Source organism: Salvelinus sp. IW2-2015, linkage group LG14, assembly GCF_002910315.2.
Source record: "Salvelinus sp. IW2-2015 linkage group LG14, ASM291031v2, whole genome shotgun sequence".
NCBI lineage: Eukaryota > Metazoa > Chordata > Actinopteri > Salmoniformes > Salmonidae > Salvelinus > Salvelinus sp. IW2-2015.
The window spans coordinates 42,506,319-42,631,317 of record NC_036854.1 but is presented as its reverse complement, the minus strand read 5'-3'; the positions used below and the strand labels follow the sequence as shown (position 1 = coordinate 42,631,317).

General features: G+C 42.3%; 2 protein-coding genes and 2 long non-coding RNA genes across 4 annotated transcripts; 3 read left to right on the top strand and 1 right to left on the bottom strand.

Moving 5' to 3' along the window:
* Positions 1-3,311: 3,311 nt before the first annotated feature.
* odad2 (outer dynein arm docking complex subunit 2) lies at positions 3,312-76,819 on the top strand. The gene is made up of 20 exons (XM_023999533.2): positions 3,312-3,386; positions 3,693-3,953; positions 9,703-9,860; positions 10,244-10,442; positions 10,659-10,765; positions 11,560-11,696; positions 12,630-12,746; positions 18,158-18,375; positions 18,993-19,121; positions 21,946-22,099; positions 36,097-36,243; positions 36,668-36,877; positions 37,910-38,143; positions 38,349-38,459; positions 38,610-38,764; positions 44,441-44,683; positions 48,389-48,503; positions 53,808-53,996; positions 54,260-54,481; positions 71,858-76,819. Exons 2-20 carry the CDS (start codon positions 3,730-3,732, stop codon positions 71,969-71,971), a joined length of 3,183 nt encoding a protein of 1,060 aa, XP_023855301.1. The 5' UTR covers positions 3,312-3,386; positions 3,693-3,729; the 3' UTR covers positions 71,972-76,819.
* An 11,754-nt stretch (positions 76,820-88,573) lies between these two features.
* LOC111973460 (homeobox protein Mohawk-like) lies at positions 88,574-119,538 on the top strand. Its single transcript, XM_024000832.1, is given in 7 exon segments — positions 88,574-88,681; positions 89,576-89,885; positions 93,232-93,391; positions 96,453-96,606; positions 98,236-98,577; positions 117,062-117,095; positions 117,604-119,538. Coding segments are annotated over 6 exon segments (1,071 nt in total). The 5' UTR covers positions 88,574-88,681; positions 89,576-89,700; the 3' UTR covers positions 117,800-119,538.
* A 265-nt stretch (positions 119,539-119,803) lies between these two features.
* On the top strand, positions 119,804-120,839 carry LOC139028700 (uncharacterized). The gene is made up of 2 exons (XR_011480945.1): positions 119,804-119,843; positions 120,241-120,839. It is a non-coding gene; the product is annotated as an uncharacterized lncRNA (long non-coding RNA).
* On the bottom strand, positions 119,881-120,212 carry LOC139028699 (uncharacterized). Its single transcript, XR_011480944.1, has 3 exons — positions 120,153-120,212; positions 120,075-120,112; positions 119,881-119,956 (listed from the first exon to the last, which is right to left on the bottom strand). It is a non-coding gene; the product is annotated as an uncharacterized lncRNA (long non-coding RNA).
* Positions 120,840-124,999: the final 4,160 nt, after the last annotated feature.

Here is a 124,999-nt window from a genome sequence, read left to right as displayed (position 1 = left end):
ATGCAGGGATATGGTGTTTATAATACTACTCAATAGGAGAAGACTAGAGAGGAGATATGGTGTATACTACTCAAGCAGAGGAAGATCCTAGAGCATGAGATATGGTTGTTATACTACCTCAACAGGAGGAAGACTAGAGCAGGAGATATGGGTGTTATACTACCTCACAGGAGGAAGACTAGAGGCGAGATATGGTGTTTATACTACCTCAACAGGAGGAAGACTAGAGCAGGAGATATGGTGTTATACTACCTCAACAGGAGGAAGACTAGAGCAGGAGATATGGTGTTATACTACCTCAACAGGAGAAGACTAGAGCAGGAGATATGGTGTTATACTACCTCAACAGGAGGAAGACTAGAGCAGGAGATATGGTGTTATATACCTCAACAGGAGGAAGACTAGAGCAGGATATTGGTGTTATACACCTCACAGGAGGAAGACTAGAGCAGGAGATATGTGTTATACTACCTCACACAGGAGGAAGCAGAGCAGGAGATATGGTGTTATATACCTCATAAGGAGAAGACTAGAGCAGGATATGGTGTTATATCACCTCAACAGGAGGAAGACTAGAGCAGGATATGTGGTGTTATACTACCTCAACGGAGGAAGACTAGAAGCAGGAGATATGGTGTAGGATATGTGGTGTTATACTACCTCAACAGGAGGAAGACTAGAGCAGGAGATATGGTGTTATGCTACCTCAACAGGAGGAAGACTAGAGCAGGAGTTGTGGTGTTATACTACCTCAACAGGAGGAAGACTAGAGCAGGAGTTGTGGTGTTATACTACCTCAACAGGAGGAAGACTAGAGCAGGAGATATGGTGTTATACTACCTCAACAGGAGGAGGAACAGTAGTCCATACTCTTCATCACTTGTTTAATTTCAGTTTAAACAGTTTGAGTATTGAGTACACTGTGGACGGATGGAATCATGATAGCAATGTACCTGGCACACAATACCTTTCTCCAGAAGTCCTCAGCATGTTCCCATGCAATTCATTCAACTGCTCCAGTCAAGCATTGGAGCAGAAGCATGGAGACTGGTTTTGTTTATTTGGGTGTATTAAGTTAAATGCTAAGTGCATCTAAGACCCAGCAGGTGCCCTAGACCGCAGAGCCATATTTGTTTTTGAAAAGGTTCTGACGGTTCCATTTAGCCGTTTAGCCCAGACGGTTCCATTTAGCCGTTTTAACAAACAGAAATTAGAGTTGCTAATGAGTCCTTGAGCCAGAAATATTAAGGCAGTCATTCATTCTCCTTGTCCTTTTGTCTCTGTTTCTCTTTTCCCATTTCCTCTATCCAAGCTCCTGTCTGGACTCCTGTGCCCTGAGTCTGTACACTCTCTCTCCTTTTAGCCTGACCTAATACCCTGCTGTGGATATGTGGATTTCTCCTTTTCTTTTTGTCTCTCTTACCCCCCCCCTTTCCTCTATGTCCTATACACAAGCATGTGTATCTGGGCTCTTGCATTGCCCGAACCACTGACCTGATCAGGCATCCTGCTGTGGCTACGTGGATTTCACCTTTTCTCTTTGTCCCACATACTCTACACTTCTCTCTCCCCCTTGCTTCATTCCAAACTCTTACACAAGCCTGTCTGGACTCCTGTACCCGAAACCACTACTGCTCCGGCACCCTGCTGTGGCTACGTGGATTTCTCTCCATGCTTCTTAATTTAGACAGACTACCTTGTTCCAAATGAAATACCTGAAACGGGGAACTCATAAATCCTCCCTTGTAACAACAACAACCCTCAGGATGATGTTTCTTGATTTCCCTTTCTTCCAGGGATGAGCTACGGCTTCTCCCCAGGGATATCTCAAGCCCACATGACTGACTTACAATAATTTCTGTCCAGCGTGTTACCTACGAGAGAGAGACACACACACACACCACACACACAACACACACACACACACACACACACACACACACACACACACACACACACACACACACACACACACACACACACACACACACACACACACACACACACACACACACACACACACACACACACACACACACACACAGAGAGAGACACACACACACACACAGAGAGACACACACAGAAGAGACACCACACACACACAGAGAGATGATAGTAGTTGTAGTACTGATGTAATGGTGAAGATGACCGTTATTTAGTTATAGTATTTTCCATATTTAGATTTTTATTACATTACATTCTACTATTGACTGTTACCATTTTATTGATATTTTTGTATTTCATTTTATTATTACTGCCATTTTATATTATTATTGTTATTGGTTATAATATATATATATATATAATATATATATATATATATATATTATAATATAATATAATATATATATATATATAGAGAGAGAGAATATTTGCACAAATTGTTGCAGTTCATTCAGCGTAGGAAAGAGGGGGTTATAATCTAATGAAAACATACTCCAGTGTTATCAATCATGGTCTGGGGCACACTTAGCCAATATGAGGAGCCCATGGTAAATATGCAGGGAATAGGGTGCCATTTGGGATGCAACCATGGAGTTTTGGTACCTTTCTGTGGAGGGTGGATCACCCTATTAACTGTCTGACTCTGAGCTCACTTCTGGTGAGGTTAAAGGAATGGAAGGTTCCACAGTGGTGCACAATCAAAGGGTTAGAGTCTTCTGGTTATTTTCCTTTTGCATCTACCTGAAAAGGAAAAATATGCAATCGGATCTGGTTAATCAACTAGGCCTGATTTTTGGGTGGCCTACCAGTCTCAAAACATACCAATGCCTTTATCTCACTCTCCTGGATGATTTTTCTTTCTTCTTTTTTTGCCAACCTGAAATAATGAAATCATTTCCATACTCAACTTTTGAAATTACAGCCAGGTGAGGTGGCTTTTGTTTTGAAAATGAACACTTTTCATACAGTAAGAGGATGTTGCTCTCAATGACTGAATGAATGAAGTCTGAATTACTTTATTTGAATGAAGTCTGAATTACTTTATTTGCCGAGCCAAAATGGGTAAAAATCTACTTCAAATAGACTGTTTCCAGTTTGCCCAGAATGTTTGTCTGCATAACACTGCAGTGCCAAACCATACAGCAATCCTAGAGGATTTTTCTCTACTTTAAAAAAATGAACTATTCTTGTGAAGGCATTATCAGACTCACGCTGTGCTAAAGCAAATATCACACCAGCAGGCTGCAGGCAGGAAGGAATGGAGTTTTGCGTTTCTGACTAATGTCATTTTTGACACGTCTCCCACTATGTTGTTGAGCGGTATCCTAGCAACTGGAGGCAGTGGTGCTTGTCTGTTTCCAAGGAAACCGACTAACTGCTAACGTTGATTGGTAGCTAGCTCGGGGTTCTCTAACAAAATAGAAGACAATTTCAAATAGCTGGTAAGTTGTCATATGTAAAAGATAAATGTTTACTGTACACTTAGCTAAAACATTTGCAAATTATTCGTTTTTTTGTGTATGAAAGCTTCAACACCTTTCAAAAGTTTGGGATGTGATGGATGTAAGCAACGCGGGGTTCAGCTGGTTAGCTAACGTTACATTAGTCAATAACCGGCTGTTAACATAGCTAGCTAGCCAGGTCGATACCGTCTTATCTGCCAGTCTACTATAACTGTAGCTAGCGATTTAATATTTTGTTGACATTTGTTGCTAAAAGTGTAATTGTCACCAATTAATCCACCATAGCGTTTAAGGACTTTGCCAGTCCCACACAGCTGCTACCATGGGGGTAGCGCTGACCAGAGCAGCGCAATGGACCACAGCAAGTTCTGGGATTGGAAAACTGGAGATCACTCCAGTCAACGAGTCTCTGCTGAAAGAGATCCTGGAGTTTGTGGAACAGTTCAGCTCCAGACACCCTCAGGAGGCTAAGCATGTGTTCAAGGAGCCGCTCCAGTGGACTACCTCTTTGGAGGCTTCTGATTTCAAAACAGAGTATGACATAAGGTAATCATGAGGCAAGCTGTGCTGCCTGTGTGCTTGGTGTAATGTTACTGACTGGGGATGTTGTCATGGAGTCTAAACGTATTTTGAGCCCTGCAGCAGGACTCATATTTATGTTCTTGAATGTATTTGTTTTCTGTTCAACTTCAGTAGGACAGGAAACATCTAGACTACTTCATCAGAAAAGTCTGTTATTTTTTTCCCTGGCTGTCTGTATGTGATTAGTTGTTATTCTACAGTTGGTAAATAGTAACCCTTGCGGGGGAAAAAAACATGATTTCACATGTGAATTTTCCACGTTTTGCACAAGTGAAATTTTATTTCAGATCTGAAATTCCACATCTGAAATAATGTGAAACCGTGTATTTTTGGAACACTTCACATGTGATGATATTTCATATGTGGATTTTCACATGTGACGATATAACCTTCCAAATGCGGATTCATTTTTTTCCCCACATGAGATTTCACAGGTGATGCCCTGCAAACAAAAATGCGTCGTTAGGATTCACACACAAACAGTACTTTTAACATAGTGTTTTCAACTTACATATTTTAAACATTTTGGCATACATTATTCAATTGTGTATTTTTATTTGTACAGTAATTGTTATTCAACATGTCATCACCTGGGATTTGAACTCATAACCTCTTGGTTCGTTGCATTCCGATCTTCCTGCTATGCCACCATGCCTATGTCAATGACTGATTTCACCTGTCTTTCTACACTTCGGACTTAAGTAAAGTAAATCTCTGCTTAAAAATATACTCAAGAAAAAACATATTTATCTTAGTGAATCAGGAGTAACATTAAAACAGATTAATATGCCTCACCAACAGACTAATACAGAAAATCCTCAAATTGCTGAAATAAGTAAATGAAATCAATGATGAGAGAATAGTCAAATCCAGAAGTTGTGAGTTCAAATCCTCATATTGAAAAGTCAGTACGAAGTGATCATGTTACATTTTTTACTCTGTTTCAGCAGTGTACCACTTACTTTAAAACCCCCATATCATATCATTCCCTTACAAAAAAATATATGTGAAAATTGCATTTGAGTTAACATTTTCACATGTAAATAAAATAGAGACACGTCAGTTGTTCACATGTATAACATTTTAAATTTAAATGTTAACACCACCTTTTAACATGAGGAGAATACCATGTTTTCACATCACATGTGAATTACAGATTCACGTGAAATGCGCGTTTGTTTCACATGTGAAATTTGCAGATTCATGTGATTTTTCTTTTCAAAATGTCCGGTGTTAAATCAACACTGAGAGTGTTATATTTAACACTGGTCCAGTGTCTATACGGGTCCACACTTTCCTCCGTTAAATTAACACACTGCTTATTGTAAAGACTTTATTTCCATATTTCCCAGAGTGTCTTTTGAGTGAATTACCACCAATGACTGTAGGCTATTTGTTAGTGACAGAGACATGGTTGTTGCATTCATCAATTTTCAGTCCTGTGGCTTTAAGCAAGTGAGATCCTAACCAAATATGTTATCATTAAAATGTAATTATTGAAGACAATACAACACATATTTCATACGGCCTTATTTTGAGGGCCTAGATTTACCCTAATACAGTGGCCTGAAACTCATGGTTTACAGGCCATATTAGGCCTGCAAGTAATGTAATGCTGTCTTGCAAAGTGATGAGTAATTCCTATTGGAATCCAGCCACAATGGGGAAATCCATTTATTCACCTCCAACCTGCATTCAGAATGACTGCTGGGTTGGGAAGAAAAATATATATATCTTTTTGATTTAAGCCTTATTTTAACAGAGAAGACATGTCGATACTTAAGTCTCTTTATTTCAAATGCGCCCTGTATGATACAACATACAGTGCATTCGGAAAGTATTCAGACCCCTTGACTTTTTCCACATTTTGTTATGTTACAGCCTTATTCTAAAATTGATTAAATTAGTATTAGTTAAATTAGTATTAGTTAGTATTAGTTAAATTAGTAAATTACAATACCCCATAATGACAAAGCGAAAACAGGTTTCTAGAAATTTTGGCAAATGTATTACAAATGTAAATAAGGTATTTCTGTTTTTTATAAGTATTCAGACCTTTTGCTATGAGACTTGAACTTGAGCTCAGGTGCATCCTGTTTCAATTGATCATCCTTGAGATGTTTCTACAACTTGATTAGAGTCCACCTGTGGTAAATTCAATTGATTGGACATGATTTGGAAAGGCACACACCTTGTCTACATAAGGTCCAACAGTTGACAGTGCATGTCAGAGCAAACACCAAGCCATGAGGTCGAAGGAATTGTCCGTAGAGCTCTGAGATAGGATTGTGTCGAGGCACAGATCTGGGGAAGGGTACAAAAACATTTCTGCAGCGTTGAAGGTCCCCAAGAACACAGTGGCCTCCATCATTCTTAAATGGAAGCAGTTTGGAACCACCAAGACCCTTCCTAGAGCTGGCGGCCCTGGCCAAACTGAGCAATCCGGAACAGAAAGGCCTTGGTCAGGGAGGTGACCAAGAACCCAATGGTCACTCTGAGTTCCTCTGTGAAGATGGGAGAATCTCTCAGAAGGACAACCATCTCTGCAGCATTCCAGCAATCAGGCCTTTATGGTAGAGTGGCCAGACGGAAGCCACTCCTTAATAAAAGGCACATGACAGCCCACTTGGAGTTTGCCAAAGGGCACTTAAAGGACTCAAACCATGAGAAACAAGATTCTCTGGTTTGATGAAACCAAGATTGAACTCTTTGGCCTGAATGCTAAGCGTCATGTCTGGAGGAAACCTGGCACCATCCCTACGGTGAAGCATGGTGGTGTCAGCATCCTGTTGTGCGGATGTTTTTCAGCAACAGGGACTGGGAGACTAGTCAGGATCGAGGGAAATATGAACGGAGCAAAGTACAGAGAGATCCTTGATGAAAACCTTCTCCAGATTGCTCAGTACCTCCATTCTGGGGCGGTTCACCTTCCAACAGGACAACAACCCTAAGCACACAGCCAAGACAATGCCGGAGTAGCTTCGGGACAAGTATCTGAATGTCCTTGAGTGGCCCAGCCAGAGCCTGAACTTGAAACCGATGGAACATCTCTGGAGAGACCTGAAAATAGCTGTGCAGCGACGCTCCCCATCTAACCTGACAGAGTTTGAAAGGATTTGCAGAGAAGAATGGGGGAAACTCCCCAAATACAGATTTGCCAAGCTTGTAGCGTCATACCCAAGAAGACTTCAGGCTGTAATCACTACCAACGGGGCTTCAACAAAGTACTGAGGGTCTGAATACTTACGTAAATGTGATATTTCCGTTTGATTTTTTTTTTAAATAAATTTGCAAAAAAATCTAAAAATCTGTTTTTGCTTTGTCATTATGGGGTATTGTGTGTAGATTGATGAGAGCATAAAAAAAAGCACTTTAGAATAAGGTTGTAACATAACAAAATGTGGAAAAAGTCAAGCGATCTGAATACTTTCAGAATGCACTTGTGAATATGCACATTATACACATATATATATTGGACCCATGTCTTCCAAAAAGTTATACTTTTGACTCATCTGTCCATAGAACATTTTTCCAAGAGTTTTCATGATCATCCAGGTGCTTTTTGACAAACTTGAGTCAACTTTTTGGATGAGATGGGTCCCATTATGTCTGGCAAAAACCAAACACTGCATTCCACAGTAAGAACCTCATATCAACGGTCAAGCATGGTGGTGGTAGTGTGATGGTTTGTGGATGCTTTGCTGCCTCAGGACCTGAACGACTTGCCTTAATAGAAGGAACCATGGATTCTACTCTGCATCAGAGAATTCTACAGGAGAATGTCAGGCCATCTGTCTGTGAGCTGAAACTGAAGCGCATTTGGGTCATGCTGTAAGACAATGATCCAAAACACACAATGAAGTCTACATGAAAATGGTTAAAAAGCAACACATTTGAAGTTTTGAAATGCCCTAGTCAAAGTCCAGACCTAATCCCAATTGATATGTTGTGGCAGGACTTGAAAAAAGCAGTTCTGCATGCAAGAGTTTGCCAAAATTCCTCCACAGCGATGTGAGAAACTGATCAACAACTTCAGGAAGCATCAGGTTGCAGTCATTGCAGCTAAAGATGGCACAACCAGTTATTGAGTGTAAGAGGGCAATTACTTTTTGATTAATGGTGTTTATTTAAATAGTGAAGAGAGCAGGTCCCAAAATCGACCCCTGTGGTACATCAAGAAATGCAGACTTAACCCCATCAATCACGATGGCCTGAGTTCTGTCACTAAGATAATCATTAAACCATTCACACGTGTCAGAGCTCAGGCCTATTGAGGACAACTTATTCAATAAAATAGCATGATCAACAGTATCAAAAGCTTTTGACAGGTCCACAAACAAAGCAGCACGTCATTTAGGTGTCTGAAGCATTGACAATACCATTAACAACTGAAGTGGTTGCTGTAATAGTGCTATGCCCAGGCCTAAACCCTGATTGGTTTACATTCAACATACATTTCTCAGATAAAAAAGAGCAAAGTTGTACATTTACCAAGGATTCAAGAATCTTAGCTAGACAAGGAAGCCTTGAAATGGGGTGATAATGATGAAGATCACTACTATCCCCGCCATAATGGAGTGGTAGCACAAGAGCTGATTTCCAGACTTTTGGAATATTTCCTGATAACAATGTGTGTGGTTACATAATAATCAGATTAGGCTTAGTCACCAGCTGGGTTAGGTTTAGATCATTACACATGTCTTTTAGATTGTCCGAAGCCTCAATTTCCCAATCATAATTTACGTTACCCAGGATAATAACTTTTGATTTAGTAAAGGAATACAACAAACTAGTTAACTCCTCGAGTGCACAAAGGTTAGCCGAAGGAGGACGATAGATCCCTTTAACAGTTATGGATACATTTTCCCCCAGACAAAGTCTTAAAGATAGTAGCTCGTTATTACGGACATTTATTTAGCAAGAGACATGGATTTCAGTAAAGAGACAGAGAAAATATGTTTTATAAAAATGGCCACTCCACCACCTCTACCCTGTTTGTCAGCTCAATATTTTTTTTTTTATCTATGAGACTATCTTAAACAGAGAAACTGTAACAACCATTTCAGTAATGGGTGCAATAAGTCCAAGTAACAGATTGGAATAGTTTAGAAAAATGTATGTTATTTATATTTGAGTAGCATAAGATGAATTAATCAATCAATATACATGCAAAAATATAGATATTGAAACAAACAGTTCTAATAATCAACCTGCAATATAGCATGCAGGGAAGGATAATGATGGCCGTGGTTTTGGCTTAACACTTCTTATTACCACCAACACTGGGGTTCTTTTACACCAATGAGTGTTAATTTCACACTTAGAGTTAACACCTGACTCAACACTAGAAATGTTACATGGGAAAATCCACTCTAGGTAAAACTGGCCAATTTTCTGTGCATGTTGCTTTTACATGTTATCACATTAACTTCAACTAAGATCACATGCAATCACATGAGATTACGTGATGACATGTGGAACACGTGTTTTTTCTGTAAGGGAAACCAAACAAGTGTATTTACTGTAGATTTCACTGATAACAAAAGTGTGCATTTGTTAATTCTGAGAACATTCCCTTTTCCTTCCGAAAAGCATATTTATGATATTAGCATAGACACCGAATAGAAAAAGTATCTAGGCATAGATAGAGAAGGAAAACGGTGTGCGTGTTGCTAGTTTATGCTTAAAAATATGTGTGTTTCTCTATTTTCAGTGGCCCCGCTGTAAAGTCACAGGAAACAGACAGGGATGGGCATCCTATGTTGCAGCTCACCCCTCCGAGCATTTCTGTGCACAGCTTCAGTCAGCTGTCCAAAATAGTGCAGCTGGCAACGGATAAGAAGCTCAAGGAGGTCCGAGCTTGCCTGGAAGGTAAACCATGTCAACCACAGAATGAGACTTTGCATCCCATTTGCATCCTAAATAGTCAAAGCTGCATACTTCCCATAAGCCACAGGCATAATTTGTTTGTCCTCCTTGTTATCGTCTACTTTCATCCAATTAGAAACTGGCATCAGATTATGTTTGCAATTCTTCAGTCATATTTACTGTACCCTCCAAGCCATAATGTGGTACTTGCTAATAGCTATGTTAGTTTGAGAAAAGAAAACATTAATCTACTGTATGTCTATATTACCCTAGGCCTGGACTTTCTTAAAATAGGCCTACATCGTTTGACCTCAATGGGACAATCTGGCAAAATAAACATGAAAAAAAAAATGTATGGACTTAACCATTTTTACTGTAATTTGTAGCCAACAGAGACCCTGTTGCGAAGATGCTGGGACCTAGCTTCGCCACAGTGGAGGGGGAGGACAGCTCTGTGCTGCGTCTCCTGGAGAAGGTAAAGGAGGGGGACCAGGCCAAGGAGACTGAGATCAAAGTGAAGCTGCTCATCCTACTGCAGCAGCTGGACACTCAGCTCCTCAGCAACTCCCTCAAGCAGATCTCCCAGTGGGTGCCTTTCCTTCCTCCTCCTCACTCTGTCTGCAATCTCTATCAATAACAAATCAATCTATCTTCATTCACACACTGATTCCCACTCCCACTTCAGACAAGTACAAACATATGGGTTTCACTGATTAAAAAACAGTTTCTTACCAGACAGAACAACCACAAATGGGCCCAAGATGAATTGTCTGTATTTGTTTTTGTTGTTTTTTTGTACAGGGAGGTTAGGCTCAGTCCTGCCACAGTGAAGAATGATGTTGAGCTGCTGAAAAGCTTCTGCAGTGAAGGGGAGAAAAGGGTGTTGACGTCTGTTCAATACACATCAGGTTTGAGTTATCTTTCCCATTTTCTTTCTTTTGCTATTAGAGGGTAATACTGGGATATACAAAATATCTGTGTTCAACCCTGAAAAGCATGTTAGTCATTATACATGTCAGATGTACTGAGACAATCAATTGTTTCACTTGCCTCAGTCGGCGCGGCACATTTGCGATGACATAACAATTAACCGTTCAGTGGAAAACGCGCCACCCCAGTGATAAATGCAGTCTTTTGAAAAAAACTTCTATGCAAATAGTCTCCAACCTGTCATATCGGGCACATTAAAATAAGGTGGTATGTGTGTCACGATGCTCTGCGGGGTAGCTGTTTTCAGAGGATGATTTATCAGGGAGTGAAATCACAGCGAGCTCTAAATAACCTGGTCTTCTGTCTTCAGACCTGTTCTGCATCCCAAATGGCACCCTGTTCCCTATATAGTGCACTCATTTTGACCTGAGCCCTATGGGCCCTGGTCAAAAGTAGTGCACTAAATATGGAATAGTGTGCCATTTGGGATGCCAGCCCCTGTACCGCTCTCTCTGAGGTAGAGTTGATCCGTCATCCTCGCTGGCAGCTCAGGGAACAGCGATGATTTCTCCTGTGATGCTGCACACTTTGAACCCGTATTGGAACTGTATTTTCCCTCTAATTCTCGATCCCCTCATACGTTCTGTACCTTCAGGGAAAACTCACAATGTGGCCTAATTCCCTATAGAGACATTACTACTGTATGGTAAAATCCTATTGATTTAACGTACATTGTACACTGAACTGACATGCTCTTCTTATTTTTCTGCAGATTATGAGTTCACCAATGGCTGTCGAACTCCTCCTTGGAGGCAGGTGCATGGTGAGATTTGCTACCTAGTGATAAAGCCGTGTGACACTCAGCCCCTGCACATCACCTGCAGCACAGCTGGAGTCTTTCTCAACGGGGTACGATAGCTAGAGATAGATTAGTGTCACTGAATCAACACTAGTTTCCCGTAGACTGACACACAAATGAGTTGTGGATTATGTTTAAACTGTCAAACAGAAATCCTGCAGCAAGAAACGCTCTCTATTTTCTCCTTTCGTTTCAGTTTCCATAAACTGAATTTCAGTCAACAGTATTCCATTCTCCGCATTAGATATTATTTTTAGTCTACAGGATGTCATAAATGCTTTAGGCATCGGTCAATTAATAGTCAAGATATTATAGCACAGTATGTTTGCCAATTGTTATGAACAAGCACGGCAAATTAAAAATAATCTGAATATAATTTTTTTTAAATATAGAACGTTTCTGTTAATGATAGCCCGTAAAGTTTCCAAAACATTAGGTAAGTGTCACTGAAAAGTTTTGGAATTTATGTACTGAAGTAGCGTTAACTGCATGGTGGAATTCCAAGTTTGCCCTGTGTTGTTAAACATTTACAACCACCCCATTGACCTTAACGTGTCTGCAATTAATCATAAGAAAACATTTTACATGCCTCAGCGTCTTTCACTCTCTCCGTCACTGCCTGATTGGCTGAGTTAGTACATTTCCTGTCTCCCTGTTTCCTCACCTGGAAATGGTTCAATTCAGGACACTGAAACCCGTGTTCCAACATGTATGACATTGATGGTATATTTACAAAAATGACACCGAAAAAATTACAGTTTAACATAATGTGGGTACAGGCGGTGCACACTGGTGTTGAATTCCAGCCTGTGAAGCTGCATTTTGATACTTTGACCCTCTCTAACCTCAGTTGTTCTGACAGATATCCAACTGAGCCTATAGTTAGTCTATAGGGGTCTCTGCCAGTAACAGTGAATAGCTTCATGGTATTATGTATTAGTAGTATTGATCTGATACATAAAATGTTATCTTCATCTTCACAGGGCATAAGGCAGGAGGGTGAGGAAAATGCCTATGACAGAACAAGCGAGGTCTACAAAGACCTGGCAACCCTTCTGAAAAGCACGTCTCCCCATTTTGCAGAGAACATAAATAAACAGGTAGGGTTTCACGTGAAGCAAGTTGCGGTTTTCTCCGAGTAATATTTGCTCTGCCGATAACCCTACGAAGCAGTATGCATTCGACTGATCATAGATGACGTAATGTAATGCATAGTAGAGTGCGTTTAGGATTGTGAATCAGTGTCTGCACTCGTCCTCCCCGGTGAGCTAGTGTCTGGTTGTCATAGTGCACAGTGAGAACTCTCTGAAGCTGTGGCAGCACTACCTAACCTTACTTTCCAAATCACCCCAGTTGAAAAGAATGTTAAAAAAACAATCCAGTTACTCACACAGACAGAGTCATGTGTTGCCCTGAAATGCCAGTGATTCATTCAGTAGTGCTGTTTCCTGCTTAAGTGATTTGATGAATTAACAAATCACCCCAATAATGACTTCAAGCTGTGGTGGGAAAAAATGTGTTTATCATCTGAATATTTGGACATATTTTTTGTCACGAGTGACTCAATAATGTATTGTTGGAAAATGCTGTATAATTTACAGGCATGCTAGCTATACAGTTACAGGGGCCAAATATTTACGGAGAAACCTTGTACATTTATTTATGTTCTAGGAAAGGACACAATGTTTTATTTAATTGATTAAACAAGTATATTGAGTATTTATTAATTTCCTCATGTCTATTTGGACTGTCTTATGAGTAGTTACAACAAAGTAGTCTAGCTAAACAAATAATAGTATTTTCCCACTTTAAATCGTTCATTTCTGTTAGCAAAGACTATGGTCATTGTTGCTCTTGCTGGTTTCTCCTGGGCTGGTTTATATTCACTATAATTCTGTCCTTGAGCTATTGAAACGGAAATGTGATTAAAACTGATTTCCTTTTACCCCTTTCTGCAAATCTTGCTCTTTAAAATGAGGAGCCCACTGGTTGAATCAAAGTTGTTTCCACGTCACTTCAACAACAAAAATTCTATGTGAGGACTTTGAATCAATGTGGAAAACTGATTGGATTTGCAAAAGTCATCAACATAAGACAATTTAGTCTTTTTTTTTACCCAACTTTTTACCTCAATCCAATGACATGGTGAAATGTTTTGTTGATTTCACGTTGAATTCACATTACTTGACAACTCAACCAGTGGGACGTTATCACAATAATATATTGTAGTTTGCAAATGTAAAGCCGGGCAGACAAGAATATACAGTGGGGAGAACAAGTATTTGATACACTGCCGATTTTGCAGGTTTTCCTACTTACAAAGCATGTAGAGGTCTGTAATATTTATCATAGGTACACTTCAACTGTGAGAGACGGAATCTAAAACAAAAATCCAGAAAATCACATTGTATGATTTTTAAGTAATTAATTTGCATTTTATTGCATGACATAAGTATTTGATCACCTACCAACCAGTAACAATTCCGGCTCTCACAGACCTGTTAGTTTTTCTTTAAGAAGCCCTCCTGTTCTCCACTCATTACCTGTATTAACTGCACCTGTTTGAACTCGTTACCTGTATAAAAGACACCTGTCCACACACTCAATCAAACAGACTCCAACCTCTCCACAATAGCCAAGACCAGGGAGAAGTGTAAGGACATCAGGGATAAAATTGTAGACCTGCACAAGGCTGGGATGGGCTACAGGACAATAGGCAAGCAGCTTGGTCAGAAGGCAACAACTGTTGGCGCAATTATTAGAAAATGGAAGAACTTCAAGATGAAGGTCAATCACCCTCGGTCTGGGGCTCCATGCAAGATCTCACCTCGTGGGGCATCAATGATCATGAGGAAGGTGAGGGATCAGCCCAGAACTACACGGCAGGACCTGGTCAATGACCTGAAGAGAGCTGGGACCACAGTCTCAAGAAAACCATTAGTAACACACTACGCCGTCATGGATTAAAATCCTGCAGCGCACGCAAGGTCCCCCTGCTCAAGCCAGCGCATGTCCAGGCCCGTCTGAAGTTTGCCAATGACCATCTGGATGATCCAGAGGAGGAATGGGAGGTCATGTGGTCTGATGAGACAAAAATAGAGCTTTTTGGTCTAAACTCCACTCGCCGTGTTTGGAGGAAGAAGAAGGATGAGTACAACCCCAAGAACACCATCCCAACCGTGAAGCATGGAGGTGGAAACATCATTCTTTGGGGATGCTTTTCTGCAAAGGGGACAGGACGACTGCACCGTATTGAGGAGAGGATGGATGGGGCCATGTATCGCGAGATCTTGGCCAACAACCTCCTTCCTCAGTAAGAGCATTGAAGATGGGTCGTGGCTGGGTCTTCCAGCATGACAACGACCCGAAACACACAGCCAGGGCAACTAAGGAGTGGCTCCGTAAGAAGCATCTCAAGGTCCTGGAGTGGCCTAGCCAGTCTCCAGACCTGAACCCAATAGAAAATCTTTGGAGGGAGCTGAAAGTCCGTATTGCCCGGCGACAGCCCCGAAACCTGAAGGATCTGGAGAAGGTCTGTATGGAGGATTGGGCCATAATCCCTGCTGCAGTGTGTGCCAACCTGGTCAAGAACTACAGGAAATGTATGATCTCTGTAATTGCAAACAAAGGTTTCTGTACCAAATATTAAGTTCTGCTTTTCTGATGTATCAAATACTTATGTCATGCAATAAAATGCAAATTAATTACTTAAAAATCATACAATGTGATTTTCTGGATTTCTCACAGTTGAAGTGTACCTATGATAAAAATGACAGACCTCTACATGCTTTGTAAGTAGGAAAACCTGCAAAATCGGCAGTGTATCAAATACTTGTTCTCCCCACTGTATTTGTTCTTTTCCCACACAATTTCAGGAACTGGTAAGTCAGTGCTTGCTTTATGGACAAGAGCTTAAGACAAAGGAAATGTCTTGTTTGACATACAAGAGTTGTCTGAAGTACGATCTGCCATAATAGCCCCTCTATAATCGATGGACGTTCCCGAGACATTTACCATTTACATCATGTTACTGCAGTGGCCTATAACAACCATTGTTCTCCCCATTTGGAAATAACGATATTATCAAGGAAAAAGAGCCTCATTACTTTCAATTGAATTGTGCTTGGCCAGTCAGTGTGACTTAGTGCCACAGAGAGACAGGTCAGGTTAAGTGGCGGGTAAGTGGGGCAGTATAAATCCCAATGAGCAGTGCCAGGCCGCTGTGCTGTGTAAAATGGCCATCCAGGCTTTAATGTTTTATGAGTCCTGTGTCTGTGAGGAGTGATGCCATGAGGCTGAACCTGTCGGTCTGAGGATGTTGGACAGTAGGCCGTAAAACTACTGTAAATGAGGTAGCTGAGATACAATTCAAGTCACAGGTTTTCTCTGCCTACTTCTTTTGCCCTTTGAAGTTGCTACAGTTATGTAGAAAAACATTGAATTGTGACGGTGAGGTGATATAAAGGGAGTGTTTTGCACTCAAATCAGGCAATCTCTTTTTGCCTTTTTACACCCCACCAAAGGATTTTCCCTCTGCAATACTTAAGCACACTTCTTATATGAGAAAGGGTCAGCTTGACTCAGCAGTGAATGCTGATTGCAGATAAAAGCCTTTTGTATTGATTGGTGCAACAGGCAGTGCAGTACTGTAACCTGTTCAGACATACAGCAATAAAGTAATTGCACTCCATCTTGAGGACAAAAAAATGTACGTCTGAAACCGCTCCGGCCGGGACCTGCTCTCTTGGTTGTGATCCAAGTCAACATGAAGCCTGGCAGGGTGATAGCCAAAGATAACAACACCAATCTCTGAACATGATCTACTCGTTTCCAGCGTCGCGGAAGCAGATTATTTTTCACAGTTTTATTAGATCAGACATTCTCAATCAAATAAGCAAGAGGCAGCCAGAGGAGAAGAGTGCAGCACCTGGGAAGCATACCGCATAATGCTACTCCCTTCCTTGGTGTGTTGGACCGACAGAACGTGTTGGACTGACTCGTTCTGAAAATTACAACGTGATTAGAAATTGGACATGGTGTCTGTGTTATGCATGCGCGATCACACGCAAAAATGCAATTCAAAAATCCCGAAATCAATCTATCTCTGCTGTCATGTTCACTCTCCACACGGAGTCTCGCGGAGCTCCGCCACTGACAGCTACCCATTAGCTGACAGCTGCACATTTGTTGCACCTCTTCTGATTTTCCATCACTGTGTGGAGCAAGTCATTATAGATACAAGTCCATAACGTGTAAATATTTGGAGTCTCAGGTTTCTCAGTGAGGGCTTGCAACGTGGCACAAAAAATAATAATTGTTCCAATGATTTGGAAGTCAGCTGTAGTAAAAAAAAATATTTGTCGCTGAGAAGTGTGAGGAGAGTTGCATGCAGACAGGCGTCAGACTTGCTTAAAGTGTCTGTGCACTTGTTTGTTGGCCCTCTCACTGCTCTGACAGAGCCGTCCCTGTGCTGTGTGCGCTGCTGTAGTGTGCCATAGACTTTGGAATGTTTCCTTCGGTCTTAGCATATGGAGTTTGTCCATTTCAGGTATCATAAAAAGAGGTAAGGTTGGACACCTGAAATGCAGCCACGGCGGACTGAATTGGCCTGCAGTAGCTGGAAGGTCACTCTGGGTTCTAAGACAAACAAGCCTTTTGAAAAGTGGCCCGAGCGTGGTTGAGCCGAACGTACGAACATAGCCGTAGTATTCCATGTTAATTATTTTTCCCCTTTTACTTCTGAAAATCACAAATCAAAAATGAGCTCATTGAGAGCAATGGCAGTCTGAGGCGAACAATTTTCTGCCTAGCAGGTGTCTGTGATTATAAAACGTTCCCTGCCTGCAATCCATTCATGTGTGTCTTGTTGGCATTCTTATGTTAGGTTGTAAAGTTGGGTAAAAAGACCTTCAAAAACTTTAAAAATCATCTTTGAATAACAGTGACACAAAGGCTCTACTTTCTCCATGCCAAACTGCAAGGTTTTAGCGTGAGGAATGTAAAGAAACAATAAACTTTTGATATTGTTCAGCCAATTAATAGAGGGGGACCTCTTCTGTGTTGTAAAGCACTGGGAATGTGTTATTTTATTCCCTTCGCTCAGTAATAAAGGCTGAATTGTTATTCTGCTGCGGGAATGTTGAGAAAGTTCTGTTTTATCATGAACAGTCCCTGATACAGACTTATAACCCTGATTCGTTTTTATAGGGTTCTTCTTGGGCTGAGAAGAACTGAACGACACCCTTTCAGACACCAGTGTGTGATGTCTCTCAAATAAATGAGTAAAGAGGCAACATATCAGATGTAGAATGGAAAATATGCTTTATAACTTAAAAGAATCACAAAAGGCCCGAAAACTTTGTTAAAAGAACAATCATTCAGAGGAAGAGCTTTTTTAACGACCCAAGTCCATATAATTTTACGACCCAAATTTATTGTATATTTCACTGCTAGCATTTTGGTGCAAATTAAGAGAGGTCCTCTTTTCTCATGTCTTTTTTCCCCTCAACAGGATTTTGCCGTTCAAGAAGAACCTCCAACACAAAAGGTCCAACATGTGGAACTGGTTGATGCAGAGGAACAAGGCCAACCCCAGAGGTCTTACGAGCATCACGAAAAGAATGTGCATGAGAAGGCGAGACAACAGCTTGTGCAAAACAAGCCAGGCGGCAAAAAGAAATTAGAACCATCTTTGAAATGGAAGAACCTCGGTCTCGCATCTCCCTATGAGTACGTGATAATTCCACCCTTATATACAATGTCCTTGAAATATTGCAATGCGTGTAATATGCGTGGCTCCAATAGATTTGAAGCTTTTAAGTAAGAAGGGGGCGATGCTGGAGTCAAGCACTCCGATGGCTGTGTTTGTCTCAGTGTGTCTTCTCCACATGCCACATGCCAGCAGTCACACATTATAAAGAGATGGTTTTATATGGCTTATACATTTAAGGGCAAGCACAAATATTCCTGATTATATGGACGTTCCCAGTTAATGGATGTGTTCACTGTGTTGAACCCCTCAGCTCAATTATAGACCGAAAACTTGGGCGCGGGAGGATAAATTCACAGAAATGATCTATCGCATATGTTCTTTGATTGATAAATAGATCTAGCAGGGGTTTGAGTATTTGCAGCTGCACCTTGTGATAAGTGTCCCCATTTTTAAGAGGCAACTGGCTCCAGATAAAAGTGCCTTAAACGGCTAAAAAAGCCTAAAATCCCTGCGTCTCTCTTCTCTCCCTCAATGCCTTAGATGATGATGATGTTATGTTACGATAAATAACTATTTAAAAATAGAAAAATGGGTAATGATGTGTGCCTTTTTATTTTATTTCATTTTTTTTTAGTGAAGCAGATGACAAGAAATCGAAAAAGAATGCAGTGAGTGAAAAGTTTGCCGAGACGCAGGAGAAGATGCAGAAGAAAGCCGATTTCTCTGTGTCCTCCTTACCTGGTCGGCAGTCGTCTAATAAAACGTAAGCCACCTGATGGGGATATCTCTTCCTGCACTACATAAATGATAGAGCTTCCACAGTACAGCAGAGAAAGCAGCAGCCTACAGTACAGGAGATTGCTGAGTTAACAGAAAGAAAAGATTGGCAAAACTCTTTTGACCCATGATGATATTTTCTGTGGATTATAAGTATTCTTATATAAGATAATGTATGGGTCTGATGTACACCTTCCCTGTTTTTCCTCTGGCGCCTGGCAGCGAGGTTTCCAGCTGTCCCCATAATTGTGACAGGCCAGTATATACAGGACCTCTAGTAAAGTTACTGGGTCGACTGTAGCCACTGTTCTGCCAATTAGCTTTTTTCCACCTTGCACCAGTGAAACTTGGTACACATACAGGAGGGGAACTAGGCAGGTAGCCTAGCGGTTAAGAGCGTTGGGCCAGTAACCCAAAGGTTGCTGGTTTAAATCCCAGAGCTGGCAAAGGTGAAAAATCTGCCGTTCTGCCAGGCAATTAACCCCCAACAACAACTGCTCCCCTGGACGTCGATTAAGACAGCCCCTCACACCTCTCTGATTCAGAAGGTGTGGGTTAAATGCATTCGGTTGTGCAAGTTGTGAATAGGTATCCCCCTTCAGGGAGCCTACTGACATTACTTATGGACAGTAGTGATAGCAGACACAGGGACAGTGCTTCACTGCTTAATTAAGGCTTGGTTCAGTGTTTATCCTGGCTCTGCTACGCTGCCTGGGAAACGGTCACATCGGCTGGTTTCCTCTGATAATGGCCTTCTCTGGAATTTCTATCGGTGTACATGGGAACCATCTCCCCGCTGACCCATTTGAACGTGTACCAAATTTCATTGCTCCGCGGTGCGCCGTTTTAATGATACACTTATTTGAGTGGCCCAGCTGACTTTAAAATCCATCTGCATTTCTGTTTGCGTGTATGGAAGGAAGGCTACGGTAGAGAGAGGCCTGCTTTGTGTAGCATGATGATGAATACTCCAGTTCCCCCATTACTTTCGGACCCTCTCTTTCACTTTATGCCTGGCTGCTGCTGCTTAGATCTCAAGGACGTTCAAACCTGACACTTCCATTTAGGTTTGGAATTTTAATGGTGCTTGTTGTATAGAATAACATCGCCGTTATTTTAAATGGAAAAACCTCAAATATTGTTATGTGTATCATTACAGTTATTTAAATCCTTCCTGTGTATGTACTTGTATAGTTAATTATGTTAGGGGGTAGATCAGCTTTAATATTGCTGATAGATTGTAGCTTCCATCAGTGTAATTGTCTGCATCATTTCTAATCCCCCATATATGTTTTTTGTAAATATATACAGTACCAGTCAAAAGTTTGGACACCTACTCATTCAAGAGTTCTTTATTTTTTACTATTTTCTACATTGTAGAATAATAGTGAAGACATCAATACTATGAAATAACACATATGGAATCATGTAGTAACCAAAAAAGTGTTAAAACAAATCAAAAGATATGTTATATTTGAGATTCTTCAAAGTAGCCACCCTTTGCCTTGATGACAGCTTTGCACACTCTTGGCATTCTCTCAACCAGCTTCATGAGGTAGACACCTGGAATGCATTTCAATTAACAGGTGTGCCTTGTTAAGTTCATTTGTGGAATTTATTTTCTTCTTAATGTGTTTGAGCCAATCAGTTGTGTTGTGACAAGGTAGGGGTGGTAAACAGAACATACCCTAAAAGACCAAGTCCATATTATGGCAAGAACAGCTCAAATAAGCAAAGAGAAACGACAGTCCATCATTACTTTCAGACATGAAGGTCAGTCAATGCGGAAAAAAATTCAAGAACTTTGAAAGTTTCTTCAAGTGCAGTCACAAAAACCATCAAGCACTATGATAAAACTGGCTCTCATGAGGACCGCCACAGGAAAGGACGATCCAAAGTTACCTCTGCTGCAGAGGATAAGTTCATTAGAGTTACCATCCTCAGATTCCAGCCGAAATAAATGCTTCACAGATTTCAAGTATGACACATCTCAACATCAACTGTTCAGAGGAGACTGCGTGAATCAGGCCTTCATAGTTGAATTGCTGCAAAGAAACCACTACTAAAGGACACCAATAAGAAGAAGAGACTTGCTTGGGCCAAGAAACACGAGCAATGGACATTAGACCGGTGGAAATCTGTCCTTTGGTCTGATGAGTCCAAGTTTGAGATGTTGGGTTCCAAGCACTGTGTCTTTGTGTGAGACAGAGTAGGTGAACGGATGATCTCCGCATGTGTTGTTCCCACCGTGAAGCATGGAGGAGGTGTGATGGTGTGGGGGTGCTTTGCTGGTGATACTGTTTTTGAATTATTTAGAATTCAAGGCACACTTAATCAGCATGGCTACCACAGCATTCTGCAGCGATATACACAGATCTTTTAAAATATATTTTCCTTTGTTTTCCACTAACCCTACCACCCCTCCCCTAATTGGAGTAAACGAATGAACAAGAACACTTAGGCTTTTACTTCCACCTTTTACATAGTATATACATTTTTGGGACACAATCTATTTTACAAGAGTCATCTTTTGTTTGTTTTTTCTCCTATCCTTCCGCTACCCTCAACCGCTCCCATCTATTTCTGCAGACCATCCAGTGCTTGTATAGTTATTACACATACTTGGTCTAGATAGTGATTTTAGCTTGTTTTCCTTAACCTTTCAGTTATTTTAAATTACAAAAGTAAATCCTGGACATTAACCTTCATATTTTGTTATCACATACCGACATTGAACCTCTTCTTGTTTATGAGTATGAACACACAGCCTAGATGTTGATTGTTATCTCCTGCTGGATCCTGCTCCTCAGTAAGACCCCGGGAGGAGTTGGTGGCGCCGATGACTTCAGTGAGAGTTCATCGGAGAGTGAGGAGGATGAGGAGCAGCCAGAGCGCCGCACGGAGAGCAACACAGACCTGCCCTCAGAGTACTGGCAGATCCAGAAACTGGTCAAGTACCTCAAGGTACAGTACAGTAAAGCCTATAGAGGCCCGGCCCTCCTCTGCTTTGGGAATTTGACTGAAAATAAGTTGTATTGTTCTGTACTACTGTTCTGTACTACTAAACATGTAGTATTCTAGCAGGCCAGCAGTCCACAACAGACAGGAAACAGTCAAATCCAGGTTATTTTCCTGTGATCCATACAGGAATTTTTATGCGGAGTTGAGTCAATATTTTTGAAATTGTCTAAAAAGTAGTAATTGATTTAAGGTATTTCTCCGTGTCTGTTGTATTGTAATAGTCACAATAGTGCTAATGTCACCTGGGAGAAACATAATGTTATCACCTTAACATAATTCCACATGCCTGCTTTGCGTACATTTTATGACATTGTCGACAAACTGACGTTGGAAAAAATATACATTGCATTGCAAAAGTATTCAGACCCTTTGTATTTCCTCACATTTTATTGTTACAAATAAATATTCTGTAATGTCAAAGTGGAAGAAAACAGTATTTTTGGGGGGGTGGATAAATACATTCATAACTAAAATATAGTCGTTGCATAAGTATTCAGCCAATTTGTTTAGGCAAGCCTAAAATTTGGTTTAACAAATCACATAATAATGGACTCACTCTGTGTGAAATAATAGGGGTTGGCATGATTTTTGAATGACTACTCCTTCCTCTGTCTCCCCTACATACAACATATGTAAGGTCCCTCAGTCAAGTATTGAATTTCAAGCACAGATTCAACTACTGTACAAAGACCGAAAGCCAGGTTCAGTCTGCTTTACCCCTGAGACTGGGAGAGGAATCCATATTTCAGCAGGACAATAACCTACACTGGAGTTGCTTACCAAGAAGAGTGTGAATGTTCCTGAGTGGCCAAGTTACAGTTTTGACTTAAATCTGCTTGAAAATCTATCGCAAGACTTGAAAATTGCTGTCTAGCCATTATCCCCAACATCATGACAGAGCTTGAAGAATTTTGAAAAGAATAATGGGAAAATATTGCACAATTCAGGTGTGCAAAGTTCTTAGAGACTTACCCAAGAAGACAGCTTAAGTTGCTGCCAAAGGTGTTTCTTACATGTATTGACCCAGGGAGCGGAATACTTATGCATTGACTATATTTTAGTTATTTAATTTCTATTCATAAAAAACAAATGTTCACATTTTTCTCCCACTTTGACATTACGGAGTATTTTGTGTAGATTGTTGACCAAAAATGACAATTAAATCCCACTTTGTAACACAATAAAATGTGAAGAAATCCAAGGGGTCTGAATACATTGTATAAGGTGCTCCTGTTTTAAAGCGCCTGCTTTGTAGTAGGATGTTTATTGAAGTGGTTGGCCTGGGTCTGTGGAATTCTGGTTTCTGACACACTAGGCCTGTTTGGGTGCATGTGTGAGCCAACGCTTAGGAGATAGAAGAGAGCTGTCTAAACGCAGCAGCTGGACACGCTGTCTGCCCACACCACAGAGCATAAATGAAACGCGCCTCTGAAAGGCCTGACAGTGCATCTGGTGAATATTAATGTGTCAAAACACAAAAGGACCAAAAACGCCAGTGACCCAGACTGACTGGGAATACCTCCATCTACTGCCTGATTTGAAAGGAATTCTCCCTTCTCTCACTCTGTGGTTACCGGTCAGTTTATTTGGATAGATACCGTTTAGGTCCATGACATGATGTAACTGCAATCATATGATATTGTGGTTAGTCATTCATTGCATATCTGGCCCCTATACTTTAATGATAATCATGACCTAAGGTAGCTTCTCTCAGCTATGACTCGGCCATTTTAAATGTAGTAAATAAATTTAAAAAATGTGTGATAAATATATTTTTTATACAAATTAAATTGATTTACGGTATAATAATTCAATATGAATTACTTTATTTCGTACCTCTATGATCTAGGCGTATTAAATATTAGCAGAAACATATTTGTGGTACAGTATTTGGCTCTGTCCATGTTTTTATATACTTTACTGCAATCGGTAGCCCCTAATAAGATCATTCATAGGGCAACCGGTGGTTCTCTAAATGAAAACATTCATGCAAAGTTCAGTTCCAGGTAGATATTTTTAGCTTAAGAAAACATCAGATAATTAATGAAAATTCCCTCTTAGGAAAGCAGTAGTTACTCTCTTTTCCAAAAAGGATTTAAAATGTAAATGATATAGAAAGAAAATAAGAGAACTTTCAAATTTCATTTTGTTTGTATACGTTATACTTTTCAGTGGGATTGAAGTGAATTCGTAGTGATACTTTGTGCCTTCAACAATATGCATTTGTAAACCTGTACTTCCCAGGCAGTATTATATCTGTCTGGAAACCACACAGTGGAGTTATTTATGGGGTTTGTCCAGTAGTCATTTTATAATATCATTACCATCAGAAGCTAAATGTAATCCAGAGCCAAGTTAAATATCTGTTTTATTTTAGGAGTAAGAACAGTTTTTTTTCTTCGTCTTTTCAGCGGTATAGACAGACATTTGTACTTCAGGAAGATTGAGACTTTCATAAAGCAACACATGAATGATCTGTGTTGCGTTTTAATGGTTATTTATCTAAGGATATTTAGCCAGAGTGCTAATATATGTGTCTACATTGCATGCGTTTAGAATGTCTTATGTAACGTACTAATATGTATACTAATATGTATATATGTGTGCCGATGAATACACATACAGTGTGCCATATAATAAGTTGTGTTTTTGCTCGCTGCAATGATGTTATAATGATGTTAACATGTTGCTTGCCGCAATGACTTAAACACTTTAGATGAGACTTGTGTGGAGTAGAGTACAGTGGAAGTCGGAAGTTTACATACACTTAAGTTTACATACACTTTCATTCAAACTCATTTTTCAACCACTCCACAAATGTCTTGTTAACAAACTATAGTTTTGGCTAGTCGGTTATGACATTTACTTTGTGCATGACACAAGTCATTTTTCCAACAATTGTTTACAGACAGATTATTTAACTTATAATTCACTATCACAATTCCAGTGGGTCAGAAGTTTACATACACTAAGTTGACTGTGCCTTTAAACAGCTTGGAAAATTCCAGAAAATGATGTCATGGCTTTAGAAGCTTCTGATAGGCTAATTGACATCATTTGAGTCAATTGGAGGTGTACCTGTGGATGTATTTCAAGGCCTACCTTTAAACTCAGTTCCTCTTTGCTTGACATCATGGGAAAATCAAAAGAAAACAAATTGTAGACCTCCACAAGTCTGGTTCATCCTTGGGAGCAATTTACAAATGCCTGAAGGTACCACGTTCATCTGTACAAACAATAGTACGCAAGTATAAACACCATGGGACCACGCAGCCATCATACCACTCAGGAAGGAGACCCGTTCTGTCTCCAAGAGATGAACGTACTTTGGTGCGAAAAGTGCAAATCAATCCCAGAACAACAGCAAAGGACCTTGTGAAGATGCTGGAGGAAACCGGTACAAAAGTATCTATATCCACAGTAAAACGAGTCCTATATCGACATAACCTGAAAGGCCACTCAGCAAGGAAGAAGCCACTGCTCCAAAACCGCCATAAAAAAAAGCCAGACTACGGTTTGCAACTGCACATGGGGACAAAGAAATATCCTCTGGTCTGATGAAACAAAAATATAACTGTTTGGCATTAATGACCATCGTTATGTTTGGAGGAAAAAGGGGGAGGCTGTTTTAGACAACAAACTTTAACCAAGTAAGATAAATAAATGTTCAATCAGTCCTAGGTGAATGAACAACAACAAAAGCTTCCTGTCATCACCAAACTGTCCATTTAAATAGTGTCAAGATAATGCGTTCATGACAGGGTTTGTAGCGTAAGCGTTAACATCACCGCCATGAGATCTGAGGGTCCTGGGTTCGCCCCTCTTTGAGGAGACATTTTTAGCATTCTCTTTCGTGTATAGTTTTGACACCCCCCTCCCAGTCCCGACACACACCGCCCCACACACGTATGGTGTGTGCTTATTTTCAATGATTAGGTTGCTCTTAAAAGAGCATCGTTGAATGGCAATGGACAGGGGCTGTGATGATTACTACTGTGGCCTGTTCCATTCGAGCAAACCATTGGTTCCTGCAAAGCTACCTGGTGTTGCCTCCCGCCTGCTGTGCGAGTCCTCCTATCTAGCTGGCTAACTAGCTAGCACACAGTGTCCTTCACTCCCACCTGCAGAACACCTGCCCTTGCCATCGTTAACAGACCTTCTGAAACAGTGCACAACAGGTGGGGGCAAAATACACTGTCTACCGGTGTTCTAGCTATTGTTAGCTAGCTAGCTACCTAGCCCGCCTGCTGAGTCCTAGCTTGCTAGCTAACTAGTAGAACTGCCCGACTTTCGGGGATGAAGGACACTCTACCGTTGTCCATAGTTAGCTACCTATGTTGTCACCCCCACCTCTTCTTCTGTGGGGTTTATCGGCTGTTGGCATCCAACGTTATGGCACGTTACTGCCACCTACTGTCCTGGAGCGCTCTCGCCTGTGTACCGGACTCCGTCTTGCTACCACGGAGGAGAGAACGGTGGATACTGGAGAGACCAACTCTCAAAGAATACGTTGTTGCCCTCATCCGTCAGATGCACTCCAACCCCTATGGTACATCCCAGGAACACACTGCTTTATGGCTGGGTGGCGGATTGTGTTCCCTGAAATGTTTATCGTGCTGGGCCCACTCTATGCACTTGGTTATCTTCTGGTCGCACTGGAACATCCAGCTCCTCCGCTGCGCGATATCAGAGAAGACCACCGCTGTCCCGGGTAACATTCGGATGACCACCTCTAAATCCGCACATCTGCCGCACCAGTGCCGTCCCTTTGGTGTATCCCAAGTCGTCTCCACCAAGATATACAGTGGGGCAAAAAAGTATTTAGTCAGCCACCAATTGTGCAAGTTCTCCCACTTAAAAAGATGAGAGAGGCCTGTAATTTTCATCATAGGTACACTTCAACTATGACAGACAAAATGAGAAGATTGTTTTTCTCCAGAAAATCACATTGTAGGATTTTTAATGAATTTATTTGCAAATTATGGTGGAAAATAAGTATTTGGTCACCTACAAACAAGCAAGATTTCTGGCTCTCACAGACCTGTAACTTCTTCTTTAAGAGGCTCCTCTGTCCTCCACTCGTTACCTGTATTAATGGCACCTGTTTGAACTTGTTATCAGTATAAAAGACACCTGTCCACAAAAACAGTCACACTCCAAACTCCACTATGGCCAAGACCAAAGAGCTGTCAAAGGACACCAGAAACAAAATTGTAGACCTGCACCAGGCTGGGAAGACTGAATCTGCAATAGGTAAGCAGCTTGGTTTGAAGAAATCAACTGTGGGAGCAATTATTAGGAAATGGAAGACATACAAGACCACTGATAATCTCCCTCGATCTGGGGCTCCACGCAAGATCTGTCTCTTATACACATCTAGATGTGTATAAGAGACAGGGACAAAGAATGCTGAGTTGCATCCAAAGAACACCATACCTACTGTGAAGCATGGGGGTGGAAACAACTGGATCTGTCTCTTATACACATCTAGATGTGTATAAGAGACAGCAAGAACGGTGAGCAAAAATCCCAGAACCACACGGGGGGACCTAGTGAATGACCTGCAGAGAGCTGGGACCAAAGTAACAAAGCCTACCATCAGTAACACACTACGCCGCCAGGGACTCAAATCCTGCAGTGCCAGACGTGTCCCCCTGCTTAAGCCAGTACATGTCCAGGCCCGTCTGAAGTTTGCTAGAGAGCATTTGGATGATCCAGAAGAAGATTGGGAGAATGTCATATGGTCAGATGAAACCAAAATAGAACGTTTTGGTAAAAACTCAACTCGTCGTGTTTGGAGGACAAAGAATGCTGAGTTGCATCCAAAGAACACCATACCTACTGTGAAGCATGGGGGTGGAAACATCATGCTTTGGGGATGTTTTTCTGCAAAGGGACCAGGACGACTGCTCTCCGAGCCACCTAAAGTGACAGTCAATGATGTATGTACAGTAAATTGTTAATTGGTAGGCTACATGTTGATTATTTTGCTGTGAATATTAAATAAATACTAATACTAATAACTACATTATTTCTGTTGCCATTTTCCGTTATGGTGTATTTTTACTTGACTATATTGCTGTGTTATGTTGTATAATTATGTTGCGTAATCACCTGCCGATATGAACACCTTGGATATTAAGTGAAGACTAGGCATTGGTCTGAAGCTGAAAAAGAAAGGAAATTGACACCACAATGCCTACTCAACTCATGCTCTCCCAAGGTTGTACAGCACACAGCTTTGACCTACTACAGTAGCCATGTTGATCTATTACTTCACACATTGTGTATGCAGGTTGCTTAGGATTCAAACCTTGTCAAACAGCCTAATTCATACTCTTCAGTGGAATAATGGAATGCACAGTGTCCTGCTATTAAAATAATACTGTATATCATTAGGCTGTATGTATTTTTTAGAAACAGGCTGTTAATAGGCTGTTAATTGTTGTAGCGTCACCATCTTTATTTAAAAAATAAATACAAATACACACAACTTTGATCATATTCATTTGACAGAGGTAATCAACTACCCACTGATCAGCACAGAAATAGATAAAACAGGACCATTTTGTGAAACAAGTGTTTCTGAGCATCACTACAGACCCTGGTTCGATCCCAGGCTGTATTCCAGCCGGCTGCGACCGGGAGACCCATGAGGCTGTGCACAATTGGCCCAGCGGCGTTCGGGTTAGAGGATGGTTTGGCGGGCCGGGATGTTCTTTCGGGCGCTTGCATGCTGACTATGGTCGCCAGCTGTACGGTGTTTTCCTCTGACACATTGGTGTGGCTGGCTTCAGGGTTAAGCAAGCAGTGTGTCAAGAAGCAGTGCGACTTGGCGGGGTCGTGTTTCAGAGGACGCATGCCTCTCAACCTTCGCCTCTCCCGAGTCTGTACAAAGGTGTAAAAAGTTATAATATAAATACCTTTCCCTATATGGTAGCGGTCTCTCAGATTGCAGAACATACAGTAAAGTTTCCATACCACGTAATTGCCATCAATATGCACTGTAGGTAACCACAAGCTGAAGCCAAACGGCCTCATTAGCTAGAATTAGATACATGGCAACTTAACAGTTTCATATAATATGCTGTCGCCATAGCTGCTACCAATTACCCTAATTTGTGCTCTGCTTTTTTTGATAAAGCATTGGCGATTAGTAACTTCATTGTAAGTGGCTTAAGTGATGATTAACAAAAAATATTTAGGTGCCAAATTTATAAACATGTTTATTACTTAGCAAACCACACTCAAAGGTTGTCTATTGTGTAAGTGTTTACAATGACGGCTAGAATGTGGTCATTTTTGTTGCGTAGGTGGCTTCTTAATTTTCCTGCCACATAATAACACATTAGATGATCCCTTATTTGTCCCTAATATATATTTTCATATATTAGCATTAGATTATGTCCTTTAGTTTATATTGTGTTATAATAATGAGATTACAGTATATTTTGTTTTATGTCCTGAGGAAAAGTAACTGATGCAATCATTTTATAATAAACAATAGAATTATTATGTATATTCATTTCCAAGTAAAATGTAAGATATTGCAAAGAGCAAGGTGATGTAGGTAGGTGTCATGATTTACTTAAGTGTCTAGTGAGCTCCCTCCGTCCATCCACGACGATGACACTTTGTTTAACCCTGGTTGAGATTGTCCACCCTCTGCTGGTCAGTAGCAGAACTACAGACCCCATAAGTTCTCCTGCCATACAAAAGAGCCAGGGTCAGTCTCTACACTCACATTAACTTAATTTCTACAAGTGAAGCATTATTTCCAATTAATTAGGTGTTTCAGAGCTTTGAACAGAGTTTTCAGCTCTCTTAACATGTTATAAAGACTTTTTCAGAAATAGTTTCTTAATTAACTACCAGGCAAAAAAATGATGGTTGATAGTAAGCCTCGGACTAAAAGGGAAAATATAAATACAACACACATCAGTTTGAACCATTATTTTGGAAACCCATAGAAATTAAGTGGGCTACTTTTGCACCAGACAAAGTAATTTTCACTATGAATGTCTGTACCTATTTCCATACTTTTAAAATTAAACAACTTTTTAGTGACAGAAAATACCACAAAACGTTTGGACGCCTGACAAAACTGTATTATTTCACTAGCCGCTACAAGACAGCAGGGCCAGTCATATGCTCAAATTTTATTTTATACATGATCCTATGTCCAATATGAAGTTAGAGAGAACCACCAATCATTCTTTCCCTATTCCTTACCCATAATGGACTTGGCAGTAGATGGCTACATTTTTCTTCATCTGTACCCTACATGGCTAGTCTGCTTCAGAAACGACAGAATAGTATAAACCACATGAATCCTCCGGGATGTGGCCTCAGCCAAGCTGCTTGATTCTTTCTTACACCGACTGAGGTCGAGGAGCGCAGACAGTAGGAACACAGGCAGTAGGAACACAGGCAGTAGGAACACAGGCAGTAGGAACACAGGCAGAAGGATCACAGGCAGTAGGAACACAGGCAGAAGGATCACAGGCAGTAGGAACACAGGCGGAGGAAACACACGGCAGTAGGAACACAGCAGTAGGCAGGCAGTAGGAACACAGGCAGTGGCTCCACCCCACATGTCATAGATCCAGCTCTGTGGACACACACACACACACACACACACACACACACACACACACACACACACACACACACACACAGGTTATTTACCTTGATGTTTGCAATTAGTTGTATCAAGCAGTGAAGGTTTCAGACATTTCTGGTGGTGAGGAGGTCTGAACATTGGGGGAGACAAAAGCACACTTTTTATTTTAATAGGTGATATCAGGTTAACATCTTTAATTAAATTGTATCCCTGATAGTTTTTTAATTGGTTGTAAAACAGTTTTTTAGTCCCATAATGGTATTTGATTAGTAGATACATCTTTTATACAATGGTCTCTATAATTTACCTGAGGAATGACCATTGAGTTGTTGATTAATGATGATCATCCAGCCCTGCGTGTCTGGTGTGAATTCCAGAGCGACCTTCCCATGGCTTACTTAGTGCCTGTTGCACTTGCTCAGTTTTTAATGTATGTGTCTTAATTAACGGACTATAAAAAATGCTTGTTTTATAAACTCAGCTAAAAAATAAATGTCCCTTTTTCAGGACCCTGTCTTTCTAAGATAATTCGTAAAAATCCAAATAACTTCACAGATCTTCATTGTAAAGGGTTTAAACACTGTTTCCCTTGCTGATTCAATGAACCATAAACAATTAATGAACTTGCACCTGTGGATCGGTCGTTAAGACACTAACAGTTTACAGACGGTAGGCAATTAAGGTCACAGTTCTGAAAAACCAGGACACTAAGGAGGCCTTTCTACTGACTCTGAAAAACACCAAAAGAAAGATGCCCAGGATCCCTGCTCATCTGCAGCCAGGGAAATAAATTGCAATTGTCCGTACTGTGAGACGCCTAAGACAGCGCTACAGGGAAACAGGGCGGACAGCTGATCGTCCTCACAGTGGCAGACCACGTGTAACAACACCTGCACAGGATCGGTACATCCGAACAACACACCTGCGGGACATGTACAGGATGGCAACAACAACTGCCCGAGTTACACCAGGAACGCACAATCGCTCCATCAGTGCTCAGACTGTCCGCAATAGGCTGAGAGAGGCTGGACTGAGGGCTTGTAGGCCTGTTGTAAGGCAGGCCCTCACCAGACATCACTGGCAACAACGTCGCCTATGGGCACAAACCCACCGTTGCTGGACCAGACAGGACTGGCAAAAAGTGCTCTTCACTGACGAGTCGCGGTTTTGTCTCACCAGGGGTGATGGTCGGATTTGCGTTTATCGTCGAAGGAATGAGCGTTACACTGAGGCCTGTACTCTGGAGCTGTCATGCCCTGATCTGTTTCACCTGTCCTTGTGATTGTCTCCATCCCCTTCAGGTGTCGCTGATTTTCCCCAGTGTATTTATCCCTGTGTTTCCTGTCTGTCTGTGCCAGTTCGTCTTGTTTATTTTTCCAAGTCAACCAGTGTTTTTCCCGTTCTCCTGCTTTTTGCTATTCTCCTTTTTCTAGTCCTCCCGGTTTTGACCCTTGCCTGTTCTGGACTCTGTACTCGCCTGCCTGACCATTCTGCCTGCCTTGACCACGAGCGTATCTGCCACTCTGTACCTCCTGGACTCTGATCTGGTTTTGACCTTTTGCCTTGACCACGACCATTCTCTTGCCTACTCCTTTTGGATTAATAAACATTGTAAGACTTCAACCATCTGCCTCCTGTGTCTGCATCTGGGTCTCACCTTGTGTCATGATAGGAGCGGGATCGATTTGGAGGTGGAGGGTCCCTCATGGTCTGGGGCAGTGTGTCACATCATCGGACTGAGCTTGTTGTCATTGCAGGCAATCTCAACGCTGTGCGTTACAGGGAAGACATCCTCCTCCCTCATGTGGTACCCTTGACCCTCCAGCATGACAATGCCACCAGCCATACTGCTCATTTTGTGCGTGATTTCCTGGAATGTCAGTGTTCTACTATGGCCAGCGAAGAGCCCGGATCTCAATCCCATTGAGCACGTCTGGGACCTGTTGGATCGGAGGGTGAGGGCTAGGGCCATTCCCCCCAGGAATGTCCAGGAACTTGCAGGTGCCTTGGTGGAAGAGTGGGACAACATCTCACAGCAAGAAATGTGAGATCTGGTGCTGTCCATGAGGAGGAGATGCACTGCAGTACTTAATGCAGCTGGTGGCCACACCAGATACTGACTATTACTTTCAATTTTGACTCCACCTTTGTTCAGGGACACATTATTCAATTTCTGTTAGTCACATGTCTGTGGAACTTGTTCAGTTTATGTCTCAGTTGTGGAATCTTGTTATGTTCTTACAAATATTTACACATGTTAAGTTTGCTGAAAATAAACGCAGTTGACAGTGAGAGGACGTTTTTTTGGGGGGGTGCGGTAATATTGGTAATTGACTGCATTCACCAGATCATGAGAGTATATACTGTATTTATGAATACTGAATTTCCTTCATTCTTTCCCTACTTTGTAATGTGAAATATTTAAAGATATTTTCCCTCTGGATATAATTTATGAGGACATTTAGTCATCTCTATCCTTATTGCCAAATCCCGCTGGTAGTGAAATGTATTGTGCAGTGAGTCCATCCCCAGTTTTGGAGCAGACGTGTTCACCTGTGTTTAAACTACTATAAACAAAACACATAGCAGCCTAACCTCTGCAGTCTTCCCTGTTATCCCCCCCTATTGTGACAAGTGTAAATCTATGAAGTATTGTTTATTTTCTGTGGCGAATCACAAATGCCCCGAAGTCACATAAATACTGTCGAAAAATGTCCTCATCATGTTATGTAAACCCTAGTCATTGGTTATGTTTACAGTTTATTCATGTGTCTTTCATAAGCTGTAGTCTTTAGATGCAGACAGGTTGCTTTCCAAATAGTACCCTGTTCTCTTTATAGTGCACTACTTTTGACCAGGGCCCATAGGGTAGTGTACTGTATAGGGAATAGTGTGCCATTTAACAGACAGTTGTTCAGTTGTATTCTGTCTGCCCCCTCTGCCTGCACATCTGCCCCTATCATGCTAGCTGGATGGGAGTCAGAGACATCCATCTTAACAGATTGTCAGATGTTGTCAATGTTTTAAAGAATGTCTACAATACTTCTAGACCAAAGCTAACAAAACTGGAAGCATATGATATTTTCTCTCTGCTATCAGTTCTAAACATAGCGTTTTGTTTTTACAAGGTATGATCCTAGCCCCACTGAATCCTTTGAAGAGTGAGAAGGGGTGGTGGAGACTATATAAGCAGTAGATCCACTGCTGTTAATAGACAAAAGGTTCACATTTAGGCCAAAGTCATAATATGGGGAACACATGTGTCCATTATCCCGCTCACAACAGTGTTTCAGGCTACCTCTTTTTGGGAACTCCTTCATATCACGGTTCACCCAGATACAGTGATTTAACTGTACTCCCTTAACATGAACTGCGTAGAACATACTGTTATCCATAGTCGTTTTTTCCCCTTTAAATAGCTCTTCTATCTCACGTTAGTACGTTCATTACATAAGAGATTTGAGTCTCCTCTGCGTGGGTAGAGTAATCTGTCTGGGATGGTCCTGAGTCGGAGATGTTTGTGAAGTGTGCAACTAATAAAGCAGCTTGCAGTAGTGCCCTAAGAACTCACTGATCTCCACGCCTATCTGTGGTTCATTTAAAAGAAGAACAGAAAGAAAAAAAATGAAACAACAAGATTTGGATTGTTCACTTGCCAGGAGATTTTGACTTTAGGATGCCATGTCACATTTCAAAGTCGTGTAACACATCCAGCTTACTGCTGTATTTTCTACCTACTGCGAGGAACTGTTGTTTCAATCTGGAATTAGAGGGTTTTGTTCTGTCTAAACTATACTGAACAAAAATATAAACGCGACATGCAACAATTTCAATGATTTTACTGAGTTACAGTTCATATAAGGAAATCAGTCAAGTGAAATCAATTTATTATGCCCTGATCTATGGATTTCACATGACTAGGCAGGGGTGCAGCCGTACGCCCACCCACTTGGGAGCCAGGCCCAGCCAATCAGAATGAGTTTTTCACCACAAAAGGGCTTTATTACAGACAGCAATACTCCTCAGTTTCATCAGCTGTCCGGGTGGCTGGTCTCAGATGATCCCGCAGGTCAAGAAGCCGGATGTGGAGGTCCTGGGCTAGCGTGGTTACACGTGGTCTGTGGTTGTGAGGCTGGTTGTGCAATTCTCTAACAACGTTGGATGCGGCTTATAATAGAGAAATGAAAATTAAATTCTTTGGCAACAGCTCTGGTGGACATTCCTACAAGTCACCATGGCAATTGCACACCCTCTCAAAACTTGTGGCATCGTGTTGTGTGACAAAACATTTCAGAGTGGCCTTTTATTGTCCCCAGCACAAGGTGCAACTGTGTAATGATCATGCTGTTTAATCAGCTTATTGATATGCCACACCTGTCAGGTGGATGGATTATATTGGCAAAGGAGAAATGCTCACTAACAAGGATGTAAACAAATGTGTACGCAACATTTTGGAGAAATAAGCTTTTTGTGTGTATGGAACATTTCTGTGATCAGCTAATGAAACATCTGATCAACGCTTTACATGTTGCGTTTGTATTTTATTCAGTATATTTCACATCAACAGAAGGTACACTGCAGGAAGAAGACACAATACAGACTAAGTATCTGAGAATTGCAATTGTTGTATCTACCTTCCGCCAACTTCGTTCTTTATGCATGTAATGCCACACTCAATCTCAACTAAATTGTTTGGTTATGTTTCCAACACTGTCAACCCAATCACCTATCATTATATAGGTCAGTGAATGACCCCAGTCACCTGTTTTACATCTTTACATTGTTTTGCACACGTTGCACTTAAGAAGCAATAATTCCAAATTGGCTCAATATCCTCTCCCTATATATTGAGGCACTTGAAGTGAAATCAAAGAAGATATGTTTTTTTTTACTCCCAACCCACTTGTTTGCTTAGTAGTAGTTACTAAGTAGCTAATTGGGTAGAAACGAGCTTTGAGTTATTTTGTGTGTATAGAAACTGTCATAACAGAGTCTTTTGAAATGCTTACTCATTATTATGTTCAATCAACATTTCAATGCAAATTTTTCTATTTTTTCTTTAACTTAGGTCATTGTCTATGGTTTCTGGCCACAGGCATCTTAGTAGTCCGAGTCAGTGCCATTCCATATCAAATCATTTCTCTCCACTGGTGTTAACTGTCACAAAATAACCCCAGCAGGCATGGTTAAAGAGAGATATCAGTAGAGGGAAGGAGGGGAGACACTGTGTCCTCGTTTTTCTAAATGTCTCTTTAATTATTTTCTCTGCCGTTTTATTCATTTATTCGTTGCTGCTGTGTTTTCATTCTTATTTCAGGGAGGCAACCAGACGGCCACTGTGATTGCTCTGTGCTCCATGAGGGACTTTAATTTAGCCCAGGAGACGTGCCAACTGGCCATCCGGGATGTAGGTGGCCTTGAAGTCCTCATTAACTTGCTGGATACAGAAGAAATCAAATGCAAAGTGAGTAGCCCTCCCAGTCCCTGCTCCCTGCCAAGCGGACTTGGATGCCCTTGGGGGGGAACATAGTTGCCCCTGTGCTGTGTGTGCCAGCCTAGTGTTTCAGATACCCAGAGTACTGACGGGAGGTACTTTAAAGACACAGGGTAGCAATTTGACTCCTATAGACCTAATGAGATGTGTGGGCGCTTTTTATACAGCATGCCTTTATATTGAGACTGTTTAGAAACTGCTGTCTATTTTTAGGGGTCACATTTTGGGGGTTTACCTAATCCTCTTTATTTGTGCTCTTGGTGACGGCTGTTTAGCCCATGTTGTTGACATTGGCTTTGCAGTTTTTCTTCATACAAGCCAACGTTTTTTTACCCGCTAAGGAGATTTAGCGAGATGTACTTTGTGGACTTAACCGTCTTCGTGCATGGTTTAGATTGGCTCTCTGAAGATTCTGAAGGAGATCAGCCGTAACTCTCAGATCCGCCGGGCCATCGCTGACCTGGGGGGCCTGCAGACCATGGTGAAGATCTTGGACTCCCCAGACAAGGACCTTAAATACCTGGCCGCAGAGACCATCGCCAACGTGGCCAAGTTCAGACGGGCCAGGAGGACAGTCAGACAGCACGGAGGGATCAAGAGACTGGTGAGTCTAGTGGGAAGATATATACTGCACTGTACTGTAGCACAGCAGCGCATAGCCTTGCACAAGGGAACATAATGCTAATGTTATTTAGACAGACGCTTTGATCCAAAACATTGACAGTGACACATAAATATATGGGAATGGAACCCGTGCGGGAAATGAACCCACAGCCCTGCTGATGTTCCCAGCAGCACGCTCTAACTGACCCACTACAGAGCCAATTTGGAGTCACATGCTATAGCAAAGCAGAAACTTAGACAATATAGTCCAATATAGTCAAATCATGGCTCCCCTCTACAGAACACATCCCAGCACAGCAACACACAGCTCTTCACAGCACTGGCTCTTCTAAGTACCTCCAGTTTCCATACACTGGGTTCCCTGATACATGCCACCCTCACCCACCTTTCCCCTAGTTTTATGTTACAAAACATCAAAGTCATTGGGGGGGAAACGGATAGAATGTCCTTTGACATCCTTGGATCTGAGTTGATGTTTATTGACAGAGCGACCTGTGATTAAAGCCTGTGGGCCTTGTATATTTATCCTCAAGCACCAAATCGGATGTGCTCATTGCAGTCATTGCAGTGGAGAGATTAATTTCACGCTGAACTTCAGACTGAGACCACCTTTGAACTGCATAACATGTGTAATAGCTTTGCCTGCTCTGTCTCAGTGGCCGTGCAGGAACTATGGCTTTAACACAGCCCTGACACACAGACTGACGGTCATAAAGGGTCACTCTGGGATTTCAAAACTGTAACATCAACACGCCGACCTGCTATTTTTCCACATTCTGAATCTCTGTTTTTTTATTCTGTCAGCCCACATAGTAATATGATTTAATTATGCACCTAATCATGGCCAACAACTTTGCTAATCCCATTTAATACATTGCTTCAATGGAAACCACAGCTATCATTACAGCATTTCCTGTGGTTTTCACATTCACTCTCGCAATGTCTGATAGATATTTTATTTGATGCACACTGGATCGTTGAGTGTGTGTTCTCTGTGTGTGTGTGTTCCCAGGTGGAGTTACTAGACTGCGTGCCTGACTCGGCGGCCCTGACAGAGGAGCAGGAAAAGGACGTGGAGGTGGCTCGCTGCGGGGCCCTGGCCCTCTGGAGCTGCAGTAAGAGCACCAGGAACAAAGAGGCCATCCGCAAGGCCGGGGGCATCCCTCTGCTGGCTCGCCTGCTCAAGTCTCCCCACGAGAACATGCTGATCCCTGTCGTGGGAACCCTGCAGGAGTGTGCCTCCGAGGTGAGGGGCTCACTATGAGCCGCTGGCCAAAAGAAGTGCCCTATATAGGGAATAGGGTGCCATTTGGGGTATACCTATGGTTTAGTGGGCAGCATGTGTAGCAGATTAAGGTATGGAGTGCCACCCTGAAGAGGACCACCTAGTGATTCATCATTGCAAACCAAAACACTGTCATTGACTGTTTTCCCTGAACGTTCATTTCCAGAGGAGTTACAGGATTGCCATCCAGACAGAGGGTATGATCGAGGACTTGGTGAAAAACCTCAACTGTGACAACCACGAGCTACAGATGCACTGCGCCAGTGCCATCTTCAAGGTAACCATGGTTATGACTCATGTTAAGAATGTTTTCAGTCCGTCATAAACAAACAAGAATAAATTGAGGCTGGGAATGTGGACAATGCATAAGCATTAGAGCAAGAAGCATCCCAAAATATGTCTAGCAATGTTTGTCTGTCTGTCTCAGTGTGCAGAAGACAAGCGTACCCGTGACCTGGTGCGTCAGTGCGAGGGCCTGCAGCCCCTGGTGACTCTGCTGAGCCAGGCAGACAACAAACAGCTCCTGGCTGCCACCACCGGGGCCATCTGGAAGTGCTCCATCAGCATGGAGAATGTGGCTAAGTAACGTTACCCCTCCCTCTCCCTCCATTCAGGCATCCCTCCCTCCTTCTCTCCTTCCCATTATTATTAACCCTCATTATCACTACAGCCCCACTCAGACTGGAGCCTGACCAGCACCACAGGTGAACTGTGTGTTGCTGGTCGTGATCCCATATTTACTGTAGTGGGGGGGTGAGGGGGCGGAGTACTTTAGAGTGGGTCATGTCTTATGTCATTGGTAGGTTGGTGTAATTACTATAAAATTAGCCTGGCCCTGACTTTGACAAATTACCCACACAGAGGTACATTTTTGTTTTGACTGATGTCCACTTAGCATGTATAGGCAGCCATAGGTGCTCGTAATACTCAGATAATATGTTTGCAAACTTAGTGTCATGAGTCTGATGGGAATTTAGAGAGCTAACTTTAAAGTACGGGGAGATGGGTCTACAGTACGTTCCAATGGAAATCCTAGTGATAGCGGTTGGGATGAGGGTCGATATGCTGCAATCACGTGGCATTTTTACGAGACCTCTCATGTGTTCATATGTGAGTCTCACTTTTTCCACTCCCAAAAGTTGTCACGTCTCGTCCTTCGTCTCGTCTGGCCGAAGTGATTATTTGGACAAAATGTTAAGTTTTGCAGATACACAGATTCTATTAGCGTTGATCTTTTATGTGACTGTTAGCAGGAGGAATGTGAGATTTTCTACTGTTAACAAAAGATGAAGTAAAGAGTTGGTTTTATAGACACCCTTTGGTGTCTAAAGCAGCTCTCCTCCCATTAGTAATGAACATGGGCAAGCGGACTGAGAGAAAGCTGCCTCAAATGACTCCTCCATAATGTTGGAAATGTAAGCTGACAGACTCTTAAATCATTTGTCATGTTACTGCATACCCACATTTATTTCATTGTCATTTAGTTCCCCTCAACAGTCACACTTTCTGGAATCTTTCCTGGCTGGCTTTATTTTGCATGGGAGGATTTTTTTTATCAGTAATTTTCCCTCAAAAATTAATAATGCCTGAAAATCGTGCCCTGGCAGCTCTCAATGGTTGCTAAAGGTACTCCCATGACTTGTTTTGTTGTTGCTGTATTTCTTTTATTTGTCAGAGTGACTCAGGGGACAATGCAAGCCATATGCATTAATTTATACCATGGTAACCTCTTAATAAATTCAAGGCTTATTTTCAGAAACGTAGCTTTTTTTAAATACGTTTTTACGATAAAAGAAGCTTTTGGAGTTTTATATGGTTTTATATGATGAATTAAGATAATGTGGAAATGTCTAGCATCTGACTCAAAAACTCTGTAGGACTGAAAATTGCAGAGGAATTTTAAAAATAATAGTAAAATGTCCCAGTAGCACTCACACCGGTCTCTCTCCACTTCATATTTCATAACTGACAGAATGATATCCTACATTTAGAGTCTAAGTTAAGTCTTCCCAACTGGAAACAAGTGCCTGTTGCCACAGTCAATTAAGCAATGATCCCATTATAGAAGCATGCCAATAACGCTCTCTTTAAAACAGGTGGATATAGATTACTATCTCTGGTGCCAAGTTCATGATGGACAACCAGACCAGTGGTTATTGTCATAAACAAAAGCATATGTTCTGTTTGCATAGAACGAGGAGTGTTGGATAACAACATATTTAGTTATAAAGACTAAAGAATTCATACAGGAGAGAGTTCAAGTTACAAAGTGAACCTTTCAGACTGCCTTTCAGTCCTCTGGCTACTTAACAAGCCTTCATATTCAGTCCAGTTCTGATGCATATGAAATAACACAAAAATGGCAGAGATTGGGAGCCCTTTAGAGTTCAGCCTGGCACGGCGATAAAACAAATGAACTACACTGGCAATGAGTAATGTGGCACCCTGTGCACTTGCTCCCATTACAGGCCGCTTGTCTCAGCGTACTTACTCATAACACTGTTGCTATGCAAGAAAGGTCCATAATAATAATGAATAATGATACTGATAATCACATGTAAAACCGCAATTGGTTGACCCTTCATTGGCAAGCATCAAACCCTCACACTCATTAAGGGGAATGTGATAAATAACTAAGGAATCCAGTCAGTGAGAGAGAGCGACCCAAAGGGCCGTATCACCCACTACAATGTTTCATTTAACGGTTACCTTCCTGTGTAGTGTTTGTGTTTAGTTTTTTGGACGGCTCGGGCGGTTGGTGTGAATGAAGTTAGAAGTTTGGCCGTGGGTTCCCCAGGAAGGCCGGAGAGGAAACCAGCATTATGAAGAGTAGAGCACTGACTGGTTAATCCACACTTACATTTGCGAGTGGATCTGTTTTTTTTGTTTTTTTTACTCTCCCAGGGTTATTTGAATAACATGTAAAAATGTCAAGACGCAGGTTTGGAATCACATGACCAAGCCATTACTGTCAAAAAGGAACGGCTGCAAACGGTAATAGAGTTTTTTTGTCGAGAGTTGTTAAGGGCCGTTGTGTTCATTTCAGAATCAATCATGGGCCGAGTGGTGTTTCGAGACGAAAATCGTTTTAGAATATATTTGACAGAAACAGTAATGAGAGGGAGTTGAGCTTTTTTTTGTATTCCCAAGTAGTAAATGAACAACTCAAACAGCCCTTGTGGCCAATAGCAGACAGCGTGCTTTCGTGTGAGTGATCTTTAACATGGCATGGCTGTACTGTACAGTAGGGACGTGTGGGATGCAGGACTGAGATATGTGGGGCGAGAGGGAGACCTCCCCTAAAGCCCAGAAGAAGATGCATGTGTTAGCTATTTTCCTGATTAATGATGCATCAACATAAGAGATCATTGATGGCAAAATAATATAATTATCTTCATAACTTAAGTGTGTTTGTTTTAAAGGTGTACATCGGCTAAATGCGGAGAGATTGACATTTTCCTAAGACCTGCAATATGGAGCCTATGTATGTATGAAAGGCCTTAATAAAAAGGCCTCTCAAACCTCTTGTCTCGCACTAGGAACGTTTTGTACTGTTTTGTGCAGATTTAAAAGCAGATTTATAGGTGCATTGATACGTGTCCCCTTGAACCGTATATACGGAAGTGTTATGCACACACACAAAAGCTGTGTAAAAACTAAGCCCTGTAACAAACAAGTGAGGGAATAACTTTGCAATGGAAAGTGGTCCTCGCCAAGACTCGGACTGTATTTGCCAACGCAATAATGTTTGAGGTCAAGATTGTATGGTTCAGTTACAATTACTGACTATCCGTCCAGTCCTCCTTCTCTTACCTCTCTTCCAGAGTCTATGATGAGCAGAACACCATCATTATGTATCATAATGATACTTCTTTCTTACCTCCCGTTTCTATCTACAGAACTTTGCTCACCCGACCTCTAGGCCTATTTAGGCAGCAGTTCACTCTCCTTCATTTTGAAGTGAGTTCGTTTTTCTGTTCAACGTTGGGCAGTAGAATGTATCCTTCTGAAAGTCTCCCAGGCCCTTTATGATTCCCATTGAACGTCTTCGAGGCTCTCTTCCTTTCCCGTAGTCCTTGAAATGACTCTTTCACACAGAGCCCCTTCTTAAAAACGAACTGGCTGTGGTATAAAAGGACAGACAGGCAGCATTCAATTTCTTTGCACCACCAATGTGAATGAATGTGTTACTGTAACAGATGTGTTTAGAAAAAGAGCAACACAATTCGTCATAGAACTGCTACACAGAAGCCTCTCTTTGGTCCCTGTGCCTTTTGATAGGCCTTAATGATGCTTCCACTTGTATTGAGCCTACTGTTTGTACGAGGAGCTGATTCAGCCAGCTTTGTGTTACTTCTGCCATCTTTATTACACGAGCTGGAATTGGCTGAACAAAAATAGGCATGACTTGCTGTCCATTTATCAAAAGTTATTTGTGCAATTACAAGGGAATTCTAGGTCTGGGAATTTCCAGGGACCTCACAATACGATATTATCATAATGCTTAAGAGCCGATACGATATGTATTGCGATTCTATCAAATCAACATTTATTGGTCTGGTACACAGTTTTACAGATGTTATCGCAGGTGCAGAGAAATGCTTATGTTTCTAGCTCCAATAATGCAGAAATGTCTAGCAATCCAATGACCATACACACATAATCCAAAATGTACACAAAAAAATTCATAAAGATGAGCAATTTTAGAATCTGGAATGTAAATAAATAAATATATATATATATATATGGTGTGTATAGACAGTATGGACAGTATATGAATAGATAAGGTGTGTACAGCAGTAGTTATATAGGATGAGCCATGACTAGAATACATTATAAACATATAAATTGTGTAAAACAGTATGTTAACATTATTAAAGTGACCAGTGTTCAATGACTCTTGGGCAGCAGTCTCTAAGGTACAGGGTAGAGTACTGGGTGGTAGCCGGCTAGTAACAGTGACTAAGCAGAGTACTGGGTGGAGGCCGGCTAGTGTTGACTGTTTAACAGTCTGATGACCTGGAGATAGAAGCTGTTTTCAATCTCTCGGTCCCAGTTTTGATGTACCTGTCCTGTCTTCGCCTTCTTGATGGTAGCGGGGTGAACAGGCCGTGGCTCGGGTGGCTGAGACAATTCTATATGACAATTCTATATGTATTGTGATTCGATACTGCGATTTTATTGCGCTTTGATGTTCCAAACATATTGCTCACTGCTCCAGCTGTCTGCTGGAGAGAGACAAGAGAGAGCATGATAACATTTGTTTTGATCAGTCATGGACATAAAAGTCCTATAAACATGTTGGCTCACTATTTTACAAAAGATGGACAAGCTATAGGATGAAAAATACCGAGTTCTGGCGCATGTACAGCCAACTAGCGCTAGCTAACGCTACCTAGTATCAAATCCATACCCGGAGTCAAAGTATCGATATAATATTGTCCAAAATAATATCTGTAATATCTGTATAAATAATATCCCCCATCACTAAATTCTGCTGTAGGAGCACCATGCAGATGCAACTTCAATGGTGGCCGTATGAATAGCATCGTTGTTCTACGCTAAATTCACTAAAAGTTTGCTTTGGCAGCCGCTCCGTTCATTACTGTTTTGCTTGCAAGAATATGTTTCGGTGGATCATGACCAAAACCAAATGACCTTGGACACTTTCTACAATAGCCTACAGACTGTGTTGCCAGCAACCATAACTGTGAGGGAAAACAGTCCTAGAACTTAACCGTACATCAGAGGTTTGTTGAGGCTTTCTGCAACCACATTATATCCCTCTTAAATGTTTACTGTCGTTTACCCACTCGGTAGTTCTGGCAAACAAAGTGAAATCACAGTAAAACAGGGAGTGAACTAGTCCAAGCCACAGTGAACCTCGGTCATGCAAAGTACATGTGTGGAGAGGCCTTTGAGCAGTCGTGGGAAAACCGTCCTGTTGTTACTGGGTCAAGTGATTTGTGCTGAAAAAATACATCCGTTCCCAAATATAACTCCATTCCTGAAATATATCAATCTCTATATTATCACACTGTCACCTGGCCAAACCAAGACATTTTGACTTGCTCCACACACATTGAAACATCTACAGGATATTGATTATGATTCAGAATTATGTCCTATTTTTGAAGCCCCTAAACTTACAGTATGTCCAAAGCTGCATATAACATATAAGGCTATAAAAAAAGATGGAAGTGATTGGGTTGAATAAAGTGATTGGTTGATTGACCCTGGTGCTGTGCCTTTCCCCAGGTTCCAGGATTACAAGGCCTTGGAGACCCTGGTGGGTCTGCTGACAGACCAGCCTGAGGAGGTGCTGGTGAACGTGGTCGGCGCCCTGGGCGAGGGGGCCCAGAAACCTGCCAACAGGGCCACCATCAGGAAGTGTGGAGGCATCCAGCCCCTGGTCAACCTGCTGACGGGAACCAACCAGGCCCTGCTGGTCAACGTCACCAAGGCTGTGGGAGCCTGCGCCACCGAGCTTGAGAATATGACGTAAGTCATAGAGATATATTTAATGTTGTGGCGTGAATCACCAACTCCGTTCAGATGATCAACAGTGGTGATGCTTTATTTGATGTCTGACCCATTTATTGCCATCTCTAAAGCTCTTCAAAATGGTTCATAACCTCTATCATTAGCGGTCGTTCATCATCGTAATTGGTCCGAATAATGTTGATAACAGACGGGTGTCCTGGTGATAATGTCAGGCTATGATCTTAATCTTTCATCCTCACCAGGTAGGTTTAATGTTCGTCTTCAGCGGAGTGACAGTTTTAAAAGCCTTGTTTATTGTACCTGCTGCGATAAATATGGTTGTGGTGGCGCGTCCCACAGTTTTACTGTACGTCTGCGGTCATTAATGTTGCTGAACTGGTCAGAGTAGCATACCTTCAGCCGTCCAAGCCCTCGTGGCTGGAAAAACATCAACAGTGAACACATAGCTACAGTCCAGTCCTGCTAACTACAGTATGTGTTGCTTATTTGGCTTCAATGCTCCGAAACACTGCATACAATATAGTCCCATTTGAATCGCATTGCTATTACAAGGCTGTTACAGACTACAAGACCCCTACTTAGTTAACACTGGACACAAATAAATAACTTTACGTCTGAGTATGTTTTGTTAGGCTAGCCATTAATGCCATTGTAAGAATAAGTAATATGGTGTAGATAAGCATAACCACAGTGGTGCAATACAAGTTGCAGAACTGTTGTTTTGAAGAAATAAGGCCATTTCAGCAATTAGGCTAGCTAGCCTAACTTCTCCATTCGCCCAGGCAGAATGTTACATCTGAACCCATTCATTCAGGGCCATGTTTTCTCATGGAATGTATATTTAGGCCTTGTCATTTTTTTAGCATTTACACTTAGTTGTGGACAGAAAGTCGTTATTTCCACAAGTGCTTTCTGTATGTCTTGTGGCAGGGTGAATTATTTTGAGGACCTGTGTGTACAGTAGTTTGCCGAGCAATTAACATAGCTCACATTTGATTGTTTCCTGCTCCAGACCACGTTTGGTCAGAGCTGGTTCTCAGATTAAGGACCTGACCAGGCCTGCTATTGTCACTCACTGACTGACTGGACTACAGGGTGATGTATGTCTGTGCTGCTCCAAACTCTACATGGTGCTTCAAATTCATTGCAAAATCCATGTCAGTTATTGGCTTTGTTTAGCTTTGTTTTCCTGGTCCAGGCCACATGGCCAGGAAAAAGTCCTGGCCATAGTTGTAACTTTTCAAAACTAGCTAATCGATGATCTACGCCTACCTATTTGTTTTAAAGTCCTTTTGAAAATAAGCATATTTTTATTCTAAGCTATTGCACTGTGTGGTTAATGATATCATAGACAAAATATGGGAAAATATCACATTACAATCCTGCCTAGTACTTTCTGTAATTTACAAGAAAGAACACACGTTTTGCAAATGCCTTAAGGCTTTGTGGTCTCCTTGTTTCCATCCCTCATCCAACTGTCAGTTGTCTCCTTCATGCTAACGTGTTTCATACCTGCTCTTGTGAGGACAGAACTTTTCTGGCGCTCGATATGAAGTTTAGTTTGTTGTTGGGCTGGATTTAGGAGGCCCCTCTGACTGGAATCTTACGATATGATCCCCCAGACTGATTTATGTGCAAACGGAAGACAGATGGCGCAGGGGACTTCTCTTGATGAGTGCTCGCTCATTGCCAGTCACGGAGATACCGTGATTAGGGAGTGTTTAAGTAATTATGACAGCATTCAATGTCGGCCTTGTTGGTGGAAGCACACATGGGAAAAACGTTACATGTTATTTATACCAGACAACGGGCACATTGTGGTGTAATTCTTTGGGTTCCCAGACCCTGACTACAGCCTTGACTACAGTCATGTACGCAGCATGAAATACGGCTTATGCTTAAGTAAACTTCAACTCGGACGCCATGAAATATAGAGAGACCTGTCTACTGGCTCTGTTTGATTTGGAAAGAGGTATCCCCAGACTACCCACCCACCGTACAGTATAATGTTGTTTTGGTTCTATATATAAATATCTATATAGACCTCTCACTTTACCTTGATTTAAGTTAACCTATGGCCTACCGTCACATAGGCACTCAGTGATTTCTCATGGAGATCCACTTTACCAGACCAGACCAGACTGAGAGTGAGTTTTTAGAGCTGTGGTGGAAACAGAATGGGACTGGTGAAGGTTGGTTTGCCATTGAAAACCCATGCAGAACCCTTTGATTTTGCCCTGTGATGGGTATTCAGGGCCTGGACAAACTAATTCTACTGTATGGCCCAGCCAGAGCTCTGAGAAAGACGAGCACTCAAATGCTCCTCTTGACTGTGAAAGTATATACACTGAACAAAAATATACACGCATCATACAACAAATTCAAAGATTTTACTGAGTTACAGTTCATATAAGGAAATCAGTCAATTGAAGGCCCTGATCTATGGATTTCACATGACTGGAAATACAGATTTGCATCTTTTGGTCACAGATACCTTCAAAAAAAAAGTAGGGGCGTGGATCAGAAAATCAGTCAGTATCTGGTGTGAGCACCATTTGTCTCCTACAGCGTGACAAATCTCCTTCACATAGAGTTGATCAGGCTGTTGATTGTGGCCTGTGGAATGTTGTCCCACTCCTCTAAAATGGCTGTGCGAAGTTGCTGGATATTGGCGGGAACTGGAACACGCTGTCGTACACGTCGATCCAGAGCATCCCAAACATGCTCAATGGGTGACATGTCTGGTGTGTACGCAGGTCAATTCAAGAGCTGAGACATTATCAGCTTCCAGGAATTGTGTACAGATCCTTGCGACATGGGGCTGTGCATTATCATGTTGAAAAATTAGGTGATGGCCTCAGGATCTCAATGGGCCTCAGGATCTCATCACTGTATCTCTACCTGCCCATACCATAACCCCACCGCCACCAATGGGGCACTCTGTTTACAACATTGACATCAGCAAACCACTCGCCCACACAACGCCATCTGCCGCTACAGTTGAAACCGGGATTCATCCGTGAAGAGCACACTTCTCCAGCGTGCCAGTTGCCATCGAAGGTGAGCATTTGCCCACTGAAGTCAGTTACGACACCGAACTGCAGTCAGGTCAGTACCCTGGTGAGGATGACAAGCATGCATATGAGCTTCCCTGAGACGGTTTCTGACAGTTTGTTGAGAAATTCTTTGGTTGTGCAAACCCACAGTTTCATCAGCTGTCCGGATGGCTGGTCTCAGACGATCCCTCAGGTAAAGAAGCCAGATGTGGAGGTCCTGGGCTGTCGTTGTTACATGTTGTCTGCGGTTGTGAGGCCAGTTGGACATACAGCCAAATTCTTACAGTAGATAAATTAACATGACATTTTCTGGCAACAGCATAATTTTTGTGGCCTTTTATTGTCCCCCAGCACAAGGTGCACCTGTGTTATGATCATGCTGTTTAATCAGCTTCTTGATATAGCACACCTGTCAGGTGGATAGATTATTTTGGCAAAGGAGAAATGCTCACTAACAGGGTTGTAAAACACATTTATCACTCTATTATCTTTCTTTATCTCTCTCTCTCTCTCTCTCTCTCTCTCTCTCTCTCTCTCTCTCTCTCTCTCTTAATCCTCTCTCTACCGCTCTACCGCTCTCTCTTTCTCTTTCTCTTTATCTCTCTTTCTCTTTCTCTTTCTCTCTTTCTTCGCTCTTCTCCTACAGGATCATTGACCGTCTGGATGGAGTGCGTCTGCTCTGGTCCTTGTTGAAAAACCCAAACCCAGATGTCCAGGCCAGTGCTGCATGGGCCATTTGTCCATGCATTGAAAATGCAAAGGTACAGTACACCTAAGAAAATGGCATTTGTTTTAATTATTTAATTATTCTCTAATGGCAACACTGCTTAACAACATGTAAAACAAATTACATTATAACGTTGTAAATAACATTAAGTCTCAACTTTTGCGTAAAAGTTATCATGTTCTATTACAGGTTTATATGTGTATGTTCATCATGTTTATATCATGGTTGTAGTATGTTCATCATGTTTATATCATGGTTGTAGTATGTTCATCATGTTTATATCTTGGTTGTAATATGTTCATCATGTTTATCATGGTTGTAATATGTTCATGTTTATATCATGGGTTGTAGTATGTTCATTCATGTTTATATCATGGTTGTAATATGTTCATCATGTTTATATCATGGTTGTAATATGTTCATTATGTTTATCATGGTTGTAGTATGTTCATCATGTTTATATCATGGTTGTAATATGTTCATCATGTTTATCATGGTTATAATATGTTTCATCATGTTTATCATGGTTGTAATATGTTCATCATGTTTATATCATGGTTGTAATATGTTCATCATGTTTATCATGGTTGTAATATGTTCATCATGTTTATATCTTGGTTGTAATATGTTCATCATGTTTATCATGGTTGTAATATGTTCATCATGTTTATCATGGTTGTGATACGTTCATCATGTTTATCTTGGTTGTGATACGTTCATCATGTTTATCATGGTTGATATGTTCATCATGTTTATCTTGGTTTGTAATATGTTCATCATGTTATCTTGGTTGTAATTGTCATCATGTTTATCATGGTTTGTAATATGTTCATCATGTTATATCATGGTTGTAGTATGTTCATCATGTTTATATCTTGGTTGTAATATGTTCATTATGTTTATCATGGTTGTAATATGTTCATTATGTTTATCATGGTTTGTAATATGTTCATCATGTTTATCATGGTTGTAATATGTTCATCATGTTTATATCTTGGTTGTAGTATGTTCATCATGTTTATATCTTGGTTGTAATATGTTCATCATGTTTATATCATGGTTGTATATGTTCATCATGTTTATATTTGGTTTAATATGTTCATCATGTTTATCATGGTTGTAATATGTTCATTATGTTTATCATGGTTGTAATATGTTCATTATGTTTATTCTTGGTTGTAATATGTTCATCATGTTTATATCATGGTTGTAGTATGTTCATCATGGTTTGTAGATGTTCATCATGTTTATATCTTGGTTGTAATATGCTCATTATGTTTATCATGGTTGTAATATGTTCATCATGTTTATATTTGGTTGTAATATGTTCATCATGTTTATCATGGTTGTAATATGTTCATCATTTATATCTTGGTTGTAATATGTTCATCATGTTTATATCTTGGTTGTAATATGTTCATCATGTTTATATCATGGTTGTAATATGTTCATCATGTTTATATCATGGTTGTAATATGTTCATCATGTTTATATCTTGGTTGTAATATGCTCATATGTTTATCATGGTTGTAATATGTTCATCAGTTTATATCTTGGTTGTAATATGTTCATCATGTTTATCATGGTTGTAATATGTTCATCATGTTTATATCTTGTTGTAATATGTTCATCATGTTTATATCTTGGTTAATATGTTCATCATGTTTATATCTTGGTTGTAATATGTTCATCATGTTTATATCATGGTTGTAATATGTTCATCATGTTTATATCATGGTTGTGATACGTTCATCATGTTTATCATGGTTGTAATATGTTCATTAATGTTTATCATTGTTGTATATGTTCATCATGTTTATCACATGGTTGTAATATGTTCATTAATGTTTATCATGGTTGTAATATGTTCATCATGTTTATATCATGGTTGTAATACGTTCATCATGTTTATCTTGGTTGTGATACGTTCATCATGTTTATCTTGGTTGTAATATGTTCATCATGTTTATCTTGGTTGAATCCCTTTCTCACACTGTTCAGAAGCCTGTTTATATCATCATGAAGGTCAGCCTCCTTAAGCCTCTCTCGACAATCTGGTGTCGAGAGGTTGCTGCAGGGGTGACGTTGTGTCACTAGAGGCTTACATGAACCCTCCTCTAATACAAAGCAGAACACGCTGCTCTCTGTTGGTGAACTGGTGAACTGGGAAACAGGCAGCTGGCAGGCAGGCATGCAGGGAGAGACTTGGAGGAGTAATATCCTGTTCTGACTCCTCTGTTGAAAATCCTCAACATGCTCTGAGTTACAGAGTCATACAACCAGCAGCAGCTTCTTCTTACGAGCAGGGTGCCAGACAGACAGGCTGTGACTCCTGTGACCCCATTCTGCACATAAAGGCTGGGGTACATACTTCTACTGTCCAGTCCTCATGGCATAGGGCCTGCTGTATAGCATTCATATGCTGTCTGAATTCCAAATTGCACCCTATTCCCTATATAGTGCACTACTTTTGACCAGACGGCCCATAGGGATCTAGTCAAAAGTAGTGCACTATGTAGGAAATAGGGTGCCATATGGGACTCACAGTCTATTGCGTTCATATAGAGCGGCTGAAGTATAGCTATCTAAATCCCCCTAATATTTCTGTCAGTGGGTTTGATTCCCAGGGCCGTTGTATCATTTTTCCAAAATACAAATGTAACGTTGTTCTATTAGATTATAGCCAAGATGAACGTAAACAGCTTGTCAGTTAGACAATCTGTTGACGTTTAAACAGATACATTGGGCCCAGCTCAGGCAGGTGTCTCAGTCTCAGTCCGGGTGAAGGGAGCTTTTCACTCGCTACAAGGAATTTTTCCGGACCAAAATTGTGACAAAAATGATCTATGGCAACCATATGGAAGAGGAGTACCGACCGGCTGCAGCTTGAACACTAACAAAGTTTGACCATGTTTGTCTGGACTTTACGGTGCCAATTTTTGTAGTGAATACATGAACATGCTCTTTGGTTGATTTCTGACACAGGGGCAATGACGAAAGCTAAATAGTGCGTTGGTTTTGCGAGCGAGGGGAACCTGATACTGCTCGATGCAGTAGTAGTTATATAGATAAAAGACCCATGTGGTTTTAGTTAGCAGCTCCACAGTGGATTTATGAGAGGATCAGGGTGTAAGTGCAGCTGCTGGATGCTCCAGTCCTTACCTCTACTCCTACTCAGGCATATACAGACACATACAAGAACAGTACGCCCCACTTGTACCGGCCTGCCTGGCCTTCCTGGACTGCCTGGACTGCCTGGACTACCTGGACTGCCTGGCCAGCTCCCTCTATGAGTAAAGCCCCAGTCATTATTGCAGTCAGCAGGGGCTTTGCAGTGAATCAGTCAATTAGCGTTGTTCCCTCGATCAAGGAGGTAACCTGCCCTGCTGCTCATGTAATGAAGTGCATTATTAAATTGCCTGGACACGGGCAACTTGCGATACCTGGTTTATTTCCCGTTTACATAGTAGCCTATGGACGTAGGAGCCTGATTGCTTGCTTGCTGGAGAGGGTCAGGGCAAACTACTCTGCTGCGCCACTTGGGCCGGCTTCCTTTCCCCCTCCCTCAGACTAGGCCAAATCACGCACACCGACCAGATAATGTGTTTTCTATTTCATTTCATCTTCGGGAAAAAGGGACAGCAGGATGGCCGGGGCCTTACGTGTGTAGCTTTATAATGCTGCGGTTTTCAGGGATCTGGGGTTCTGTCCAGGCCATGAAAGGGATCCTCACTAGTCCGCCGCCGCAGCTGGTGACTTGAGAAGCGCTTCCTCTGTCGCTGGTGAGTCGCGGCATCATCAGTATTCCTGAGGAAAGGCTTCCTGTGCTGTGTGCTCTCTGTGCTGTGTAGAAGCGGAGCGGGGGGTCAGCTCCGGGCACACACTGCCCCTCTGGCACCACATCTGAGGGGAGCAGAGAGAGACACACCACCGTGTCCCGTCTTGCTCTCTGAGCCCTGGCCTGTCAGAGCTAGAAGGTTGCATTCAACACTCCTCACTGTGCAGTGTGCACAGCCACGATACCTGCTGTGGTAGTGTCCCATTGTCACTGCTTTGGTTGGATATGCCTGCACTCCTGTCCCTCGTTGAATAGGCCACTCACATTGAGGCTAGTGTGAGTGTGGTTAACCGGGCAGTTATTATTGTATTTATCTTTTATTTAACGAGGTGAGTCCCATTGAGATGCAAATCTCTTTTACAAGTGGAGCCCTTGGCCTGGCACAACCACACACAACCCCCAAAGGGAGGGGGTTATGATTCATTACCTAGACAATAATGTCTACGTACAAAAAAACGAAGAAACAAGCTATATTAAATCCTCAATGTCCTAGATGGAGATATAATGTTGATGGATATGGAAATGGAGCATGCGTTGTGATGATTTGCACTCAGCCATCTCTAATTATACGCTTTCCATAATCTTGGTTTACTATTTTCATATTGCTGGAGAAAGGCTGGCAGTGGCTGTGTATGCCACCTTGATATATACCTCCTTTTGGTGCCGATTATGTTGAGTTGTGATTTTAAAAGAGGCCCGATCTGCCAAGCTTCATTGAAGGCTGCGTATGTGCCCACTCTCTTCCGCTGTGGTTCCTCAGAGAGCTTGGACGGCACAGCCCCATAAGTGGCTGAGAGTCCTGTGGTACCAGCTAGCCCACTGGTGCCATGCACTTAAACCAGTGTCTACGGTGCCAGCCTGGCCTGCATGGTCGGGGAAACACACCGACTCCTTCAGTTCCTCCGCACACTGATTCCGACACCATGTTTTTGTCCTGTGTTCTGAACAGTGTAACCTACATGGAGAGGTCATTAGATAGGCCTTCTGTTGAAGTAGTAAGCCTACCTGGGGGGGTAGAAAAGGCCTATCCAAATGGATAGGCTGACATTAGATCGGTCTGCTGTAGAAGGATTCGTTTCCCTTGGCCCTTGCATTTCTTAGCAAGAAATCCCATCAATTTTGCCCTGTTGATTTCTGTAAATGGCTTTTTATAACAAACGGATTATATCTCCCCTATGACATGCTTGATGAGGAATAGCTACTGGCACACCACACAGCCCATCCGTATTTACAATGGCCCTATCCGTAGAGGGGAAAGCAGGAGAGAGCCACGGCTACTCACCTTACCTCCGATTGGGCTGACTGGCTCTGATGGGGTTTTGATTGTTGCTAAGACTGATGAAAAGGCTTTTTCTTTTTCCTTTGCTTGTGTGTTTCTTTAGTTTTCTCTGCTTTGCTCAAATGCCCCTGCTTCCCTCCCTGCCCATTACACAGTCTCCCTGCGCCACTTCATTTCACAGATTGAGAACACCAAGCTAATAAGAGGCTTTTTACTTTTAGGATTCAGGGGAAATGGTGCGCTCATTTGTCGGTGGATTGGAACTGATTGTTAATTTGCTGAAATCAACAAACAAAGAGGTACTGGCGAGCGTGTGTGCCGCCATAGCCAAAATAGCCAAAGACGAAGAGAATCTGGCAGTCATCACTGACCACGGGGTTGTACCGATGCTGGCCAAGCTGACAAACACAGTAAGTACACCTCAAAATACTTAGAATCCTACTCAATTAGCCTGTGTGTTTACTGGGAATCTTCAGTCCTGTTGTAAATGGACTGTCTATGATACCATCATCTCAGTTGTAATTTAAAAGTTCACTGTAGTGTTTGAAACAAACTCTATTGAGTAGTATTTATAGCCTAGGCCCGGGTCAAAAGTAGTGCACTATATAGGGAATAGGGTGCCATTTGAGATGCAGCCATAGATGTCTGTTGTCCTATTTTCTCTGTTTTACAGACTGATGATAAACTGCGTCGTCACCTGGCTGAGGCCATTGCCCGTTGCTGCATGTGGGGCAGTAACAGGGTGTTGTTTGGGGAGGCGGGGGCCGTGGCCCCCCTCGTCCGTTACCTGAAGTCCAAGGACTCCTCAGTCCACCAGGCCACAGCTCAGGCCCTTTTCCAGCTCTCCAAGGACCCCAACAACTGCATCACCATGCACGACAACGGAGTGGTCAAGGTATGTTCTTTGGCCCCTGATGTTTTCAATCACTTTTTAGCTCACAACCACTTGTCCTTTCCATACCTAGTGGTCAAGGTATGTTCATTCATATCTTTGCTCATGATCATTCACTTAAAAAAAACACTCGAAATAATCTTATGAATAGAACACTTGATAAAACTTGTGGTTTTCGGACATGCGTGAAACATGTCAGAAAAAAAAGTATATATTTTTTTCACATGCCAACAAATCACGTGAAAAATGTAATGTGGGTAAAACGGATACGTGAGTCAGACACGTGGTTTATGGACACGTGTGACGTGTCCCCGACCTTTGAATGTTTTGGTATCTAGTGAAGAGCTCTTCTTTGTCTACACCAATTCAGCACCGTTCACACCCTCTTAAGCTTTAGCCCCACCCATCTCGTTTCGCATTCGGAGCGCACACTCGACGCTCTGGCCGATGATTTGTTTACCTCTGGATAACATGAAAACAACCTAACCAGCTCTACTGGCAACAATGTTATTACGCTTTTTTGCCGACGTTTACTATATTCATTGCGTGCTGTACACTTTATCTTAAGACATGTAGCTAGCTAGGTAAACAATGAACCTAGCTAGGTAAACAGCGTGTAAGATCACACACGTCACGTAACGTTAGCTAACGAGCCAGCCAGTTAATGTTAGCGAGTTAAACAACAATGAACATAGTGCCAAATCATGTCGTTACTACCCTGTATGAATATGCTGGGAGCTAACCAACCAGGTTCAATGTTAGCTAGCTAACATTAGGCTCTAACTAGAAAAGCAAACGGCTCTGGGAAATTAAAAATAACGTCAGCTAGGGAGCCAGCCAGCTAATGTTAGCGAGCTAGCTAACAGTACACGTTATCTTGAAATGAAACCACTTTCTGTCAAAATTAGAAATGTATAATATCTGAAAATGGAGCTAGCTAACGCTAGACTGTCTTACCTGTATACATCATCATGCATGATGGACACGACTCCCTGTCACGGATGTCATACCACGGTTGCCCTTAGTTTGAAGACGTAAACTGGAGACAGGTGTTTTCTCCGTCTCTTTAGCTATCATACTCTAATTCCACTGATTTCAAAACTTGATCCTCCAGAAAGTGGAGAGCGACACTTATGCAGCTCCACTACACAATTTAAAAAAAAATTAGTCGCGTTCGACAGGATTACCAACACAGACTGGCCAGCTCAAATAGACAGAAGCCTTCTATATGGCAGACCAATCCAAACGCCGAACTCGGCATGTCCAGCCCACTCATTATCTCAGCCAATCATGTCTAGTGGGAAGGTTGCTGACTTTTTCTGTGGCTTAACCAACAAGGCTCGTAATTTAACAATTGTTTTCGTATTTACAGATGGCATGACAAGTTTATTATTAAGGCACATGAAAGTTCACAAGTTCCAGAAGGCATTTCTGACAAAAAACGCATTTTGATTAAAAAAAACGAAAGAAAACGTTAAAATGGCTCTCCTGTGAAGTCATGACTTGCGACATGCGCCTAGTTTCATGAAACGGGTCACAAATGTAGTACTCAGAAATAGTGATTCTAATTAAATAGAATCACTATTTAATTAAATATCTCTATTTATAGCGAACTTTAAAATAATTCACTGTGGGGATTGAATTTGATCATCATAAATGGCCTTCTACATTTTTTGGTTTGGCCCTTCTGGCGATCGTAATTTACATAGGCTTTCTAGGACTTTTGACACAGCTAGGTTGCTACGCAGTAGCCGACCAGCAGAGCTTATGACTTCACCCTCCAGACCAGACACTGGGTGCCTGTAGTAAATCCATTAGCTGCTCCTCTCTGTCTGTCACTTGCTCCGTGCACACAGCTCGTTCTGCATGCACTCTGTTCATGGCGCTCTGAGTCATTGAGTATCCATAGCAACGGCTACGCTCGGGCTGCTCTGCTCAATGAAGAGACATGAGAGAGCAGTTAGCTGTTAGCTATTTTTCGTCACTCTAAACTCAACATAACTCAAGGAACATATTATTTTCTGTGAAATAATCTCTCCTGTCTCATATTTCACGAGGTTGGAAGCACTTCTGACTCCATGTTATGATCTTATTCAGATATAATTGTACTGCGCAGCAGAGCACGCGCAAATGGCTCAGCTTCAAAGTGTTAGTGATCAATTTAATGATAACTGAGCCCTGCAAGTACCCTAATTATTGATGAAAAAACAGGCCCGACCCGGATGTATAATATCAGGGGCGTCGGGCTCGTGTCGGGTAGCAGAGCTCTAATGTGGTTTCCCAACATTTCACGTGATATTATACGTTTCACGTGTGCTTTTGCAACTGGCGGGATTAGAACCTGGGTCTCCCACGAGAGAAACCAACGTCATGACCATTCAACCAACACTCATTTTAAAGTCGCAGTCGACTCATGTCCGCAACACTATCACGTGCATTTTCACATTTCAATGTCAACTAGTGCTTTCAAACGTGTCTTCGCTGACATTTTCAACCTCTCCCTGACCCAGTCCGTAATACCTACATGTTTAAAGTAGACCACCATAGTACCTGTGCCCAAGAACTCCAAGGTAACCTGTCTAAATGACTATTGCCCCGTAGCACTCACATCTGTAGCCATGAAGGGCTTTGAAAGGCTGGTCACGGCTCACATCAACACCATCATCCCAAACACCCTGGACCCACTCCAATTTGCATACCGCACCAACAGATCCACAGTTGATGCAATCTCTATTGCACTCACACTGCCCTCTCACACCTAGACAAGAGGAACACCTACGGTATGTGAGATTGCTGTGCATTAACTACAGCTCGGCATTCAACACCATAGTCCCCTCCAAGTTCATCATTAAGTTGGGACTGAACACCTCCCTCTGCAACTGGATTCTGGACTTCCTGACGGGACGCCCCCAGGTGGGGAGGGTACAACACTGCCACACTGACCCTCAACACGGGGGCCCCTCAGGGGTGTATGCTTAGTCCCCTCCTGTACTCCATGTTCACCCACAAATGCGACTTCAACACCATCATTACGTTTACTGACGATGACGATGAGATAGCCTATAGGGAGGAAGTCAGAGTCCTGGCAGTGTGGTGCCAGGACAACAACCTCAGCCTGACAAAGGAGCTAATCGTGGACTGTAGGAAACGGAGGGCCAAGCACGCCCCCATTCACATCGACAGGGCTGTAGCGGAGCTGGTCGAGAGCTTCAAGTTCGTCGGTGTCCACATCACTAAGATGTATCATGGTCCACACAAACCAACACAGTCGTGAAGAGGGCACAACTACGCCTCTTCCCCCTCAGGAGGCTGAAAAAATGGCATGGGCCGTAAGATCCTCAAAAGTTATACAGGTGCATCATTGAGAGCATCTTGACTGGGTCCATCACCACTTGGTATTTCAACTGCTTGGCATCCGACCGCAAGGCACTACAGAGGGTAGTGCGTACGGCCCTGTACATCACTGGGACCTAGCTCCCTACCATCCAGGATTTCTATACCAGGCGGTGTCAGACGAAGGCCCTAACAATTGTCAAAGACTCCAGTCGTGGGCGGTTCTCTCTGCTACCGCACGGAAAGCGGTACCGATGCACCAAGTCTGGAACCAACAGGACCCTGAACCGTTTCTACCCCCAAGCCATAAGACTGCTAAATAGTTAGTCCGGCTACCTATTTGGTTAACTATTTAACTATCTGCATTTGAGTCATCACATATTCAGCTGCTACGGTTTATTATCTATCCTGTTTCCTAGTCACTTTATCCCTACTTATATGTACATACATAGCTACCTCAATTACCTCGTACCCCTGCACATTGACTCTGTACCCCATGTATATAGCTAAGTTTTCTTATTTTTGTATTATTTTTATTACGTGTTATTACTTTTCTATTATTTCTCTATTTTCTCTCTCTCTGCATTGTTGGGAAGAGACCGTAAACATTTCACTGTTAGTCTACACCTGTTGTTTACGACGCATGTGACAAATAAAATGTTATTGATTTGATTCAGAACATTTATTGAGTTTCTCAGGATTTGCTGTGATTAATCATGATTATCGCATATTCATAATTTTCTCAAATTGAGCTGTAATTTAAGAGTTTTTATACAAAAAAGCGTTACAAGAATATTGCCGTTTTGATTTTGTCCAAAGTATCAAAATCAGGAATATTGATAAACACTTTATTTAACCTCAGTCAACTTGTTTGGACCTCGTGTTGTTGTTTTTAGCTGTATAGATGATGTATTTAGGATGTTTTCAATGTATTTTGAACGCTTTCAGACATTGTGATTGAAAAAAATGAAGGTTTTTCACGTGAAACTGCATATCCGATTTTCACATGGGAAGGTTTTTAACATGTGAAACCGCAAATTCCACATGTGCAACTGCAATTCACATGGGAGGTGAAAACATGTTTTTCTTCTCACATGTGAAAGGTGGTATTAACATGTGAACTCTAATACATGTGAAAATATGGTTTCCATGTGAAATTTAAGCTCAACATTTCATGTGGAAATTCCTCAAACGTTCTCCTCACACCTTCATAGAATTTATTTTAATTTATAAAATTAAAATTTATTTTCGGCATTCTGTTTTGCAGTTTTAGCTGGTAATTTAATGAATGGGGCTTGGAGCCCCATCACTCTACTATGTTTTAGCGATGTGTGAAAACACTGATAATAAACTTTGAAAACCTGTAACTATTTTCAGAGCCTTTGACCAAAGAAGCAGAAACAAAGGTAGTTTTATTCTCGTCCGAAACATGACTCCACATTCTATCTGTCATGGGAGTTCAGAAAAGCAAACAACTCAATGTGTGCGAAGTGCCACTTCCCTTGTAAACCCTAGATGCCATTACAGAGCAAGTCAAAAGGCTGTATCTTGGGTAACGGTTGCTAAGAGTTGTCCCTGGACATGAGAGCAGAATGTGTCAGTGACATGTTTTAGGCCAAGGAACAGGGCCAAGGAGAACAACACTATGTTATGGTGGATATACTTTCAAATGACTGCACTGCTTCACTGAGAAGAACATCTACTAAGTTAGAAGCTACGTCGTTCCAGTTCCTTGGTTCTAATCCATAAGTGACTGAGAATAGAGAACAGTGAGTGTTTCATACAGAATAATAGTATTTTATTATCTTCATTTTCCGATATTTTTCCAAATTAGTCGTGTTTATATTTATACGTGACTTTGAAGTAAAGATTTTATGTTTAGATTGAAACTGTATTTAATGTCATGTTGTAGAGAACGGCGTAATGCAATGTTTGGGTATTTTTTTTATTTTTTTTTATCACATTACTTTCAGAAGGAGATTTTTACGTGAGATATCTTTTGTGACCACATAGGGTTAACCTACTTTTTTCCCCGACAACAACTGCAATGTAAATTATGAAGGGGTTCTGCCATTGGAGCCAAATATTTTTTTCCCATGTTCATTTAATGGTGTACTTTAGCTTGATCTACTGTTGCAGTATATGTGGTTCAACACTACCCATAATTGGTAGCTGGACTGAACATTGGGTGTTCCGAAAGAGTAATGTCCAATTTTGCAAAAGTCATTAAGAAGAATGTTTTTTGTACTTCAAGCCACCACAAAAACTGGACAGCTGTGTGTTTGTGTGTGTGTGTGTGTGTGTGTGTGTGTGTGTGTGTCCGTACGCATGTTTGCTTGTGAGTGTGTACATATGTTCGTGTGTGCGCGTGTGTGTCTGCATGCCCTGCATACCACTCTTTTAATCAGTCTCTTTCTGTTTGCTCTTATTAATGTACCAGTGCAGAGTAAGTTGTTTCAACACAACTCCAAAATGTATTTTGGGATTATAAAGAGCTTAATTACGAGGGGGAAAAAGGCAGGTTACGTTACACCACTATTGCGTGTTTAATTTGTTCTTAATCTGAGCGGTGAAAAGGAAACGCACAGGCGGCTGCATTGTTTCAGCCTGACTGGGTTCATACGAACAGTCTGCTGATATATACCTGCCTGATCCCTAGACAACATTGCGAAACATTACGACACAAGAGCCTGTCGGTGGTTAAACACTGAGAGAGGCATTGAGGCCTAGCTGTGTTATGTACATCCTGCTTCTGATCTATGGATTGGTTTGACAGAGAATGTGTTCGAACAATATTTCCTGTCTTTTAAAAACAAAAAATGGGTTTGAGTAGGGTTTATCAAGGAGCGATGCTTGGCTCTCTGTCGGTGTAATTTACGGCCCAGTGTAAAATTAAAGACTGCCTCTTGTGTTATTGCAACCGTATTTCAAAGGGCCTTTCTCTGCCATTGAAAAGCTCTCAAAACATGTACACCCGCAAGTTGTATAATGATTTTGTAGGATTTTCTCTCATTCCCCCTCTCTCCTAACATTCTGTTCAGTACTGTATGTAACTTTCCTCCCCAGCATTCTTAATGGTGTATAACTTAGTCCCCTAAGCTTAGCAGAGGAAATTAAGCATTGAAAAGAAAGTATTTTACACTGGAAAACACATTAGTGACCCGTCTGAGTTTTTTCTCACATTTTTTATGTTCCTCGGTCTTAAAAATATCCAAACGCCATTTCATTGCATCTCTTCAAATTTCATAAACTGTATTAAAACCTTGTAATATTGTATGAAAAATATGAAAACATCTTTATATGAGCAGAATAAAAACCACAACATTTTTTACAGCGTGTTTGCCTTGGTGATTTCATTAGACAATCAAAATGTTTAGCTTAGATTCCGTTTTTCAGAATGACTCAGTCTTGTGCTTTACGTCATGGTGTTATTGTGTGTTTTGTCATTGTGTTGTCGTGTGTTTGGTCATTGTGTTATCGTGTGTTTGGTAATTGTGTTCATGTGTGTTTTGTCATAGTGTTAATGTGTGTTTTGTCATAGTGTTAGTGTGTGTTTTGTCATAGTGTTAGTGTGTGTTTTGTCATAGTGTTAGTGTGTGTTTTGTCATTGTGTTATTTATTGTGTTTTATCACAGTGTTATTATGTGTTTTGTCATAGTGTTAATGTGTGTTTTGTCATAGTGTTAATGTGTGTTTTGTCCTGCGTTCCCTGGTTCTGTTGGGGAGCTCTGTGAACAAGCGCAGAGCGTGTTCAGGAGAGAGGAGCATTCAGGGGCCACTAGCTTTCCCAGAGGAAGTGTCTACCAGAGCTAAGCAGAAAAAGCTCCAAGATGAATTGTCCTTCCTGTTTGAGTTGACATCTACACTTGGTATCTCACAGTTTTATAAGGATGGTGCTTTATTTTGTCCCTTTTACAAAATCAACACGCCCTCTTTGCTTTACATCGCTTCCAGAGGGCTGTGGATTGTTTGCTGAAATCATAAATCCTTGTGGACAGCTTCAGCTAGCTTTCTGTATTAAAGGGGCTCTTTCATAAGACAAGCTTTGTGAAGTAAAATGATGTAAATTACAAAATGCGCGTGGTAGGTATTCCAGAGAATGGCCGTTGCCAGCTCCTAGCTCGTATGTATTTTAGGCTTTAAATCTCAAAATTCTAAAAACGTTTGCACTGTTGTTGCCATGTATACTCAGTCAACTCTTTCGCTTTGCACTGTCGGTGTTTGTTTTCATTTTCTCTGCTCTACACGCTCAAACTGAACTAGTGAACAAGACAAGGGAGAGAATAAATAGAGGGAGGGAAGGAGTGAGAGTGAAAGTGAGAGCAGCAGTCAGAATTTCAAAATGCACCATCTCAGAAGAAAGATTTCTGAAGTTTCCTCTTAGTCATGCTCTATCTGTAACAGAATGTCATGTTGTGGACTGGATGTGGTATGCAGATGATACCACTAGCATACACCACTGGTGCTGCTCTCTGCAGCTAGCTACTATGTATGAAATACCTAGTGTGTTATGTGTTAGGCCTGCCTGGCGATATGACTCAAGCCTTTCTCTAAAGTCTGGTCTGGAATGAGGAGGAATGTCCAGTTCCAGCAGCTCTCTCAGGTTGGACTTCCTCTGTGTGTGTGTGTGTGTGTGTGTGTGAANTGTGTGTGTGTGTGTGTGTGTGTGTGTGTGTGTGAAACCATAGATTTAGAGAGAAAGTCTTACAGTACAGTAAAATTTCCATGAGTCAAACCCCCCAAATCATTGATTTGAAGCTGGGTTTTTCTCTTCTGACACTTCTGAGAACGAGATGGGGGGGGAACACAGCTAAATGGTCCTGGCTCATTGGAGGCCGTAGGGAACGTTGTTTACCTTGACTTCCCTTAGTAACTTCCCTTCCCCTCGACCCAGAGCTCAGCTCAGCTAAATGCAGCCTGTTTGTGTTGTTTGCCCATAGCATGGAAAGAGCAGGAGGCTGAACCAGGATGTTCGGTCCCAAATGGCACCCTATTCCCTATATAGTGCACAAATTTTGCCTCTGGTCAAAAGTAGCGCTCTATATATGTAATAGGGTGCCATTTGGGACGCATCCAAGGGAACGCTGGGCCAGGGGTCTGAGTCTGTAATGCCTGGTTGGTTGTCAGACCCAGGAGCTTTTCTAGGGGGATTTAGAGATCCTAACTCCTCAGGAAGCAGCAGCCCAACACTGGAGCACTTAACACTGTGACACCTCCATGTGTGATGGGAGGGGATGTGTGTGTTCATGCATTGCACATGCTAATGCAACACTGTGCAGCAGGGCAGGCCTCCCACTCCCTAGCTCAGCCTGAGAGCCAGAAAGCAGCCAGGGGAAGCAGCGTGCTCTGCTCCTGCAGCTCACTTCTCTTTTAGGAGGGCAGGACTCACAAGAGTCCCTCTGAAGTTCGAAAAACCTCACTCTCCTGATTCATTTCTCAAACGAGCGCGAGCAAGTGTTCATGTTACCATGGTTTGGGAATATTCTAACAAGTGGTGTATTATAGTCTTTGAGATCCCAGCTGGGGAGGAGGAAGAGAGAAAAAATGCAAAGAGACACGCTTATCTTAGCCCATAACTGTGCGCTTGGGGAGACCTTATTTGGCCACGTCTGAATAACATGCTATGATGTTGGCAAAATGCTGCTTCTGGCACTTTGCAGGCATCCTCTCTTTTCACAAAAGAGACTTGTGTCTGAGCCTAGCTGCATGTTTTCTGGACCTTGTGTATATAACATTTGCGTTTCAGAGGTGTTTTGGATGCTATTTAAAAACCCGTATAAAAACCATATAAACTGATGTTACTACCACAGAAATACTAACTGATACACTGATGCATTGAAAGAGACCCGTATTCATAGGCCAACATTAATTTTTTTTTTCTTCCCAATGCAGGGAATGAATGGGAATGGAATGGTGGTATTATTTTCTCAGCTTTTTGGGGGTTGTCAATGTTCTCCCAGAGTGTGTCAGTTTGTGTGCTCACTGCTCATACACGGAGAGGAGATAGAAGCCTCATCTTTCATCTGTTTTCCTTTCACTATTTATCTTTGAGCAGAACATTCTGGGAATGTCTTTCTCTCCGCTCTCTGGCACTGCGCTAGGCCGCTAGCTAACCACACAAATGTGCGACGCAGCCTTTTTAGTTTGCATGTAACACAAAAAGAGTCAGAGTTCAACCTCACACTGACATACATTATGAACACAATGATAGCATGGGAACAGAACAGAGACCTGTAATGTCCTGTAATGTCCCGACCAGTGGTAAACTCACTGTCAGGGCCAAGGGCAGGCTGGTTGAAATAGATGGAGATGCATGATGTGAGGATCTATTAGATTACTTTAGAGGCAGATGTTCACGTTAAAACACATGAACAAACACACACACACGTGCACATGCAGCACATGGGGATTCGTGAAACGTAGTCCTCATCCTGAAGCTTTTCGTGTGGCGCCGACTGGTAAGATGCTTCAGGAGGGCAGTCATGTGTGTTATTAAGCCAGAGGTCCTGGATCTGAGACGAATCAGGAGGAATTGGTACTCGCTAAGCAAGCAGCGTGACGTACTTTACGCGCACACACAGACACACACACTATTATATTAATGATACAGTACAAACCTCATTAAGGATCTCCATGAAGAATGCTCTGCATGTGAAAGACAGAAGAATCCAACCTGGTCTCAGAACATTTCGTATTATTCTGTACGTAAATCTGAAACACTTGATTTAATATGATATGTTACGTTTCATATGGTACAGTTGAAGTCAGAAGTTTACATACACTTAGGTTGGAGTCATTAAAACTCGTTTTTCAACCACTTCACACATTTCTTGTTAACAAACTATACAGTCGTGGCCAAAAGTTTTGAGAATGACACAAATATTCATTTCCACAAACTTTGCTGCTTCAGTGTCTTTAGATATTTTTGTCAGATGTTACTATGGAATACTGAAGTATAATTACAAGCATTTCATAAGTGTCAAAGGCTTTTATTGACAAGTTGATGCAAAGAGTCAATATTTGCAGTGTTGACCCTTCTTTTTCAAGACCTCTGCAATCCGCCCTGGCATGCTGTCAATTAACTTCTGGGCCACATCCTGACTGATGGCAGCCCATTCTTGCATAATCAATGCTTAGAGTTTGTCAGAATTTGTGGGTTTTTGTTTGTCCCACCCGCCTCTTGAGGATTGACCACAAATTCTCAATGGGATAAAGGTCTGGGGAGTTTCCTGGCCATGGACCCAAAATATCGATGTTTTGTTCCCCGAGCCACTTAGCTATCACTTTTGCCTTATGGCAAGGTGCTCCATCATGCTGGAAAAGGCATTGTTCGTCACCAAACTGTTCCTGGATGGTTGGGAGAAGTTGCTGTTGAAGGATGTGTTGGTACCATTCTTTATTCATTGCTGTGTTCTTAGGCAAAATTGTGAGTGAGCCCACTCCCTTGGCTGTGAAGCAACCCCACACATGAATGGTCTCAGGATGCTTTACTGTTGGCATGACACAGGACTGATGGTAGCGCTCACCTTGTCTTCTCCGGACAAGCTTTTTTCCGGATGCGCCAAACAATCGGAAAGGGGATTCATCAGAGAAAATGACTTTAGCCCAGTCCTCAGCAGTCCAGTCCCTGTACCTTTTGCAGAATATCAGTCTGTCCCTGATGTTTTTCCTAGAGAGAAGTGGCTTCTTTGCTGCCCTTCTTGACACCAGGCCATCCTCCAAAAGTCTTCGCCTCACTGTGCGTGCAGATGCACTCACACCTGCCTGCTGCCATTCCTGAGCAAGCTCTGTACTGGTGGTGCCCCGATCCTGTAGCTGAATCAACTTTAGGAGACGGAGAGCGGGGGGCGCTAGAGAGCGTGCTATGGAGTAGACGTGCTTTGCTAGAGCTCCGCTCAATTTTGAAACAAATTAGTATTTATCTTAACCTCTCACAACCTATAACTTCAAACAAATATGACAAAGGGAAAAGGCACCAAAAAAGGGGGCGCTAAACAAGATAATTGGAATGAGATAGACAACGAACCAATTTCAACGTCGCCGACCCACGGGGAGCTAGCTGAAGAGGCTAGCTTCCAAGAGTTCCCCACAGATCCTACTCAAAGTGACATACTGGCTGCCATAAACGCACTAAGCAAGAAGGTGGACACAAGGTTGGCTGATATCTCAAAGAGTATTGGGACTTTGGCCGAAACTGTGAAGGCAACTAAGGGAAGGGTGCACGAGGTTGAGCAGACGACAGACTACAGGACATAGAGAAACAGTGCGCAACGTTCAAAAATGACAACAAAACCCTGAAGGCCCGACTGGAAATGCTCGAGTCGCATTCAAGACGCCAAAACATCCGAATATGTGGGATCCAGGAGGACACTGAGAAAGGGAAACCCACTGAATTTGTCTCGGAGCTGATACCGGCATTACTGGGGAGTGAACACTTCAAAACGGCCATCCTGATCGACCGCGCACACAGATCACAGGCAACGAAGCCGGCCAAGGGCGGGCCACCAAGGCCATTCATTGTAAGGCTGCACTATCCCCACACCAGGGATCTCATCCTCAAGCTGGCTAGTCAAAAGTTCCCCCTTAACTACAACGRAGCCAGGGTGTCTTTCTACCCAGATCTTACCTTGGAGGTGAGGAACCAACGGAAAGAGTATGATGAGGTACGCAACAAATGCAGGGCGGCCAACATCCGATATGGATTCCTCTTCCCAGCCCGGTTTAAGGTGACAGTCGAGGGATCAACACGTACGTTTGACAACGCAAAAGAGGCCGATCTGTTCTTGACAAGCAAGCTCCCCGGCTGAGGATACAGAACGGCTGTGCCAGCCGGCTAAATGGCCAAATACAGGCCAGGAATGTGTTTTGAATTGAATTTCCGGCCTATGTCTTTTCGATCAGAAGATCAGAAATTGGGACTTATATGATAGGTGAGATGTTGTGGCTAATATAGCATTGTTTGGCATGTCATGTTTTAGCGCCACTCACCCCCTAACGTGAGAGTTAAGTTAAGTTTTATTTAATATTAGTTTATATGCGGAGCATCTATAGACGACGAGTTAGTTCAAGCTKTATGTCTAGACACCCTAAGTACAATGAAAAAATAATAATAATAAATTAAAAAATATATATATATTTAAAATAAAAAAAACTTTAGGAGACGGTCCTGGCACTTGCTGGACTTTCTTGGGTGCCCTGAAGCCTTCTTTACAACAATTGAACCGCTCTCCTTGAAGTTCTTGATCGACCTCCGCTAAATGGTTGATTTAGGTGCAATCTTACTGGCAGCAATATCCTTGCCTGTGAAGCCCTTTTTGTGCAAAGCAATGATGACGGCACTGTTTCCTTGCAGGTAACCATGATTGACAGAGTAAGAACAATGATTCCAAGCACCACCCTCCTTTTGAAGCTTCCAGTCTGTTATTCAAACTCAATCAGCATGACAGAGTGATCTCCAGCCTTGTCCTCGTCAACACTCACACCTGTGTTAACGAGAGAATCACTTTGTGGCAGGGCTGAAATGCAGTGGAAATGCTTTTGGGGGATTCAGTTCATTTGCATGGCAAAGAGGGACTTTGCAATTAATTGCAATTCATCTGATCACTCTTCATAACATTCTGGATTATATGCAAATTACCCTCATACAAACTGAGGCAGCAGACTTTGTGAAAATTAATAGTTGTGTCATTCTCAAAACTTTTGGCCACGACTAGTTTTGGCAAGTCAGTTAGGACATCTACTTGACACAATGACACAAGTAATTTTTCCAACAATTGTTTACAGACAGATATTTCACTTATAATACACTGTATCACAATTCCAGTGGGTCAGACGTTTACATGCACTAAGTTGACTGTGCCTCTAAAGAACTTGGAAAATTCCAGAAAATGTTGTTATGGCTTTAGAAAGTTCTGATAGGCTAATTGACATAATTTGAGTAAATTGGAGGTGTACCTGTGGATGTATTTCAAGGCCTACCTTCAAACTCAGTGCCTCTTTGCTTGACATCATGGGAAAATCAAAAGAAACAGCCAAGACCTAATTCTAGATCTCCACAAGTCTGGTTCATCCTTGGGAGCAATTTCCAAACGCCTGAAGGTACCACGTTCATCTGTACAAACAATAGTACGCAAGTAAAACACCATGAGATCACGCAGCTGTCATACTGCTCAGGAAGAGACGCGTTCTGTCTCCTAGAGATGAGCCTACTTTGGTGTGAAAAGTGCAAATCAATCCCAGAACAACAGCAAAGGAACTTGTGAAGATGCTGAGAAACATGTTACAAAAGTATCTATATCCACAGTAAAACGAGTCCTATATCGACATAACCTGAAAGGCCGCTCAGCAAGGAAGATGCCACTGCTCCAAAACCGCCATAAAAAAGCCAGACAACAGTTTGCAACTGCACATGGGGACAAAGATCGTACTTTTTGGAGAAATGTCCTCTGGTCTTCCAAATGGACAATGACCCCAAGCATACTTCCAAAGTTGTGGCAAAATGGCTTAAGGACAATAACGTCAAGGTATTGGAGTGGCCATCACAAAGCCCTGTCCTCAATCCTATAGACAATTTGTGGGCAGAACTGAAAATCGTGTGCAAGCAAGGAGGCCTACAAACCTGACTCCGTTACACCAGCTCTGTCAGGAGGAATGAGCCAAAATTCACCCAACTTATTGTGGGAAGCTTGTGGAAGGCTACCCGAAACGTTTGACCCAAGTTAAACAATTTAAAGGCAATGCTACCGAATACCAATTGAGTGTATGTAAACTTCTGACCCACTGGGAATGTGATGAAAGAAATAAAAGCTGAAATAAATAATTCTCTCTACTATTATTCTGAAATTTCACATTCTTAAAATAAAGTGGTGATCCTAATTGACCTAAAACAGGGAATTTTTACTTGGATTAAATGTCAGGAATTGTGAAGAACTGAGTTTAAATGCAAGTAAACTTCCGACTTCAACTGTATATGGGGCATACAGAATGGCATTTCCCATTCTTAAAATAAAGTGGTGATCCTAACTGACTTAAGACAGGGAATTTTTACTTGGATTAAATGTCAGAAATTGTGAAAAACTGAGTTTAAATGTAGTTGGCTAAGGTGTATGTAAACTTCCGACTTCAACTGTATGTATTAATTTGTGGATGTCCATCATCCATTTCGTATGATACACTATATATACAAAAGTATGTGGACATCCCTTCAAATGAGTGGATTCCGATATTTCAGCCATGACCGTTGCTGACAGGTGTATAAAATTGAGCACACAGCCATGCAATCTCCATAGACAAACATTGGCAGTAAATTGGCCTTACTGAAGAGCTCAGTGACTTTCAACATGGCACCGCCATAGGATGCCATCTTTCCAAGTCAGTTTGTCAAATTTCTGCCCTGTTAGAGCTGCCCCGGTCAACTGTAAGTGCTGTTATTGTGAAGTGGAAACGTCTAGGAGCAACAACAGCTCAGCTGCGAAGTGGTAGGCCACACAAGCTCACAGAACGGGAGTGCTGAAGCGCGTAGTGCGTAAAAATCGTCTGTCCTCGGTTGCAACACTCACTACCGAGTACCAAACTGCCTCTGTAAGCAACGTCAGCACAAGAACTGTTCGTCAGGGGGCTTCATGAAATGGGTTTCCATGGCTGAGCAGCTGCACACAAGCCCAAGATCCCCTTGCACAATGCCTAGCGTCGGCTGTAGTGGCGTAAAGCTCGCAGCCATTGGACTCTGGAGCAGTGGAAACACGTTCTCTGGAGTGATGAATCACGCTTCACCATCTGGCAGTCCGACAAACTATTCTTGGTTTGGCAGATGCCAGAAGAGCGCTACCTTCCTCAATGCATAGTGCCAACTGTAAAGTTTGGTGGAGGAATAATGGTCTGTAGCTGTTTTAACGCTTCAGCATACAATGACATTCTAGATGATTCTGGGCTTTCCCCAACCTTGTTGCAAGTTTGGGGAAAGCCCTTTCCTGTTTCAGCATGACATTGCCCCAGTGTATAAAGCGAGGTCCATACAGAAATGGTTTGCCAAGTTTGATGTGGAAGAACTTGACTGGCCTGCACAGAGCCCAGACCTCAACCCTGTTATAGCAGCAAAGGGGGGACGAACTCCAAATGAATGCCCATGATTTTGGAATGAGATGTTTGACGAGCAGGTGTCCACATACTTTAGGTTATGTAGTGTACGTTACAAATTAGAATTTGTATGATATGTTACGAATTGCAATTCGTACAATATAATCTGAATTTGAAAAACATATATGTTGCGAATTCCAATTTGTTATGGCTAACGTTAGCTAAGTGGCAAACACTAACGTTAGCAAGCTGGCCAACGTTAGCTAAGCTAAGGGTTAAGGTTTAGAGTCAGGTTAAATGGTTAAGATTAGGGTTAAGGTTCGGGGAAAGGTTAGCTAACATGCTACGTAGCTAAAGTTGTGGTGAGGAGGTTCGAACACGCAACCTTTGGTTTGCTAGATGTTTGCCTTATATGCCGAGAGAGAGAGACAGAGAGACGATGGCTTTATTTGCCTCGTCGTCCTCGCTTAATATAGTCATATTCATAGCCTATCGAAGCCTATAAGGCCCGAGAGAGACTGAATAACTAAAGCTCTCTCCTTCATAAGACTGTTTCATGAAATGTCTGAATCTATTCAATGGATTTAGGTGTTTAAGAAGGTCTTAGGATCATTTCCTTTGTACACAGGATACTGTCTAGAATATTGTTTGCTGTGCTTAAAGGATCCTCAGATGACAGGATGTGTCATTTCAACACTCACAATTGGTTGGTTGTTCAAACACGGCTGCCAAGCCTGCGTCAATATTCTTGGTATACAAGACTTCAGAAACAAAACTTGCCATTTTTACAGCTTTAAAGCTTACTTTTTAGTTAGGACTCAATGTAGAGCCTGAAAAGTATCTAGAATATACTGTATGATTAATGCACTGTCAAATAATCATTTTGTTTGGGACTCGTGAGCTTTCGATTGTTTAGCTTTGAGATCTAAATTAGCCTGTTTCGTTCAGTATTGATGCAAACCAGAAAGCCTCCAAACTAAGTTGAGTGTGGCTTAAGAGAGCTCAATGGTACAACATTGTGATTTCATGAAGGAGCACACATTGAACAAATTTAAAATGTCCATTGCGCCGGAGTGTTTGTGCCTGTATTTACTTTTATTTTGATTTGGGACTGCAGCTGCCCACAAGCTAGATGTAGTCACTTTTTGCTCACGAAAATAGGCAAAGATAGCATACTAAAACCCATGCTATACCATAGCCACAGTGGTTTTTAATGGCAGACTTTTCCATCTCCAAAGGTTTACATGTTGTGACAGTATAATAAGTAACTCTTTTGAACACAATAAAAACGTTTTAATGTATTATTTTGATGTAAAACCCAAAATGTGGGGCCCAAAAAAAGCAGAATTTCTGGTGAGAGAAAAACCCAATGTTCTGCAAACAGATCAAACAGCAGATCCATTATACAAGTGGCAGTAATAGTCGGATATAATATGACCTTTGGAGCAGTGGAAGGATGTCAAGTAGTGTGGTTGCTTCGTGCTCAGGTTTTTAATGCGTAGCCACGCTGCTGCCTGCTAGACAAACGCTTTCATCTAAACAAACTTTGCAGAGAGAGGCAGAGACGGGCAGGCATGTGCTGCTTGCAGCTGTAACCCATGCCCCATGCTCATGGCCTGGTTAGGAGGTTAAAACAGGACACACAGAGAATGACACGCCACTGCAGCCTGACAGACTATTCACAGCTACTGTATACAGACTTTGCATTTCTCAGCAATCGTGAGTTGTAGTGCTGACCATGAGCAAACTACTTGATACTTACAGTGTCTACAAAATGAATACATTTAATGTAAATGCCATATCCCCATTGATTTACCGACAGCTTCATCATGATATTGAATGAGAATGAACAGATTGTTGCATTAGCGACTTTATCTCCTACATTAGCGACTTTATCTCGTCTATCTCCCCTGCTTCTGATTGTTACAGTAGCATCTTTAACCTGTCCTCTCCTCTCTCCCTGTACTGTAGCTCCTGTTGGGTATGATGGGCTCCACTGACGAGGTCCTTCAGGAAGCTGCCGCTGGCTGTGTGGCTAACATCCGCCGCCTGGCACTGGCCAATGAAAAGGCACGGTACGGTTAAACAACCACAATTAACCCTCCCCCCCAGAAGCTACTGTGACCTCATCATCACTTTCTGGGTACGATTGGATGTCATGGTTCCAGATCTACTCCAGTAGCCTTCCATCCACAGAGACTCATCTCACTATCCCTCTATCCTTCCCACCCATCCCACAGAATATAAGAGTGATTCCTTCTGCCTCCATCTGTAATAGCAGGAAGCGTTTATTCTATCCTACCCATGAATTTGGATGATTATTTCATTTGGATTTCATACAAACATACTGTATAGGAAAACTATTTCACACTTCCTCTTGTTTTTTTCTCTTCTCAATTTGATAATAGCAATAAATGCTTTCTTTCTCCTGTTTTGTGCCCATGCCAGATACCCCACCACTGTTCCTGAGAGTGAAGCAGTTTAGAGCATGTACTGTGCAGTCACATTCCTTACGCAGTCCACACGAGACACTGATACCTAAACAAGACCACATCTGGCTGTGTTACTCACTTCAACACAAGCACCTTAAAACTGTAAATATGTCTGCGAAACACAGACACAACCTCCAATGAGCCATTGAGAGATATTGGGAACATAATGCATTGTTGGGTCAGTATATTATATGAGCTGAGCTTATTTGCTCAACAGTGGGTCTGTCTGTATGCAACTCAAGATACTCAGAAATTCAATCAACATTGACATAAACGGGCAAAATACAGCGATAACATTGCATAATGCAATAAAGGTCCCTCCTGCACTATAAATATGAATCTAAACATGTAATTGGTACACGCAGTTTCCTATTAATCACAATTACTTAATGTATGTTCCTGTTGCATTATGGGTAGGCATAGTCATTATAAGTAATTGGGAAAGTGTATGTATATACAGTACCAGTCAAAGGTTTGGACACACCTACTCATTCAAAGGTTTTTCTTTATTTTTACTATTTTCTACATTGTAGAATAATTGTGAAGATGTCGAAACTATGAAATAACACATTTGGAATCATGTAGTAACCAAAAAAGTGTTAAACAAATCAAAATATATTTTTGATTTTTCTATGTAGCCACTAGCCACCCTTTGCCTTGATGACAGCTCTTGGCATTCTCTCAACCAGCTTCATGAGGTAGTCACCTGGAATGCTTTTCCAACCGTCTTGAAGGTGTTCCTACATTTTCCTGAGCACTTGTCTGCTTTTCCTCCATTCTGCGGTCCAACTCATCCCAAACCATCTGAAGTTGTTCTAGACCTCAGCTGAATCTGGTAATGAATGGTGTGGCTGTTGAACAAGTTGAGGAGACTAAATTACTTGCTGTTACTTTAGATTGTAAGCTGTCATGGTCAAAACATATAGATTCAATGGTTGTAAAGATGTGGAGAGGTCTGGGCGTAATAAAGAGATGCTCTGCGTTTTTGACGCCACACTCCAAGTTCTGCAGGCTCTAGTTTAGTCTAATCTTGATTATTGTCCAGTCGTGTGGTCCAGTGCGGCAAGGAAAGACCTAGTTAAGCTGCAGCTGACCCAAAACAGACCGGCACGTTTTGCTCTTAATTTTAATCAGAGGGCTGATATAAATACTATGCATGCCAGTCTCTCTTGGCTCAGAGTTGAGGAGAGACTGACTGCATCACTTCTTCTTTTTATAAGAAACATTAATGTGTTGAAAATCCCAAATTGTTTGCATAGTCAACTTACACACAGCTCTGACACACACACTTATCCCACCAGACATGTCTTTTCACAGTCCCCAAATCCAGAACAAATTCAAGAAAGCGTACAGTATTATATAGAGCCCTTATTGCATGGAACTTCCTTCCATCTCATATTGCTCAAATAAACAGTAAACCTGGTTTCAAAAAACAGATAAAGCAACACCTTGCGGCACAACGCCTGTCCCCTATTTGACATAGATAGTTTCTGTGTATGCATTGATATGTAGGCTACGTGTGTCTTTAAAACAAATATATGTAGGTCTGTTCTTGTCTTGATGTTCTGTATTATGTTTCATGTTTTGTGTAGACCCCAGGAAAAGTATCTGCTGCTTTTGCAACAGCTAATGGGGATCCTAATAAAATAACAAATACCAAAATTGGGTTGATGTCGGTGATCTCCTTCGTCAAATAGCCCTTACACAGCCTGGAAGTGTGTTTTGGGTCATTGTCCTGTTGAAAAACAAATGATAGTCCCACTAAGCCCAAACCAGATGGGATGGCGTATCGCTGCAGAATGCTGTGGTAGCCATGCTGGTTAAGTGTGCCTTGAATTTAAAAAATAAATCACAGACAGTGTCACCAGCAAAGCACCTCCTCCTCCATGCTTCACGGTGGGAACCACACATATGGAGATCATCCTTTCACCTACTCTGCGTCTCACAAAGATACGGTGGTTGGAACCAAAAATCTCCAATTTGGACTCCAGACCAAAGGACACATTTCCACCGGTCTAATGTCCATTGCTCGTGTTTCTTGGCCCAAGCAAGTCTCTTCTTATTGGTGTCCTTTAGTAGTGGTTTCTTTCAGCAGTTCGACCATGAAGGCCTGATTCACGCAGTCTCCTCTGAACAGTTGATGTTGAGATGTGTCTGTTACTTGAACTCTGTGAAGCATTTATTTCGGTTGCAATTTCTGAGGCTGGTAACTCTAATGAACGTATCCTCTGCAGCAGAGGCAACTCTAGGACTTCCATTCCTGTGGTGGTCCTCATGAGAGTCAGTTTCATCATAGCGCTCGATGGTTTTTGCGACTGTACTTGAAGAAACTTTCAAAGTTCTTGACATTTTCTGTATTGACTGACCTTCATGTCTTAAAGTAATGATGGCCTGTCGTTTCTCTTTGCCTATTTGAGCTGTCCTTGCCATATAATGGTCTTGGTAGGGCTATCTTCTGTATACCCCCCTACCTTGTCACAACACAACTGATTGGCTTAAACACATTAAGAAGGAAAGAAATTCCACAAATTAACTTTTAACAAGGCACACCTGTTAATTGAAATGCATTCCAGGTGACTACCTCATGAAGCTGGTTGAGAGAATGCCAAGAGTTTGCAAAGCTGTCATCAAGGCAAAGGGTGGATATTTGAAGAATCTCATATATAAAATAGATTTTGATTTGTTTAACAATTGTTTGGTTACTACATGATTCCATATGTGTTATTTCATAGTTTTGATGTCTTCACTATTATTCTACAATGTAGAAAATAGTTAAAATAAAGAAAAACCCTTGAATTAGTAGTTGTTCTAACTTTTGACCGGTAGTGTATATACACACCTCAGAACCAAAACCCTAGTGTGGCTTCTGCTCGACAATACCCTTTAAATGACTCATAAACAACTGGATTTTTTTCTTCCATTAAAGACAATAACTGCTCGGCTGCTTTTTCATACAAATAATGACATGAACTTAAAAAAAGAGAGAATAGATTGCTTTTTATTGAAGAGAATACAAAACATAACAAAAGAGAAGGGATTGGATGAGAATGGATTGCTGCTTAAGCTCAGACATCCCTATCACTGTAGTAGGAAACTTGATGTGTGTCCTCCTTCTCCTTTACCACCTCCATCTTGTGTCCTCAGAAAAAACAAACATGTCAGTTTTCATTGTTTCACCTGCAACCTGAACTCAGGGGTAGATGTAGTATAGTAAACAAAAATCTGGGACACTCAAATTTGTATGATATGTACAGTCAACTTTCCTGCCAGTTCTTCTCTACGGTGACACCATTTATGGGAATGCAGCAGCCACTACTCTTAAACCTTTGGATTCCCTGGTGCCACTAGGGCAGTTTAAAACCCTGATGATAAATGAGTCCACCGAGGTGTGCAATTGTTTTGATTGATTGACTTAAAAAATGTGTTTATGATGCCTGTAATGTACTTTTTATTTTATCTTGTAGTTTTTCCTTTTATTTCATGTCCTCGGGGCACCATTGAAAATGAGACCCTGTTCTCAATTGGGCTCCCCTGATCTTTTAGAGTCTAAGCCCTTACTGCTATTAGCCCATAAAAACACATTAAATAACAGATTCATACTGTACATGGAAAAACAGTCAGAAAATAAATAAAAATTACTTTTTTTAAATTAAATGTATCAAGATCCTCTTCCTGGAAATGACTGGACCAAAGCGTAGCGTGGTACGTGTTCATGATATTTTATTAAATTAGAACACTAGAACAAAAATAACAAAGAGAAAACGGACAGTTCTGTAAGGATACTAAACTAAACAGAAAACAACTACCCACAAAACACAGGTGGGAAAAGGCTGCCTAAGTATGATTCCCAATCAGAGACAACAATAGACAGCTGCCTCTGATTGAGAACCACACCTGGCCAAACACAAAGAAATAGAAAACATAGAAATAAAGAAACTAGAATGCCCACCCTAGTCACACCCTGGCCTAACCAAAATAGAGAATAAAAGCCTCTCTATGGCCAGGGCGTGACAAAGTGTCTGACTTATATATGTATGAGAGATAAGAAAGATCAGGAAATTATTTTCATTTTTTGGAACCATATTTAACAACAACCAAAAAATCTCTTAACTACAATGAACAAAAAAAGGAATATTCCATTCTCTGACGAGCTCTGGTGGACATTCCTACAGTCAACATGCTAATTGCATACTCTCTCTAAACTTGTGAAATCTGTGGCATTGCTTTGTGTGACTAAACTGCACATTTTAGAGTGGCCTTTATTTTCCCCCAGCACAAGGTGCACCTGTGCAATGATCATGCTGTTTAATCAGCTTCTTGATATGCCACACCTGTCAGGTGGATAGATTATTTTGGCAAAGGAGAAATGCTCACCAACAGGAATGTAAACAAATCTGTGCATAAAATCTGAGAGAAATAAGCTTTTTGTGCTTATGGAACATTTCTGGGATCTTTTATTTCAGCTCATGAAACTCATAAAGTTTGTCACATGTTTCATGAGCTGAAATAAAAGATCCCAGAAATGTTCCATATATATATATATATAAACACACATATAGTGTACAAAACATTAGGAACACCTGCTCCTTCCATGACATAGACTGACCAGGTGAAATCTATGATCCTTTTTGATGTCCACTTCAATCAGTGTAGATGAAGGGAGTCGACAGGTTAAAGAAAACATGTTAAGCCTTGAGACAATTGAGATATGGATTGTGTGCCATTCAGAGGGTGAATAGGCAAGAAAAAAAGATGTAAGTGCCTTTGAATGGGTTATGGTAGTAGTTGCCAGGCACATCGGTTTGAGTGTGTCAAGAACTGCAACGCTGAGTGGTTTTTCACTCTCAAAAGTTTCACGTGTGTATCAGGAATGGTCCACCACCATTAGGACATCCAGCCAACTTGACACAACTGTGGGAAGCATTGGAGTCAACATGAGCCAGCTTCCCTGTGGAACGCTTTTGACACTTTGTAGAGTCCGTGACCCGAAGAATTGAGGCTGTTCTGAGGGCAAAAGGGGGTGCAACTCAATATTAAGAAGGTGTTCCTAATGTTTTGTATACTCAGTGTATACTTCCATTCATTTATAAAACTGGTACCGGGCTACTTTCAGACGAGTCATGTGAGGCTTGTGGGCGTCCTAATGCAAAACGAAATGTACGTGTTTGTGAGAGCCACCATTGTTGGATGTGGTGGATTGAGACGCAGCCCATGTAAAAAAAAACAGATGTCTCTAGCTTAAACACACAGATTTTGATGGTGATTTTTTTATTATGCTAATTAGATTTCCTCGGGGGTAGGGACCGCGACTCTAGGGGGTTGAATTAAAGTTAATAAAAAAATGAAATACGTTTAGGGGAAGGGTTAGCTAACTTACTAAGTATTTACAATGTAGCTAAAAAGTAGTAAGTCGTTGCAAAGTAGCTAAAATGCTAAAGTTGTCCATGGTGAAATTCGAACACACAACCTTTGTGTTACTAGACATTTGTGTTATATGCTCGCCCAGACCAACTACCCTCCTTTCAATTTTGCTTTAAGTAACCTTTTGTCTTATGTAACCATACCAAATGTAACATATCATACTAATTAGTTTACTATGTTACGTCTAGTCTATGAGACCAGCCTGCACAATGGGCTGCATTCAGACTAGTGCTGTTCCTCCTTTCCTCTCCTCTTCTCTGGTCTGTCTGCTCAAGTGTCCTGCTCCTAATTAGCCTTCCAGACTTACTGTAGCACTCCACAACTCAGCCACCGAGCCACTGGGTGTGTCCCAAATGGCACACTATTCTATATATAGTGCTTAGGGCTCTGGTCAAAACTAGTGCATTACATAAGGAATAGGGTGTCATTTGGGACGCACACACCGAGACTACTTACTCCTCCTGACTCCCATAAAACATCAAGGGACGCGATTAATAGTATCAGCCTGGCTGAGCTAATGTAAAAAATTAGCAAAACATCAAAAATATGTGGTGAAGAAATCTTCACTCCTGTGATGTAAGCAGTACCAGCTGTGACTGAGGGTTACTGTGGGAGCACAGACAGACAGAGAGAGAGAGACAGAGAGTGAACTTTGACTTGATTACTCTGAGGGAACTCCTTCCAAATATTCCAACAACGAGGAGCTGGGCCAAGGCTGAGACATAGTATCAAAACGATTCAAAACAAATAAATACCCGGTGATTAATGGCACTTTTATTGCTCATGCAGACACACTTTACGACCTTTCAAAAAACATACCGTATATGAAAACAGATTTTTAGGAAACGTTTAAATGAGAAGCATTTGGTAATCTAAACAAGCAGATGCTCAGCTCAGGCCATTTATGTTTTGTAATCTCTCTGTTTCGCTGTTTCTGTAACACACACACACACACACTCACTCTCTATATCTCGCAGTCTTTACTCTCTCTCTCTCTTTCTGTTAAATGTTTTGATTTGGAGGTCGCTGACTGAAAAGGATATGCATAACTAACATCATTAAACAAATGTTGCATGTTCCGCTGAAGGAAAGGAATTTATGAGACACAACTCCACTACATGTTTTAGCCATCGGTGAGTAGGGGCAGAGGCAGACCCACTGCTGCCTGGGAGTTCTTAAAAATGATATGTTCCTCTTGTCCACGATGTCTTCCCAATGTGTGCTCAGACAGGATGACCCTTGATTTACCATTTTAAAGCCTCCTTGTTATCGTAAAGAAATACTGATTTTCTCGTCTTGACTATGTTTCTGAGCCCTGTGTTGTACTGTGTTTCTGAGCCCTGTGTTGTACTGTGTTTCTGAGCCCTGTGTTGTACTGTGTTTCTGAGCCCTGTGTTGTGCTTTGAAGAGCATCAGGGAAAGTAACTAGTAAGATGGTTTCTCTGTGCTCTGGTCTGGTCCTCTGGCCCACTGGCCATAAACCCACAGTTCAGTTGAGTGTATTAGCGGAGCCACAATCCCTCTGAGAAAGGAAACTGCCACTTTCTGTGGCCTGTCGACCGGCACAGGGACATTATTCATGGGAAATTAGAGGTTGCGTCTCCACGCCTCGGCAGAGGTAGCAATTACGTCCGGTCGGTCCCTTCCCTTTAGTCGCCATCACAGGAGATTCCGTCCCGTACTTCTCATGGCTTCATTAAAGGGAACAGAAATAGTGAAGGGATATCCCTGACCGTTGTTGACCGGACCGTTGTCCCCAGGTTCAGGGAAATGTGAAGGCCTGGCTGCCACACCCGCTAGACTGACTGGTACCTCTTACCGATGGCATGACCCTACTGTACACTTCACGCACAGTCCAGACTTCTGTAATTTTTTGTAGGTCAGGTGATGGGCTTAACCATGGGTCAAAGTTCATATTGACTGTTTAATATACACTGAGTGTACAAAACATTATAAACACCTGCTCTTTCCATGACAAAGACTGACCAGGTGGATCCAGATGAAAGATATGATGCCTTATTGATGTCACCTTCAATCAGTGTAGATGAAAGGGGAGGAGACCGGTTAAAGATTGATGTTTAAGCCTTGAGACAATTGGGAGACAGATTGTGTATGTGTGCCATTCAGAGGGTGAATGGGCAAGACATACCATTTAAAGTGCCTTTTGAACAGGGTCTGGTAGCGGTGCCAGGTTACAACTCAATATAGGAAAGGTGTGCTTAATGTTTTGTACACTCAGTGTATAAGAATACAAGGGAATACATTTTGAAGGAACTGGTACTGAAACATTGTGATACTAGCTGCTCAATTGTTTCAGAATGGAAGTTCTGAAAACTTCCCACATCTATCCAGGCACCCGGTTGAAATATTTCATAAAGAAACTAATGAACAGTAAAAGTCCTTTCCAAATATCAGAAGTGGTTTTTTTCTCTTTCCTTTAGAGAGCATAAGTGCCATTTTAATATAAAATCCCAACCGTAGCACAGCATTGCTTGCAATTCAGCCATTAATAACATGCAGCAGCATACACAAGGGCCTCTCAGTGTCACGTCCAAACAGGGAGAAAAACCTAAAGCCCACGGTAGCAGCAGGAGCAGGGATTTGGAGTAGGACTCAACACAGCCTCTGTTCTCAATCTGTAAATTGGGTTTTATATCATTACAGCTCTCTCACACACACAGCTAGCGGCCAGCCAGCCAGGCCTGTTGGTAGCGTGTCATAGCGCTCTCCTGCTGTTTGCACAGCGGGATGTAGGCAGTGTGTCAGTTTCTTTCCCTGCGGGTCATGTGCCCTCACAATTCAATATTCCTTAAAAGGTTAAATGCGCCTTGTAATCCGCTTGCATTACCGGGTGGCTTTTAAAAGGGTTTCATTGCCCTAATGAATCTTGACGTTCCCATCCATAAAGTGTAAATAACTAGCTGGCCTGACAATAAATAAACAGAGAAATGAGTGGGCAAATACCGCAGAGTCTGGGTCATGTTTCAGGGCTAGCAGAGTAACTTCTCCATAAAAATCTCAACAACATGAATAATACCTACATTGGTATTGACAGCCCAGGCTTATGATTATGTACTTTATATGGCTTCGAGGTTTGCTCAAAGAGGAAACTTACCTGTGGCTCTGACAGCAGAACAGTGATGGCGAGTGCATTTGGAAATATTTTCATAATGGGCAACAGGATTTATAGACAAATAATACTCAGCCGTTACCTGTGCCGCATTATCAATAACAATTGCCATAATCATTGTGTTCGAGAAATTGAACTTTTGCCCCATCAGTAATAGTTTTAGTAGCATAAACCCAGAATACACTATGATAAACCCAGTCTTACCCTACAACCTGGAAGGATCTAGCTGTGACCTAGTGTTTTGGAAACTGATATACCGTAGGCTGCTACTACACATACTGTACACCTACCTTGTAAATATGCTCAGACACACGCATAGCCACACACACAACCACACACAGGGAGAGAGACGGATATCAATTGGTGTAGAAACACACCCACACAGCTGTAAGCCAAAAGCCATCCAGGTTTTCCTCGTTCAGAACCAACCTGAGAACTGAGGTCCTTGTGGCTCCCCACCAAAAAATGATTTTCATGCCACAGCTCTTCTCTGGGTTCCAGAGGTAGAAACATGTATCACAGAGGAATGATACCCAATCAACATGTCATCTGTGAGGTATAACAACTTCTTACCGAGTATCTGTGACACGCTGTTGTTCCTGTACTTTTAAAGACACATTTCCATCCTGAAATGAGTCTCTCCGAACCATGTGCTTCAGAGGTCTGTCTACTCGAAAGCTATCTGACGACCATTAGTTTGATTGACCTGTCAATCAACCTTCCTGTCTATATTCCACCAATCATGTCCCTGGCATTCTGTTACATCACTTGTCTCTCGTGTTTTTCTCTCTCTAACCCTCAACTCGATCGCTGTTCTTCTACAGCTATGATTCTGACATTAATGAATGTCCTTCCGCTCAGCCCCATGCATCACGCCAAAGCACAGTTCAGCCTTCTGCTTTTAGTCTGCCCAGGCCCGAGCCTAAGCCAAAGCACTCCCAAATGCTGCAGAGGTTCTCAGCTGTCTACTCAAAAAGAAAAACACATGTACAAAGAGCATGAGCAACCAAAGACAAAGCAGCACAAAAGGTTTAGAGTCAACAACAAAGATGTGACTGAAACAATAAAAGAGACACGTGCAATGCATAAAACCTGCATATTCAGGTGATTCAGAAGGCATTGATGTCTTAGGAAGCTGTAAAGGAAAAACACAGGAGAGGGCTAGGGTGCCCAAACAATTATTCCTTAAGACAGTGTAAAGGAAAAACAGGAGAGGAGGGCTAGGGTGCCCAAACAATTATTCCTTAAGACAGTGTAAAGGAAAAACAGGAGAGGAGGGCTAGGGTGCCCAAACAATTATTCCTTAAGACAGTGTAATAGAAAAGCAAGCCTCACGGCCACTAATGACATCTAGGATGAGTCCCAAATTGCCCTGTTTTCCCTATACAGTGTGCGCTGATTTTGACCAGGGCCCATAGGGGTCTCATTTGGGACGCATACCCTAACAATGGAGGGCACTGTAATTGGTTTAAGTACGTGTGGAAAGATTGTCCATATCCGTATGTTCTGATTACTGTCCCAAATGTTTAAAGTCATTTGGAAAACCCTGATTGAATCGTTTTAGACAATCCAATAAGAAGTCCTTGTCCCACAACCATCAGACTTTCCTATTTTCCACGAAAAAGGGGCAATGATTTGAACAAATATGTCTGTGGGTTTTAAAGTGGAGGCCTAGCTATGTAACCCTTACTCAGTTTGAATGGATTAAATTAAAGCCAATCTTTGGTGTGAAAATGTCAGTTTAAATGAGGGACTGATTAGGGTTTTCCAGAGGGCTGTCGACTTGGGTTTATAAAGGAATTTAGAGTTTAATGGTATAAGGTGTTGACAGAACAGTACTTTCAACTAATGGCTACCTTTCTAACCAAAGCCTTGATACACACTGAACAATGGATGCCGTGATTATATCCCCAGCAATAAGGGTGTCTCTAGCTGATTTTGTGATGTCAAATACATGTCTGTTTTTAACATTGGCAATAAGTGCCCTCAAATAAGGTACAGACGTCATCCTCACACGTCAGTTTACCCATTTCACTGTTTCTCAGTGGAATAGTTTGAACATTGTGTCTTCATCAAAATCCTCCCAGGCCTTGTGTGTCTGTCTGTGTGCGTCCGAAATGGCACCCTATTTCCTTTATAGTGCACTACTTTTGACCAGAGCCTATAGGGTAGTGCACTATATTGCGAATGGGGTGCCAAATGGGACTCACACTATGTCTGTTCTGTTAGTTAAGTGGTGTTTTATTTATAACGCATAAACACTTAATTGTCTCTTTAAGCAGACATATGCTGTAAGAGCAACAGTTGGCATTAAAGCTGAGCTCTTGTTCCTGGGAGGAAAACATAAACGTAATGAACACAAGAGACATAAAAACCTAATGACAAACACTTCTCAGTTCCCGGCTGTGCCAAAACCACAGCCAGTCACATTCATTTGAGTGGATGATTGATGGATCAACAAGCCAGTCAGAGGACCACGGAACAGAGGCCTTTGTTCCAATGAGCCAAGTCCCAGAATGTTCTAGTGTGCATCGTGATTCACCCATCCATGACGGGACACAGCCTATAGAGCTCGCCAGCTTGTAGTCCTAAAACACGGGAATGAGTTAGCATTTTCTACCTCTTATTAGTTGGCTATTCCAATGAGGGAAAGAATGGGATTTTGGAATAAACATGCAAAAATAAGGTCTGAGGTTAACACAGGCTTAGGATATATTATATATTTTGTTCTATGAGGACATATCAGAATTATGAAACATTTATGTGCTTGTTTTGATTACATAAACGCTTCAAGATTATCTCCTAGAACAAAATGTGTAAGATCTCCTAAGCCTGTGTTTCCCACAGACCTTGTTTTCGGCGTTTATCCAAAAACCCTATAAATTTCCCCATAGGCTTTGGCCAACAAGCCATGGCAGAGTTAGCCTCCGTTAGTGCCTACAAAAAGATGCCATTACTGTTGCTCTCTACGTAGGCTACAAGAAACCTCCATCTTCGAGAAAGGGCCTTCAACTAAAGTGTTACATCTCACACTCATTGCTTTCCCTTATCTGCTTGTCTTGGCCTTAGTGCAGCTAAACTCAAGTGAACACTTCAAGAGACATTTCTTTTGTCTGTGCAAAATAATGCAGAACTGTCAGTGGCATTGGCTTAAAGGAAAGTGAGACAGTGTAACGTTGAAAGTCACTAAGCTCTTCAGTACGGGCCATTCTACTGCCATTATTTGTCTATTGAGATTGCATGGCGGTGTGATCGATTTTTCTATACCTCTCAGCAACGGGTGTGGTTGAAATAGACACATTCATTCATTTGAAATGGTGTCCACATACTTCTGTGTATATATAGTGTATCATACGAAATGGATGATGGACATCCACAAATTAATACATACCATACATATCATATTAAATGATGTATTCCGGATTTACGTACAGAATAGTATGAAAATGCTCAGAGACCAGGTTGGATTCGTGCGTCTTTCACATGCAGGGCATTCATTGCTTTCCCTTATCTGCTTGCCTTGGCCTTGTTGCAGCTAAACTCAAGTGACTTTTCTTTTCTGTGTCCATTGTCTGTGTAAGATAATGTAGAAGTGTCAGTGACATTGGCTTAGAGGAAGGTGAGACTCTAATGGTGAAGCTTAGGCCCCAACCTTATATATGGACCATTGGAATTGCATGAATGTGAAAATCTAAAAATATTCAACTGGGCCGAAAAAACAGAGGCTTTATTGGGTATCTTGTAGGTTTAGAAATAGTGTTGAAAGGAGGAACCACTATACATGTTAATGTCGGGGGGGGGGATATGTTGACCTTTAAAGGTGAGTCCTAAAGGTCATAGGTCAAACCAGGAGCAGGTAAAGTGAGTTACTTTCAGAAGGGGCATTGCAAATAAACTGACCAAAACCTTAATTAAAGTTATTACATGAGAGAGACTCATTCATAGCGTGTTTGCACGAACTATTTGCAAAAGTTCTTCACCCCCATTAAATGAAAATAAACACAAATAAACGATAATTACATGGGTCTCTAAACCTGCATATAGGTTTGCTGCTTAGTCATGAACAGGGAATCACTACCTTGGATAAACCCGAAAAGGACACACACAGCTCAAGAGCTCAGCAGTTCTGACTCAGGCAGAATGGCCTTAAAGGGGAAATCTGGGATTCAAACAACAACAAAGTGGTCTCCTGGTTTCAAATTCAAAAAATGTAGGTACCAATTACAGATTGCCCCTTTAAAAAGCGACAACTTGTGCAATTACAGTAAATGAAAGGGTTCATCAGTGGTAATCAGTGGTAGGCTATCTATAAAAGCACATTTTTCCTGAACGCCTCACCGCAAATTAGGCCTAACAGAGAACTCTTTAGATATGCTATTTCAATTAATTGATCTGTTTTTCTTCAGCAGGGCTGCAATGGTGACCTTGTAAAAAAGAAAGGAGCATCTTAGGTCACCTAAAAATAGTGTTTCCAAAAGTGATAAAGGTTAAAGTTATATTTAAGCATATTTCTTTTTCTTTTCTTAAAAGTACTTTTAAACTTGGTTAAGCCTAGCCCTAAGCTATACTGAAAACATAAACACTCATCTGGAGGATTGTGAGAAAAATGGAAAATGCTCAATAAGAGGTGATGTCTGGAACAATTCACGTCAAGGCCATGATTGTAAATAACCTAGCGTTTTACGTGGGTAAAATCACTGGGGAAGCCAGGGGGGAAAAAAGGCTTATTACAACCTATGTGTTGTGACAATTGTGTTGTTTGCTCTATAATCTGTTAGTTTATATGCCTTGTGACCGTGATATATAGGCCTAAAGGCAGCGGCAATAAGAAGACAGTGAGAATAAATTCAACCACACCTTTGTTTCATCACAAAACCAGAGAGCAACATCTGTCCTGTGAAATCCACAAAGCATAGGCCTTATTGCATGTAACAAACAGTTACATGACCTACAGTATGGTCAAGCAAGTTAATGTTTCCGACATTTTCGGACCACTGAACAACTATTGATTTAGAACCACAGAGAGTTACCGCAAGTCGCAAGGAAAACAGGAGCTGCCTCCACTATTCCAGCACCATTTCAACTTCAACATTTCAACATCATCAAATCACTTATGCCTAGTCTAATAGAGTGACAACTAAAATATACACTACATGACCAAAAGTATGTGGACATCTGCTCGTCGAACATCTCATTCCAAAAGCATGGGCATTAATATGGAGTTGGTACCCCCTTTGCTGTTATAACAGCTTCCACTCTTCTGGGAAGGCTTTCCACTAGAGGTTGGAACATTGCTGCAGGGACTTGCTTCCATTCAGCCACAAGAGCATTAGGGAGGTCAGGCACTGATGTTGGGCAATTAGGCCTGGCTCGCAGTCGGCGTTCCAATTCATCCCAAAGGTGTTCGATGGGGTTGAGGTCAGGGCTCTGTGCAGGCCAGTCAAGTTATTCCACACCAGTCTCGACAAATCATTTCTGTATGGACCTCGCTTTGTGCACGGGGCATTGTCATGGTAAAACAGGAAATGGGTTTCCCCAAACTGTTACCAAAAAGTTAGAAGCACAGAATCTAAGGGGGCTAGCCCAAACCATGAAAAACAGCCCCAGACCATTATTCCTCTTCCACCAAACTTTAGAATTGCCACTATGCATTGGGGCAGTTAGCGTTCTCCTGGCATCCGCCAAACCCAGATTTGTCCGTCGGACTGCCAGATGAAGCGTGATTCATCAATCCAGAGAACACGTTTCCACTACTCCAGAGTACAATTGTGCCAAAGCTTGGCATTGCGCATGGTGATCTTAGGCTTGTGTGCGGCTGCTCGGCCATGGAAACCCAATTCATGAAGCTCCCGATTAACAGTTATTGTGCTGACATTGCTTCCAGAGGCAGTTTGAAACTTGGTAGTCAGTGTTGCAACCGAGGACAGATTATTTTTACGAGCTTCAGCACTCGGCGGTCCCGTTCTTTGAGTTTGTGTGGCCTACCACTTCGCGGCTGAGCCATTGTTGCTCCTAGACGTTTCCACTTCATAATAACAGCACTCACAGTTGACCAGGGCAGCTCTAGCAGGGCAGAAATTTTACGAACTGACTTGTTGGAAAGTCACTGAGCTCTTCAGTGTGGGCCATTCTACTGACAATGTTTGTCTATGGAGATTGCATGGCTGTGTGCTCGATGTTATACACCTGTCAGCGATGGGTGTGGCTGAAATAGCCAACTCCATTCATTTGAAAGGGTGTCCACATACTTTTGGCCATGTAGTGTACCAGAAAAACGATTTAGTCCAATCAACGTAAGCTAAAAATTATGTGGCTGTCCGTGGTTTTGATTTCTGTGCGTGTGTGTGTACGTGCTTGCGCCTTCGTGCAAGTAGAAAAAACATGTCTCACACTACTTGTAGAGAAACGCCAATACCATCCTCCTCTCTTTCATGTGAACGAAACGGTCTATCACTTTGTCATACAGTACACTTTTATTTTATTTTGTCCTAGGCTACCTGGCTAAAATTCTTGCTTGCTAGCCTAACTTTCTTTCATGGGCAACATTAGCTAGTTAACATTAGCCTTCTACATCTACTGTAGCTACATATTGAACTTCCATCCTGTCAGGCCAGGGGCATAATGTAGTAATTAATGGTTGGATCAGACTCACCATTATAATCATTGGCTAGTACGGATGATTAAGTCCAAATCTCTATCTCCATCCATGGTTAATTTAGGAAAGGGTCAATTTTAGCAAGCCAACAACACAATGAGAGGCAACAATTCAATGTTTTTCTGTCATTGAGGTATGCTCTCAACTCGATTTGATAGGAGTGATGCCAAATCCAAACTGGCTTCCCTTTACCCTTTTTTTTGGTGCGTCAGGACCATTCACAGTTTAGCTCAACGCTGATTGGCTATTATTTTATACGTTTTTTCATCAAGGTGGGCCAAATGCTCGCCACATCCCTTGCATTCAATGCTATGGGCGGAAACAATGTCATACTCTTTTGGACCAGACAGCATCAGATAGATGGCCTACAAATACAGAGACAGAGGGGCGCTGTTTCGCTTGCTCGGATCCTTTCTCCTGTGAGATACTTCAGCCTATTGCGAATTGAAGGGAAATGATGAAACACAGAGAAAGTTAAATTATGTAGTTTTTTTTCAAATTTTCTTGGTAATTTTTTGGGGGGAAGCCTAGCATCCCTTGGCATCCAGGAATACACGCCAGTGTGTTTTACAAGCTCCAGATGAGTGCAATCTATCACTAAACACACGAGCACCTGCACAGAGTCAATTGACCAAGCCAGGGAAACGTTTTTCGGTGAGAATGTGTTGCATCAAGTCAGACTACTCCGCGCTAATTTCTCAAGAAAACGCGAACACACACAATGAAGCAAGCATCTAACTGATATACAAAGCAAACCACAGAAAAGTGGTATCGTGCAATAATAGACAGATGGAAAAAGTCCAGACGCAAACTAGCAGTGAAACACTGCAGCGCTGTATCCCTGATGCGTGCCGCGGAACAGGCATAGAGTATTAACTTTATGTTCGCAGGCTGGGGCTCTGTGCTAGGAAACATGAGAAGGGTGACATATTCAGCTTCTCGGGCTGAGAATCGGAGGCCACTGAATAAAGCAGAAAGGCGACCGCGGTTCGTGTGGTTTTAGCTCAGGAACTTAGAACGGGAGCATGTGAGCAGGGAATGGACAACTGGAAGCAGGATTACAAACTACACCGAGAAGCAGGCGGGCTGCGGTACAGGTAACTGAGAATGGGATATCGTTTGATGTGGTTTCCTATGTGTGACTACAATGGCAAAACTACTGCCGTAACTTTAAAGCGCATAATGCCTCAGATGGGATATATCTGGCAACATTGTTCCACGCTGATGGCACAGTCTATCCCGTGACTGGAGTTATGATCATGTTATGACATATTTTGCGGTATGACAGTAGTAATTGTAGCGTAATCATAAACATTACCGGTTTGAATCAAATAGAAGAAAGAAAAAATAACTATAGCCGAGAAATTTTGTCTGTCAGAAAGTGCGCTCAATTGCACCTCTGACATTTCTGTCGAAGCTCTAGAGATTTCATGGCAACACGCAGTGGTGTGGAATGCATTATATATTTTTTGAATCAGGGGAATAATGGGGTTGGAATCACATTATGCACGAATGAGCCCGTGCGACTGTGAACCCATTTAGCTAATCTGATGGACCGTATTTTGTCTCAATGTATTGAGATGCTCTGTATGGCGAGGTTGTGTTGTCAATCTACAGTAGTAGCCTAGTGAGTAAAATATGAAAATATCACTCACAGGAATGCCTATTGGATGCATGGTACCGCACCGCGCTGCGGAGTGGGATGTGTTTTATTGAGATTGCATGAACTTCATAGTGATCTTTGAGTATAGTCAAGAGCACTTGGTAGAAATCACCCTACTGCCTTTGTGGTTTCAATCAGGCTTTCGCTTGGTGCGTAAATTGATCCACCATATGATGAATTAGGATAAAATACAATGAATGCACCTTTGATTTGGGCGCATCATCATAATTACAAAATCATAAACCCGACTTTAGCGAATGATGTACATCTGAATCTGTTAACCCCAGCTGCGTGACTTTCTCATCTCCGTTTTCCACTTGTTTCACAGGAGACTCACCGGGACACCGGGACACCGGGGGCAGCAGCAGCTTCAATAAAACGTCAAGTGCAACACTTTCGAGAAGACAGACAGATTTTACGCAGCAGATCATACGGAGGAATACCGAACCAAAGATGAATACTATTGTGTTTAACAAATTGAGTAACCAGGTCCTCTTCGATGAGAAGGCGAAGGAGGCCGAGAGGAGCAGTAGAAATTATTTAGACGTAATAGATGGACAGCATCCGGACCTTCATCCAGACATGCTATCAAGCAATCACCAAGTTATCAAAGACAACAACGGCATCAGACACAGGAGGTAGGCTATGTCACTCATTCAAACCTAAAAAAAACCGAATCAGACAACAAAACTCGCAACAGTGTTTCGATTTTTCAATTATTCCAATTTGGTTTGCATTGTATAGTCCTATCTGGGTAAGGGGCGCAACTGAAGACAGAGTGATACAGACTGTGTAAAAGGTGTAAAAAGTTGATGCTGCAAATTTAAATTGTGCATATGAGTTTCTTAGATTATGGTGAGCCCAAATAACCAAGTCAGCATAGTGCGTAAGTATGCGTTTATAATGCACGTCGTAGGCTTTTTGAAAGCAATGTCATCTAATAATATTTAGGATATGTTCTAAAACAATAATCTCAATTATAAATTCAGACAAAAAGTTGTCTAAAAAATCTAAGCAAAATATGACAAAATCATTGCACCCAATGCAGCCAAAATATTAACCAAATTAGGAGGTTTTACATGCATATTTCATTTTTCCATCAGTGTAATATGATCTTTTTGTTTTAGGGAAATTGCAGGAAATGTATATTTGCTATTGCAACCTGGTTTGCATTTTAGTGTTGATATTCACATAAAATCTACAGATTAATCAATCAACTCAAATTGTATTGGTCACATACACATGTTTAGCATATGTTATCGCGGGTGTAGCGAAATGCTTGCGCATCTAGCTCCGACAGTGCAGTAATATCTAACAAGTAATATCTAACAATTTCACAACATATACCCAATACACACACATCTAAGTAAGGAATGGAATTAAAAATATCTAGGCCGTCCGTGTTCAGTAGCATGTTTTAAAACACGTTTTATTCTGTTTCTAATATCCTATATAAATGTGTACTTGCTTCAACTCTGTGGTCTAGTAGTCAATATTGGCTTCTTTTTATAAGACAGCGAGTAAAAAAGGAATCATGTCAGAACTCCAGATTGTCCCGTGGACTGTTACAATCGAATCAACGCGCATTTTATTTACAGACAGTACAATAGTCTCATATATGGGTGGATGGGTACCAGCATTGAATGGAAAGGTAGGTAGCCTAGTGGTTAGAGCGTTGGGACAGTAACCGAAAGGTTGGGAGATCGAATCCCCGAACTGAGAGGTTAAAAATCTGTCGATCTGAACAAGGCATTTAACCCACTGTTTATAAGCCGTCATTGTAAATAAGGATGTGTTCTTAACTGACGTGCCTAGGTAAAATAAAAAAACGTTTAAAAAACGCGATGCTGTGTGAAACACGAATCCATTTAAGCAAACATCCTACACCGTCGGTCTCCATCTGCGCTGGAGTTATTGTGTAAGGAGTGTAAGGAGAGACCGAGGGATAACACAATGACAGTGAGGTGCCGCTTCCGGGGGAATATCATTACTAATTAATAATATTAAAATAAATACGAGGGGTGTGTCGCCAAAATTCAGTACAGGGGAGTAAAATGTTCTTTAGGTTGTTCATACAGATCTAGATTACAAGGAAAATATCTGTAGAACATGAACCTTACTTTAGGCAGACTTGAGGTTAGGAGAAAATATGTTACATGTGCAGTGAAGCTTCGGAGAAATAAGACAAAGCAGGAATATCGCAGCACCATAGTGACATCTACAGGTTTAAAAGTCATAGGCAGCACATTAGAAGTATCAGGAACAAATTGATCTCATTTGGAATTCCTTTAATGATCAAAGTCTGAGAATTTGCTGTTACCAAAATACATATTGCTCAATGTGCTTGGTTGAAACACGCCATTGCGTGTTGGTGAGTAGACTTGACAGCACTACTGCACCACACCGACCATAAAAGTTAGCCCTACTTGAGGCACATCTCCCGTGGGTGTAAAATTGAATGTTATTATTTGTTTCATTGCGACGTTTTCGTGCTTTGAGGAGAAAACAAGCAACCAATAAAACGCTTCCCTGCCCCAGCTTAATTATAGCACACTTTGGTGACAAAATTACATAGGCCTACTTTCCAACGGTCATTTTACGTGTCATGACTCAGGATAGCCATTCTTCTTCAAGTAAGGTTATAAAATGAACGGAACATCCACTTTAGTCACACTTAGAACATCCACTTTAGTTCGATCCCATTACATTTGGTCGTGTGTAAATAAACAACTATATTCTCTGTCCATTTTCTGGGATAAAGTCCACCACTCTTCCCTGAATTCGATCACTTCACTTGTTTTTAGTGGGGGGGGGGGGGGGGGGTTGCCCAAAAGTTTTTTTGCACCCAAATGCATTAAGATGTATATGAAATTAAATTGTTGGTAATGATAGCCTCTTCCTTTATCATTGTTTTTCAAATAAAGTTGAATGATATGTCTTTAATTGATTAGTCAAATAGCATTTTTGGCCTGTATTAAAAAAAAAGGTGTTATCCTAGGAACCTAAAAAGGAGAAACTGGAGGAACTTTTTCTGTTTCATATATTCATTATGATTAATAATAGTAATAATATTAATAGCAAAAATGCTATTAACAATGATAATAAAAACAACATTGAGTGGCAAACTTGTAAAGTTACACTTTACACGTTTTTTAAATGAATTTATTAACTTTACATCAGAAGTCAAAATAAATATGCAGTCAATAAATAAATAAAGACCTTTAACACATTGTCAACCATTGACGGATGTTGATATTGCTCATATACATGTCTATCTTGTTGTCACAGGGTGCATTGCTTCTTAACAACCTATAGGCATCGTTAAAGTGGAGGTGGCTTAGCTAAGCTCAATGTTATTCATTTGTGTTGACTAATAGCGTCAGTGTCCCATTGCCTTCCAGTAAAAAAAAAAAATATATATTCTATAGAACTATTATCCCTCAAGTAGTCCACATATGCACAATGAATGAAACCCTTAATTAGACCTAGGCTAAATGTAATCATATTATCGAATTAGTCTTGAATAATAAGAAGTGTAAAAGTTGTGCGTCACTGATCAAGTCTTGGTCAACAGCTTTGCACAAAGGGAAAATACTTTGTACAAATGGAAAGAGAAAAAATGATTTCCACATGTTACCAACAGTTTTCATTATAGCAATGTTTTAATATTTTCTCTAAATTCACTATTGTTTCATTATGTCAATTTCTTATAGGCCTACAGTCTGCAACCTTGACAACTACGTTATGAAAACAAAATCAGAAAAGTATGTACTACTATTACCCATAAATTACACATCAAGAATGTCATTTTTTCTACGTAGGTTTGTTTTAGAAGGACATTTTTGTATGTGCATGGGCCTCAATTCAATTTTCCGGCCTATTTTCTCGAGAGCAATGAGTGACACACTTGTTGCTCTCTCTCTCTTTCTTTCTCTCGCTCTCTCTCTCTCTCTCTCTTTCTCTCGCTCTCTCTTGCTCGTGCAGGGGCCGTCAGAACGGTGGGAAGGTGCGACACAAGCGCCAGGCTCTACAGGACATGGCTAGGCCTCTGAAGCAGTGGCTCTACAAACACAGGGACAACCCATACCCCACTAAGACAGAGAAAATCCTGCTGGCCCTCAGCTCTCAAATGACCTTGGTCCAGGTATTTCTTTTCTCTTATTTGAAATATTTCAGGATTTCAGGAAAGTTCCATTTGAACAACCGTTTAACCACAATGTCATTTATAATCTGATTGTTGTTGAGATGATATTGCATTGAAATTAAAATACGTATATAGATAAGTAATTCTAATAGTGAAAAGGCCTCATTACAATGTAGCCTACATCATTCTAGTGTACCTACATTTTAATTAGTCACAGAATTCATTCTGTATGACTTCGCCATCTCTATTTAACCTTATGGTTTCCATTATGGACAACATTGACCTTGGCATCATCTCCTCCATGTTGTAGCCTACTTCTCTTTGTAAATAGGCAGCTTGTACTTAGGTGGCCTTTTAGTTTTGTGAGTCATAGAGCATGGTGTTCCTCTAGATTACTGGGTTTTCATCATAAAGTGACAAACCCCAGAGAGAGAGCCAGAGAGAGAGCCAGAGAGAGCCAGAGAGAGAGCCAGAGAGAGCCACGCGCAGAAGAGAGAGAGCCGAGAGAGCCAGAGAGAGCCAGAGAAGAGAGCCAGAAGAGAGAGCCAGCGAGAGAGACAGAAAAGAGACGAGCCAGAGAGCCAGAGAGAGAGCCAGACAGAGAGAGCCAGAGAGAGAGCAGCAGAGAAGAGCCAGCGAGAGAGCCAGCGAGAGACCAGCGAGAGAGACAGAGAGACAGCAGAGAGACAGAGAGACAGCGAGAGAGACAGAGAGACAGCGAGAGAGACAGAGAGACAGCGAGAGAACAGCAAGAGAGACAGCAAGAAGATGAGAGACAGCACAGCAAGAGAGAGTGAGAGACAGCACAGCAAGAGAATGGAGACAGCAAGAGAGAGTGAGAGACAGCAGAGAGAGAACGAGAGAGAGACAGCGAGAGACAGCGAGAGAGAGACAGACAGACAGACAGACAGACAGACAGACAGACAGACAGAACAGACAGAGAGAGACAGAGAGAGACAGAGAGAGACAGAGACAAGAGACAGACGGCACAGCAAGAGAGATGAGAGACGCACAGCAAGAGAGAGTGAGAGACGCACAGCAAGAGAGAGTGAGAGACAGCAAGAGATGAGACAGCGAGAGAGAACAGCGAGAGAGAACAGCGAGAAGAGACAGACAGACAGCAGACAGACAGACAGACAGACAGACAGAGAGACAGACAGAGAGACAGACAGAGAAACAGAGAGACAGAGAGAACAGAGACAGAGACAGAGACAGAGACAGAGACAGAGACAGAGACAAGAGATACAAAAGAGAGAGCAGCAACAGTAGGCTAGAACTGTCAGACGTTGATCTGAGCTCCTCCCTACAGTATGTTCTGTCTGACGTGGGACTATGCTGCTATGTCATCTGGACACACACAAATGTCATTAATATGGAGAGAGAATGGGGAGTAGAGAGAGAGGTCTGTCTCTGCGTGCGTTGCCTAATCTGTTTTTAATTTTGGTCCTAATGAAGCCGTTTGTTTGGGTGTGAGCACATCACAGAAGAATGCTTTACATGGAAACACACACACAACACACACCACACACACACCACACACACACACACACACACACACACACACACACACACCACACACACACCACACACACACACACACACACACACACCACACACACACACACACACACACACACACACACACACAGCCCACCTCACCACACACCCCATACGGGGGGGTGAAAGGTCATGCTATGTTCACTCTGTCTGTGACCTGTCTGTATGCCACAGGGCAGGAACAAGGAACAAGGTGATGAACCATGTGGTGGCATAACACTGTGTTTGATGTCTGTGGTGGGAACCTCGGCATTGTGACTGTGGGTGCGTCCAAAAAGGCCCCCTTATCCCTACATACTGCATTACTTCTGACCAGAGCCTAATGGGCCCTGGTCAAAAGTAGTGCACTATATAGGGCAATAGGGTGATATTTGGGACGCAAGCCCAAGCGAGCCACCCATCCATCCTCCCCCAGTCTCAGTCTTAGTGACAGACATCTTTTCTTGCAGGCTCATTAGCCTCAGACCTCTATACTCTCTAAGTGCTCTCTCAGTCTCTCTCAGCCCTCTCCAAGCCACATGTGGATGTTTCAGCTTAGGCCCCTGGTGTGACGTGCCCTCGGCCAGAGACAAAGGGATGTGGGACTTTATTCGTTAACGAGAAACATGATACTGAAACACAGGAAAGATCAGAAAAGAAGTACTCTAGCATACTGCCGGTCCAACTCTTTCATAAGTCGCTTGAAGTGTATTGAGCATGAAAAGTTATTCCAGTATAACTTGTAATGGTCTCTGGTTCTTGTGGAATGAAGAAGGCAGGGTCGAGTATCATTTTATTGCATTAAAAAAAAACTATTATTAGAAGGAGTTTGTTGGAATCCAGGAATAAGCACATAGGACTGGGTATGTTGGGTTGGAAATAACTTAATGAATCGTTACATTTGCTGGGCCTGTCTAGCGTCTAGGGGTGTTAAATGGTTGTGAATGGCATTTTGAAAGCCTTTGATATGGACTAGAGGACCATAGAGGACTAGACTAGATGAATGTTGCAGTGTTTTCTTGCTGATTTTTCTCGATCCATTTCCCCTGCGTGTCTGGGATGTCTCAGAGACTTCTGCTTCGGCGGTATTATGGGTATCGGGGTCCGCCGTGTTGCAACCCGACTCTGTCTCTGAGACAGAGTCGGGTTGAGAGGGAGGCACAGCAGACATTTTCCTAAAGGATAGTCTTTGTTTTGTCATGGATGTGGAGGTGTTTTGAATCCAAACAATAACAGCGATTTCTATTTTTCTTCCCTTTTCTCTCTGTTCTTCTCTCTCTCTCGCACTCTCTCTGACTCTCCTCCTTGTACTTTGCTCTCTCTCTTTGTTTCTCTGTCTGTCTCGGTTCCTCTCTTTCTCCTCTCTCTGTTGTTTTTTTCGTATCTTGTATCTCTACCCATCTCTCACTTTCTCCTCTCCTCCCTCCCCTCCTCCCTCCCTCCCTCCCTCCCTCCCTCCCTCCTCCCTGCCCTCCCCTCCTCCTCCATCCTCCCTCCATCGCTCCCTCCCTCCCTCCCTCCCTAGGTGCTCTAACGGATTTGCAACGACAGGCGGCGGCTGAAGAACACAGTGAGACAGCCAGATCTGAGCTGGGCGCTGCGCATCAAACTCTACAACAAATACGTCCAAGGCAACGCAGAGAGACTGAGTGTCAGCAGCGATGACACCTGCTCAGAAGGTAGGCTAACGCTCTCCTCGCCGCCAACCTGTCGTATTACAACATCGGATGTCTACCTCATGAAGATATAACCCTCAATGTCAGTGCCCACTTATCACACATCTCATATCATGTCTCTACCTCGGAAAACGAGGTCAGCCAAACAAACCATTTCCATCCTCCTTACTACTGCCTCGTATCCGGCAGCTCCAGTGCCGAAGTAGGATCCCGTTATGCAGGGACATGCACTGCCGTTTATAAATGGCCTGTCTGTGGCTGTGTCTCAAATTGCACCCAATTCCCTATGCAGTGCACTACTTTTGACCAGGGCCCATCTCATTTGGGACGCACACGGTGTGTCCTGGTAGAAAGACGCTGACGCTCAGAAGCTGTGACACACTGTCATTAAGACACCCTACGGGACTAGCAGGGCTGAAGACTAGCTTCCCTTCAGATCCCAGCCTGCAATTGGTAATGAGAGGCTCTGTCATATGTGTATTTATTGCTCTCTCTCTCTCTCTCGCTCTCTCGCTCTCTCGCTCTCTCTCTCTCTCTCTCGCTCTCTCTCTCTCTCTCTCTTGCTCTCTCTCTCTCTCGCTCTCTCTCTCTCTCTCTCTCTCTCTCGCTCTCTCTCTCTCAGCTCTTTTCTGTGACACAGAAAAACACCCATGCACTGTACTGTGGTGTCACTTAGTCTTTTAAGCCCTAATTAGGTTTGTTGAGGAGGAGAGACACACAGTGTGGGCAGGATGGAATGTCTTTATTTTGCAGTCTTCAGTTTGCATGGCGTTGTAATAAATTGTTTTTATAGGGCTCTGGTCAAAAGTAGTGCACTATATAGGAATTTGGGATGCGCGTACTGTTGCTCCAGGAGTTAGTGATGTGACTAAGGAGACGATAACCCCAGTGACCCTGTAACCACTCAGTCTCACTGTCAGGATCTCACTGTTAGACACGTCACCTCAGTGTCAGCGGGGTGGCCGTGGCAACGCCTCAACAGGAAGGGGTCAGACTGAGGGAGGTTAAAGGTCACCTGTAGCTCAGGTTTATGTCCGACCTGAGGAAAGGCATGAAAGAGATGTCTCAGGCTTAAAAAAAACGGAACCTGAGGATTTCAACATCATTTTCAGATAAACGATGTACACCTCGAATATACACCTGGAACATCTACCTCGGGAAGCAGGGGAAGGAAAGCAAATATCTTCATGTGGTTCTGATATAAGCTCTAATTATAATTTGGCCCAGACTGAATCAAAACTCAGACCTGCCCGAATCATTTTCAGTGGCGCTCTCTTGATTTCCCCCATCCCGAGAGGGGATCTGTTTTTCACCACCGTGTTAGATTTTCTGTATTTTTTTCATCAGGTGGGGGCCAATATTTTAATTCAATCTCGGCTGCAAAGAGCTCCCTGGAAATTATTTATTTCTGCAAAGGATAACAGCAATGTGCTTTTGATAGAAAGGAAATGGGCTACCATCCGTCATGGTTTGGTAATGCCTTGGTCTTAAGCTGACGGCTGAGGTCTTCACTGTAGCTGGTTGAAGCCCTGCCAACTGGAGGGCGTACAGACAGAGGAACTAAATGTGTTTTTCATTTATTTCGCTCTTCGTTGTCTGGATTCTCCCTGGTGGCGCCCCCTGGTGTTGCAGACGGGGACAACCCTCAGCGGATGCAGACGAGCGGCGGCGAGTTCAGCAAGCCCATGTACCAGAGCGTCATCAAGAAGGAGGGTGCCACCATGATGGGGACGGGGCTCCGAGCCGCTGACGCCGCCTCATTGGCCGAGGACTACGTGACTCCGCCTCCTAAGTACAAGAGCAGCTTGCTTCACCGGTACCTTAACGACTCGCTGAGACACGTGATGGTGGCCAACGGCGTCATGGACGCCAGGAAGAGGAACCACTCGGGATCCTTCAGCTCCAACGAGTACGACGACGATCTCCTCTCCCCGTCGTCCTCAGAAACCGAGGCAAACTTTGTTTATCGAGCTGGTAAGAATCCTACATTCCTTCTCACATTCTTTCCTTAATATTTAGCTGCTGCCTCTCTCTTTTTCTCTTTTTCTGTCCCCATCTGCACATTTTTGTTTTAATTCCCCATGCGCTCAGGCCCATCTGGCCCGTTCGTTGTGAGGAAGACGTTGTTAGGCGCTGTGACGGTGTTCCACTCCCCGTTGTCTTGTTTCAACAGCCTGCTTCTGTTTTTTTCCCCTTATAGAAAAACAATATGATTTCATGTGACATTTTTTGCACATGTGAAACACTTCACGTGACGATATTTCATTTTTCACACGTGAATATTTTTCACTTGATATTTCCCAGGTGATGCCCTGCAAGCAAACATGTGTCATTAGTAGTGCTTTTTAACAGTGTTTTTAACATACAGATGTCCCCGGAACATCACGCAGTCACAGTGTTTTTAACATACAGATGTCCCCGGAACATCACGCAGTCACAGTGTTTTTAACATACAGATGTCCCCGAACATCACGCAGTCACAGTGTTTTTAACATACAGATTGCCCCGGAACATCACGCAGTCACAGTGTTTTTAACATACAGATGTCCCCGGAACATCACGCAGTCACAGTGTTTTTAACATACAGATGTCCCCTGGAACATCACGCAGTCACAGTGTTTTTAACATACAGATGTCCCCGGAACATCACGCAGTCACAGTGTTTTTAACATACATATTTGACATACATGATTACATTGTGAATGTTTATTTATAGAGTAAGTATTATTCAACATGTCCTCACCTGGGATTTGAACTCACAACCTCTTGGTTCACGACATTCCGATCTTCCTGCTACGCCACCATGACTGATTTCACCTGTATTCCTACACTTTAGACTTAAGTAAAGTAAATCTCAGCTTTGTTAAAAAATACACTCAAGAAAAACGATTATATTTATCACGGTGATTCAGGAGTAACATTAAAACATGTTAATATGCCTCACCAGCAAACAACTATACAGAAAACCCTCAAATTGTTGAAATAAGTCGATTAAATCAATAATGAGAGAATAGTCAGATTAACTGGTAACTAAAACAGCAGTGCAGTTGGTACTATTTTGCTAAATGCAGAGATGTATTATAGGTAATGCATGTGTAGAGGAACTCTACAGACTTTGCGATGCAGCAGAAAGATCAGTGTTCCCCAAATCCAGAGGGTGTGAGTTCAAATCCCAGGTGGGGTCATATTGAAAAGCTATTACTAAGTGATAATGTCATATGCAATCATATTGTCATTGATTAAGAAAACCCATAAACCATTTGTGGTATTTTTACATGTGACATAGCTGTTTTCACATGTTGTGCTAAAACTTTCACATGTGGAAATCGAACTCTCACATGTGGAATTGTATCTTCACAAGTGAAAAACTTTTGCATCCCCGTGTTGTCACATTTACTTCACATGAGATCATGTTTTCACACCTGCTCAAATTTGTAGTTTCATGGTATCACATGTTGACATTTTTCATCCCCATGTCACATTTCTTTTTTCATGTGTAGTTTCATGTTACCACGTTGCTTTCACATTTTGTCACGTTATCACAACTTCACATATGATCCCATGCAATCACAAGAGATCACATGCACTCCCTGTTCTCACACTCTTCTTTCATTTCAGACGAGTGAAAGTTAACAAGGTACTTGTGGCTACTGAAATGGACCTCCTAGGTAGCTATAGGATATGATTTCCCTTTTATTCTAAGCTATCTCTCTGTTCACCATGCACCTGCAAAAAGATAGCTCTGATGCGGGAGTGCCTTTTAGTATGTTGGGTATGAGGTAACAGAATATTCACTTTTAAAAGTGAGATTTTCACTGGACGGTTACTTTAAGTCCGTGTTGCAAATTGCACCCTATTCCCTACTTAGTTTGGGACCTAAGTCTAATATACCGCTCTCTATGTGTCCTGTTCACACCAACAGAGATAGCCTGGCCTCGCCCTCTCTTAGGTTTGCCTCCTAATGTCAAGTACACTGTGGAATTCCCCCTAACTCCCCCCTCTCCCCTCTAACTGGGTTTTAGGGTTTAACACTAGAGACACAACAAGACCATGTGTAACATGCTCACACTGACTACTGTTTGGCATGAGAGAGAGAGAACCGGGCAGACGTGTGTGTGTGTGTGTGTGTGTGTGTGTGTGCCAGCGTGTGTGATCGTGAGCAGGGGCTCAGTGCAAAGAAAACAAAAACCCAAGCTAAAGTAATACACACCAGTGGCAAGGTAGATAAACGAACAAGTGTGCGTGGGAGTTTTCCTCTTGGCATATGCATTTCTCACAGTGCAGTCCCTTAACCCCTGGTTTCGGTGCCTGTGGGTTGGCCTTGGATATCAGAACGGCTGTTTGTGCTGCGTGTTATGAAGGGTTCACGGTGTCATGGATTTTCAGCCACAGCTTGCAGGTGCTGTTACCAATCAGACCTAATCTCACTGCATGGAGATCTGACAGTTCTTCTTCAGTTCTAGAACAACTGGGCCTTTGTTCCAAAGAAGACTTCATAACTGATAATAATGTTTTCACTATTCTGTGTATACAGTTCAGTATTAAAAAGTGCCTGTAGGGAATTCGGATTGAGGTGGAGGAGTGGGGGGGGGAGGGGGGTGGGGTGGGGAGGCTAAACGTGTTTTGCATTATCTCGAAGGAACGGAGAGGAATTTGAAGTGATGTATAAGCCGGATAGGGGAGGCTGTCCAATGAAACGGTCCACCGATCGCGACTGTTACAATCTTCCGTCCCGATCAGATCCTTAAAACTCCCTGACCCAAAACATCTCTGTCTTTCACTAAGTCACCTGCTGAGCACGTCAGTCACCAGCCAGACGCAGACCGAGATAGAGATAGGGACAGACGGACCGAGTGGCTTAGCTTAGGCTTCATCACAGACACCCCAACCCACCCCTCCCTACCACCCAACGATTTAATAAGAAATAGTAAGAAGGAATAATTTACCTGGCCCGCATAATGTTTTAATAGAAAGTAACTATTTTATCTCCATGGTAAATATAATGTCTTGGCTCTGACGTCTTCCTCTTGGGTTTCTGGGCTGGCCAGCCAGGCATTATTGTGAACGGTTTCTCTTCTGTTACATGCGAGAAGAGAAGGGAACTTGAATCCTGACACATGGAAAGTTCCCGGAGGCGTGGTCTCAGGGGAATTTTCATGCGAACACCTGCTAGCCCCTCTTCATTAGTGAGTGAGAGAGAGAAATCGAAATGGCTGTTATTGTTTGGATTCAAAACAACTCCACAAGTTAAGATCCAGTTTTTATCATTTCCTCTGGAGATTTTCTCCCCTGAATATTCCAGATATTTTTGTAGTGAAAGAATTCCTCAGCTTTTTGACAATTACAGAGTGTCTGAAATTTCAGGCCTGAGCTGAGCTTCTCGGGCCGTAGGTGTGTTTGTGCGTCAAACCTAGGCTGTAGGAGATGGAGAGAATGAACTCTCTTGAGTTCTTGGCACTGACACATTCCTTATAAGCCCCTACCTCTGCTTCACTTCTGATTCGCATAAGCCAAAGTACCGTGCCCACCGATTGGGATCCCATTGGATAAATGTCCATTAATGGGACAATTGGTGGATGTCTGGCAACAGCCCTGGGTTTTATCTATGACTTCAGAGAGCAGTCGAACGTGGCAGGAGATGGTGAGTGTAGATTTACTCTGACTGCATTCCAAATGACACCCTATTCCCTACACCCTGGCATATTCCCTATGGGCTCTGATCAAAAGTAGTGGACTAAATAGATAATAGGGTGCCATTTGAGACGCACTTTTACTTTGTTCCGCACTTAGTGGAAAAACCAATAGCCTTTTTTTTGTTGCTTGACGATAAAAAATAAAAGATCTCTGTAAAACCCTGTTGGTAATATTATTGAAAASAAGGAGCRGTAGAATTCCAATGCACATGCCAGGGGTTTCATGCCAAATTACCCTTTAATGGCATATTAAATGGCATGAATCTAGCTGAATGTTTTTCTTCTTGCTCACTACCAGATTTTGCCCTGTCCGATATGATATAGATCATTATACGGCAAATAATTCTCAACGTTTCTGTGAAAGGGGAGAGTGAGAAAGGTTTGACAGTGGTACATTTTCTCAGGTTCTGTTCTGCTTCGGTCTAATATACTGTACAACTAAGCATATATAATATATCACCAACATTTTACTTAATTTGTGCTTACTTACTTTTTTTTTACTAGTTGGTCACAGTAAGGTAATGGTGGTCTTTTTTTGTTATTTACTAAACACTTGGTTTGTTCAGCCAAGTTTCCTAAAAATGAGCTTTTATAGGTTCTGTTTTAGATTAGATAAGTGGATCGATCAAGAAGAATAAAATGATAAATGATTGTCTATTTCCCTAATTGTGTCATTTCAATTTCAAACTCTCATTGTTTGTATTTTAATACCATGACAGCATTTTACTACTAAATAGTGATAAATATGTTTTATGTGTGCGATATTTCAGAGGGCCAAAACATCTCAGTAATTTCGAGAAGAACACACTTTTTCCATTCGCCCATTTTCTCAGACAGATAGGTTGCTCAAGACGTTTCCAGGACACACAACGCGTTAAGATTGAAGCTCACCTGTATTTTATAGCATTAAAGTGACTTGTTACAAATGCTAGCAGGCAACATTTTAACGATGACGAAATATGTTAAATGAAAACAGTAGTGTTTGACAGGACCCCGGGGACTCATAGAGGTTTGTTGAATTAGGTCACAGCAATGCAAGACAGTTATTCAATCCAGGAGAATTGTACTGTAGTCTATGTGTGTACGCTGTTTAAAAATCTGTTTAAAACGCACTTATAAATCCCATCTCCCTAAATGGAAAGGTTTAGTAGCTTAGCTACCAGCCCGACTCGGGAGGTGCTTTAGAATGATGACAGAGAGAGTGTGTCCACCATCTGTAATGTTTACTGGTTCACACGGTTTAGGTTATATCAGGAAAGAAAAAGAAAAGGTCTTGAACACAGTCAACATTATCAGGGGTCAGCTTTTCATCTAGTCTAATGAGCTATAGTACTGTATATGCAGTTTGAATCCTCCATTCCTCTCAGCTCGTTTATAAAATAAGCAAAGTACTGTAATGCTTTACACAGCAGCAGTACAATTCCGTTGAACGGGTGGAAAGTCAGAAACATTCGAGTTTAGAAAAGAGAAATGTCACGGAACGTAGCATTCGTGGAGTGATGGGAGAATATGTCATTTAGATGAAGCTAGCGTTAGGCGGCCACAGCGAGCTGAGAATACAATACTTTACTGGGTCTGTAGGGTGACAATAAGCCTCTGTGTGACATTGATGGATGTGGATTCCACTTGCAGTAGATGAGACTCATCTTAGGAATCCAGCTAGCGCAGGCAGGGACGGGAGGACTGGCCACAGATCCTTCTTTCCACCCTTTCCTAATAATAAAGGAGGGATGAGGAGGGAGGGAGGGAGGGAGGAGGACAGAGGCTGTTCCAAAAGAACAACCCAGCAGCCAAGACTCACTAAGGTCTTGTGTGTGTGTGTGTGTGTGTGTGTGTGTGTGTGTGTGTGTGTGTGTGTGTGTGTGTGTGTGTGTGTGTGTGTGTGTGTGTGTGTGTGTGTGTGTGCGCTTGCGTTGAAGATCTTAACTTTTAATAAGTAAGACAAAGGGCATCCACTCCTCCATCCCTGGCACTGACCTTTTTCTCTTTATCTCTGTCCATCAGTCAGTGGTTTTCAGTTGAAAGGCTGGAACGAGTGAGTAAGTGCTGATGTGTTCGGTAGAATACAGCCTTTTCCACACAAAGACTAAACCATCTCTTCTAGAACATTCATAATGCGATGTTAAGAAGTGAAGTAAATCAGGTACTCTCCAAAAAGCAGGGCCTGCTGTAGTGTAGAGAAGAGAATCTACTATAATGTAGGTGTTAGCATCATTGTATCCCTGTGGGCGTGGTGGGTAGTGCTGATGGTGACAGACAGAAGTGGGATCCTGGCTAGATGCTGATCTTTATCTTGGCTTGATGTTGTGGGTGTAAGAAGGGTGTGTGTGTGGATAAGTACATGGAAAGAAAAGGAGGGCTGGTTTCGGTTGGGCTGGTTTTATATTTATGAGATAAATGTTAGCCGTCACCAACCAGACAGAAACTGGATGTGATGCTAACAGACCAGAAGAGAACAGAACGAGCCTGGTTCATTCAGACTGGAACAATCGGTTGCATAGAGAGGTAAAGTGTGAACTGACAACCATCACTCAGGCTCTGTTTATAGTGAAACTCCTAACATAGACGTCAGGAGCGGAGATTAATGGGAGAGGCGTTTCTCAAAATGATCGTTTTTAAGTCATCAGCGTCAAGGTTTGAGAAGCGCCCAAATACACGCAGGCAGCAGAACCCAACAATCAGCAGATCACAAAATACAGCTGGGTTAACTGACTCACTCACCCCGAGTCCACACAAAACACAAATTGGTTCTATTTAAAAAAAAAAAAACAGCCTCATGTTTAAAACAATTGTCCACAATAGTGTTCTCATGGGACGGCTGCGGAATCTTTTTAATGACAGAGTAGAAGGTGTGACCAGGAGTGGTCTGAACGGTCAAGGCTCTCTCATGGACATACCACACACACACACACACACACACACACACACACACACACACACACACACACACACACACACACACACACACACACACACACACAGTGTGTGTGAGGGCCTTGAGTTTCAACCCACTGTGAGGAAATTGCAACGTAATGATGCTGAGAGCGCACAGCAAACATATCATTTGGGTTCTAACTCCAGAATGGGCTGTTTTAATCCAAGAAAACACTTAAAAATCCCAAGCAAATTGTGTTTACACAAGAGTTTGGTGTACATTCTTTTTTTTCTCCTGTGCTTTTTGAGTACTGCAAACAACTTCTATTTGTCTTAAAGGACCAGGATTGCTGAGAAAGACTTGGAGCGGAAATAACTCCAGCTCTGTGGTTCAGAGCATCACGTTGTTTTGCCTGTACCTGTTCAATCCAACAGAGGATAGTGATAAGGCATCTGTTGAATAGTTTAACCCTGAGGCCCGTTCGGAGACTCACCTCGACCACTCGTTCAACGTCATCGGGGGATATCGTTACCATATTCATACGTCCCCAGCGACCCATACTCCTCTGTGGTTGTTCGGTCAGTGTTTTGAAGTATGCACGTACTGATCCACAGATATCAGACATGGCTCTGATAGAGCTCGTGTACAAATCTAACCTCAATCTCTAACAGCAGGAAGAGCGGAGCTCGCTGTCGTGATGACCGTTTCCGTGCCAACCATCTGCGGCAGGCAGACGTATGAATCTCTGTCACGCTCATCCCTGCCGAGGTTCTGATCTTCCAAGGTTCTGATGATGATGGTTGACGTTTCTCTTTTAGTTCACATTGCCTGGCAGCACACACACACACACACACAAAAGGAGCACTTTAGTTAACAATGTGTTTACTTTCTGATTGAAAGGCGCTTCTCTCTAACCCTCTCATTTGGCTGGCGATGTGACTCTGATTAGCTAGTGTTTAAGCCACTGGTAAACACTCTCTGAGACACAGCCATGTTTAAACACACCAATCACTTAGTATTTCTTCATCTCCAAAGAAAAAGTGTGATTCCCATTTTGGGAATGTTTTTATCTTTTCCCCCCATCACTGAATGATGCATCGTGGTCTGAGAATGTCGTGGTCCGTGTCATCTGCTTCGTAGACGTCGTGGAAAAAGGACAGACCAAGCCGTTTTAAAACAGTTCTACAGGGAGCATATTTCTGATATTATAGTTGATGTATCTAGCTGGATCTGGGATTGTTAATGTCTATTATATCTAAACTCAGATAGCCTGGATGTTATTACTACTACTAGGTTATTAATAGGTACCTGTTATTGCATGCACCTACCTACAGCAAGATCTGTGGTTCTTACCAGAAAGAGGACAATAATGTAACATTTACAAACTAGCAGGAATTGTTTACAGTGACTTCTGACCTGAATCCAGGCCTATGCCCCAAATGGAACCCTATTCCCTATATAGTGCACTACTTTTGACCAAAGTCCTATGGGCTCTGGTCAAAAGTAGTTCATAACATAGAAAATAGGGTGCCATTTGCGACACATACCATTCCTCCCAGTACAATGGCTCCTCTGTGGCCATAAAGTTACGACTTACCAGAGGATTATTCAACTCAGCGACATGCTGCAGCCGTGATAGATTTATGGGCTGAAATTCTGAAACATAGAGTGAATCCCACGCAGCAGCTTATTCCCTATATAGTGCACTACACACTAAAAACAAATGGTTAACCATAATGTAACCCTTTTTGGTGCTATATGGAACCTTTTTTTTAAGGTTCTATAAAAACCATCCTCATAAGGTTCTAAATGAACCTGTATGCTATAAAGAACCATTAAAAAAGGTTGTATTTAGCACCAAACAATGGTTCCGCTATGTTTACCACCCTTTTTGGTGCTTTGTAGAACCAAACAGTTTTTTAAATTTTGATTTGAATAGCCATATTATATTGTAAAAATTCCATTGGTTTTATTATTGTGTTTATTAACAAGTTGAATCAGGTGTGCTAGCGCTGCAACAGCTATGGCTCCATGAGGCAAGAATTGAGAACTATTGACTTAGTCAACCGTTCTCAATTGACCAAAGGCCATACAGTTTTTCACAAAACATCATCACTGGCCATAGTCCTATAATAGCAGATCCCAACAGATTAGATCAACTGGAATGACACACTCACTCACTGTTACACAAAAAGAGCTGTGAGAAAACCACGCCCCAAAATATTATATTGAGCCGCCGCCTCTACATTTGAATTATCACTAAAAGAGGAAAGAACCCTTTTCTGAACTGCAAAGAGCCATTAAAGGGCTTCGGGTCAGTGTGGTTCCACATAGAACCATCACCCTTCCCAAAGAACCCTAGTGTGTAATTTAGTGTGTACTTTTGATCAGGGCCCACAGGGCTCTGGTCAAAAGTAGTGCACTATGTAGGGAATAGGGTGCTATTTGGGATGGATCCCTTAAAAGGTGAAACGGTCTGGTCTGGTTTGAATGCTAATAATCTGTAATATCGCCTGCTAGTTTGGATTAATGTACTGTACCTCACTGGAGTATAAAAGTTTATGCAAAATATAAAACAATAGGATGCCATATTTTTTGAATACCTCTTTTGGCCTTACTCACTGGTTTTGTGAACTTCTTTAATAATTTACAATTTTTTAAAGATTTAATTGTATCTTTTATAAACAATACAAAACATCCACATACAAAGGACAACATTATAGAAACCTCTACTACATCAAACTTACCCAGACCCACAAGCAGTCACCCCCATCTCCAGCGCCTGCATCCCTTTCTGCCATATGGCCTGAAACTGCACCATTTTGTTTCTCTCCGTAGCCCACGCACTTTCAATATTTTCCATTGTGTTAATGAAACTTGATTTCCAAGTTTTTAGTGTATGTTTTTTCAAGATGAGTGATAAGAGAATCGTCCAACCCATCGGGTATCCCATTACACCCCCATATGCCATATCTTGAAATATGCAGACAGACGGATTAAAAGTACGTTTACATTGTAATACTTCTGACTGCCAACTTTCTAGCTCCGCCCACAACTTCCGGACTTCATAGCATTCCCAGAAAGCATGGATTATTGAGTCATTATTAGTTCTACACTTAAGACATGACTCTGCCGTTGAACTTCCTTTTTACAATGTTAAAGTTATGAACTTAAAGCCAAGGCATTGTAAACAAAGTAGGCAGTGATGTCTAATTTTCCATAATTTTTCTCTATGTCGGAGTGTAACTGTCTCATTGTGGCCCTGGCAAGCCAGCCCAGTGCCAGTAAGGGCCCATGGATCCCCAGCCTCGGAGTGGATCGTTGCCCCAGAGAAAGGCAGGGAGAGAAGGAAGGAAGGAGGGAGGGCCAGAGGAGTGCCAAGACATCCCTAACTTCATTCACAGACTGCCCTTGACATTATAAAAAAAAGAACAGAGCATTTAAAACCACCAGGAAAAGAAGAGGGAAAAGGCAAGCCCTCCACCGTGTTACTAGTGACAGTCTATACAGTATGTCTGTACAGTTTGTCTGTACAGTTTGTCTGCCTTACACTCTTTCCTCTCCGTAGTGTGTTTGTTGTTTAAGAAGAAAGGTTGGGTCCATATAGTTTTTTTAATGTATGGGTAGAGGAAGATGTATTTCTCCAGCTCGGCTGCAACAATCATGACTGGACAAAGTATTTGGTAAATTGTTATCTGTGCAAGAACTCCTATTGTCTGCACATTCACCTTATTGTACATTAACCGAGAGTTAGGTTGTCCCATAATGTTTCCTATCCAGTAAGTTGTGCTGAAAGATTGGTTGTGGTCTGAACGGTTTCTTCTCTCTTTGAGATGGGAACAGTCAGAGTTACTCATCTCTATGTATGCCTCCCAAATAGCACCCTTTTCCATATGTAGTGCACTACTTTTGACCAGGGTCCAAAGGGCTTTGGTTGAAAGTAGTGCACTATGTAGAGAATAGTGTGCCATTTGGGACAGAAGCTAATACTGTAACTCCTGAGTCATAGCTCACTGATTGGCCTTCTCCAGTCACCAGGGTCACATAATTGGGTGATCATTGGGCTGTCCAGCTCTCTATTGGTCAGTTGACCTCTGGCATCAGTGGGGTGTCTGTGATTGTGTCCGTCCCATCTGAGATGTGTTTCTCGCTTCTCTTTCGCTTGGCTGTCAGGACCCGAAGGGGGATTAGGCTGAGCTCATTGACTGTGTGTGCGTGAGTGTGTGTGTGTTTTTTTTGTCTACTAATCTAGCGCAGCCTTTGGTTTGTGCACCAGGGGCCAGTGTGGTGTGTTTATTGTTGTGTGTTGCTAACAACAGCAGCAGCTGGTTGTGATAAAACATACCCATCCTCTCTAAGCAGGTGTACTCTATTCCCTCTCTCATTTGTCAGTTCGTTGTTGCTTGTTTTTGCTTGTTTTGTTTCACGTTTTTTCACTGTGTTCAACCTCCTCTATTACCCACCGTGATGTCAAGTGTTTTTGGACTTGTAGCACAACACCAGAAACCATCACTTCAGTGTAACAGAAAGGTTGCAGCAAAGTAGACTGCATGACTTTCAGGTTCCTTAGCAAAGCAGGAGAAAAAAGCCCCAAAAGAAAATACAAATAATTAAAGGTTCCACTATGATTTATTGACAATTTATAGTTTCTTTGGCACCATTTTTGTTTTAAAAAATCAGAGTTTTAGATGTTTTAGGCAAAGGAGGTTGGAAGTGTGCCTGCTCCGATTGGATGTACTCTACTCTATTGTACTCTGGCCGGGTCGGGGTCTCAGGGGGGATTCTGGGTGGACGACGCGTGCGACCACACCCTCTGCTCTGCTCCGAGGCTGCAGGAGGCCTCACACAAACATGTTTTTTATGGGACATTGGGGGGATTGAATAGCATCTGGACACTGGCTGCCCTGCTCTGAAACATACTGAACTGGAACCCACAGCCGCTTCACAGCCTCGCTGCTCAGAGAGAGCTCTGCAGACCAGACCTGGGTCCAAATACTACTTAAAATCATAAAAAACATGTACTGTATCTGCTTGATTGAGTGTGCCTGTTGCAATGGAAACAACAGAAAAGTCAGATTAAAGAAACTATAAGACAAAGATATCTTATTTTTTATCACTATGATACCCTAGTATTGTTTTTGTTGTCTTTTTGTTGTCTGCTGTATGGCTTGTCGTCATTGGAAACCTATCAGTAGGCCTTCCCTGACTGTCTGACACGATAGCAAATATTGAGCTAATATTTCAATTTAATTGGGATGTAATTGCATAGCTGTTATTATAGAAAATGAACGAATGGAGCATATTTGAATCAGTCTCAATCCTGTCTCTAGCACTGGTATTAATCAGAGAGAATAGATGGAGCTACATGGAATATGCTGGAGTCTACAGCACTAGCTAGCTACTTACATTAGCTTAAACAATTGACACCTGAGCAATAGAGCAAACCAAGTGCCTGCTCGCCCACTATCAAAATAGGGGAAGCAAGCTTACGTGCCTTCACTTTTTCTAACCAGGAAAATGATCTAAATCCATTGGGACATTTTCACTAAGTAGTCATGTAGAGTAGACCACTGCAAATTCTTCTCATGTATTACACCAGTCTATCAAAGTAAGAGAACGAGGCCTAATATTTCCTCTAATATTGTCAGAAAAAGTCGATCTGGTCAGAAGTCAGAGAGCTGGAAAGGGAGAGGAAGGAGAAGAGGGAAAAAACACTGTTATAATTTCAAGGCTTTTAAATGACCTGTGACGCCGTGGAAGAAATGCTAGTTCTTGACATATAACAGATATAGTTTTTCCTTGTGAAATCAAAGGGAGAAACATAATTGCATTTGTTTTGGCTGGACTGCTTGAGAATGGTCAATCTGAAGCACCTTAAATCTAGCGTGTTACTGTAAGTCACTTCAGTCAGAGGAAAGACAGAGAGAGAAGTAAAGAGAGAGAGAGAGAAAGAACACCGTTGAGACTGATGAAGAGAGAAGGAATGAGTGAGAGGGAGGAGGAGAGACTCGAGATGAAGCGAGAGATAAGAACCAAAAGAGAGAAAGGAAAAGAAGGAGAGAGAGATTTGGCCTGACAAGTATTTGAGGATTTTTTCTGGAATGTGCTAAAGAGTTGAAACCTGAAATCCAAGCTGTGGTTTGTTCTATTTCTAATCTCTCTCTATTTCTAGATTTTCATCTCCCTCTCTATCTCCATCTAAAATCGAATTGTATTTCTGACATGCGCCGAATACAACAGGTGTAGACCTTACCGTGAAATGCTTACTTACAAGCCCTTAACCAACAATGCAGTTTTAAGAAAAATAAGAGCTAAGAAAAAGTTTTAAAAAGTTACACAATAAAATAACAATAACGAGGCTATATACAGGGGGTACCGGTGCTTAGTCAATGTGTGGGGGTACAGGTTAAACAAGGTAATTGAGGTAATATGTACATGTAGGTAGGGGTAGAGTTACTAAGCAGAGATAATAAACAGCAAGTAGCAGCAGTGTAAAAACAAAAGAGGTGGGTTCAATGTAAATAGTCCGGGTGGCCATTTGATTAATTGTTCAGTAGTTTTATGGCTTGGGGGTAGAAGCTGTTAAGGAGCCTTTTGGACCTAGACTTGACGCTCCGGTACAACTTGCCGTGCGATAGCAGAGAGGACAGTCTATGACTTGGGTGGCTGGAGTCTTTGGCCATTTTTAGGTCCTTCCTCTGACACCGTCTGGTATAGAGGTCCTGGATGTCTGTAAGCTTTGGCCTCAGTGATGTACTGGGCCGTACTCACTACCCTATGTAGCGTCTTGCGGTCGGATGCAGAGCAGTTGCCATTCCAGGGGGTGATACAACCAGTTAGGATGCTCTCGATGGTTCAGGTGTATAACTTTTTGAGGATCTGAGGACCCATGCCAAATCTTTTCAGTCTCCTGGGGAAGTCGTGGGTGAACAGAGAGTACAGGAGGGCACTAAGCACGCACCCCTGAGGGGCCCCCGTGTTGAGGATCAGTGTGGCAGATGTGATGTTGCCTACCCTTACCACCTGGGGGCGGCCCGACAAGAAGTCCAGGATCCAGTTGCAGAGGGAGGTGTTTAGTCCCAGGGTCCTTAGCTTAGTGATGAGCTTTGAGAGTGCTATGATGTTGAACGCTGAGCTGTAGTCAATGAACAGCATTCTCACATAGGTGTTCCTTTTGTCCAGTTGGGAAAGGGCAGTGTGGAGTGCAATAGAGCTGGCGTCATCTGTGGATCTGTTGGGGCGGTATGTGAATTGGAGTGGGTCTAGGGTTTCTAAGATGATGGTGTTGATGTGAGCCATTACCAGCCTTTCAAAGCACTTCATGACTACGAACGTGAGTGCTATGGGTCGGGAGTCAATTAGGCAGGTTACCTTAATGTTCTTGGACACAGGGACTATGGTGGTCTGCTTGAAACATGTAGGTAATACAGACTCCGTCAGGGACAGTTTGAAAATGTCAGTGAAGACACTTGCCAGTTGGTCAGCGCATGCTCTGAGTACATGTCCTGGTAATCCGTCTGGCCCTGCGGCCTTGTGAATGTTACTCACATTGGCTACGGAGAGCGTGATCACACAGTCGTTTGGAACAGTTGGTGTTCTCATGCATGCCTTAGTGTTGCTTGCCTCGAAGAGCGCATAGAAGTCATTTAGCTCGTCTGGTTGACTCGTGTCACTGAGCAGCTCGCGGCTGGGCTTCCCTTTGTAGTCCGTAATAGTTTGCAAGCCCTGCCACATCCGACGAGCATCAGAGCCGGTGTAGGAGGAGGATTCGATCTTAGTCCTGTATTGAAGCTTTGCTTGTTTGATGGTTTGTCAGAGGGCATAGCAGGATTTCTTATAAGCATCCGGGTTAGAGTCCCACTCCTTGAAAGCAGCAGCTCTACCCTTTAGCTCAGTGCGGATGTTGCCTGTAATCCATGGCTTCTGGTTGGGGTATGTACGTACGGTCACTGTGGGGACGACATCATCGATGTCGGTGATAAATCTGTTGACTGATGTGGAATACTCCTCAATGCCATTGGATGAATCCCGGAACATATTCCAGTCTGTGCTAGCAAAATAGTCCTGTAGCTTAGCATCGCGTCATCTGACCACTTCTGTATTGAGCGAGTCACTGGTACTTCCTGTTTTAGTTTTTGCTTGTGTGCAGGAATCAGGAGGATAGAATTATGGTCAGATTTGCCAAATGGAGGGCGAGGGAGAGCTTTGTAAGCGTCTCTGTGTGTGTTGAGAAAAGCTGGTCTAGAGTTTCTTTCCTCTGGTTGCACATGTGACATGCTGGTAGAAATGAGGTCAAACGGATTTAAGTTGTCCTGCATTAAAGTCCCCGGCCACTAGGAGTGCCGCCTCTGGATGAGCATTTTCTTATTTGCATATGGCATCACTTTGTGGTGGTAAATAAACAGCTACGAAAAATATAGATGAAAACTCTTGTTAAATAGTGTGGTCTACAGCTTATCATGAGATACTCTACCTCAGGCGAGCAAAACCTTGGGACTTCTTTAATATTAGATTTTGCGCACCAGCTGTTATTGACAAATAGACACAGACCACCATCCCTTGTCTTACCGGAGGTAGCTGTTCTGTCTTGCCGATGCACGGAAAACCCAGCCAACTGTATATTATCCATGCCATCATTTAGCCACGATTCGGTAAAACTTATGTTATTGCAGTTTTTAATGTCCCGTTGGTAGGATAGTCTCGAACGGAGATCATCCAGTTTATTCTCCAGTGATTGCACATTGGCTAAAAGAACGGATGGTAGAGGCGGGTTACGCACTCGCCAACGAATTCTCACAAGGCACCCTGACCTGCGTCCCTTGTATCGGTGTCTCTTCTTCATGTGAATGACGGGGATTCGGGCCTGGTTCGGTATCAGCAGTAAATCCTTTGCGTCCGACCCGTTAAAGAAAGAATCTTCGTCCAGTATGAGGTGAGTAATCGCTGTTCTGATGTCCAGAAGTTATTTTCGGTCATAAGAGACGGTGGCAGAAACATTGCGTACAAAATAAGTTACAAACAACGTCAAAAAACTAGCACAATTGGTTAGGAGCCATCCCCTCCGACGCCGTTCTCAGGTAGTCCAGCCAAAACTGCATAGAAAAATAAGTATATATACTGTATATAAAATTGATTCCCCCCCAAAAATGTATGAATATCACTAGCAACAACATCATTTAAAAAAAATGACATACCTTCAGTAGAAAAGAGGAGAATATCTTATTTCTAATAATGTCAACTTTATTTCTCAACTCCTAACATTGAGTAAATTACAGTCACTGGAGCCAATTACACTCACTGTAGTATCTGACAGGCTTTGAAAAAGCACCCGTGAATAGGCTACTCGTGTGGCAGGTGCCGCTGGCTGCTGGTACATTTTATTGACTTGGACGTACATTTTTGCCAGCACATGGCTAAACAGTTGCTCTTAGTGAAAATGTGTTTAGAGTTACCTTTCTAGCTAATAGGCTGTTAGAGTTTACACTTCCTCTTCCAACTATAATGTTGGGAGGTCAAAATAATGAAAAACTATCTACCAAATCTATGCATTTAAAAAATATTGATTACTTCTCCTTGCCATTGTCATTCACTTGATGGTAAGAAAATATGTGAAAATGTAACTTTTTCCCCAAAGTATGATGGGGGTTCCTGGGTCGCCGGTTTGCCTGGGAGGGGGTTCCTTCGGCAAGAAAACTGTAGCATTTACTGTAGTGGTTTTGTGGACATTATGGAAGTATTTACTATAGTATTTCTGTTTTATTATCTTTGACATGAAGTGGGGTCTTTCTCCTTGAGGAAACCTACCTGACAAATACCGAAAGAGCACATGTTCCACAACTTATAGGAAGGTAGATAGGCCTGGGGTCTGAACTAGCACAATATAGTCTATACTTGGTGTGTAGGTTTCTCACTTATAGGTGGCACAAATTGGGATATGTGGGAGGGGAATGGGCAGGGTATATGCAAATGAAATACTGTAGTATTACTATTTACAGTTAAATAATGTTTTTTTGTGGACTGTAGTGTTTTTGTGGACATTACTGTAGTATTTACTACAGTTTTTTTGTGTGTGGGGGGGGGGGGGGGATACTGTGGCCCTGCAGGACTCTGTATTCCTTGTCTAGACTCCGGATTAAGGTCTTTGGAAAACTGAATGGGTGAGGTGAAAGGCTGCAGCGCGCACCACCTGTCCTTTCTCCGGTGTCGGCCAATGAGGTTCTGAGACCCTTGCAGGAAGAAGCAAGGACATGGTTTTCCAGCTCTACAGCTGCGTAGGAGAATTGACTTTCTCTAAGTAACATAATAACTATGTCCCCACCCGACCCTCCTTCCCTCACCACCTATAAGAAGTGTGGGAACAAATTCCAGCGCAAATGTGCGACTGAATTTTCATTAGCGTAAAAAATGGTCAAAACACCCAGTCGGCGATGATTTGCAGTGGTGGCGGTACAAGTGGCTGCTCGTTAAAGGGACTCGTACATGTTATGAACATTTTCTTTACGGGAAATGTGGTGCGAGGCAAGCGTCTGTCTCTCCTCCCTGCCTCTGTGTCTATAGGGCGATCTGGGAGGGCAATCATCCTAAATGAAAGCAGCTGGAGAGAGAGAGAGAGAGAGGGAGGGAGAGAGAGCGAGAGAGAGAGAGAATTACATTGTAAATGTCTGTAATCTTTTGGACCTTTTGTGAGTGTAATATTTACTGTACATTTTTTTTATTGTTTATTTCACTTTTGTTTATTTTCTATTTCACTTGCTTTGTTTCCCATGCCAATAAAGCCCTTAAATTGAAATTGAGAGAGAGAGAGTGAGCCTTACCTCACCCCCAATCAGTCACCTGGTCTTGCCTAATGCTCAGCTCAATTATTTAATATATTTTTTAACCATTATTTAACAAGGCAAGTCAGTTAAGAACAAATTCTTATTTTACAATGACAGACACTCACAGGTTGCCTCTTAGTTTTGTCTCCTTGCACGCTCCCTCCTTAAAGCAGCTCATTGGCCCTGGTTTTATGTTTTTCAAAGGGTGTGCCTGGAGGTTTTATGAGCAGGAAATCCAGATCTCTTTTAATGGAGGGTGCCAAGCCAGTCATCATCATCACTGGGTAGAGTTCACTGCTAGGCAGAGGCTGATGTAGCCCTGGGCCCAAACCTGCACCACTCACATCACCACTCTACCCACTACCCCCTCTCGAAGCTCTCTGCAGCTTGGCAGGTAGTAAGAGTACAGGAGGCCTTCTGCGGCTGTGCCACTATTACCTCAACGCACACACACACACACCACCATAACTGCCCTTCTACCTAAGGGTCTGGCTGGTGAGAACACAGAACATTAGATGGACCTGGTTTTAAACAGACTGGCTGAACTGATAGCGTTCATTGTTTACTGACTTCGCTGTTTAATTCCTGACCAATGCTTTTTCTATGAGATATAAACAGCTCCTGTGTCTGAATGTGTCCCAACAGCATGGGAAGTTAACTCTCTTTCTTAGTTACTTTGCTTTTTCTCTATTCCCCCTTTCTGTCTCGTTTTTATTCCTATTTTCTCATTTCTATCATATTTTCTCAGTCTAATTTGTTTCAAAATGAAAATGCAAGTATATGCAGTTTGGGATAAAAAATAGTTAAAGTGCAGTTGTGTTATTCATGTCAAAATGTGAGTGTTAACGGTGCATTTTTAGTTAAGATTTGGCCATTATTACATGACTACTATTTGTTTTGCATCTGAATCAGAAGTGGAAACAGAGAAACACATGTTACTGCAGCACAGATTTGACCCCACACACACACCCACATGCACTCCTCACCAGCCCTCAAACTAGGTCCTTAATTAATCCTCATTGACCCCAAGGTGTACGTCGTTAAATGAACCTCTTTTTCTGTTGCGCTTTCAGAAACCATGGACCATGGATCAAGTAAATGTGACAAGTGAGTGTATTTTACAGATTCCTTCTGTATGTTTTCATGCTCATTCGGACATCGATTTTTCTCTGTCTATGATTATTAACTATTTGTAGAGCTCCCTCTCCTCCTTGGCTCTGTGTTTGTTCTCTCGCTCTTCTCTCTGTTCGTTCATCTCTCTCTCTTCTCTCCTCTGTGTTCATTAATCTCTCTTCTCTCTCTCTCTCTTTTCTCTGTGCTCGTTCATCTCTCTTTTCTCTGTTCGTTCATCTCTCTCTCTCTTCTCTCTTCTCTGTGTTCGTTCATCTCTCTCTTCTCTCTGTTCGTTCATCTCTCTCTCTCTTCTGTGTTCGTTCATCTCTCTCTCTCTTCTGTGTTCGTTCATCTCTCTCTTCTCTCGCTCTCTTCTCTGTGTTCGTTCATCTCTCTTCTCTCTCTCACTTCTGTGTTCGTTCATCTCTCTCTTCTCTCTTCTCTGTGTTCGTTCATCTCTCTCTAACTCTGCGTTCGTTGTCTCTCTGTGTGTTATGTTCAGTGGGGGTGTTCAGAAGGAGAAGGTACGGGGCAAAGATGAGACGTACTGGAAGGAGATCAATGCAGCCATGGCCTTGACTAACCTGGCGCAGGGAAAGGACAGCAGTGGATCAGGGACGACCAGCTGCATCATCCAGAAGTCCTCTCATATATCAGAAGTAAAGACTGTCAAAGTGCCTCTGGTGCAGAAGTACTAGCGCCTATCACGGAGTCGTCTGTCTCCAACTCATCTTCCCTTCTACTCTCTATGCAACATCAACCTTCCCTCTGAAAACTCACTCGGAAGAGACAGTCAAAAACAAGAAACAGGTACTCTCTGTTTTCCGTCTGTAAAAATGCAGCAGAACTGAAGACATCCTATTTCGTGTGTGGGTTGTGTTTTGACCTGCATCACATGCATTAGACAGGTGTTGCCATGATCATCGTTAACTGCATTGTTCAGTTCTGAACGAGACACTTTTGTTATGTTAACTTATTTGATGTATCTGAATTTCATTTTTTTTTTTTTTTATACTCCGAGATTTGTATTGTACTTTTGCCAAAGTGCCTTTTTGGGAAGCAAAGCAACACACCCGTTGTGGTTAATAATGTACAGAGTGCCTCTGGGAACATAAAGGACTATCTGAAGAGGCAAAATAATATGGTCTTATAAGCTTCTTCTGAAGGACTCCCTCCATGATATGTGCCTTACAACGTGAATGAATTTAGCTGACCTTAAATAACATCTGTACTGTTCTAATTTATCAAGACACACACAAACACACACACACAAAGCAGTGTGTGACTAAATTAAACTAAACTAAACAGACAATAACTGTGAATATATAGATAAAGTTCACTCCAGCCAAACACCTAGCACTTGAGGGTTAGAGTGGACAAGATACCAGCAGATCCATTGTGCTGTCGTTAGTCACAACCACCATCATGTCTTCCACAGCTCGGCCTTGGGGTTTCATTTCCGAGAGAGGATGGATCCTTATCGAGGCATTTAAACTGGAAAGCGCAAGCAAATGTTGAACTAGCACCAGCATACAGGCATGCTCACGTGCACACACACGCAGGCTGACACACACGCAGGCAGACAAGCAGACAGGCGTGCAAACCCACACACACACTCGGTCGGGAGGTTTAGTCGGCCCAGTGCTGCATCCGTTTAAGGGCCATGAACTAAAGGGATGTTTTTCTTTCTGTTATCAGTGTAGTATTATATGAAGTACAGTGTTGCTCCCTTATATGTTTTCCTTTAGAACAAGGTACGTCAACAGTGTAAAAAAGACTAGGAGGTCAATTCAATCCAACCCGGATTGCAGTATTTACGCAGTAGTTATTTTTCCAATGGTCAAATGAATTCGCAGACTGGTCTTGGGTACTGTATAAAAACCTACAACTACTAGCAGGGTGACCCCCCCCCCCCCACCCCCTCACACACAGGTCTGCTTTTCAGAATTAGAAGTGTGCGGGCATGGGATGGATATTGTACATAAAGACACTGAGTAAACGTTGCTAAGGCGGGTTTGATTCAATCCAGCCTAGCTCACCATGCCGTTTAATCCTACACTCACTCCTGCTTAGCTGTTCAGAATCACATTCAATTGCTGTTTACAAGAAGCCAGAGAGAGAGAGAGAGAGAGAGAGAGAGGAGAGAGCAAGAGACTTGCTCAAAAAAATTACAAATAATAGCCTTTTCCAGTATTATCTCTTTGTCAGCCAGCAAAGCAATTGTTCAAGTATTTGTTATTGAGAGTTTGTTTATCGCAGTGGTTGTTCTGCTGTATCAAAGTTTTACTTAACCATAACCCGTTGTGTTCCTTTTTGACCGACTGGAAAGAATCCTCCTTAAATACTTATAAAGTATGTTATTTACATTGTAGCAACCCAATGCCAAGTACACAACTGAGAGAAATCAAGTTGGACTGTTATAGTAACTAGTCGGCCATTTTCTGCCGACTCACTAATTGTATGTTATCTTCAAGGTACTGTTTGTGTCAAAATCTACACTTTTTTAAATTCTCTGTGCTGTTTGGGCCCATTGTTTGACAACCTCGACTGTGCTTGTGGTCAAGGGGTGATTGAGAAAAGCTGCACAAAGTTACTTTTAGCAATGACTCTTATTCTTGAATGTGCAAACCGTTAAAAGCTGCACTTTAGACTCTCTGTTCTCCAATAGAAAGAAACGAAGAGAAGGCTCATTGAGAATATATTGAGATTGATTTGAAGGGGAACAATTGTTGAGGCTTCAGAGTATAGACAGCCATTGTTTTAGCTGTAGCACCCTGTAGGGACACCAGAAAGCCATTGTTTTAGCTGTACACCCTGTAGGGACACAGAATCAGCCCTTGTTTTAGCTGTACACCCTGTAGGGACACAGGAATCCAGCCATTGTTTTAGTGTACACCCTGTAGGGCACAGAACACCATTGTTTTAGCTGTACACCTGTAGGGACACAGAACAGCCATGTTTTAGCTGTACAACCTGTAGGGACACAGAACAGCCATTGTTTTAGCTGTACACTCTGCAGGGACACAGAACAGCCCATTGTTTTAGCTGTACACCTGTAGGGGACACAGAACAGCCATTGTTTTAGCTGTACACCCTGTAGGGACACAGAACGCCATTGTTTTAGCTGTACACTCTGCAGGGACACAAACAGCCATTGTTTTAGCTGTACACCCTGTAGGGACACAGAACAGCCATTGTTTTAGCTGTAGCACCCTGTAGGGACACAGAACAGCCATTGTTTTAGCTGTACAACCCTGTAGGGACACAGAACAGCCATTGTTTAGCTGTACACTCTGCAGGGACACAGAACAGCCATTGTTTTAAGCTGTAACACCCTGTAGGGACACAGAACAGCCATTGTTTTAGCTGTACACCTGTAGGGGCACAGAATACAGCCAGCGAACTAATGTACCCCAAGGCTTCGGTCCGGTACCTGTACCTTTATTTTTTGTGCAAAAACTCATGCTTCAAACAGATGCTGACAAACGGAAAGCAATTAACTTTTTGTCATATTTGAAATCTATAAATTATTAAGGATTGTAAAAAAATAAGTTGGTGAGAATAGTCTGTTTTTTTTATTGTTAAGTTATGAGTTAAAACATTTTGATAGAGACTGGATTGTTATCCAATGACCAAATGCATAATATCTCTTGTATTGTCTGATTTTGCTTTTATGTGAACATTTTTTTGTTAATCTATGGTTACTTCCACAAAACAATGATAAAACCTTTGAAGAAATTGTATGAAATTGACATTTTGCTCAAATTGGGACTCTATAAAACATACAGTATATATTCAGGGAATTGTATAAACTTTTATGAATAATTTTTGAACCATTGAGTTATTTTTCTATCAACTTTTACACATGAGAAGAAAATTCATTTTGCTTTAACTCTGATCAAAAATATGAAACTCTTGCATCACTATACCAAACTTTACATTAAAATATATATTTTTTTAAACGGCACTTGAAAATAAAATCTGAATTCACCACAGTTTGTTTTTGCAACATTAACTCCTCACTGTTATCTGCTAAAACACATTTAAACCTGCACTTTTGGCATTCTGGGTTAAAGAGGTCAAATCAAATCATCAAATCAAATCAAATTTTATTAGTCACATACACATGGTTAGCAGATGTTAATGCGAGTGTAGCGAAATGCTTGTGCTTCTAGTTCCGACAATGCAGTAATAACCAACAAGTAATCTACCTAACAATTCCACACTACTACCTTATACACACACACAAGTGTAAGGGATGAAGAATTGTACATAAAGATATATGAATGAGTGGTGGTACAGAACGGCATGGCAAGATGCAGTAGATGGTATAGAGTACGGTATATACATATGAGATGAGTATGTAGGGTATGTAAACATAAAGTGGCATAGTTTAAAGTGGCTAGTGGTACATGTATTACATAAAGATGGCAAAGATGCAGTAGATGATATAGAGTATCAGTATATACATATGAGATGGGTAATGTAGGGTATGTAAACATTGTATTAAGTGGCATTGCTTAAAGTGGCTAGTGGTACATTTTTACATAATTTCCATCAATTCCCATTTTTAAGTGGCTGGAGTTTTGAGTCAGTATGTTTGCAGCGGCCGCTAAATGTTAGTGGTGGCTGTTAACAGTCTGATGGCCTGAGATCAGAAGCTGTTTTTCAGTCTCTCGGTCCCGTGCTTTGATGCAACCTGTACTGACCTCGCCTCTGGATGATAGCGGGGTGAACAGGCAGTGGCTTGGGTGGTTGTTGTCTTGATGATCTTTATGGCCTTCCTGTGACATCGGGTGGTGTAGGTGTCCTGGAGGGCAGGTCGTTTGCCCTGGTGATGCGTTCTGCAGACCTCACTACCCTCTGGAGAGCCTTACGGTTGTGGTCGGAGCAGTTGCCGTACAGGCGGTGATACAGCCCGACAGGATGCTCTCGATTGTGCATCTGTAGAAGTTTGTGAGTGCTTTTGGTGACAAGCCGAATTTCTTCAGCCTCCTGAGGTTGAAGAGGCGCTGCTGCGCCTTCTTCACAACGCTGTCTGTGTGGGTGGACCAATCAGTTTGTCCGTGATGTGTACACCGAGGAACTTAAACTTCCACTTCTCCACTACTGACCCGTCGATGTGGATAGGGGGGTGCTCCCTCTGCTGTTTCCTGAAGTCCACAATCATCTCCTTTGTTTTTGTTGCCGTTGAGTGTGAGGTTATTTTCCTGACACCACACTCCGAGGGCCCTCACCTCCTCCCTGTAGGCCGTCTCGTCGTTGTTGGTAATCAAGCCTACCACTGTAGTGTCATCCCGCAAACTTGATGATTGAGTTGGAGGCGTGCATGGCCACGCAGTCGTGGGTGAACAGGGAGTACAGGAGAGGGCTCAGAACGCACCCTTGTGGGGCCCAGTGTTGGGATCAGCGGGGTGGAGATGTTGTTACCTACCCTCACCACCTGGGGGCGGCCCGTCAGGAAAGTCCAGGACCCAGTTGACAGGGCGGGGTCGAGACCCAGGGTCTCGAGCTTGATGACGAGTTTGGAGGGTACTATGGTGTTAAATGCTGAGCTGTAATCGATGAACAGCATTCTCACATGGGTATTCCTCTTGTCCAGATGGGTTAGGGCAGTGTGCAGTGTGGTTGCGATTGCGTCGTCTGTGGACCTATTGGGTCGGTAAGCAATTGGAGTGGGTCTAGGGTGTCCGGTAGGGTGGAGGTGATTGGTCCTTGACTAGTCTCTCAAAGCACTTCATGATGACGGAAGTGAGTGCTACGGGCGGTAGTCGTTTAGCTCAGTTACCTTAGCTTTCTTGGGAACAGGAACAATGGTGGCCCTCTTGAAGCATGTGGGAACAGCAGACTGGGATAGGATTGATTGAATATGTCCGTAAACACACCAGCCGCTGGTCTGCGCATGCTCTGAGACGCGGCTGGGAATGCCGTCTGGGCCTGCAGCCTTGCGAGGGTTAACACGTTTAAATGTTTTCTCACCTCGGCTGCAGTGAAGGAGAGCCCGCCAGGTTTTGGTAGGGGGCCGTGTCAGTGGCACTGTATTGTCCTCAAAGCGGGCAGAAGTTGTTTAGCCTGTCTGGGAGCAAGAACATCCTGGTCCGCGACGGGGCTGGTTTTCTTTTTGTAATCCGTGATTGACTGTAGACCCTGCCACATACCTCTTGTGTCTGAGCTGTTGAATTGCGACTCGATTTGTGCTCTCTGTACTGGGACTTAGCCTGTTTGATTGCCTTGCGGAGAGAATAGCTACACTGTTTGTATTCGGTCATGCTTCCGGTCACCTTGCCCTGGTTAAAAGCAGTGGTTCGCGCTTTCAGTTTCACGTGAATGCTGCGTCAATCCACGGTTTCTGGTTTGGGAATGTTTTAATCGTTGCTGTGGGTACGACTCGTTCAATGCACTTCCTAATGAACTCGCTCACCGAATCAGCATATTCGTCAATATTGTTGTTGGACGCAATGCGGAACATATTCCAATCCGCGTGATCGAAGCAGTCTTGAAGCGTGGATTCAGATTGGTCGGACCAGCGTTGAACAGACCTGAGCGCGGGAGCTTGTTGTTTTAGTTTCTGTTTGTAGGCTGGATCAACAAAATGGAGTCGTGGTCAGCTTTTCCGAAAGGGGGGCGGGGCGGGGGAGGGCCTTATATGCGTCGCGGAAATTAGTATAACAATGATCTAGGGTTTTTCCAGCCCTGGTAGCACAATCGATATTGCTGATAGAATTTAGGGAGTTTTGTTTTTAGATTAGCCTTGTTAAAATCCCCAGCTACGATGAATGCAGCCTCAGGGTGTGTGGTTTCCAGTTTACAAAGAGTCAGATAAAGTTCGTTCAGGGCCATCGATGTGTCTGCTTGGGGGGGAATATATACGGCTGTGATTATGATTGAAGAGAATTCCTTGGTAGATAATGCGGTCGACATTTGATTGTGAGGAGTTTCTAGATCAGGTGAACAGAATGACTTGAGTTCCTGTGTGTTGTTATGATGATCACACCACGTCTCGTTAATCATAAGGCATACCCCCCGCCCCTCTTCTTACCAGAAAGATGTTTGTTTCTGTCGGCGCGATGCATGAAGAAACCAGCTGGCTGCACCGACTCCGTTAGCGTCTCTTGAGTTAGCCATGTTTTCCGTGAAGCAGAGCACGTTTGCAATCCCTGATGTCTCTCTGGAATGCTACCCGTGCTCGGATTTCTCAACCTTATTGTCAAGAGACTGGACATTGGCGAGTAGTATGCTAGGGAGTGGAGCGCGATGTGCCCGTTCTCGAAGCCTGACCACGAGACCGCCTCGTTTGCCCCTTTTACGGCGTCGCACAGGGCGCCGGCTGGGATCAGATCCATTGTATTGGGTGGAAGGCAAAACATGGAATCCGTTTCGGGAAAGTCATATTCCTGGTAGGAACGATGATGAGTTGACGTTAATCGTATATTCAGTAGTTCCTCCCGACTGTATGTAATGAAACCTAAGATTACCTGGGGTACCGATGTAAGAAATAACACATAAAAAAACAAAATACTGCATATTTTCCAAGGAACGCGAAGCGAGGCGGCCATCTCTTTTCGGCGCCGGAAGCGCCCCAGCCATGTGTTTGTTTGATTGGATAATTCCCGCAACATAAAGCCTCGCAAAAATATAATGTAGCAATTCATCTCTGATTGGGCCTCTGTTAAAACAGAGTGTTGACGTCTTTCGCTTTCTTCTCAGAATTATTCTGAATAGGCCACCCCATTAATTAAGCTAAATGCAATTGTCTTTGGTTTCTGTTTAGTACATACTGAAACCCAAAAGACACACAAGCCCCGAAATAGAAATAGATTTAAGGGACTAGAGCAGGAATAATGTAATGTCATTTCCTTAGTGAAAACACGTCACCCGCCCGCTGTTCTGAAGGTCTT

Bases quoted from the DNA above. Each gene is read 5' to 3' on its own strand.
- odad2 (XM_023999533.2), top strand. From the start codon at position 3,730: ATGGGGGTAGCGCTGACCAGAGCAGCGCAATGGACCACAGCAAGTTCT. The intron at 10,766-11,559 runs GTTTGAGTTATC...ATTTTTCTGCAG, and splicing joins GTCTGTTCAATACACATCAG to ATTATGAGTTCACCAATGGC. The intron at 11,697-12,629 runs GTACGATAGCTA...TCATCTTCACAG, and splicing joins CTGGAGTCTTTCTCAACGGG to GGCATAAGGCAGGAGGGTGA.